General features: G+C 41.7%; 3 long non-coding RNA genes across 3 annotated transcripts; 2 read left to right on the top strand and 1 right to left on the bottom strand.

Moving 5' to 3' along the window:
* Positions 1–12,342: 12,342 nt before the first annotated feature.
* Positions 12,343–41,472, bottom strand: LOC130603521 (uncharacterized). The gene is made up of 2 exons (XR_008973205.1): positions 40,840–41,472; positions 12,343–14,174 (listed from the first exon to the last, which is right to left on the bottom strand). It is a non-coding gene; the product is annotated as an uncharacterized LOC130603521 (long non-coding RNA).
* Positions 41,472–43,058, top strand: LOC130603527 (uncharacterized). Its single transcript, XR_008973206.1, has 2 exons — positions 41,472–41,581; positions 42,602–43,058. It is a non-coding gene; the product is annotated as an uncharacterized LOC130603527 (long non-coding RNA).
* A 36,775-nt stretch (positions 43,059–79,833) lies between these two features.
* On the top strand, positions 79,834–82,578 carry LOC130603532 (uncharacterized). The gene is made up of 2 exons (XR_008973208.1): positions 79,834–80,533; positions 81,704–82,578. It is a non-coding gene; the product is annotated as an uncharacterized LOC130603532 (long non-coding RNA).
* The last annotated feature ends 61,601 nt before the right edge of the window (positions 82,579–144,179 follow it).

Here is a 144,179-nt window from a genome sequence, read left to right on the forward strand (position 1 = left end):
TGAATTATTAAAAGTTATGGTAGTTTCTATACCTGGATTAGATGCATGTTTTTCCTATCCATGTCAGAGAAGGGAACTGTTGAGACAGCTTCAGTATTTAATTTCTTTAACTGTTTGGATATGAGCTCTGAGCTATTCCTTAGGCTGTCAAAATTGTAAAACTGTTTTCAGCTTTCACCAGAAACTGTTATGTAGAGTGCAGCTATGTGTCCTTGACCCATCCTACAACCTACACTTTTGTAGCAGTGCAGGAAACATGCATTGTATTCCAGTTTACTTCCTTTGTGAAGGAAGACGTGGAGATAGGCACAGGGACAGAAAACAATATTAGGATCTGGCTGCATCAAGTTACCATGTTGCATTGCAACTTGGGAAATACTAAATCTGTAGCTACATGACTATGGGCACCAGGATTGTCCTGAAGGGTATGGTCTGCCTATTCTTTTCATCCAGTGAGAAGTGGGCAGATTACACTTGCCAGAGGCACTGGTTTGTTCACTTTACAGGCTTAGGTGGGCAGCACTAACTTGGCAGAAGTCTGATACTTTTACATTTTTTGTGTAATGTTAGACAGGGGCCAAGGTATAATGCTTTTTAAATGGAATGTAGCACTGTTCTTTAGAAACAGTTGAATTTCTCAGAATAACAGAAGCCTAAGAGTCATGCATATGAAACATAAAATTTAAAAGCAGTAACATGAAAAGAAACACTTCCAATTCAATATTGTAAGACAACTGCCTTGAAATTTGTCATAAAGCCTGAAATGTCTATTTTAGATTTTTCTGTTTATCCTCCTGCCCAGTTGAAAATCATCAACCTGGCAGCAAGGAATGAAAAACTGGGATGCTCTTCTCTGTTTTCTGCTTATTTACTTGTCTGTGTTTTCATGAAATCAAAGCCAGTAAAAGAACAACTGTTCATTAAAGAAAAAAGAAAAAAAAAAAAAGACAGCGTTCCATTTATATGGAACTTTTGGTTCTTCTGTTACATTCTCAAATCCTTTCATTTAGTCCAGCATTTTTATGTTTCCCTAACGCTATCTGTATTAAAGGAATGAAGAAATGTTTTCTGCATGTTTCTAGGATCTAGTGGTTGTTCTTATAACCTTTATCACCAGTCCCCTTGCATAATGTCACCAGTTAAATATTATTTCACGGAACCTATGGCTAACCTGTTTTTAAATGGCTTATAATATGTAAAAACATTATAGCTTATAATATTTTCCTTTTAAAGATCAACACATACGTATTTTCAATAAGAACAGTAAGGTCAGATTATGATTCAGTTCTGCACGAACAGCAAAGTGGTGGTATATTCTTGTTAACATCATGTTGTGTGCTTCCTGTGATTTAAATGGTGCTTTCTAAGAGCTTAAACTCAGCAAATCATTAATTATGGTTGATTTACATAAGGATTTTCTGTTTAAAAAAAGCTAATCCTTTTTAGTCTAAAAATGATTAATACTAAACTACTTCTTGTCATGTATTTTTGAAGACCTTGGTCTTGGATGCTGCTATATGTGGTCAGATACTTTCACAATCATGAATATCTCAAATTCACAGGCCTATGCTGTGTTCCCAAAATGGGTGTTGTGGGACAGATTTTAAGAAAGCTTAAGCACTAAAAAGTGATATGCATCATGGACCAAAGAAAATAGGATAATAAATTTCTAGAAAATGATTAAAAATGTATGTTTCAGATACATATCAGTAGATGCTCCCATAATGTGCTGTCACTACATGTGAAACCATAAGCAATTTTAAGCAGACGTTCTTTAAAGAAGGAGTTAGAAATTCCTGTAATATGCAACTTAAAGGTGTATGGAGCTTCTTTATTATGTGCTAAACGCTGTAATAAAACAAGCTATCAGTAGGCTTTGCTGCATGTTACTAATTTCTTTTTTCTTTTTATCCTGATATTTTTGCAGGTGTGTGGAGGAGCAGGTCCTGTTCTCCCTGTTGTTGCTCCCACATAGGCGGACTCTGTAATTGATTATGTGTGGGTAGGGCTCTATTGAAATTCAGGAGATTCTGCAATAGTGCAGGGTTCTTTTTGTGAAAGTTCAGTTGCAAGATCAGGACTCTACTGTGACTCCTTACTGTGAATTCTGTCAGTGTATCATTGATAGTGCTGGAACCTGCCTTTTGGGATAATGTAAGTCCTGTTTTTCCCCCAAATGTACTTTAGATATAAAAAAATCATAAAATGTTTCTAGTCAGAAGATGAATGTAATTTACATGCATTCTTTTAATTATTTTTTTTTTTTGGCAGTAACAAATACTATATTCCTCAAAACTTCTTAATGGCACTGAGACTTTGTGGATAATTGGTCACATGATGAAAAAATTCAGCTGTAAGTACATTGAAATGATTGAATTTTTCAATAGTTAGTCTTTACTGATGTTGACAAACTAACAATGATAAAAAGATGAATCAAGGGGTTTGACTTATGTCAACTGACTTCAGTTCTTTTTAGAAAATATGCAATATATCCATTAAGGATTTCATTATTCTTGGGTAATTCGCCGTGTGAACCTGGAGTCCTGCTCTGTATTTTTACCCATAAACTTTCTGAAATTTATAGATCTATAAAAACTGTTTATACCACCAATATCTGTGTAGATATTGCAAATGGATTTACTAACATAAATGTCTTGCAGAGTTGAATATTGAAATGTTAATAAATATACATTCGTACTTGTGTCAATGTAACTTGGTAAAATTAAACTAAACTGAGCTCATATTAAAGAGTGAATTTGATCATGCATGCTGATTAGCTTTAGTTTTAGGCAGGAACAACATATTTTATTGTATCTAAGTACTTTGTGCTTAATCAATAATAGTTACCCATACCATATGTCAGTGGATTCACCCAAAATAACTATAAATATCTATGCTTGGATTAAGGAGGAAGTTCTTTTCCTGTAGCTATGGGTACAGTCATTGCTATGACTCCTATTTTTACATACAAATGAGCAAAAGCTACATGTAGGTGTTTTCCCTGTATAACAAAAGGAGTATTATAAACTCCATGCCCTTTTTTATGATGCTGTATTTCATTTCTGGTATTCAAATACAAGAATGATTTCAATGGGGTCTTAGTATCTGAAAATGGAAGAACTGGAAATGTTACTGAATTTGTGAATAATTATTAAGGGCTGTAAAGGTCTAGAGGATATATATGTAAGGACAATTAGATTCTTTCCCATGGAGCAAGGACACAGGTAGTAATTGGAGAGTAAAGACTGAGGACAGGATTTTCTTGTGGGTTTTTTTGGTTGCTTCGTTGGCTGGGGTTTGTCTTTTTTTTTTTTTATTTTTGTATTTTTATTTTCGCTTGACACAAGAGCAGCATGAAGTGAAAATAATGAAGAAAGAGCAAGACCAAAGGAGAAATTATAAACTCAGATCAAAAGCAGACTAGAAAAGTCCAATTTAAAAACTGAAGCAAACAAAAAACCCCAGAAAATGAATGGCAAAAATATGCCTGAAAGGAAAATTAAATGTGTAGCTAGTGGTATTTCTCATTGCACTGAATTGGTGATAGATTTAAGTTTAAAACTTCCAGTAAGTTGGGTTTTTTGTAATTTTTTTTTTCTGTTGAAGGGGAGTATACGGGCTTTGAAGAAAGTGAGTAGTTGTGAATCAGCTGTATAAACCAGGGATTCAAGATGACAGTTACAACTAAGAACTGAGGACAATGAGTTACGTATGCTAAACTACAATTTGTGCTAAGCAGAAGCCTTATTTCTTGTTCAAACAGAGAACTTAATGATACTGGAATGTATCATGTTCAATAGCTCAAAACACAATTTCATTATGTTTGTTAGGGGATGGGAATTTTCAAAGTTCTAGCTTATAACTGAACAGTGATTCTGTAGCGATTTTGCAATATAAAATGAAATAAAGATTTGAGAACATTGGATGTTTAATTTTGCATAAAAAAATCTTGACCAGCATTTTTTTGTTTTTAAAAAGGTTAGACCCAGTGGTTTACTGTTTTCACGTTTTAATTCCATTGGGCATATTTATTATTACTTGTACTAAAAGAAAAGGAGAGAAAGATTAGCTGATGGCAAAAAAAAAAAAAAAAAGTATGACCCTCTAGCTGTGCCTGCCCCACCCCAAACCAGATCAAAAGAAGTGCCTCAGAATAGATCTAGTTTTAGAGAAGAAGTGGGAAAAAGATGACACACTAGTGACTGGGGTATGAGGAATCCCCTGGATATTTCATGCGTATCTATTTTTTTCACTTGTCACCACTGAGAGGCAGATCACCTAGGTGTGACTGCTTCTCTTTCCTGTGATGGCAACTTCCCAGTACTTTGAGAGAGAGAATGTCAGTTCTGTTCTGCCTGCAGTAGTGCTGCTACGAATACTATTTGGAAGAAAAGGAACTCTGAATTGTCTTCTGCTGTAACCAGCTCTCCACTACTCGCTGCTGCTTACCCCCATTGTTGAGCACTTGATCTGATTGTGTCTTTGGTTTAACTCATGCCATAGATGACTGAAACTAGAACAGTGAGAAAGCAGATACCAAAAGGAGGAGTTGGTGTTTTGGAGGGAGTGAGCATTTGCTAAACTGGGCTTGGGAATACTTGAAGAGCTGGAATACCAAGCTACAACAATAGAGAGTAAAGTTTCTTTTAGTGGCAAACTAAGGTGATAGCCCTGGTTCTGTGCACTAAGAAGGAAGAGCAAAGGAACATGCCTGAGCATTATGCATGTTAGTTGTAAGTTTAAGTGATGAGGTTTTTTTCTCTGCTGCTGTTTGCACTTGGCTTGTATTGTGACTGTCCTGTCTTCAAGATGGATGTGGCATGTTTTGTTTATGTTGAATGAGGCACCCATCATATTATAACATCTCAAACACTGTTTTTCTTCAGCCCTTGAAAGTCAAAACGTGGTAGCTTAGATAGCTGTAATGTATTAGTAATAAATGTGACATGAAAGAATTTTCTCATTTCGCAGTATTTATAGGAAAAACAATGTTTTATGTGTTCCACGTACCTCCTCCCATCTTCTTTTCCACTCCTAAGCACATCTAATGCATGAGAATTTTCTTCAGTTGTGCCCTCAGCTCTTTATTTCCAGTTAGAACTATTGGTCTTTTGTTAGTAGGTTTTTTCATATTTAGGTTGAGGGCCTTATAAAACCTCTTTGCATCCTGTATGAATGACACCACCCCGCTGTCATCAAACCTAGGTTATATCTGAGTTTTGGGAATCTTACTCCAGCCCTTTAAGGATGTTCTTTCTTCTCTGTCAGACACCTACATTTTACATCTAGGTTGTCCACGTATTATGTCTTTATTAGAAAATCTTTTGCCTTGAAAAATGCATTCTTGCCTTGCTCATTACCTAGTCAAAGTGCTACTCTACTGTAAATATCAGTTTCCAAACTTCTTTGGTATTTTCAATTTCCTCCTTCAGTTTAAAGCAATAAAGATAAGCTATCTGTCTTTATTTTTAAGGCCCATCAAGACTACTTCTACCTGATACTTCTCCTTCAGTATCAAGAGGTTGACTCTAGTTTTGATCAACATATGATACCAGCTTTCATCATTCAGTCATTAAATTATTAAACCACACTGGATATTTTTTCCTCAGCTGCCTCTCATATTAGTCGGCTTCTTCATAAACAAAACTGTTCACTATCTAACTATTTTCTTGTAAGTTTTATGTATGATGAAGCTTGAAACAATCTACCTAGATAGCAGTTATATTGCAGGCATATTAATGCCAATGCTTATCACGGTAGTACTGTGTCACTGCATTTATATTCTGCCGTAAGTTGTATGAGAAGTGGGTCAGGGTGAGTCTTTGTCAGGGTGAGTCCTCCAAAGGTTTATGGTAATACAAATAAATGATAATAAATACACACTGGATACTGCAATGTAGCTGTTGGATTCTGCTGTGCCTAATGTCACATCATATTTAATGCAGAAAGAAGGTGCTCCAGCTAGAGGCCTCACAAATGGAAGAAGTGAGTTGCCTTCTGAACTGTCAAACCCAAGTCAATAGCTGCTGGCATTGTGTCCTGAAGCATCCCTCTCTTCTCCACAGCAGTCAGAGCAGACTCTTCCTTCTAAAAGAAGGAACTAAATGCAAATATTACAGAGTTCTGAAGTGTCTGCAAAAGGTTAAAGGTCTCCTTATACTTCCATAGCATCCTTCTGGTCCTTAATGCATTCCCTTCCTGACACAGCATCTCTTGGTACAGAAATCTTGAATAACCACAAGCAGTTGTTCCAGCTATACCATTGGTCAAATGCTGTCTGATCTCTGTTGAGAAGGAACCTACGCTAGTTCTAATTTGATATCTTGGTACATTGCTGTCTTGTAGTGCTCTGTTTCCATTGTGTCTTCCATGTGTTAATGATTCTTCAGAAGAGTGGTAAGCATGAATTCCATAAGGAATGCCCCAGGTATGTCACCCTGTTTTTGGCAGTTGATCTGCATGTATCCCTTTTTTCAAAGGGATGCTGAAATGTCAGTTTATAAATTGTACAGAGATGATAGAATGCTTAGTGCCTAGCTGATACAGAGATGGTAGATTGGACTATGCAGACAAATGGCAATATATATACCAAAGACAATACAGTCAAATAAGTTAATTTTATCAGAATAAACCACAAAACATAATTACAAATGATTCTTTATCTGCATAGGAAAAGCCTAGTAAGAGCTCTGCAATAGTTGATGGAATGGAGACAGTGACTATGAAATGCTGTTGGGGACTGGAGAGGCTATTCAACCTGAAAGCTTGATCATAACAGAGTTCTTGGTTATCTATATATAGACTGGATAAACTTAACATTAGGCCACATTAGGCCATCATGCACAGGCTGTATTTTTAGGTATCATCAAGAACTACATTTTGAGCAAAGCAGGTAGAAAATTCAGAAGAGCCCGGAGAGCCCTGGATTTAGCCTAGATTAGCACACAAGAAGTGACTATAGAAGAGCCATTCAGTAGTGATATGCATCATACTCAAGTTTCTCATACTTGCAGAATTAAATAAATAACAATTAAGTACAGTATTGTTTAAAAAGGAATTATGAACATAACAATCCAAATAAATATTAAAAGTGACACGGGGACTTTGCATTCTGATTCCAGCCCAAATGAATATGAATTGTCCAACACAACTGAACAGTAATGGAAGTGACTAGAAATAAGCAGAGGTTTTTCAAAAAGTGAAATCCAAGCAAGCAAAGCAGAAAAGAGCACAGTTCTGGCAAGTTAAATGTAGAGCTATTATAAGACAGAACAGAAAGGTTTTGAAATGCAACAGGTTAACATCCTAAAAGCCAAAACTGATTTATTTTTCAAGTGTAAATGTTGCTAGTGGTGGGGAGTAATATTTTATGACAAAGCCATTGCAGAAAGAAACAAATGAACTCTTTGCACTGACAAGGCTTATTACAGGGAGATTAGGAACATGGCCACATGAAAGCTGTTCTTTACAGGGAATATTTCAGATTTGAAATATCAATAAAAGATTTTTTTAACAAATTGATTAAATAAATATGAACAGTTTGCCAAATTACATGTTGTTCGTTCAGTAGTCCTAGAGAAATTAAGAAATGAAATTGGCAAGCCATGAACTGTGTTGTATAGTCAAACAAGTTAGCATTCATAACAGAGGAATGGAAAGTAACAAATGTGACACTAGTTTTAAAAAGGGGTCTAGGGATGATTGTGGACTAATGGACCAAGTCTGACTACCATGAAAGACAAAATGCCAGTGAATGTGATAAAGAATATAATTATTAGAGACATGAATAGGTGTAGTAGGCAGCCATGATCTTTGCTTTTGTACAAGGTAGTTTTGTCTTAGAGCTTTGCTATTTTTTTGAAGAAGACAACAGATACACAGGAAAGGGTGACACAAAAGTTTTAAGAAAGCTCCATAACCAAAGACTGTTACCAAAATGAAGTATTGAGTTACTTGAAATTATTTGTGGATTAGTAAATTGTTACAAAATGAGGAACAATATAGAAACTAATGGGCAGTTTTAACAATGCCTCCTCACAGAGATTTCCACTGGCACCTTTGCCGGTCTACCTGTTCCTAAATGGTCTGAAAAAGTGCAGCAATAAAGATTGCCAATGATAAAAGGAAAATATTCAGTTGGAGTCAGACCTAATGTTGACCCTGAAGAGCTGCAGAAGGATCTCACAGCAGGACCTGTGGTGATCTAGGAGCCAGGGTTGTCACAAAGGTCAGATATCATTGACCCTGCTGTTCAGTCGTATCTATCAGCAGAGAGAGGCAGTGGCTGTTGGATTACAGGAGCTATCACCCCGTAGCTGTGAGCTCAGCAGGCTGTGACCAGTACTGCCACTCAAGATGGCAGGGATTTGTAGCTGTTCTTTCTAACCACAGCAGGGGCTGCAAGCTAAAGATTCTTTCTCCCCATTTCTCAGGATTTCACAGCCCTGAAGAACAAGGGTGGAATATCACCATTAAACTGAAAGGTGGTACTTGGCTGCTGTGAGATGCCAGGTCTCAATCCATCTCACTGGTGTTTGCATGGATTTTTAGCAGCTCCTGCTAATTTCCTAAAATTACTCTGAATGTATTTGATGCTATCAAAAAGTGGCTAGCAAATGGTATTTGAGACAGAGAAGTGGCACAGGCATAACGGTCAGTTTTGAACTTTGATGAGAACTGTACGTGATATAGAAAAGGTTGACTAAGAGATATGGCATCGCTCTTCTGCAGGGACAGGAAATGGATCAGGATTCCTCAGTTTGGAGTAATGTTGACTGAGGAGTAAGTGACATGAGAAAGGTCTCTAAAACTATGGATACATGTGTTTAATAGAGAACTGTAACTCCCTGTTTCTCATAATAGAATAATAAGGGGCCTTTGGCCACTGTTTTATTTAATTCAGGGATCTTTAAGATGACAAAAGGCTGTTTAGCACCAGTTTTATCTGCCATAGTTTTGTGGATAGATCTTTTCAAGTGCACAAAACCCAACCTGGTCTTGAAAACTCCACTTGACCTGAACCAGCTCTGGCCAAAATCCAACCTGTGCAGAATTACTGCTTTTCTGTAAATAAAAGGTAGTATTCCTCAGTGATAAGTGATAACTTTTCAGTCATTAATCAAATGTAAAATGCTCTGCAGGTATTTTTCTATCCTCAGCTTCTGTTTGTTCTTTTTCTGGCAGTGGCAATATTATAGATGGGCAGATAGATCAATTTCACTTCTGTTGTTTGCAGAAATGTGGGCAATGAAGAATGCCAGTTTGCTACTACTTCAGAAGGCTAAACACAGTAGTAGGCCATAAAATTAATCCCAGGAAGAACCAGATAAAGAAGTAGAAATGTTTCACACAGCAACCAGAAGGTCTGGAGGGAGGGATGGAGTAGAAGACATCATTGTGCCTTTGAAACAGCTGGAATGGTTTCCAAGCTGTGGCCCACAAACCCCTGGTGGACTACAAGGCTGTGGTAAGTTGAACAGCTGCTTGCCTAAACCATAGCTAACAGTGTTTTAAATAGTGTTTCCAGTTAAAAGCTTGATCAGATGGGTGTGTGATACGTTTTGAAAAATGCTAAGGGCTGGTAACGATCTGTTGTTCCAGAAATATGGGAACCACTGTTCTGGAGTGTGTGAAAAGGTAAAGAGCACCCCCTGCTTTCTTAGCTTTAGATAGGTTGCATGGCTCTCCACCAGCAACAGCAAGAGGTTCCCAGAAAGGAGCCGGAAGAGCAGTCTGGTAGCATTAACACTTCTGTCCCCACCAGGCCCTCCCCAGAAACAGGATTGTGGGGTTATCAATCATTTTGTTGTTCTTAAGTATCACTAAAAGTATTTGCTACACCTACTTTTTATATTCATAAATACTCATGCATAGTGGTTTCAGTTTTGTGAGGAGTATAGTTTTTCAAGTCTTAGGTCCTCTGCAGGTAAAGATTAAACTTGTCAACTCCACTAGTTTAAAACATATATGTCTTTGAATTAATACCTGGTTTCTTATCACCAGAAAAAGAGATTTTTACATTTTCTGTTCTGTCATTATTAACATAAACTTTCCTTTCAAGTATTAGCATGTCTAATTACAATATCTGTTTATTATTTTTAAATGAAATCCCAATTCTGTTTGACCAACTTCTTTTATTTTATGTCAGCTCCCTGAATGGTAATTTTATGTTGTAGAAATCTTCTTTATCCTCATATCAGGCCTCTTACTACTTTTTTTTCTTAGTGAAACTTTTCCAAACTCATATAGTATTTCTATTATCAGTGCTTTTTCTTGCTCTTGACATAGGTTACTTCCCATTGTCTTGAGTACAATGCAAGCACATCCATAACTAAATTGTGAAGATTTTGTCTTTTCCAGCATTCTGCACTTCTTTATGTTAGGAATTATGATGATGTCAAATTAGAGAAATGCCAAATTATAAGCCTAATTCAAATGGTATAAATATGTTTATCTTGAAACCAGTTTGTCTAATCTAATAGTACTGTAGTGTATTTTATGGAATTCAAACAAAATACTGGAAACAAATGTTACTGGCAATAGTGCTTTAAAAGGAACTAAAGAAAGTTGGCAGGCTCTGTGTAAACTTTTTGTTCTGTGTTTCTTACGTGTTTTGATACATATGGAAAATGTAATGGAAAACATTTGCGGATGTTTTTATGTTATCTTGCTGAATACCTGTTGCTAACTTGTATGATTCTGAAATTGTCTTTGCTCAGGCTTAAGCTGCTAGCAGAATATGAGATGGAGGGGAATCTTTGCCTTGTATCAGAAAAGACCATGTAACGGAGGAGAGAGTGCCTTCTGCTGTAGTAAGGAAAAAGGTTATTTCTTGTGTCATTTGCAAGTGACAGGAGGGAGAGATTCATGTGCCTATGCAAGGCACATGCATAGAGAAGCAGTGATGGGTGTATAGGTAGGAGAGAGATGAGTGTGTTGTGAATGAAGAATTCAGGAGTCAGAACAGAGTTTCTGTAAGAGCTGGAGAGGTCACAATTGGATAAACATATTAGGGTTAGTTGGAAGTCACTTAACAACATAACATGGCTAAAGCTCTCTAGCTGAATCTAGCTCATGCTATACTTGCCCTAGCTACACCCTTCCCTGTGTCTTCCGGAACCCCAGCTTCTTCTCCAGTTCCTGCACATGACCCTTTTAATTGGAAAACCTACTTTCCTGTTTACTGTGTGAACAGTTACACACAAAAGTACAAATGGTCCCAGAAATCCCCCCCATCTAAAGCCTCTCTTCTGTTCCACTACATTTTTTTCTGTCTCTAGCCTATGGGTTCTCCACGGCACGTGCAGGCAGACAAATGAATCACAGAATAGAATCACAGAACCATTTAGGTTGGAAAGGCCTCTTAAGATCATCAAGGCCAACCACAAACCTAACACTACCAAGTGCACCACTAAACCATGTTCCAAAATGCCACATTTACACGTCTTTTCAACACTCTGGGCAGCCTGGTTCGATGCTTGACAACCCTTTTGATGAAGACATTCTTCCTTATATCCAATCTAAACCTCCCCTGGCAAAACTTGAGGCCGTTTTCTGTTGTCCTGCCATTTACTACTTGGGAGAAGAGACTGACACCTACTTCACTACAATGTCCTTTCAAATAGTTGTAGAGAGCAGTAAGGTGTCCCCTGAACCTCCTTTTCTCCATGCTAAACAACGCCAGTCCTCTCAGCCACTTCACCAACTCTGTTGCCTGTCTTTGGACCTGCTCCAGCACCTCAATATATCTCTCGTAGTGAAGGGCCCAAAACTGAACAAAGTATTTGAGGTGCCGCCTCATGAGTGCTGAGGTAAAAGGGATTCGAGTGCGATGCTGTGAAAGTGCTGGGTGCAAAATGTCTCTCCTTTCCAATATACACTTTGCATATTCTCCAAGGGGAACACGTCCTGTCATTTGAAATCTGCTGATCATAGGTGAACTGGTATTTTCTTTTCTTTTTTTTTTTTTTTCTTTTTTTACCCTTTCTGTGTAGTACTCATTAGAATGTGTTTTTTTCCAGATGATGATGAATTATTTTGGATAATGCTTGTCTTGCTAAACAGCAGAAAGAAAGCTCAGATTTCTAAAGCATGGTCCCTTTGATTTGCCTTTTTCTGTGATCTGTGACCTTCCTAAAAATAAATTAACTAATCAGTGGGTGATTGCACCTACTGGTGATAAGTTGAATCACCAGTTGAATCACTGGACGATTGCTTTGCTTTATTATTATTTTGCACTCCCTTAGAAGTTGTTCACAAAGACTAAAGAGTCTGCAGAAAGACTGAAAGCCAGTGTCTTAGGGCAACCCTAAATGCAAGGGTGTTTTTTTTTAATGCAGCATTTTTATTTTTTATTTTTTGCCACAGAGCTTTTCATAAGCCTTAAGCTTTTATTTAAGCTTTCCTTCTTAATACATGATTGCATACTTATGTCCTTGACTAAACTCAGCTAGGCAGAAGCATCATTTCTGTAAAAGTTTCAGATCCAGTTATTAATTAGTAAGTCTCTCAGCATCTAACAATACAGACAGGTTAGGCAGCAAAATCACCATAAGAGTAATAAAATAAAGCATACTTCATTTGTTAGAGGGTGCATTTTAATGGTAAACTATTTTGGTGCTTCCTTCTTAGGCAGATTTTTACAGTGGATATAGAGATCCCTCTTTCAGTTAGTCAATGTTGATCCCTAAAAACTGACTCTACTCTTTTTTTCTTGTCATATATCATTTTATCTTTCAAGATCGCAGGAGTTCTTGATTCCTGAGAGGTAATGCCTTGAAGTTTTGCCACTATCCTCTACAAAGTAACTTATACTAGGCTGACTTTCTGTTATCATGTCAGTAAAACATCAAATGTTGATACTATGTGTGAAACAACATCTGATATAATGGCTATTAAGTTACTTGGAAAAAAATCTTGTGAAGATGGATTCTGTGTTTAGAAGAGCTGGCATCTAAAAATGTATGTCATGGATACAAGTAATAAATGTTGTTTATGAACTGCTACAGGAGAAAAAAATATTTACATTTATATACAATATGCTAGGCTTAACTTTAACTATTTTTATCTCCTAAATATCTTATCACGAGCTGGTTGTAAAGTATTTAAAGACATGAATCATTTCATTTGTTGAAGCATTCAGTGCATCACTTAAAATGGCTACTAAAGGAGAAAAGTGTACGTGGGCTTCTCATAACAGCTAAGCATAAAGTATCAGAGATAATAATATACTTCCAAATTGGTAAAAATCATGTTTTGCTGTATGAGCAGAGCTCTTCACAGAATGGTGATCTCATTCTAAGATTACAGTTATCTAAATATGTTTTCATTGCTAAACTTTATTCTGGTGATTTTATATCATTGTTGAAAATGAGAGAACACAAAAATTTAAAATTCAAGTCACTGATCTTCAGCCATTCTAAAAACTTCAGGACTTGGTATTTCACCCCAGGATTGGATCCATAGCCCTTTTAAATTTGGGAATTTCAGAAATTGTGCAGGTGGGTAGGAAAAAGCAGATGTGAAAGGAAGAAACTTAAACAGAGAAGAGGAAATTCTTTTCCTTTGCAGAAGGAAGGGAAAGATGAAAAACAATGTAACGAGCATAGGAGAAATAACAGGGTGAGAAGGGAAGAGTCAGGTAAGTATTTACATTAGTAGTTTGTGTTTAGTACTCAGACATGTATCATCCTTTATGCTTGCATGGAAAACAGTCTGAGACTTCACCTTTCTGACATAACTGCTCTGCTGAGCTGTATTTTACTCTCTGTGCATTTTTGCTTCTAAAGAAGGCTTTAAATTGACACTCAGAGCTAATCTGAGTCACAAAATGCATTGAAAAAGAGGACTACCCAATGTTAGCTCTTAAAAACCCTACTGTTGGACATCAAAAAATCAAAGCCAGTTTTTTACATATATTTCTGTTAATTCTATTCAGTACGATTTGGGGCAGGGCACTGGCAGGTATGCTGGCAGTAACCCTTAAGAGTGGCAAAATTTGCATGCAAAACTTAATTGTAATAATGCTGAAATTGAAAATCAAAACTGTTAACCATTATTCTACAGAACTAGGTAAAGTCAATTAATTTATCAGCAAATACAGCTGTAAAACAATGGATTACTTACATCAGCTTTCATTACAGGTTAGACATCAGTGTGTGGATTTTATCCATAAGCTGTAATAAGAGAAAATAAATTAGGAAATGGGAAAGAAATGTTTAAATTAAATAATTTGTTCATGTATGATACCCAGGAGTATATATGGTATTATAATGCAGTAACTGTTTAGGGAAATTATGTACTCTTAAAACTAAGCAAGTAATATTTACATAGTAACTATAACTGGTCTTCATGAATTACCATGCTAAAAACTTGTTTTTAAATACAGAGATAGGGACCTCCTGTTTTCTTATATTCACTTGGTGAATATAAGATGCCTTAACTTTCCACCTGAGCAACACTTCAAGGTAACTGAACCCTGAGCCAATGTAGAGCAGAGTAGTATCCCCTCTAAAGCTGCCCCATTTCTATCCTCATTCTGGGGACTGAAAGAGTGAAAATGGGTAGAGCAAGGAGAGGCCTTATGGTGCCAATTCACAAATGAGGTAGTGTGTACTTTTTGGAAGGGGGTGTATGAATTTCTGCTAATAGAGAGATCTGCATAAGAATTAAGCTATAAATTGCTGTCTGATAGGGTTCCCTTTCCTGTCCAGTGTGCATCACTCACTGGGCAACAGTTTTTAAGAGCACCCAGTGAATATATGAATACTCAGAAACTGACATAGCTGTCCTCTTTATGGTCCCTCTAAAATGAAAATGAAATTAAATACAGATACAACTTTTTGAACTTCTAAACAGCGGCTTCGTGCCATACTTTATAATTAGACCTTGCTGTTTTGCGTTAGTGTTACACTATTTTGTTACATGACTCTGGAATTGTTTAGATTATGTAAATTCTTCAGTACAAAATCACATTTCAAGTGTGATATTTAGATTTTAGATTTTAAAGATGTCTTTAATTGCATTGTAACTGGCAACTCTGTGTTGTCCTCATGTAATAGGCAGTATCAGGATGACTGTATTCTGAAATAGTCATTAGTGGAAGACTATTGTACGCATAGGTCTCCAGTGAGGTATGAATTGCAGAGTCCCAGGATTATTTCTGTCAGACTTTTCATACTAACAAGGGAGTGCAGATTGTGAACTGTCCCTTTGGTGTATATTCCAGCCCCACATCAGTGCCCAGGATGAAAGCGTCCCTTTTCCATCCTCTTCTCTGGTTATTTAAGCTTTCGTATTGCAGTTCTGTAAGAGCAGAGTCTTGGTTTTGTGTCTGGGCTGGCAAGCTGGTGAAGGTGGTATGAACAGGTTGTCCCCATAGGCCTTCTCCATACTGAAGCTTCCTGAACAGAGACTGGGCTATTTATGGACTTTGAAACCAGCCCTTCACCCATGACTCTTGTATTTAATTATAGTTCTTTTAAAACAACCGTTATAAGTGTCAATGACCATGACAGAGGATTTCAGTGGATTTTTTTCACAACAGTATTTACTGTATTTAGTAACAAATTATTGCAATATCAGCAGTGCTATTGTAAGTATGAGTTAAATGTGATATTGCGTGTATCAGGTCTTAATGCTGGTAATAGAGAATCCTAGTGACGTTGAGCTTTAATTTTTACTTACAGCAGATAAAGTCCCAGGATTACCTAATTAGTCCTAATAGAAAAGCAAGCTTTCTTTTTTATGGGTCAGACTTAATTTTTGTGCTCAGTATAGTGAACATGAGTAATGTTCAGTAATAAAAAATATCTGCATATTATTCTATGCAGATGAAAGTCATTAGTAAATTTGCTTTGTTCAGAGTAAAGGAATTTGAAAATATATTGTTTCTCATATTATTTTAATACACATGTTGTTATCCATAGAATTAAGCTTAAATATATACTGCTAGGTTCACAAATACCTAGTGAACATCACAAAATTAATTACATTTCAAATACATGATTCAGAGTCTAAGATTCAGACCTTAGGATGGGATGAATCGCCCTCTGGAGGTGCCTGTTTCAGTCTACTGACTTCACAGGAATCCTATTTTGAATTGACTAGCTCAAACTAAAAGTTAAGAGTGGCATGTCACCTTAAGAGAGGAATAACAGAGCATTTCATACCATACTAGGTCTTCTCTGAAGAACTCTTTAAGAATGGCTGCCTTATTCCTCACCTTTTCTGTCAGTGTTCTTCTGTACTGTTTCTAAAATGAATAAGCACAATTGTTGCTATTTCCTGTGTATTTTGTTGTTTCCTGATCTTTTCAATTTGTTATCTTATATTTCCTTTTCTTTTTCTTTTTTTCTTTTTCCTGACTCTTTTTAGCTACCATTCCTTCTGAAGCTTTTCGCTTGCTACCTCTCTGACCATCCTGCCTTCCATGTTGAGAGTATTGTCCTAACTTCTGATATGGAAGATTGCTGAACCTTTCCTTTGATGCTGATACCCGTATTTTCTGTGAGAGATAGTACTGTAGTGAAGACATAGAAAAAGAAGAACATGGCACTCATGGAATTTTTAATGGTTTTGAATAGTAAAGAAGTATTGTTCTTCCATCTTCATATAAAATGTGCTGGTTTCCTAACGTACTTATAATTTAAAGGTGTTTGTAGAAATGTAAAATCAAATGTGAAGAATATAAAATCCGTATTAAAGACATTTAACAAAATATAGCATTAGTCTTTATTTTAAAAATTGAGTGCTACATGGCTCACAAAAAGTGAGATAGACTTACAAAGTTGTGTACTGGTAAAGTCTAACTTATTAAAATATGAAATTATTCTCTTCCTCCCTATGATAATATTTTCTTGATTTATACCTGTTAAAGTCCTCTCCTTCTCTTGAGTTCTGTGTCTTCTCCCTTTTTTTTTTTTTTTTGCTCCTTTTGTTAACCTAAATTTCCAGTTCCTTTCTGCACTGAACTCTCCTAACTTATGATTCAATACTGATCCATTTTTCTCTCATTTGTGCATCTGTTTGCCTAAAGTACTGCCTTAAGCATGACTGTATATATTCAAGAATATATTTACTTCTAGACACTGGATGGATCTGCTATTTTAGCACTTTCAGTAAACCAGATGAGAAACTTAACAATACAGTGACAGCATTCTAAGTTTTTTATGACACACATGCCTTCATAGAATCAGAGTACCTTGCCTCCTACATCAATGGAATAATAATAATTATGGATAGAGATAAACATTCCTGTAAAAATGTGGACTTAACGGTACTTGTTCAATATAGGAATGCTAACTTAAAAAGACCATCTGAATGAAAGCAAACATGTTGCAGTCATGAATAGTATGGCAGAAGGTTTTCGATTTTTTTGCAGATAAAGAGAAATGCTAATGGAAAGAATGCTTTGTATTGAAAGTAATATAAGCAGTTAAAGTAAAACAAAACAAAACAAAAACAAAAAATCTGAACCAACAAACCAAACCAAACCGAAACCCAAACAACTAAAATATTGACATCCATAAAGTCAGGAGAAATTCTGCACATCATGCTTTGTTATAGCAGAAATATTAAATAAAAGATAATGCTTACTGAAGAGTAGTTACCTACATATTAGCTATAGTAAATGTTCTATAGATAATCTGAATTCTTTGGATTGCAATAAAAGGAATTCCAAGTACATGATAAAACTTAAATAGTGAAGTTCAGAACTTTTCAATTTAGATGTGAAAAATACGATTCTGAGGACTCTTCTGATACCTACAGTAATTTGCAATAACAGTAATAATAGCAAGTTACTAGAAAATTATTTGAGGTGTGGCTGAGAATGTAATTTATAGTGCCTAAAAGTTTTTAACTAGTGTCGTTATGAGCAGGACTTTGCATAATTTTGAGCCTATTAAAAACCACCTTATTTGTCAGATTAATTTACTGAGTATGAGGATGACGTTACAGACAAGGATTAGAAAGCAGAGGAAATTTGGAATCTCTAAACCAGTTACACTGACGATGAGTGTGTTGCACGGTAGTAGCAGTAAGTTTTATGTTAGAATGAATCAACTGCAACTAATTTTATAAAAATTATCTACATGAAAATGATCCATAACAAAAGAAGGAATATTAAAAACTATGTAAAACAAAAGTTAACTCACCACTGCTTTCTGAAGATGTGTCCTGTTGACTGTATAATAGAGTGCAGATCCTGAAATAGTCCCTTACTTAATACTTGTATTCATTTTATAGTAAAGTAGTTATGGAATAAGGTATTACTCAGAATGAGAAATAATAAAATTCTAACAATGCCATATTATTGTATGAAGGAAGTACATCAAACTGATTTGAATAAGCATAGTTCTAGAAAATTTGGTTTTGCGAGTACTGTATTGATATTGCTTGTTAGGTTAGAAAACTGTTGCTTGTTTAATAGGACTACTAATCTAAAAGTTGTTGTTTGAAGAGAACATTATTTTTACACTCAAGTTTGTATATGTTTGATTTGCAATTTTGGGGTGATAATGTCTTAGTTAAAACAATCAGTTTAAAGGTCTGTTTTTTTAAATATATGAAGAGCAGTGAGGAAAGCATAGCTGGAAATACTAACAAAACAGGAAAGATTTTTCAGCAAATGAGTAAGTGTAACCACAGGGAAACACTTGCAAGAGGAAAAGAAAGTTGAGTGAGTATTGCTACACTGAGATGTGAAAACATACTTCATCTATGAAGTCCTACTGGAAATAATAGTGACAAATTAGATCTTTCTTTTCAAAAACACAGCTTAGGTACATGTGGTCTTGAGAGGAAAAGCACCACTACAAATTCCATGAAATGTTCTTTGATCGCATTACAAACAAGTCTGGCTAAGACATAAATAGAATATAACTATCTGTTGCTTTATTACGAAGATAAGGTGAGGGAAGCATAATTTATAAAACAACCACCATGCTTGCAGGTTCTGCGATTCATGTGGCTGGCAAACACAGAAGTAATTTCACGAATGAAAAGAAGATGCAGAATCAATGAAGATTGTATTAAAGGTTTGTTTCATTCAACTTTGTTTAGGATTATGAGTATCTCCATGATTATGATATATATACACACATTATATGTATATTATACACCCACATATTGCTTTGTATATGAAAATAAACGTGAAAAGCTGTGAAAGAGGAATGTGAATTAAATGCGAGAAATCTGTCAAAATAAGCAGGATATTTTTGTAAGATAACTTCAAACCAGGAAAAATAATAAGAGTTAATTCACTCCTGGATCTGATAGCGATAAGGAAAAAAAAAAAGGTACTAGATCTAAAATAAAGAATGAACTTTTTGAACTAAAATAGTGACTTTCTGAATGTACAATACTTCCAGTTTAATAAAGTGACCAGAAAAAGGGTAAACATACTGTGAAAGTCACTGACAGAAATGTAGAGTTTGAAGAGTAGCAGCAGAAATCTGGTTCAGCAATAACACTGCAATAGAATGGGAACAAGATTCCACTGTGAATAAATGTTTAGTGAAGTATGAAATAGGAGAAAAAAAAACAGAACTGGAAATGGGAACTTTAAGCTTGCCATTATGCAAGATAAAATTAAAAGGAAAGAAAGTTTAGAACATGTCATGCTATATGAGAGAGAGCCTAGTTATCTGCTTAGTATACTTTTGCTAAAATAGCCTGAAATAAGTGAAACTTTTAAGGAAACACTAGATATTTTTTTTTTCAAATGTGTTCAACTTCCAATTTTTCTCTTTCAATAGAGTAATACTGAATAAAAGGAAATCTGAGACCACTGTTTACAAATCAGAGCAGTTACTTAAAAAGGTGGTTGAAGAGACAGCAAAGAAAAATGGTAATTGAAAGTATAGAAAAAATATCTGAAAATATTACAGGGTTCAGATTCTGTACCCCTATTCTGCCCAGTGGAGGTAACATGCGGTAGGCAAGATTCATTCCCCCTCAGAGGCTGAGAAATTGGGTAAACAGATTTAGTTCATTATTAAAATGCAGTTTGGGTCCCACCTATGTGGGCCTTCTTGTAGGATAAAAGCCTAAAATATAATGCATTTGTGTATGGTGTTTTACTCTGAGACTTCTGAGAAGGACCGGATGCTGAAGTGGGCACACTTCAATATAGTGACCTCATTGTGCATATGATGGGATAAGTGCTTACAGAGTATTTATACAGATTTCAAAAAGGGATATGCAATAGTATCTTGGGATTAACATAATGTCTGTATTACTTGGATAGGTTTCCAATATGTGATGTAATTACTACTAGGTTCCAGGTCAGATTTTGACCTAGTGAGGTCACCTGTTATTTTCACAATAATTTCTAATTTTACAGGTTGTAGAAAACTATGTGCAGGATGCACAAAAAGGGGAAATAAATTTACATTCATAGACTACTTTGTGATCTGGGATTAACTGCTTAAATCTCAAGACAGAAAATAAAAAGAAGAAAAGGGAAGAGAAAATCTGACAAGGCAGACAATGTTGGAACAGGATGCGTTAGCATTCAGTTGTATGTTGTCGCTTAAGTAACTCAGAAGTAAAAAGAGGAATAAAAACTCAAAAAACTCTGTGCAGATTCTGAAAGGGGATAGGCTCCTCTGGTGAGTGCTGAGGACATAAAGCACAGAAATAAATAAATTGGGCAAAATTTTAGGGTGCTATAGATCAAAGGAAAATGGCCAGAAGTTGAGAAAGAAGGTTGAAAGTAGGTGTTTGGAAACAGTTCTTAATAGGAAATTATTCTTAATGGAACATTGGGAAGCAAATAGACCATCATAACTATTCAACAATAAATTTGCCTGTAGATTAAGTATTTGGAGAAGCAGTCCTGCAGAAACACAGGCAGCTTTTCTGCAGAAACTGACTGGCTCTTCTGGCTTTACTGTATTGCCATCAACCGTATGTGCAACATAGTGGGGAATTAGGCTGGGAAATATCAATTCTGCAGTATGAATGTGCGATTCTGCACCTTTGGCTTGCTTTGGCTTCAGCAGAGTTATGTTCTTGTGAATAATAGAAATTGATTCTTAAAATAATTGAAGTTTCATTAATAAATCAAGAGAATATAATTTAAAAGCATAGGTAGAATTATATACACATAGATGGAGAAAAATATAAAGCACATCTGTCACATGTATTACATACAAAGCTGAAAAGTGTTCTTTCTTATAATGACCTTGTAATTTTGAAATGCAAATGCATTATATGAAATTATAATACTCTGATCCCCTCAAGCATAGTTTTAGAAGATGACATAAAACAACCAAACAACATGTTTGAAGTTATCCACTTTTCTCTGAATATATTACATATTTTAAACCTAATGTCTGAAGTGACAGAACTGGTAGTTCCTGTTTTGAGGAAAATAGTTTTAAGACTTCTGTGAAAAGAGATTCTGAAAAATGTTTTAGCAGATAGTGCAGGTACAACTGTCTGCTAGAGAAGTGTTCATATACTGCTTCTGTCCATTCTGAATATGTTCTGTTCCCGTCACTCCTGCTTAGATAATCACTTGTTGGGGTTTTGCCTGTCTGTATTTCTCAAGGAAATAGGGGACATAGGTTTTAGGAGCTGCTGGAAGCTAAGCTGGACTATATCAAGGAGGAGATGACTACATCAGAATTTTGTCTGAAGAGTAGAAGAATTGTAAAAAAGCTTTTCCAAAGATGGGGAATGGGTGGCTCTGAGCAGGAGTGTAATGCTGCTGTGAGCCCTTAAGCCTGTTTACTCATTTAGTATATTGAGAGCATACCTGGGTGTCATGGGATTTGGATGTTTTGCAGATGAATAAACTAGATTACAAAGAACAACTAGTAAATTTCAGGAATTCATTATGAAAGTACCCTATGAATAAACTATATGCATATTAAAAAGCAAAACCAAACCATAGAAACCACTTCTTAGAACTTTCATGTGTGACTATGGTATAGTTGCATAGCCTGTGCAAGCAAAGTAGAGCAAAGAAGCAGAAAAACTGGGCTAGATGTCATAAACTGCTGCCCAGGTTTTCACTTTTGGTTGTTTGGTTGTTTGGTTGGTTGGTTGTTCTTCTTTCCAAGGAAATAATTTGGAGATTCCTGCTATAAACTGTATCAGGTTAAAAAATGTCAGGAGACTCAATTCTCTAAAAGCAGGCATCTGGAACTAAATTTGAAGACAGATGGCCACTGCAGCCTTTAGAGCACTAATTCACCTGTTATTATCTTACATCCTTTGTTTTACTTTTCATGGTTCAGAATGTTTCTGCTTTATTCAGATAAAACTCATTGAAAACAATGCCGAACATGACATACTTCTACTATGAATGACAAATTGTGTAAACATCAAAAAGATTCTCCATAGTAGACTTCAACTAGCAATATCCTCCTACCTCAATTTGACCAGACATTATCTATTTTGAGACAATAGAGAGACTTTGAGTCAAATCTTCTTTCTGTTATGCTTGATTCTCAAAGAAAACTAGTTTTGCGCTTGCCTGATCATCCATCTATCTGTCTGCTTATGTGAGAGTATTATAATTCTTGTTCTAGCAGCTAAAATAAAAGTTATAGTATTACTAAGTAGGAAGTATACAAAATCCCTCTTCTATCCAGTCTGTTGCAGAATGGCTCCAAGAGCAAGGCCATGGAGCCTTAGAGGCCTTGTGCAAGCAAAGCAAGGTGTAGGCCTCACAGGTAACCGGATACGGGATGTGGGAGGAGAATGTGAAGGAAGCTGTGTAGAACTGACCAATACTGTTGTGACTGGTAGGCGTGGCTAAACACCACGCGGATATAAGCGAAGTGTGCCACAAATAAAGTAGAAGTTTGCTTATCACCCATATTGGGTTGGCGTGTCTTGCTTCTCCTCACCGCTTACACCAGTTCTTTGAAGAAAGAGAAAAATAATAATAAGTGATTTATTCTGCATTCAAGGAAAAGTAAATGTCATTACTGATTGCCAAAAAAAAGTTCTTGAAGAGATGGACAAATGTATTGTGTCTGAAGGGTCTGTGGGGCCTACTGCTCTTCAGTACCCCAAAATTCTAAATAACATTGAACCTACCTAGTTTAATAGATGAAGCAAAATCAAAGAATGCTCATGCAAAATAGCCAGAGTAAAAGTCAGTGAATAAAATTGTTGTATCTTTGTGTTAAAGTCTGGAAAAGGAAGGTTGTTTTCTGATAAAGGTGAATCCATAGGAGAGCACATGAATGAAAAGGGTTTTGGAAAGCAAGGTTTATAAGGCATGTTTCAAAAGAGTTGTATTGACTTAGTCCAGAGAAGAGAAGACTGAGAAAAATAATGTAACATTTGAAGTTTATTGTGAAGAAGACAGTCATCAATTGTCTTTTGTACCTACTTGTGGAAAGACAAGAAAAAATTATCTTTATTTACAGTGAAAAAGAACAGGTTACATATTTGGAAAAGGCTTCTAACTACAAGGACAGACTGGAACCAGACTATCAGGTGATGCTGGAGCATACTCCTCACTGGCAGTTTCAAACAGATTAGACAAAAAGTTTCTGTCATCCAGATGCTCTTACATCTATCCTCTTTCATAATGGTTGGCTCCACTCAATAAATAATCTGGAATATTAAGAAGTAATTTGAAGAATAAATTTGGAATGTGGAGGTGAAATTGGATAGTCTGAACAGATGATAAATCATCCAAAATGCAGGTATCATTCTTTTGTCAACATATGTTTTCTTGTATTTTGTATGCCTTTCTGTGTTTTAATTTTCACTTTTTTAAGTTCATATACGTATAATTTCCATTTGCAGATAGTCGATAAGGATTTTTTGCCTGTTCATGCAAGCAGTACTATTACTCTGCTTACACTATTTGATCCTCTGGGCAGGAAGCTGGTCTCAGCATTGTCAATACCCTTTCTCTTTGGCTTCTAATTCTATATAGCACATGTTCTTCAGGTATGTATAGCTTTGTAGATATACCGGAAATACTTTGCATTCAAAACACATGCAGTTTCTTTTAAGTCACACACAGATAACCAGAGTTTATTATTTGACAGAATAACTGAAAAGGTCTGATTCCTAAACAAAACCAGAACTTTCATGATGAATTTTACTTTCTGTGGTTAACAGCCTGTTTTTACTGTGATAAATAAAGACTGTTAGTAATAAAAATGAAACCTATGCTGTGATAATGGAACCCTCAAGTGAAATTGGTTAGTGATATTAGAAAGTATCACTTGTATTTCTGCTCCAAACCTCAAGGTATTTTATTTTTCTGTACTCAAAAACAATATTAAATAGCATTTGTGGTTCGTGTATGGTTACCAGCATTCATGGGCCTGATTAAAATGTGAATCATTTGTGTATATGCTTTTGTTAGAACATAGAATGAGTGACATAGGAGAGCAAGGAATGAAGATCATTTGGCTATTCTGAATACTGACAGAATACAGTCTATTCAGAATACTGGCTAGCATGTCTATTCTTTCTGAGAAATTCAGTTTGGAGGATATTGAGAAAACCGTTTATTACTGTGATAATCTGTTAGCTGCTTAAGGACTTACGTTTTCATATCAAACAATTATTAAAGTCTTCAAATTAAAGTGCTTATCTTCCAGTGTTTTTTCTTGTATTGGGTCTGTGCCAGGAAAGGCTGTGAACATTTGCAAATGGACATTTTATTGTATCTTCTTCCCTCAAATTGTATTAGAGGCATTTTGATTATTAGAAGCAGCTGTGTTAAAAATATGAATAGTGTATAGAGAGTCAAACAGCTTTCACTTGGTTAACCTCCCAGAGAGGAAGATCTGAGTGAAATAAGTAGCACCCCTTTGCTTTTGTAGCTGCTCTGTCTTGTTATCTTGATATAGAACCAAGGGGTTCCAGTATAACTTTTCTGTTTCATCATCTAGACTTATCTAGCTTTATGGGTTTTTTAAAGTAGGAGACACCTACTTACGCTATTTGAGAATTAACTTAGAAAGAGATCACTAAAGTCTTAAAACTTTTATAATACAAGCCAATCTGGAGAAAGATTGTTGTCAACTTGAATAGAATTATTCAAGACTATGAATCACATACCACTTTACCTTTATATTAATGCAGTGTATATAGAAGAAAAACAATATAGTCAGAGAAGCTTTTGAAGGAAAATGCCTAGCAAACAACTTCAGAATATTTAACTCACACTTTTTTACAAGGATAGGAAAATATAATTCCTGGATAGACGTGAAATACTTTTTTAGAAAGGCTTCTAAGGACTTCCCATGAAAGTCAAAGAAGTAGTTTATAATCCAAGATGTTCCGTGAAGAGAGAATAATGGTTCTAAACTGTGAGATGCCATAGAGAATTGAACAAATTGAGAAAGATAAAAAAAACTACTACGGCTTCTTTTACTTACAGTTGACATCTAAAGTTGTCTGGTCTTACCTGTCAGAACTTGCTTTTCAACATGTATATTAATGTAATTATTTTAATAACTGAACATTCACATTTCAATTTATATTTTCAAGTTACAAAATACAAACTATTTTTTCAGCTTTCCCATTTAATATCTTATGGAACAGTTTAAGTATAATTTTTGCTGACTAATGAAATATTTACTTTACCAGAGGGAAGTTGTGATGAGAAATTTAGTTTTCCTGAATATCTTCAGAGGCCCAATGCAGTTACTGCGAAATCAATCCCCAGCAAGGTGCCTGTGCCTATTTTGAATAGTATGATATTCAGAAAAAAATAGAGCTAATATACAAGGATCTAACTTCCCTTTTCAAAGATGCCAATGAATTTGTCATTTAATAATTCTGAAAATATTACTTACAAGTTAAATAAGGACACTCTGAAACAGTAAGAATAATTAAAGGTGGTTAGGAAGAAAAAAGAATATATGCAGTTTGATTAAATGAGGTAAACAACCATATACAAGGAAACTGGAATGATACAATATTTATTTAAGTTGGCAGGAGAATGTATAATTGGAGGTGTAACTGGGAAAACATGGTGTGAAGTTATTCTGAGTTATTCTATTTTAGCAGATTTAATAATGTTTTAAAGTGGTGGCAGTCCCCTTCTTTAACATAACTGCAATTGGACTGGACAAAGTAGTACAAATTGTGCTTCAGAAAGTCAACCCTATGGTTGGATATAGGTTGGAAAGTGTAAGTCTTACCATCTAAGAGTATGTAAGTTTTTTGGCAAATTTTCAGAAATAAATATGAAAATGTCAGGATTAAGAAAATATTTTCTCTAGAGTACTAGAAAGTGTATTAGTTTTGGGCTCTCCAGATTAATATTGTGATGTACTGTAACAGTATAAAGAGATGGTTGCTTGCTTAATGCAGTTTATGTGTGTGTTAATTTGTATAGCTGAGTTTTCCATCAAAGTTGGCCAAAGCACAGAGAGTTATTTTAATTGCCCAATTTTTATAAAGAGCATGAATAACTCATCTGGGATGCTTTTGGCTGCTTCTTCGAGTGGTTGTGGAGATGGATTTCATTTCTGGTGTGTATGTGCCCAGTGAGTGCACATACATAAGGAGAAGTGCACATACATATGGAGAAGTGCACATACATAAGGATAAATTATTTGGACAAGCAGAGTCCATTAGATGGTATCAGCAGACTACTACTTGAAGCACCCTCATGTCCACTATCCTCAGTGCACTAAATAGTGACACGAGTACACACACTCATGATTTCATTATTTCCATCATACCAAAAGGTGGAAATAATTCAGTGTATGTACTGTGTGAGTCATTTAACTTCATATGTAATAGTATAATTAATTTCATGCTGTAAATTAAGTCTTCTTATGAAATTAGCAAAATACAGTTTGAGTTAACATACTAAATATATCTTTTTAGATATGGATAAAGGAATCGTAAGTTACTGGGGCTTAAGATTTTTCCTAGTGTGATTTTTCAGCAGGCAGTAAGTCCCATTGTAACATTTCCTTTTTCCAAGAGGGAACATAGAGCAAAGGAGGAAGAAGACTTCCCTTGAACAGAAATTAATTTATTTCTAAATTCCACAAGTAAAGCTACAGTTATGATTTAAGATAGTGTCACCTATGCAGTATCCAGAAAGCTATGATTCTGAGCTTCTTGGACATACCCATTGCCAGGGTTCACTTGTACTGGCAGGGAGGTCTGATGGAGGCAACAGGAGTGTGATACCCAGCACGCGTTGCTGCCCATGCATGTAGCAAGGGATAAAATGTTCATCAGCAATATGGCGTGTCTTTGATTAATGTATTTTAAAATCCAGGGCCTGGAAAGACCGGTTTTATTCCTTGCTTGCTGCCTGCAGGGACCTTGATAGTGACACACTTTGTGTTGAGTACCTTATGTATTTTCAACCCTGATAGTAGTGATTGTATTTTCAGTACGGTGTTGTACATAGTGCTGAGTGATTTGTTGGTCTCGTGAGTTTTCTCTCTCTTATTCTCTACAAGCTCTCCAGTTTATCAGAAGCAATAAACACCAGAAATAGATTCCCTTCTATGACTGATTGCAGAAGCAAATGTACCGTTACAGATCAGTGACAGAGCCTTCAATGTATCTGCAACTTTACAAATCAGTGACAGAGCCTTCAATGTATCTGCAACTTTACAAATCAGTGACAGAGCCTTCAATGTATCTGCAACTTTACAGGAAGGGTGAGGGGGCTATCAGTTCAGTGTCAACAATCAGTGCCTCAGCACTTTCATTTGCTATTTCAAATTCAGACTGGAGTATCCATAATCTCCTAACCAATCACTAATCCTCAGGGATTTTGAACTGCCAGCCTGCAAGATGTCTATTTTTACATAGGGGTCTGTGCAGCAAAGACATTAGATTCTTCACAGGAACACTGGACTGTGTTACAGAGTGGTACCCTTAAATCTTTATTGTAAATCAAGCAGGAATTTTCTGTTAGTTTTCTGTTCCCTCTGCCTTCCCCCCCCCTCCAAAAAAGAGCCATCATCACAGCCTGTGTCAGAAGATAAAGGAGTGAAGTGCAGTACATCAACAGATGATTGATTTGGTTCACGCAGGTCTAAAACTATATGATCAATACTTCTCAGACTTACAAAACTAGCAATACTGATTTGAAACACTTGGTATGGTTTTGGTGTTATACGTCATCAGAGCATTTTGCTTCCCAGAGCAGAGATCCTAGACAGTAACAGGACAATTAAATCAGTTTCTAGGTTATCTTTTACGATCAGTGAAAACATCTCAGCATTTATAGTCTCTCACAAAACATTCTGTACTTTACATTGTGCACAAAGTTTACTGGAACCATGTCTTTGCAACTACCTGGTACATGCTGCATCAGATGTCTATGGTATGCAGAGAAGTACTCATTAAACTTGGAACAAACAGTGTTGCCTTCGTATCTTAATATACCAAGGGTTTGTCTGACAGACAGGTCTGTTCAGAGATAGGGATCTGCTCACATTCAAAATCTCTGTGATGCTTAGGGAATGCTTTGTCTCTATATAAACATCTCAGAGTCAGGACCCTCTGCCTTGAACAAAAAGTACATTTGGGCTTGGTTTTCAGGGACTTACCAAACAAGTGCTGATAATCAAAGGGATAATCAATTATATGTTTTATCAACAAGCCAGTAAGGGGCAAGATCATCTTCAGGAACTTTTAGATGACATATTGCTTTGAATTAAGCCTGTCAAAACCAGTCAACATTTGGGCTTATAGCTGGTAATGCTGGAGGTTCTGAGCCTTTCTAACCTTCAGCGTATCTAACCATCATAGCAAGGAGCCAACAGCAATGACCTGTCTTCTGAGCTGCCCTTTTCAAACTTCTAAATGTGTGCTTGTTCATAATAGACACAAATAATGTCCCACTCTAACTAGAGGGATGATGACAGCTCCTGAAAAAAAAAATTATCTGTTTAATAACATGGAGTTTGTATGCCTTTCTATGTGTCTTGTGAAACTTTCAGTAGTCTCTTTACCTGCTTAGCCAAACATACTCTTCAGAAATAATAATCAGATCCTGCAGCCAAACCCAGTATGATTATAGCTGATAGACTGGGTGTTGCCTAGATGAAATCTGCTGACAGAAACTATTTTGCAACAGTACAGATCATTTTGTGTCAAATAGTCACTTTAACTAGTTACTCACAACCCTAAATGAAAAGACTTCCTGTTTGAGTGTCCTGGCATGATCAGTCTCCCTTAACCTCTTCTACTTCAACAGCACAGGACTGTTTAATAGCTTTGACGCTAACTGGAGTTTACATAATTTCTCTAAAAATGCATTTTTCTGCAAAGCTGCTTATCTTCTGTACATGGATACAATGTACCTTAGCCTGTAGAAAGATTTCTGAAAGGCTTTGTTTATGTTCTACCTAAGAACGGAAACCTGTTTTACCTATCTGTATAATTTTTTACTAGTAGAAACTAGGCTTTCCTGTCTGCTTCGGAAATATTCCCGTGCCTTGTAAAACACATAGCAGGGGAAAACAGGATTATACTGCACAGGTTTCCTACTGAAATAATAGGAAACTCTCACAAGCTTCTGCTGTTTTAATTATGATGTTAACCTTGAGTACTTAAGGTCTACTGCCGAACTCTAGAAACAATGCCATCCTCCTTTAGAGGAAGCTTGAACTACTTTATATTCAATTTTCTACTTTGGTTTTTAGATAAAGTTTACATTGATTCCTTGAGCTTTAGTTATTAGCAAGTAATTTTCTTAGAATGGGCCTGATTTCTGTGGACTGGCAAATTTTCTTCTCTTTATTTCCATTCCCTACTATTCTTTTAGATTCTGCTTGTAGAAAGACCAGCAGGGTTTTAAGAGCACAATATGCATGACTGCATCTTTTCCTCTAATGCATCTTCTCTAACAGTAGAAAAGAATGGCTCTCTCAGAATGTGCTCATCTAAGCTTCCAGTTCCCCAGGATCTTGGAAGGACTTCTGTGCAATAGCAGCTTCAGCATCTGCCACAGATAGCAGACAAACTGGTGGATTGGCAGAGCTAAGAAAAAGGGGGCAGTGGACTCTTCTTCGGTGACTTTAATTACAGCACCCCTCTAACACTTCTTCAAAACAGCAATAAATGTTTTAAAATCACGTGTGAAAAGGGTGGACATGGATCAAATTTTCACCTTCTCTATCAATAGAAAAATGAGGGTGCATCAGATGAAGCTGGCACTAGGCAGGTTCAAAGCAAATAATACAATAAATTATATCATTTAATATGTTCATGGGTAATACGCTTATGACATTATTTACCTAAAGACAATCTGGATGACAGAGTTCAGGTGGATTTAGGGAGAGACTGCACAAGACCTTGGAGAAGAGATCTAGTAAAGGTCACTGACTAGACAAACCACATCAGGATCAGGAAACCTCCTGATCCAAGTTGGATGCTGGAACCCATAAGCATCATCAAATGTGCTTGTCCTGGTTCTGCAGTTCTCTGAGAGAGTACTTGCATAAGAATTGGCTTATGTCTGCTGTTGGAGATAGGTAAATGGGCCAAGTGTATCCCTGGCCTGAACCAGTCTGACCTCTCTTGTATTCTTAAAATAAGGTTTATTTATGAATCTTGGCCTACTCACAGTCAAAGTCCCTCTTTAAATTCAATCAGCTAGAGCCAACCTTAGTAATTCTCGCTCCTCTTACTGCACTGTCAGCTTTGCTAGCTACACCATCTGTGGTATTTTAAAGATTTATGACACATGATAATGAAATACCTCTTCCTCACCAATTTTTCCTCACTTGGTCATGCCCTTACCTAAGTCAAGCTTTATTCATCTTTATCTCTTTAGAAACTTGTTGCAAGCACTGTAACTTTGAGTAAAGACTTTTCTTGTTCTTTATGCTGGCTGTCATATTCGTTCTACTACAGAGAGGAAATATTTGAGCCTGCCAAAGAAAAGAGCAAGAAAATTAATAGAAAATCCATGGGATAGTGTTGTTTCCATCACAGCAATTTGAGAGGAGGAATTTCATTCTGATCCTTGTTAAGTGAATAAATCAAATCCACGGATCTGTAATGCCAAATCTATAAGTCATGTTCCAGAATTCAGCAAGCCATGATCACAACCTTTGGACATCCTCAGAAATAACTTCTTTTCCTTTCAACTTGGGGAGTTGTCCTGATAGTAAGTTTATCCTCCTAAGTCACTTAGCAAGGACAAGGAAATTCAATGGGAAGTCTCTATATTTAGCAGAGATTAACATGGTCGATGCTAATGTTCAGTTCCCTGGTTAGCTTAAAGTCCTTCCAGTTTTCAGTAGATAGGCATAGGTGAACACAGCTAGAGCTGGAGGAAGAGGGGAACAGGAAGGGCTGGAGAAACAGGGTCAGATCTAGAGCCTTTCATAACATCCTTTCACCCTCTGCCTCCTGCTGCTGGTAAATCTGCACCTGAACAGCCACTGCTTTAAAAGAAAAAATAGCTTCTTCTGTTTGGTTTTTTACGAGTAACACCTCAGGTGTGGAGCAAATGAAGGCAAACCTCTGTGCCAGGGCTCTGTCTCTCTAATTCTGTATGTACACCAGCTAGCACAGTAGGAACCTGTTCTGTTTTGAACATACTATAGCATAAATGGTTGATAAATCGGAAAGGAAGGAATCAACATTTTTCTATTACTTGTGTGGCCTCCTGAAATGATTAATATATGTTTAATGACTTCTACATGTACGCTGTGTTTCAATTAAATGTTTCTTTTTTAACAAGACCACTTAAAATTAAGTATGGAAGTGTGGCAGCCAGTATTAAGGTTGAATTTAATATAGTATTTTAAAATAACACAATAAAAATACTATGCAACACATTTTTGATGCCAAAGTTTTCGAGAAAGTCAAACCACTGAAGGGGTGGAAGTCCCTGGCAGAGCAGCTGGAACTGTAACCTACAGAATGCTGAACCTGCTTCTGATAGTTTTTTTTTTCTTTTTCTCTTTGAATGTGCTCATCTACTTTGTATTAATGATTAGTATGTTCAAAACTGAAAAATCCACTGGGAGATGAGAAAGCAGGCAATTTAATTTTTTCTCATCAGGTCTCTGAGTGAAAGCTGTGACAGGGTGTAGATGTAATAGTTCTGAAGTCTTGAAGGTCATGCTGACCAGAAACAATCACATGAGTTCACCAACCAGCAGCGATTATTCCTTGTTGAATAAATCAGTTTTCAGTGCAGTATGTTCTGATCATTTGTTTTCTTACATGCTGTGTACGTCTATGGCTATTTAACAGATAAAAAAGTGCTCTTCTGCTACATTTTAACTGAATTCCATTTTCCATCTACACACAGTTTACAAATTATAATTGGAAGAGTGAATCATGTGGTAAAGAAAAGCCATTAAATTTTCTATTGTAAAATGTAAAAGTTAAGAATCAGAGGCCAGTTATATAGATGATTAAATAAAAATTGTACAAGCATGAAATAACATCTGGATAGCAAAAAGAATCATATTTTATAAAGAGGGTATATTTAATTGAATAAGGGCCTTTAAAATAAAGGAAGAAGAAAAAAAAAGGGAGTGTAAAACTGGACTAACATGGCCTAAAAGAAGGCCTTACTCTTTTCTGAGAAAGGTAGCTAGAATTGGTAATGTAACGCAGAGACACAAACCAATCCACCCAGTCTGCTGATAACATACACTTGTAGTTGTGGGTCCTAAACAAACACAGTCTGGGCCTTGCAAGTGCTTTAGAAAGCCCTGGTTAATAATCAGTTGTCCATGAGTCCCCTTTGACCTGCACGGGCCCTCCTTCTTGGAACAAAACCACAGCAGCTGTTCCTTACATGAGCCATCATGATGCAGTAACTGCACCCCTTGCTGCTGCCTCCCTCCGCTTTCTCACTGCGTGTAGCGAGAGAAACCTGCGTCTGCAACTTATGATCAGAGCAAATTAAAGAAAGCTGGGCAGCTGAGTTACTGAGACCTGCCTTGAATAAGGTAGAGAGAGATGACCTAGGGTTAGATGACCCTAACTATCATGTGTGTTGCCTTGACAAATAGTAATTGCTTGACAATTGCTCTAGGCTTGGAAAACATATGTTATCATGTTCATGCTGTATCCACTGATAAAGATTGTTTTCATTACACATACTGGATATTTCTAACTCCACTGAACCTACTGATGTGTGAAAACAGAGATAAGTTCAAACTACAGGTCTCAGACTTGAAAGTCTGAAACTTGAAAGTCTCTCCTTTGTTCGACTTATTCCTTTTGGCTAGCGGATGTCTGTCTTTAGCTCAAGAATCAGTCTATGGCCAGCAACTACAGTGGTCTTTGAAATGCCTTTTCTGTTGTTGTTGTTTTTTTGAATGGTGCCTTTGTTAGAGCTGGAGAAGTTTCAATGAAAGAATATCTCAGTTTCATGCTTGGCAAATGCTATTGTATTAATGATCTCCTTGTATAGGTTTCAGCATTAAGGCTGTTGGATACATTAAAGAGCAGTCCACACTCACAGCTTGATATTTAAGGCATAAGTTCAGCATTGTGCACTATAAGAACTTAAATTGTTTGGCCTGTCCTGTAGCAGAACTTCCTTTTTGAACTATGGTCTGCAGTTACTGATTCCTCCCCTTTTTAAAAGTTTTTTATGATAATACAAACATGAGCCTCTTTCAGTTAAAAAGTTTTTTTTTTCTTTGAAATAAAGTACTCCTTTTTCTGAAAAGCTGCTGGGTCTCTCCCTGAAATAATCTTATATTTTTATGTTTTTCCTTATACCTTAACACATCAGCTCAGGCTGTAGAGAGATGTAACAGATAATATGAAATGGTTTTTGAGGCATATATTGCTAAAATAATTTTTTTTTTAAAGGTATGGAAGGCAGTGTACAATGTGTAGTACTTACGGGCTCAAGTGGTTAGAGAGGTGTATGCTTGCTGTGTTAAAAAAAAGGTGGCAGGAGTCTGTCAGGGGTCAGTACATAGTCACTCATGACCTCAGGGGCATAGAGAGGTGGAATTCTTGTGACATGATTTGCAAGAGAATGTGTGGGCTTTGATTCATCCATTTACACAGCATCAGAAAGCAAATAGGATACTGGTTTTTTATTTGATGAAGACTTCAGTCATCCAACACAGCATCTTCCACTGAACTTATCTTTCCTTCCCTTCCTTTCATGTGCCTCTTGCATATTTCCAGCAGACTTTCCCTCTAGAATGATGGATCTTATGCATGAGAAAAAGACAGTTTTGCTACTACTCGTAAATATGTTGTCATATGATACAACCCATCATTATTTTAATTCTTGCTTTCAAAGAAATACCTGTATGTTGAAATCATGTACAACTACAATAGTAATACCTAGATCTAATATACAGCTTTATATCAGAAGATCTCAACTTTTTTTTAAGCCTCTATGAGATTTTATCCCTTTTAAAACTCACAGAGCTCGAATAGAAGTGGCTGAGGCAAGATTAAACAGCATTTATACCTTCTCACTGTTGGGCCATTTGTCAGATGGTACCATGATACAGCTCTTTTAGCCTCTGAGTGCCACTGACTCGCAGCCCAGCATCTCTGCAGTGCTCTATTCTGCAGACTCTCCTACTGCACCCAAAACTTCTCCTGTTCCATCAGGAGGAGGCTTATGGCTTCCTTCCACAGTTCCTACAGAAAGATCCTTCTCTGGATGAGATGTGAGGGCTTTTAGTACCTTTTCCTATTCAGGTACTATATCTTCATATCTAATGTGAAGAGCATGGAAGACTGGTGAGGATTTGAATCACCATAATTTTCAGTTATTTTATGTGGAGATATGATACAGCATAAGAACTCCTTTAAGGGGGATCTTCCTAGCTGGATTAGCCTTTTGACATTCAGTAGGCACTACTAACTAGGCACCTTGCCTCTGGAACTATGATTTTGATATTTTGAAAAGACAAAGACAAGTTAAACAAAATTTGCTAAACACTTATTTCAGATCTTAGGTTTAGACTTTTTGTAACCTTTGTATATGTAGCCTTGGGACACCCTGTAAGCATTATTTTGTCTCTTCTATTCAGCGAGAGGTAAGAAAGTTTTAATTGTCCCTATCTTAGGATAAAAAAGCCATTGGTGAAATTCTGAGCCAGGGACAGAATTACGTCCTGTGTTTGAACTTCCATTTCCAAACCTTGGCCAGAACACCATCCATCTTCCATCTTGATATAGATTTAACATCAGCTTTATGATTTAACTTTAAATGTCTGTGGGAGCAGTAAGTAGCAATCTGCACTCAGATGGTGGGATGAAAGAGAGAGCAATTATATACTTTAATGTGTTAATCCAGTTAATTTAAGTGTGTTCAGAAGTTATGCTAAGTCATTTAAATGTTTTTTGTTTTCTTTTTTTTTCATTTATTTTCAGGTCTACTTTACCTGTAGTGTTGAGCTATTGTGATAGTTTGGTTTTTATGACTTGCATCAAGCATGAAGCTTTCAAAACCATGTGTCAAAGGTAAGTTAGTTCAATAATATTTAAATACATCCCTAAACATACTGTGCATTTACAGGGGAAGTTTTCATATTTAACTGTAGGCTCAGCTCTGTTGAGAAGCCACAGTCCTGCATAAAGGATGTTATGAAGCAGTATATGCTCCTGCAGAGAGCTCCGGGAGAGGTTTTCTCCCAGTGCTCCCCAATATACCGTGTGAGGAAGTGTGCATACTGCACCAGCTTTTAAAACAGTGCAACCTGATCTTTTCTTTACAGCTCAAAGAGTGGGGGTGGGGAGCAAAGGTGAAAGAATGGGTGCCCAGATCCTCCGTCCCATTTTGGGTCTTGTTTTCTCTGTTGAGTGAAGAGAGCATTAAATGTGCACGACTGTTACAAGGAAGGACCCTCTGCTCTCACGCTTCACAGTTCTTGTGAGGTTGAATCTAGTTTGTGTTAGGAGAAACTAAGTACACTTAGAGGGTTATAATGAGCTTCCCCCTCATTTTCATTTTCTCTCACTGGTATGTAAATCGTTGTGTGTAAGGGATAAAAATCTGTAGGAGTTATGAAACCAAAGCGATTTGGTGGAGCTCCTTCTCCTTAGTCTGCAGTGTTTATCACAACGTTTAGTGTTGTAAAAACTAAAATGGAGTAAACTACAAATCAAAAGAGACCATCTGACATTTCTCCAACCACCTACAAAAGGTAAAAATGATAAACTGAAGTAAATTACAAAACAAATCTTTATAAACAAAGGTAGGCAATTTGCAAGTCAGGAAATCTGCTTGTTGGAGTTTCACTTGTGGGTAGGGATTTAGAAGTTATCCAGATACAGTAGTTCATGGATTTAACTTGGAAAGACTACCAAAATTAATATTTAGTCAGTAGTTGTGACAGCCAATCAGTACACTGTCATACAGTGGAATCTTTATGAAATGTATTATTTTGTAAGAAAGGATGTTAATGCACATACCACATTCAGCCAGAAACAAGGATACTAAGAGTCCTGAGAAAGTACAGTCGTTTCAATATTCTGTTTTGCCAGCTAGTGTTGCCTAGTTTTTGGCATGTTTATTTTTTGCTTCTTTGGGCAGTCTAAAGGACATATTTCTCATCTGATTTCCTAACTTCCATTCATCTTTTACAAAATATTTATTTGTAGCTGTAATCCAAGCTGAGAGCACTTCTTTAGTCTGTGTGAGGTGTATCTTGTGTACACATTTTAAACTAATGCCCTGATTAACTAATGTCATCTATACATAAGCAGTACTCAAACTGTTAAACTGTGCATGTAGGTAATATTCATGAAAACTACTACAGTACTTCAAAATATTCTGAAAAAGTTTATTTCTTTTTATTAAGCATTAATGCCAAATTTGAAAACTGTTCTGTTAGACATCTATCAGTATAGCTAGAGACCCAGAATCCAGAAGTAAGGTTCAAGAGAAGGAACTGGGGAAAATAGTACTTCTCCTTCTCAGATACTAGAAATGAAACCTGCATAAAGATTTCTCCAAGAATGCTATCAGTCTTCAGTTAGAAGGGTCATGCTATCACTGGCTAGCTGCTGGAAGGAAGAGAGAGTTTTCTTTTCTTTCCCACTTTCCATAAAACACCAGTTACTATAAAAGGATAGCTGGAGCTGTGCTGCTTTCTTCCTGTGCCTTGGGCTCCATTTTTAAAACTTCCCCCCCCCGCCCCATATCTTATCCATTGTGAATAACTACTGCACTTTCCTGCTGTTAATAGTTTTGACATATGGCTGCAACAATATAAAATGGACATTTCAGATAACTTAAGAGCTGGGTACAAGCTTCTAAAAAGCAGTAACTGGACTTGCAGTCTTGTTAGTTATGCATGGCTGCTGCTTGTTAAAGTGCTACTGTGCAAAAGCTGAAACACTGGAACTGCCTGCTTGCAGAACCAGGAAGACTATGCTGTCTGTACCAGTCAGATTTCCAAATATAAATTAGTAACACCCTTCACAACTGAAAAGGTAGGAATGTATTTAGAGTTTTAAACAACAGCTGTAGAAATCCGTAACACAGGCCTTTATGGTGACCAGAGAAAACTGCTTGTTATCATTAGAAATTATGAGGCTGTGGTTTTTAAAAGAAGTGGTGGGTTACAGAGTTACATAAAAAAAATTTAAAGTATCAGACAACCAAATGGTACAGTCAGAACGGTCACAGATACAATACTGCAGCAGTAGTTGACTGGTAATATTTTTCAAGTGTGAAAAGGGAAAGGGATGGTCAGTCAGATAATCATACTCCTAATTACTCATTTGTGTAATTCAGTTAATCAAAAGAAAAGCAGATTTAGATAAATTAATAATAAACAAGCCTTATTTTTATAAAACAAACAAACCAAAATTATCTTGATCTTGCAGACCTGAAAAACCTTTGTATTGTAACATAAAAAATGAAAACTACACAAAGCATATATTAAAATACAGGTTTCAACTTCCCAGTGAGTTAATACAGTTTCACTTTTCTTTGTACTCAACCCAATTCTAGTTGCCAGTGCTTTTTGACAGTTAAACCAGAAGGGGCTATCAGTGTGAGGAGATACCTGTGTGTGCATATATGTATCTATGTACCTCCTTCCTTAATGGATTAATTTAAGGCATACATATATTACAGAGAAAGTATGCTGCTAATTTATTTGCTGAACACTAGTATCTTTACATGTGGGATAATGAACTGACGTTTTTTTATGATCTGTGGGAGTGTGACAGGTCTGTTGAACAACTAATGCTGATGCCAAGGCCATAGTTTGAGAGTGAACTGGGTTTGCGGTACACAGAAACTTAGCTCATAGCGATGGGAGTTGATTCCAGTTTCTGTGCCTCAGTCTGTGAGCCTACCCGTCCCTACCCAAGCTGCTTTTCTAATCCACCTACTACACCCACCCACCTTTTGTTTTCAGAAAACGGACAGAGTTGGGGTTTGCTTTATACTCTTGCCACTTTGATTTCTTTCTGTAACAAGCTCCCAAGCTGCAGAAGCAGCCTGGCAGCAGCACTTGAACTCCAAGCACAACAGAACTAGGGAGCCCTCCAGGAGCCGGTTAGAGCTCTTGGTCACTGACCAACCCATTGCTTATAGAAGTTAGCATGCTTCAGTTGACACTGATCCCTCAAGGGACTAGCTACCAGCTAAACAAAACTGGAGCACAGGGCTAGCTAGCCAAGCATAGATTCTCAGCTGACCCTGTGTCAGGACCTGTGATCCTGTTGTAAAAGCCATTGATGTTACCCCCTTGCCCTCTGAGACTCCCAGGGAATCCCCAAGTAAATGAGGGGAGAGTTATTTACATCTCCTTGCATCTCCATCCCAATCTCTTTTGTTTGTTTTGGGGTTGTTTGTTTTTTTTTGCTTGTTTGTTTTGTTTTTTTTTTAAACTGATGGAATACTTTAAAAAGCCTACTTGTTCCTTTGTGAAGGCTTACTACAACAAAGCAATAATAATTTGCCCCATTAATTATAGATAATGGAAAATGTGTAAGTATCTATGTGGTTAAAGTGAGCAGTGTACTGTCTGTCACTGGCAGTATCATGGCTGTTGCATACAGTCTGGAAAGGCAGACGCACTGGAGTTTTACTGGTGGGTTACAATATTTGGAAGCTAGGAGATCTATAGTCAAACTATTAAATGTAGGGAGGGTAGAAATGCCCCTTTGCTTGTGCAGAGGAAATAGAGCAAAGATACACCACAGCAGCGAGAGCTAGCAGGACAAAGGAGATACTATTGACTCATTCCAGACTGCCGACTTAGCAGCTCAACTTTGTTTCCTTTTAACTTTTGTAACAGTAGGAGCTCAAAGCTTCTCAGTCTATTTTCTGCACAAATAGAAACACCCAGACTTCAAAAAGTAACACACTTTGAAGAAACCCAAACTATTAACACACGAAAAACTGTTGTGTGCTGCTAAACAGGGCTTCACGGTTCCTTGGATTTTGCAGTGAGTAAATGCTGATCTTTTAGTAATAATATTACTCTGCTGCATTCTGGCAAACAATTCTTGACACGTTTCTAAAACACTTTTTTGTTGGTTTTAGTGTGATATGGATTTATTGACTTTGCAGTAGGTAAGTACTACTTCAATATTTTCACAGGCTAAGTAAACCCCCCCAAGTAGCATATTGCAACAAGTTTTTGACCCTATAACATTGCACTGGTAACATTGGGGGAAGCAGACAGTGTATGAAACTGAGATTTTGTTCTCGGTGCTTAAGTGTATTTTTCATTGAATATGTATATATGTATATAAAAAATAGCTTTTTATTGTCCACTCTGGACAATGACGTGTTCAAGGCCACCAATGTGACATTTTCTCTGTGCCAACCCCACCAGGAGCATGCTTCAGGCAGAGAACCGGCCCCTTGTGTCCCCATTTGCTCCCAGAGGGAATGCGCCAGGCTTAGGCGGGGGTTTAACTTCACAGATCTGACCCGTTTACAAACACACTTGCTTCTCTCGCAAGAAATCGCTTCTCGAGCGTGTAGCATGCGTTTGAAACGTCATAAACCGTCACAAAACGTCATAAACGCCAATCAATCGGCAGCACCTAAACCACCCTCATGCTGGAGGGTCTAAATTCGGTTTAACTTCTTAAGTATTTAATCTTAGGCTCGGCTCTCCAACTCCCCCAGTAGGGGAAACCAGGCGGGGCGCCCGTGTTCTGGCCTAGGCGTCGGGGGCAGCGCCCCCTCCCCGTTAGTGAGGCGGGCTGTCAATCATGCGACGTCACAATACGCCTGTGTGAGCGCTGTAAACAGTCGGGCGGGCGTGTGTGTGTGTGAATGACGCGGGGGTGAGCCTCACCCCCCGCCTCGGATCGAGCGCACGCCCGATCCGGCGGGGAGGCTAGAGGCGCGCCCCCCTTGTTTCCCTGCGCTCATGGTAGCGGCACTAAAGGTAGCATCACTGGAGCAGGGGATGATGTAATTCTCCCTCTCACACTCCCACCCCCCCTTCCTTGTGGGGGGAAGGGGTTTGAAGGGGGGGAGCTCCAAGGCGTGTGTGCAGGGTAAACACGCCGGTGAGCGCGGCGCCGAGTGGTAAACAAGTCTAAGGTGCCCTCCGCCGCACGACAACTTGCTGCGGGCGGGGTGTTGTTCCCCCCTCACCCCCCCGCGCACACACACACACACACTTCCCCCTAACAAAAGCCCGTTTAATATCAGCGTCAGCTTTTGTTCGGCGGGCAGAGGCAAGCGTCCCCACTCCCGATCACCTTATTTCACCGGGTCGTGCTTCCACCCCCACCCCGTCCAAATCCGCGAGTTACCCCCGCGCCGTCCCCCGTGCGCGCAACCCCTACACTTAACCGCCTCTAACAGCTCCCCCTCCCCCGTCCCCGAAGCGCCTGGTCCCTCCTCTGGGGCTGCAGGCAGGTAGGGGAGCAGGTAGCCCCCCCGTCCCAGTCCCCCCTACCCCAGTAGAAAAGGCAGTAAAGGGCACTTACTGTCAGAAGAAGCGGGGAGGAAGCCGTACTCTCGGCGCAAAAGCAAAACAGCCACTCGCAGGACGTTGCCAGCATAGGAGACAGCGAGGAAAAAAAAAATATAAATAATCTTCCAGTAGCGTGTGTGTCGAGGGGGGGAAGGATTCGCCTTTTAACCGGAGAAAAAATAAAATCAAAAAATAACCGTGTGTGTCCCGTCCCCCCCTCGCCCCCCGGTTGCCTTTTTTGTGCAGTTTCAGCAAAGCTGCGAGGAAGTTGGTTCTTTTGTTCCACTATTTATAGATTGCGTCAACATTGCGAAAAGGAGAAGGCGGAGCGGTGGCACTTTACTCCTCGCCGAGGGGGGGGGGGGGGGTTGATGGTGGTGGAAGATATCGGGGTGGAGAGGCGGGCCGGGTGGGGAAAGGAGGGGAGGACAGACAGCGAGACGGACAGACAGCATACAAGCGACCTCAGCGCTCTCCCCAACCGCCGCCCCGAGCAACGCGGGGGGAACCGGGAGGAGCGGCGGCGGGGAGAGCAGCGCTGCTTCCCCGCCCGGTTGCCGCTGCCACACAGCACCGCCCCGCGGGCAGCGAAGAGAGACACGCTGAACCGAGCGGCGGAGCCGCTCCGCTCTCTTCAGCGTGTCTCTCGTCGGTAACCTCCACTTCCATCCCCCGGTAGAACCTGTTGCGAGCCCCTCGGTGGGGAGCTACGAGGGCAGGTGCACTCACCCGTCCAACCATGTTTTCTTTCCGAGGTGGGCGAAGGGTTAATCTGGGAATAACATTTTAACAACCGGGGGGTCGTGAAAGTTTGAACCGGGGAAGGAATGGGGGGTTAAGGGGGAGTGGTGTGTGTGTGTAACCGGCGCTTTTTTTGGCCGAAGGCCAATGTTTCTAAACTGAATGTAAACAAAGAAAACTGCGAACACCAGAGGAGGGCCTTCCACCGCCGCCGAGGCTGGGGAACGGGTTCCTAAACGGGTCCTAAGCTTTGACCGCCTTACCCCACCGTCCCCGCCCGGTTCCCTCTCCCCGTCCTGAGCGCCTTCGGGCACCCCGCCCGCCGCCCTTGGATGCCGCGGGGCTGGGGGTGCTTTCCGCCTGCGGGGCCGGGCAGGGCAGTGAGCCTCAAAAAACCAACACACAGACACACCGTCTTCTCTCTTTCTTTGCTTTCAACACCCGTCTTGGGGGGGGGGGGGGGGGGGATAGGGTTTTGTTTTGAGAGCGAGGGCTGGCCCCTTCCGCCCCGGGAGGAAGAGCCGCCGTGCCCCGGGCGGGCGGAGGCCGGGGCAGGGCTTGTCCGAGCCTGCCCGAGCGCTCCCAGCTCCGGCCTCGGTGCTCGGCGGGGCCGCTGGTGCTGTTGCTCGGGGAAACATTCGCGGGGATCCTGCTCCGACGGCGAAACCGTCTATGTTTAGACAGGGAAGTCCTCGCCCGCTGGCACCACGGCCGGGGCTGAAGAGCAACGGCAGGGAAGGGGAAGACTGGGAGCCTGCGCGACTGCGACACTGGGTGTGCGATTGCCCCAAAACACCCGCGAGGGACACACGGGGCGTGCGTATGCCCGGTAAAAATAGAGCTCTCGGTCGGGACGAGTTTTGGGTTATCTTTTTCCCCCCCACTGCTCGCTTTTGTGAAATGTATGGGCGGATGATTTCCCCTCTTAGTTGTGCTTCGTGACAGTGGCTGCCTTCCTGGTGATAATTTTCTGGGGGAGAGTGGGAGTCCCTCGGAAATGTCCTCAGTCCGCTCACGGCCCCTGCCTGCTGTAGCGCTGGGGAGCGGTGTTGACGGCTGGGAACAGCTCCGAGGGGTTAAAATCCAGTCTCTGAGTGTGGTTCCTGTCCTGGAGAGTCCCCTCATCCCGGGCTTGCCTCTCCTCCGCAGCTCCGCGCTTCGCAGCGAGGTCTCAGTCCCGCTTCGCTGCTCTTGCGACAGGACACGGCGCTTGCTCATCCTCCGTGTGGACTGCGGCTCCTCTCCTCCCGCTCTGCTATGGGGAAAAAAATAAAAATAATAAAATAAAGGAGGAACAAAAAATAAAATAACGAAAATCGCCCATTTGGAAGACGGACATTTCTCCGTGTCGCTCAAAAGACTGACGTCTTTTGCGCACAAAACCCGTGGCCAGAGGGAACTCTGTTAATAGCTCTTTAAGTGATGGTGTAAAAACTGACTGGTGGTGGAAAGTAGTAACTAGTGGTAACAAAGAATAGATCCAAACTACGAGCCTTGAATAAGCCTTCCTGGAAGAAGCCGTGCAGAATGGGGAGTAGGCAGACGATTCGCTTGCTGCTTCTCTAAATCTAGTAAAAAATGGGGAGTGTGACGCGCTGGCACAAGTTTTTTTTTTTTAAAAACACCACCAAAATCAACAAACCCACGTCTGTGAGATAAAAGATTAACAAAATAATGAACGTAGGGTGTGCTGGCAGTGGCGAGAGAGGGCAGGGGCGGGAGGTGAGACGCTCAGAGCCGGGGGCTGAACCGCGGCAGGAGCCCCGGAGTTCAGGGGCGTTGCAACAGCACGTTGGGAGCCTCGAAAGAAAAGCTGAATTGTTCGAACTCGGGTAACTTGAGGGAACTCGTTCTGACCTACATCGCTCCTCCGAGTCAGCAGCGGCAGCCCCGGCCCCGGCTGCTCCGGCCGCGCTCCCGCGGGCGCCCCCTCTCCTCTCCCCTCCCCTTCCCCCGCCGCTTCCCGGGTTTACAAATAAACCCGCCTGTATCGAGACGGTTTCACTTCTGCCGGCAGGAATGCCTCCGCCTTCGGGGGTGGTTGGGTTTGGTTGGGTTTTTCTTTTTCTTGTTTAGTTTTTGGGTGCTTTTTCCCCCAGGTTTGCGGGCAGAGCAGTGTGCCTGCCTCGGGGCTGGTTTACCAGCTGGTCTGTGAAGGGAAAAGATACTTTAAACGGAGTACAAAGTTGGTTCTTTTCCCAAGTTTTTAAGAGCTATACTTTATTTTCCGCAGGGTTACCGATTGTTTCCTGCACAGGGCAATAGATGCCTTATAGGGAAAAGTTACTACGTGTTGCACATTGCGCTTAAGATAGCGAAGGAAATTGTATTTCCTATCACAACCTTACCAAACAGCTTTCCATATTCCTCCTGTAATCTAATATGAAAGTAGCAACGATTAAGCTCGCAATGTCCACATTCTCAATACTTTTAGTTTAATCCAGCTCGGACGGTTAGCCCGACATTTTATTTAACGCTCGGCACCAGGGGAAGAACCAAGGGCGTTTTACCAACTTGATTCAAGTAAACCGTACGCGGAGTTACCGCTTTGCCCCAGCCAGGCGACGGGCTGTGGAAACCACCCAGCCAGCTTGGTTTTATATTTGAAATGACGAAAGAATCGAGGTGAAATGACCTCAAAAAAGCCCAACATTGCTTTTCGGAGAGAAGCCCTGGATACCTTTCCCTTGCCCTCTCCTCCCCCAGTTCTCACTTCGTATTTACCGACACTCCGTTGACAGCAAAGTAAAACGACAAAACGGCTCCAAGCGCCTGTATTTTCTCGTCAGGCGTTTGCCGGGGTTACACACCAGTCCAAGCGCCGCTTCTGGTGTTATCATCATTAGTCCTCGTACCTTTTTGCAAACTTTTAGGGGTTTATTGGCCAAGTACGGCAACTCCCCGCATTTCAAAATGGGTCAGAGAAATTAAATCTTATTTACTATGTATTTCCTATGTACCAACAGCGGTGGGGAGTTGATTTGAAGCTCTTTACTAAACTTTTAGCAGCAGTGCGTTTTTCCCCAGTAGTGATATTTCAGTCTCCTTTCTTAAGCAACCAGCGAAATTTGGAACCAGCGATCGAAAGCGGATCCCTGTGCCCCTGGGCGGGGAGCGGGGCGGAAAAACGCCGGCTCTGGGTTTGGGGCTCGGGGAAGGGCTGGTTTCGGCGGGGAGGTGGCTCCTCGCCAAGCCCCGTTGCCTCCCAGCTGCGTTTGCAGCTGGACTCGGGGGGACGTGAGGACGAGCCACGGTGGCGCAGCCACCTCTGGGCGGGTGCTGCCAACCCTCTCCAGAGGGAGTCAGCGCCTTCCCCGTATCATTTGTTTTATTTTATTCTATTTTATTTTATTTCAAAGAACCTGCAAAATTCCCCCGTGGTGTCACGGAAAGAGCGCGGTGGTAACCGCCGCTTCAGAGCTCTCCTTGCTCACAAGCCCCAGATGTCGCAGGCGGGGGAGAAGGCGTTTGTGCTGAGGGTGGGTGAAATAAATAAATAAAAAGATAAAAATCCGATACAGCCCGGGAGGAGAAGAGGGGGAGGAAGCGCCGGGGGGGGGGGGGGGGGGTGAGAAGGGATTTGGCAGTGCCGGGGCTGACACGGTGCGGCTCCCTTTCCAGCGAAGAGGGAGCGACTCCGTCATCCCGCTGGGAAGGGATTTGCTCGGGAGTTCCCCGGGAGCCCCGCGGCTTCCCCCAGGCTGCAGCCCCCAGGTTCTGCGAGGCGGCCCCGGGACCCGCCGCCCCCTCCCCGGGCAGGCCCGGTGGGGCGAGCCCCCTCCCTGTAGCCTCTGTATCCACAGAATGGGCTCGAAAAGCGGGGTTTTGGGAAACCTGTGGAGGGAACGGACGTGCTCTGCGCCTCAAAACGAAGATTCTGGGGCTTTTTTCGATCCCCCACTGAGGTATTTTGGACATTTTTTTTTTTTTTTCTTTTTCGCTCTGGAAACTTTTTTTTGGGTGTGTTTAAAGCCGCGTAATTTCTTCATTATTTCTTCAGACCCTGTTGTCTATACTCAGCGTATGCAACCAGGTTGCTAAATACCGGGATGTGGTTTTTTATTGCTCGTACCAACTGGATCTTTGCAAAGCTTAATGAACCCCGTGCGCTTCATCACGTTCTTTTCTGCGATCAAAGCTGCTGTGCAGGCAGGCTGCGGGCAGCTCCGTGCTGCCTGGCAGGGCAGGGCTGGGCTGGCGGGGCACCATGGCAATGGATGCGGAAGGATTGTAGCCTTACAGGATGTTACCGACCTTAAATCAAAGTCCCGGGATGGTAAGAGCGAAAACCTGGTAGCTGTCCAAGAACAAAATCGTTATTTTTAATTGAGTAGAGGTTTTGGATTTTTTTTTCCCCCATTTATTTTTTTCTTCTTCTTTCCAGCGTGGCTGGAAAGTGGTTTCGTTCTGTGTAAATTAGTGGAGGTTTTAAAACCTGCTCATTATGATTGACTAGTCGGAGGACATACAGCAAATAATGACAGATCTTAGCGAAAGAAATACAGTAACCTGAGTTTGGAGAGCGGTGTTCCAGCGACGACTTGTGTTTTCCCAATTTTTTTTTCCACACATATATATATATTTCTTTTAAACTTTAATTATGTCAGGGCTTTGGCCAGGAGCAGGGGGTGTCATCCCAGAAATGCTCTGCCCGGAGAGTGCCTGCAGGGCACCAGGGGCCCGGGAATCTCACTTCTCCTCCCCAGTCACGGATATTAAGTTTCTCTTCCCATTTCGTTCCCCAGTCCGAAGATTTGCCTTGCTAATAACTAAATCTCAGTATGACGGCTCGCTTTCGTGCCAGACTCAACACCCCCCTCATCCCTTCGATGTCAGGTTTCTCGGCGCCCCGTTTTCGGACACCCCTTTCCTCGGGGATATCCTCAAACCCATGTTTTTATGCGTCCCCCCAAGTCCCTCTCCCACCTCAGTGGCACCGGGGTTATCAGAATTGTCTCTTGTCAAACTTCTCGTAGATTTGGGTGTAAATTCAGGTAATTTGAGCTCTACAGACAACTGTTACCTTCTTATTTGGCAGAATTAAATCAAGCAACTTAAAATCTCGTCTTTAAAACCACCAAACACAAATCCTCTGCTCGCTGGATGTCTGCTGGTACTTTTATTTCTCCCGACACATCAGGAGTTATTTAAAATATAGAAAGAAGCGAAGAATCACCTCCTTTTAGCAGAAGGGCAAGCAGTGCGATTAAGGAAAAAAGTTCAGAGAGTCGGAAAGAGTTGGGATATGGCTGTTAAAAAAGCAGGAACAACTTTTTTGGTGGTTTTTATTTTTTCCTTCTTTTTATTTTTCTTTGTTATTTTCTTTTTTTTTTTTTTCCCCTCTCCTTTCTGTTTTCATTCTTTTCCCCCAAATGCAACCGCCCTTTGGGCTTGAGACGGCTGCTTCTATTGGGTTTCTCGCTCCTCCGAGGAAGCCCCCGATCCCCGTGCTGCTCTCGGACGGTGCCGGTGAGGCGGGGGGGTCCCGGCTCCGGGGCCATGCCTACACCCGCTCTGGGTCAGGCGGAGCGGGGCGGGGAGCCCCTGGCAGCCCGCTTCAGAGCTGCTTCCCAAGCTAGTTCTGGCTTCCGGGAAAATGAGTAGTTACTGGAAAATATTCAAGTTGTTCAGATGGAAACTTTCCGGTGTGTTGGAAATACGGGAGGACAGCGGCGGGAATGACACGAAAAGTAACTTCTGGCTGCCTGGAACGCAAGAAAGACTTTCAGGACCTGTTAGCGAATGACAGTAATTTCCACGCCGCTCCGCTGAAATCGAGCCGCCTGTGTCTGGGGGGATTTCGGCGTTGTCTTCCCCCCAGTCCCCGGCGAGCCCGCCGTGTCCCCCGCCCGGCCCGTGGGCCGCGGTGCCGCCGAGCCGCGCTCTCCGTGCCCTCACGCTTCCCCGCGGGGCAGCTGGTTTTCACCGTATGAGGACGGTGTGCGTTTCCCCCCGCTCCTCCCGTGTCCCCTTGGCCGCCTTGGATCGGGCAGAGGGACCGGGCGCTGCACCGGCACCGCCGCCGCTGACACCTGCGCTGCGCTTCCCAGCCGGGGCTGGCACTTCGGCGGGGCCGCGGCTGCTTCCAAGTCGTTAGTGCCTCTTCGTTATTATTATTTGTTTTAATTGTTCCTCTGCACCAGCCTCTTTTCCTCGCAGACACTGGAGCCAGTGAGGCCAGTGGCGTGCAGGCGGTTGCGACTCGCAAGATCTAGCGTTTCTCCTCCTCTCCTCTAAACGCTGCAGTTAAAACGCTGGTGGTGTGAGGGTGATTCTCCTCCAAGCTGCTGCTGCTGGTCAGTATTTACCACCAGATATAGTCATTTATCTCCTGGGCCCAGAATATTTATTTGTCTATTTGTTTGTTTATTTAGTTATTTTCCGGGAGAAAAATGCGAAAGAGATTTGTGTCCGGCCATTTTCTACAAACTTGACACCCGAGTTGAGGATTTGTCAGTGCTCGGAGTTCCATGGTGGAGCTGGAGAGTTGCTGGCGTTTCCCCGCGCCCGCAAACCTATGAACACGACAGCTGGGCTGCGAAGCTACCCGAGGGTTCCATCCGCAGAGCCCTCAGCTCCTTCTCCCATCAGTGTCGTGGTGGCAGCGGCTGTGGGCTGTCCCGGGGCACGGTCAACCCTGCCCGTGGCTCTGGGACTGTCATTTAGGGGTTTGCTGGACGAGCTCCCCTTGTCGTGCTGCCTGGCCAGTGGTACGCGGGGTCCAGCCTCGCGCGAGGCCACCCGGGTGATCTGTGGGAGGAAGATGGATCCTCACGGGATCTGAGACAGTGCTGGGACTCTGGGACTGTGCTTGAGCAATGGCGGGACAGTTGGGATGGTGCTGGGGCTGTCCTGGCACAGCCTGGGACAGGGCTGGGATCACGCTGGATCAGTTAGAGTAGTGCTGGGACAGGCTGGAACTGTCCTGGAAGTTAGGATAGTGCTGGGACATCCTGGGATGGTACTGGGACTGTCCTGGAACAGTGCTGGAATAACGCGGGAGAGTTAGGACAGTGCTAGGGCAGTCTGGGGCTGTCCGGAACAGTTGGGATGGTGCTGGGACAGCTGGGGCAGTGGTGGGCAGGCGGTGAGAGGGCAGCGCCAGGAGGGGTAAGCAGCCGGGCCGGGCCGGGGGGAGGCAGGACAGGGAAGGCAGGACAGGCACGGGGGCAGCTGACTGTGGCACCGCCGCCGCACCAGGGCACGGGCCGCGGAGGGGTGGATTGGGGGGGACACCCGCTGCCCCGGCCACAGCCCCTCCGAGGGGTCGCGTAGGAAGGTCCGAGCGGGAAGGGCGGGCGTGCGGGAGCTGGCACCGGGCTCTCCCTGCAGCTCTCTCCGGGCTCCTCACAGCCACCCGCCGCCTCTCCGCGCTCTCCGGTAACACGGAGCTGCCCTACTGTCTGTTTGGCCCATCCCGCATCTCTTCCACGTAAAAATCAGTGTCTAGCCTAGAGCTCGGAAAGGCGGCAGATAGATAACCTCGTTCCCGCCTGGCTTCTCTGCGGCTGCACCCGATACACCATGTGGTCTCCTCCCTTGTTTTGGGGGGATTTTTCCCCTCCCCTTCCGCTACCCCCGGCGGCTCCCCCAGCTCGGTGGTGACCCGGCGTGCTCCCTCTAGCAGCCCTTGTTCTGCCCATTCCCTTCCTTGTGGTGGCAGAATCGGGCCCGTCGGCTGGAAATTAAAGGGGAAAAAAAAAACACCACAAAACAACCCAAAACTCTCATGAACTTCTTTTTTTTTTTTTCTTTTAATTATTTTTTAAAAGCAGAGTTATATTTGCATCTCAGCTGTGGCCTTTTAGGGTTCCCAAGCAAGCTGAAACCTATTGGAGCACCTCATGTACCCGTAAGTGTGGGACAACAGTTCCAGGGGAATAGACTTACTATATAGAGTTATACATAGTTATATCAACAGTATTGATAATCATCTGTTGAAATTGACAATTACTTTCACTCTGAAATGCCGGTGTCTCTGAAAAAATACTTTATTCATTACTTTTGCTTAGAGATACTCTTTCTTAGCCATTTAGCAGACCAAATTCATTAAAGGTGTGTGTTTTGTGCAACTTTAATCACCAGTGAAATTCTATTTGACTTGACAATGTAACAGTGGGGATTTGACTCATAAAGATGTAAATTAAGAGTAAATAGAGAAAAAATGTTTCTTTGCATACATCTGAATGTCTATTTCCTCATTTTAATAGACTAATTAATATTACTTCTTTATCATAAATTAATAAGTGCTTTAGGGGGAATTCAGGGAAGAGTAACCAAAATGATTAGCGTACTAAAGGGCTAATATATGGAGAAACGTCTGCATAGATACAAATGAAAAGAGTTTGGGTAATGACATGTGTTTGGGGCCAGGGAGATCTGCAACATGCAAGAGTAATAGTAGTGTTCCTGCTGAGGTGCTCACTCATACTAGCAATGATCAGTGCTTAAGGACAATCATAGGTTCCAGCCTAGGCTTCAGACTGGTTTTGAGTGGTTGCTTCAAGGTGTGTAAACTCTAGAGAGAAATCAGATTTCAGAAGCTTCACGCACCTGGCCTATTGTATCACCTTACTCTGCATGACTTAATGTGCAACTGAGTATTTGTCACTCTTCTGAGAGTCCAGATTTTCTCATGTATTTCACAGCAAATTGAAGGACTTGATTTGGGACTTTGTATCCTACTTTAGAGGCTAGGTCCCTGAAGTCTGCATGTGGTAGCGTCTAGCTTACAGGTACCGTACACTTATTTTTCTTTTTCCTCATATTACAGTCATTCTTCCGCACAAAGAAACATAAAATTGTGGGGAAAAACATCTAAAAGAGAAGAATGTCCCCTCAGGATCAGCATTTCTTCACTTCAACAGGTATTTTTAAAATTCTTTTTATCAGCTGTAACACCCTGTTCTTGTTTGTATGTTGCCTACTTGGCTTATAAACTTATGTGGATAAGATAATCTTTGGGGAGTCTAGAAACCATCTATTCTGTATACTGACTTACAGTGATTATGGAGAATTCTAGCATACTTATAAAATGTCATACTCACGTCATAGCCAGGATGGCCTAAGGATGTAAGCAAGACAGATAAAACTACAAAATGTTATAAGAAATCTTGTTGTTAAAAGAATTTCAGTGTAAAATGATATACAGAAAGTATTTGCTCATCACAAAATAGTTACCTTATTTAAGACAGCTTGGCTTTTACTACAGTTCAAGTGACTCAACTATGTGTGATACTACAAAAACTGTAAGTTAACACAATCAATGCATCTTTGTATAGAGCCTTGCTTTCTACCTGTAACACACAACCATTTCTAGAACACACTGGCTATTTCTGATACAGCTTTTGGGAAAAGGAGCAGCAACACCTAATTGACTGTCCAGAAGTACATTTGGATCCGAAACTTTGGCAAAGTTTTCCATATGAAAATCTCACCCATCTGAGAACATCCTGAGTTACTTGGTGCTTGGGGAGCTCGGATGGGACTGTAGGCCCATATCCCCAAATGTCATCTGGGATCCTTGGGTGTCTGACTCCTATTTAGATATTTCTCATTGGGTAATAGGAGGTAAGTATCTGAGTAGCTTTAGATTTTGAGCCTCATTCTTTTTTTTTTAGGCATTATATCAAAGATCTGTCATTGCACCTGTAAATGTACATTTACTAGGAAGTAACCTGGACAAGGATATCCAGCTTCCAATGAAGGGATTTCAGCTGTTCTGGTCTAGTGTCCTGCACTGCACTGTTAGAGAACTCCACTCCATTTTGTAATTGGCAGGAGGTGAGATTAATGTATAAGTAAATCTCTTAGTTCCTGAGAATAGGAGAGAAGTATCAGTCTGCTGAAAAGAACCTCCAAGGTTAATCCCATGTAACTTCATTTGGAAGGAAAGACAAGAAATCTCAGAAACATTGGAGGAAAGTATAGGAAGGGGAAAGTGAAAAAAAAGTGGGGTGGGAGGGCATAGCAAGAATGAGAAGAGGGAAGCATAGGTCTGAGATATCCAGGGTCATATATAAGTTGATGTATAACCAGGCAATGTACATAATGCTCTCAAAACTCATATTGTAAGTAATATGATGATAGAAAGAATTGTAGGTGAGGGATATTCTCATGAGTATGGGTAGGTGGAAGTTTTGTGCTTGTCTTCAGTAAAAACTAGTTTCAGCTGCGCTAGAACCATTCACTTACACAGTGCTACTTAAAGGACTTATCTGAGAGCAGTTATCTTCAAAATAATTTGGAGGAAGAAATGGCTTTTCATTGTTGTCATAATTAAAACGGTTATTTTCATTACATTTATTCATTTATTTCTAAATGTGGACAGCTACTGCAGGAGCAGGTACAGTATACGTACTGTAATATGTGTCTCACTGACTGGCCTGTCTCAACCGCCCAGGAAAATCAGCTGCATGCTCACCTCATGCCAAGTTTGAGTGAAGAAATCAGCATTGTGTAGTCTCCCAAAGCTCAACAGGTTGTGGGTCAATCCAGGGCTTCCTATCAGGCAGGAAGGGGTCTGCACAGGGGGCTTCCCATAACAATGAATGACTTCCCAGAAGCTCTCACTGAGGATCTGCAATTTACAGTACTCTGCCTGAACGTGCTATCACACAGGAGGCAACTATATGGAAATCATTTAAAATATATGGATTACTGATATCACATGCATACTTATGCTAATTATATTGGCTGATTGAAGAAACAAGACAAGGCTAATTAGCAGAATAATTTTTTTTAACAGAACATTTTTGAATGTTCTACTGCCAGAATTGCTGCCCTCAAGGAGCTTTCTAGAATACATATGTGCACTTGCCACCTTGCAGCAAAAGTTGGCTACTGGAGAAGTTTGTGATCATCTCTACTCCTTCCTTTCGGAGCCCTTGTCTCTGAGGAAGGAAAATAAGCATGTCATATGAAAAAAACCCAACATTTGGGCTTGATATTTTAACTTCCCTTTGCAAGGCAGCTGCTGCATTTGCACGTGTGGGAATCTAGTGAGCCATACAATCTTAGGCTGAGGATTTCTATTCACTAGGGATTAGCTGAACTGTTTTCCTAAATCAGTCACCAGATCTGGATTCCAAATTAACAAAGTGGTGCTGAGCAATAGTGTAGACTCTAGGTAGCAGCTGTGCAAATTTATGCAATGAAAGCATTATAAAAGCAGGCTGTCTAACTGCCTTAGCTTTAGTGCAGTGAACTCTGAGAACTAGCAGGCTTACTGAATTTATAACAAGTAAAAAACTCAGGTTCATTCAGCTCCAAGGATGCTGAATGAGAAATGCTGGTCGTTCCACAATTACTCTAAACACAACTACTCACAACAAAATGTTTAGAAGATGCAGAATGACTGCATTCTAGAAAACAGTGTTAGAAAGGACCTCAATGAACCTCTCCCTATGCACTGATGACCCGCTGTCTTTTCCATTTGTCAAGCCTGTTCCTAAAGACATCCAGGGTGTCTTTCTTTCAGCTTTAACAGTTATTTTTTCTCCTTCCTAGTAGCTGTTGCAGTGCTGTGTTTTGGGTTTATTCCGAGAATAATGCTGATAACACACCAATGTTTTAGTTGATGCTAAAAAGTACTTATCCTGATGAAGGACTTTTCAGTTTCTCATGCTCTGCCAGTGCAGAGGTGCACAAGAAGCTGGGAGGAAGCAGAGACAGGACACCTGACTCAAACTAGCCAAAGGGGTATTCCATACCACAGCACGTCATGCCCAGTATAGCAACTGGGGGGAGTTACTCTGCAGGGCAGATTTCTGCTTGGGTCAGGCTGGGTATCAGTCAGCGGGTGTTGTCCAACAATTGTTGGACTGTTCTCTCAACACATGTGGTTTACATTCTTTCGATTCTCCTCCCCACCCCCCTTGGAGGGGAGGTTGGGAGGGGGTGAGCAAGTGGGTGTGTGGTTCTGAGTTACCGCCTGGACTTAAACCATGATACAGGGATGGAGATTTCACACCCACTGCTTCCCCAACACCCCCCCCCCCCCCCCCCCCCCCCCCCCAGCCCCATGCAATCTATGCCAGTGTTTAACTATCCTTCATGTTGGAAGTCTTGGTGTGTTTTCTGTAGTCATCTATAGACTAAACCATGCCAATCCTTTTGCTTTTTCTCCATAGGTGTCATGTTTTTTTGACCTCTGACAATTCTTAACCTCTCTTTTCTGAACTCCATCCAATTCCTTTTTTTGACATATCTCAAACTAGACCCAGTATTCCAGCTGAGAGTTGACTGCTGTGAGGGAGCAGACAACTCAAGTCTCCTGAAGGCTGTCTGACTCTTTATATATCCCACTCTGGGGTTAGCTTTCTTTTTTCACTTAAATGCAGCAGTGTAGTTGATTATATCCTGTCTGTGCTCCTCTCCTGTGGAAACAGGGCTGTTGTCTTACCAATTCTTGCCTAGCTTGTATTTGTGCAATGTGAAAGTGCTGGACTTTGTATACTCTGTTTTGATTTGGCACCTGCTTTTAAGACTATTTCTCCAATTTGTCAAGGTAATCTGAATTTCAAACCTATCTTCCAGTGAGCTGGCAAACTCTATTAGCATGGGATTATCTGCAGTAATGAATAAGCATAATTTATCTTCTCTTGTTCAGGTTGTTAATGGAAATACTGAGAAGCCCTAAATTTAGCACAGATTCCTGGGGAATCCTAGCTTATACATCCTTTCATTTCAATAACTAACCATTGATAAATGCTTTTAGTGAATGACTTCGCAGACAGTTTGTACTCATCCCATGCTAGTTTCCTCTAAACTGTGTTTCTCTGTCTTAGGTAGAAGAATACATGTCAGTATAAAAACCAGTCAAGATATGACACCTCCTGCTTCTCCCATCTGTTATCCTGTTGCAGAAGGAAACTAGATTAGTATGTCACTATCTAGTCTAGTAATCTGGAAAAGACTGTATACGCTCAATTCAAACCTTTATGAGGCCTGGAGCAGCAGTTCTCAAATTATCACCTCAACCAAAGGCACTGCCTGTAAAGGGAGGCATCAACCTGACTGAAATCAAACCAGGGGCTCACAAGCTGAAGTACATCTGTCAGGGTTGATGTGGTGTCACAGTCTGTGCAGTGGGGCTGCTAGAGCAATCTGATGTCAGACACTGCCCTAGAGCCTTTTTCCATCCATCTTTTCTACAAGTGGCTATGGTGTCTTGAGACACTAGCGTTTGAGCCAGGTGACATTCAGACGCCCTTTGTAGCAAAAGAAAAAGAAAACAGTTGGATTTCTGGAACACACTAAGAGAAAAATAAACCATTAAAATATGGCTTTCATTTGGATATGTAATGACAATGCACAGAAGCTGTCCTGCAGAGGGACAGGGGAAATACAATATGCAGCCAGAGATCTGAAACCTACAGTCGTTAACTTGATCATCCTTACAGGGCATGCCAAGATCAAACCAGGATTTGGAAAATCTTGACGATCATTATTTATCCTTACAGGTGTACAGCATAAAACATGTCACATCACACCTCTTTATAGAAGAGAGAAGCAGGTACTTCGAGTCCATAATTCATCTAGTCTGTTTTAGAGAGGAGTTGTGCCCCATTTGTGTAGAGCATGATCTGACAGGTCAGGTGTAGACATCTGTATTTAGACTAATGTTCAGTTATGCATTTTCTCCTTTTTGAGTCAAACACATAATGAATCACTTCTGGTCTCTTACTTCTTGTGGAGGGAGGGACAATATCTCTTCACTGGGGATGTACCGTTAATCTAAATTTTAGGAAAGCTTGATATCAGCAGGGCACTAATAAAATGTACAATATCTAAATGCCTCTAGTTATAACCCCAAATATAAGCATAAGCTTTTCATCTGGATAGATTGCTGCTCTCATAACTGCCATGATTCCTCTTGATGCCTGGTTAAGAGCTGCAGGTTTAGGTGGAGCTCCTCCTAGCTCTGAGAAAGTCTTGAGAAAAAGGAAGGCTTTAAGGCTGGCATTACGGAGCTCATACTAAGAAACTGCCATTGTCACAGAGCACAAAAGACTCCTATCTGTGAGACATGAAAGTTAATCTTAATAGGTTTCTAATGCAAATTTACTAAATAGTATTAAACACCCTATTCACTTATTCAGAGTGTAAATCCAGTATCATACAGTTCATTTCACTTGGTGGATCCAGATTAATTTTCTCGAAGTTCCTTGTCTGGACAAATCCTGAGCATGTTTTTGGCCTGATAACAGGGCTGAACTGCTTGTGCTGCAGTTGGATCTGGATGGTGAGTGTCACTGTTAGAGTTCCAAAAGGCAGTGCCTCTCCTAGAGCCAGTGGCTTCTACATTGCTGCTTGAGAGGTTGTGAAAGCTGAAAACAGCATGGGAGTTTTGTTGTAATCTGATAGATCTGATGACCTTGATATCTTATAAGGTCACAGATTTGAAAGTCTGGTAGCATGTGTGACTAGTCTTTTAAGCTTAGGATATAAAACCCCAGTTTGCTGAACGTTGATTTTGAAGGGGGTTTTCACAAGGCACAGAGAAGAGACGTTGTATGTATCAGACTCTGTCAGACATGCCATTTTTGCTAGACTTTTCCCCCAGAGTTCTATGATGCAGGTAGATATCTGTCCCGAAACTGAACTGGGAAATTCAATTAAATTATAAAACTTGGTAAGAATTCCTGAGAAATAGTTAACCATGATAATTCATTGCAGAAGGGAGCATAGGCAGGTGAAGCCCACACGGATGTAAAAGAACACTTGGCTTTAAAATGTTAATTGCCTGGTTTGTAAATCTCCTCCTCCTGAAGGCTCCTTACTTTGCTGGGAGGCTCTGTAGTATTGCTGTAGGACCCCACAGAAGTAGTGGGTATATGCTTGGGCCATCTAGAACAAATTACTAAGTATTTTTCCAAGGTCATTGAAATATAATGCCAGAAAATTGCCTTAATTCGGTACAAATGATTGGCACAGTTTCTGAGAAGGTACATGGATTTAACAGTCATGTTAGAAGATTGCAAAGTTGCAGTTTTCATGGTGATCCCCCAACCCATCTGTTCTGAAAAAATCAAAGAATGAGATCATACTTCTGGGTCTGTGTTAGGATTATTCTGCAGGGAAGACACTGAAGAAAATGAAAGTGATCTTTACATACGACAGAGATAATACTGCTGCAGTCTTTTGAGTTTTCTTTGTTTCAGGGATTTTACAGGCAACTTAAAAAGATACAAAAATACTGCATGAAATTGCATGCACAGTTTTGTATCACTATTTGCTACATAATATATGTATTATGCTAAGTAACTGATGTGTGCTAAATTATGCTAAGTAACTGTGAGTGTGATTTGTGTACATTAAAATAGTGAAATTACACAGTATTTACAGATTCAACAATAATGTACTTATGCACTTACTTTAATTTGCAAGTTGCACTCCTCCCTCCCCTCCAAGTAAGACAGGAAGATGAGTGACAAATAACGTGGAGAAGGCCGAGGTGCTTATCTATCTTTTTGGCTCAATTTTCAGTGGTAATCTCCCTTCCCACATCTTTCAAGCTCCTGAACTTCAAGGCAGGGACTGGGAGAGCAAAGTCCCTCCTACTGTAAGAGAAGATCAGGTTTGAGGCCCCCTAAGGAACCTAAACATATCTAAGTCTATGGAACCTGATGAGGTTCATCACAGAGATCCCGAGGGAACTTGCTGATGTAGTTGACAAGCCACTCTCTGTGTTACTTGAAAAGTCATCATAGACTAGTTAGGGTTGGAAAGGACCTTAAGATCGTCTAGTTCCAACCCCCTGCCATGGGCAGGGCCACCTCCCACTAAACCATGCCAAACCATGTCATGATAATCAGCTGAAGTCCCTGGTGACTGGAAAAAGGGAAATAATGTACCCATATTTAAAAAAGGAGGATGCTGGGAAATACCAACCCGTCAGCCTCACCTCCAGCCATCTAAGATCACGAAGTGGGTGCTTCTGGAAGATTATATCAAAATATGTGGAAGACAGGGAAGGTGATTGCAGATAGCCAGCATGCCTTCACCAAGGGCAAATCGTGCCTGATTGATTAGAAGTCTTATTCAATTGAGTGACTGCATCTGTGGACAAGGGAAGAGCTATGGATGTCATCTATCTGGACTTTTGTAAGTCCTTTGGTACAATCCCCTACAATATTCTTATCTCTAAATTGGAGACACATGTTTGATGAATGGATTATTAGGTGGATAAGGAGCTGGCTGGGTAGCTGTGTCGAAAAAGTTACAGTCAATGCTCCTATGTCCAAGTGGAAACCAATAATGTGTGGTGTCCTTCAAGGGTCCATAGTAGGGCTAATAACTATTTAATACCTTCATCAGTGACATGGACAGTGGGATTGAGTGCACCCTCAGAAAGTTTGCAGATGACCCCAAGCTTATTGGTGAAGTTCATTCACTAAAGGAAAGGGATGCATAAACAGGGTCCTTGACAGGCTTGAGGAGTAGGCCTATGTGAACCTCATGAAGTTCAACAAAGCCAACTGCAAAGTCCTGCACCTGGGATTAAGGCAATTCCCAGTTTCAGTACAAGCTAGGGGACGAATGGAGCAAGAGCAGCCCTGCGGAGAAGGACCTCAGGATACTTGTCAATGAATAGTTGGACATGAGCTGGCAGTGTGTGGCTGCAGCCCAGAAATCCAATCATGTCCTTGGCTGTATATAAAGAAGCATGGCCAGCATGCTGAGAGACATGATTCTGTCCCTCTGCTGTGCTCAGATGAGACTCCACCTGCAGTACTGCATCCAGTTCTGGGGTCCCCAGTACAAGACAGAAATGCTGGAGCAGGTTCAGAGGAGATGAAAGATGTCTAGAGGGCATAAAAGTTATCAGAGGGTTGGAGCACCTCTTCTATAAGGAAAAGCTGAGAATTGGGGTTATTGAGCCTGGAGAAAAGAAGGCTCTTGGGAGACCTTATTGTGGACTTTCAATATACAAAGGGGGCTTGTAAGAAAGATGGAGAGAAACTGTAGTGACAAGGAGAAAAGGCAATGGTTTTAAACTGGAAGTGGGTAGGCTTAGATTGGACATAAGGAAGAAACTTTTTATGCTGAGGGTGGTGAGACACTGGCAAGGGCTGCCCGGAGAAGCTGTGGTTGCCCCATCCCTGGAAGTGTTCAAGGCTAGGTTGGACGGGGCTTTGAGCAACCTGGTCTAGTGAAAGGTGTCTCTGCCCATGGCAGGGGGATTGGACTAGATGATTTTTACCTTAAGGTCACTTCCAACCCCAATTATTCTATGGTCCTATGATCTATTTTAAAAATGGGGCTATTTAAAAGATTTTTTTTTTTTTTAAGAATATGCTGATACTAGTGGCTGGTGTTATTTAAAAGAATGATATAAGCCACAGTGTCCTAATTCTGGATGTGCCACACTTGCAGTCATACATGTAGGCAAGTCATATTTTTGCTTCTTTATCTCTAAAATGGGTTGTTATCAAAAAATTATAGAAGGCAGGGATAGAGCAGATTGAGGTCATTACTCCTTCCCTCTGACCAAAGCAAAATTAAATTGAATAAACCTATGTTCTCCGTAATACATATTTGACTAACCTGCTTTCCTGCTTTAACTTGTCCCCAAAAAAGGACATTTCAGAATCTTACAAAGCTGCTCACTCTAGTGTCATTTTAGAAAACTGTCCTTTTTTACTTGTGTGTGTCACATGTGTAAGCCTGATCTGTAGCTTGAATCTCTTTTGCTCCAAGTTAAGCCCATTGTTACCTCTTCTGGATCTTGACTTGAAATGGCTTGAGAATAACTTATTTTCTTGATCTCCAGGCATTCTTGATGCTTTACATTTATTTTCCATCTTTCCTGATGTGCAGTGCCCAAAACTGAATGTAATGTAACCTGTGCCAAACAGAATGTAAGGATTCCTTCATATGCCTCGTCAGGTGTACATCCCATCATATTATGACTGCTTTTTTCATAAACAAATGATACTGTTAATTGATCTTCAGTTTATTAATTTTTTTCTCAGAACTGCTTCTATCATCTCCCATCCTTCAGGTGCTGCCTAAGAGTAGAGCTTTATTCTGTCTCAGTAGAATTGCCTCCTATTGTTTTCAGAGCATTTTTCCCTTTTGTTAAGATCATTTAGTTCATTACTAACCTAGTCTGGAATATTTACCTATCTGCCAGTGAGTTGTGAGAACTGGGAGAAATTTTAGATACTTACCTTTGGAGTAAATGTAGGTGTCCATATGTGAGTTAGGTGTCTAAATGGTCTTTGTAGTCAGACTAATCAATACAATCAATGGAGCTTAGAGACAATTCATTTCTGTCTTATGTAGGCATCTACATTTGGTCACCTGAACGGATCGTTCATTGTACCCTTCATCATTAATTGATGTTAATTCGGTGTGAACATATCAAAGGAGGTCTGTAGGCCTACTTTAGCTTGGAAGACAATATGAAATAACATACTAAAGCTCTCCGAGAAAGACATTGCAGTGATTTTATAGCTTGTGCAGTAGGAACTGGAAGTAGGAGCCCCAATTATGCCTTTCTTTCTCATCTCTTTGTTCGCATGGAACAGCTCTGCCTCTCACCTGCCTACTCCTAGTTTTTAATTATGAAAATATTATGGAGGAATCTTATTGCAAAGCAACAGGAAAAGCTTATTTTTCCCTGAGTTTGTTAAGTCACAGAACATGTATTTTCTTTGCACAGGACTCCATCCAGGGGTGAAAAGCAGTCTCAAACCTTGCATATCTCTACATTTTAGTTCCTTGGCAAAGAAGCAGATTAGCCCTAGTGTTTCTTTGGGCATATTAATCAGGGATGGTTTGTTACTCCTGTACTTCATTTCTGTATTTATTGTTACAGCAGGTGTTTGTGGCAAATAAATAAAACTGTAGTTAACATATGTGCAATTTCATTTAACGGTGAGCTTTATAAAATTCCCAGATTTTAAGCCTTGTGTGAAAGAAGGATAACATGGTGGCCATGATCTACGTTTTGCTCTTGAGGAGTAGGCCACATTCCTTCCAAATGTGCAGTTTGACATTTATTGTGAATGCTCAGAGAAGACTTGGGAGTCAAAATTGTTAGTCTTTGTAATGTGGAAGACTGTAATACTATGGTAATACCACCTCCTATATGCATCTGTGCCATAAGGCGCCAATTTTTACTCTTCTGAAATGCAGATGTCTAGGGTGGGATTCTTCTAATCTAAATGTAGATGTCTGCAGTATGGATGTTTGTATCTAAGCATGTCATCTTGCTAAAGTTTATGGTTAATGGAGAGGAGGAGGTAATTCTGGGGAATTATTCATCCAACCTGTTTTTGGCATTTACTTTATGATAAGAAGAAACACGTGTTAGAAGTGTCTGTTTCTCTCCTCTAATGTCCTGTTAATGAGAGGGCTGAAGTCACCCACTGACCAGGGTTTCCAGAAGACCAGAACTGTAGCAGCAGTCAGTGGCTGCTGAGGCCCACAGAGACAGGGAGGACAGCTCTTAGTCAGCCTTTCAGTACCCTCGCTGATACCAGACAGCAAAAGACAGAACACTGAGGCCAGCTGAGCCTGTGCATTGCAACTGGTACTGCAGCAGGCAGTGGAGGTTGAAGTCTCAGAAGCAAAAGCATAGCAAACTTTAGTAGTTAGATCTTCAGTATCTTCCCAGTCACTGATAAAGCTGGCATCTTCAAGGAACATGATGTTCCAATATTTTTGTCTGATGCTGTATGTACATCTCCTGTTTCTGCCCCTGACGATATTGATATTCTTAGATGGTATCTCTAGACTAGATTCACTCTGTATCCGCAAAAAACATATTTCTAGGGAGAAAGTTCTCTCCTTAGCTTTCCATTTGGCTGCAGGAAGTATTTTTCATCACAGATTTCAGTGAGGAGCTACAATCCAGGCAATCTTTCTGGTGCCTTTGTTGTCAGTTAAAAATGATCTATCAAAGTCCATTTAGTGGGAACTTCAGCCAGACGCTTATGAGTGCTGATTCTTTGTTTTTTTCTCACTGTGTGCTTCCTAGGTTTCTAAAGGTCTTGACATGCATTCTCTACCAATAAGAAAAAATCCCTCCTCCTGAGATTTAAGCATGTTGGTTTTATCTTTAATGGAGCCATGTTTGAGTGTCTGTCATCATGTTCACTAAATCATCTGTCAATGAAATCCACATTTTTAGTAGCCATTACCTCAGCTCAGGGGTAAATAAAGTTCTAGCTTTTATGTCTAATCCTCCGTATTATTTTCAGGTGGATAGGGTAACACTGAGGCCACATCTTAAATTTATTCTAAAGGTGGTTTCAGATTTCTTATTAATCATTATATCCACTTACCAATATTTTTTTCCATGACCCAGTTCCCCAGCAGAAGGATCAAAATGTTGATCCTTCATGAACGTATTGCCTTAGCCAGACAAAGCTCTTCTGCAAATCTGTGACGCTCTTTGGTCTCAAACAGCCTTTGTTATTCACAATCAAATCTAAAAAGATGTAGCATCAACTTCAAACTCACTAGAAATGGGTTAGCAGACTTTATCAGAGCCACATTTGATGCTATCAGGTTAGATCCACTAACCCATCTCAAGGCATATACAACTAGAACATAAGGTACTGCCACAGCATGTGTTGGCAGAGTTCCAGCAGCTGAAGACTGTAGAACCACCACACGATCACTGATAGTCATGAAGCAGTACTTGGGCTGGTGGCACAAAGGCTTGAAGGACACTGATTCTTCAGTCTTTGTTCCAATGAACAGCTTGCATTTACTGGGGTGATTGCACTCCTGACAAAACACCCAGAAACAGTTTCACAGGTGCCAGAACTTGAAGAAAGAAGAAAGTGGTTGCCTTCATACTGTAATTCTTTGGTATGTTCTTTGTATGTAGCTCCCACAACCATCCCTTCTCTTCCCTGGGTGGAAGGCTCATCATGTGGACTGAGTGCTGCTGAGGAACTGAATGGTGATCTGTTTACATGCTTGTGGATGAAAAGCAGAGGTGAGTGGGTTATGCACACACCTTGTTGTGGACATGTAGTAACATTAGAAACATTTGAATTCTGATGCAGAAGAGACATCCGTTTAGAGTGGGTTTTACCTGCATATAGAATCCTGAAGTATATCTGTTACGAGGTTACTGACTCTGTATTGTTCCTTGTAAAACACTTGATGTAAACCACAAACAGTGCTATATCTCTGCTGGGTTTTACCATTGGTATTATTAGCAGCAAAGAACCTATGGTTGCTAACACTATTACTAGGAGTCATGAGTTTTTCATAGGAATTAGACCTCACTAGAAATCAGAAGCAGGGTTTGGTTTGTGTGCTGCTAAATTTTCTTCATGAAACCTGGTGATATATAGCAAGATTACATGCCAACCCACAGAAGTCCTTCAGAATTGTTATTTTAAACCTCTATCAATGAAGAGTTTATTCTGAAGACTTTCAAAATGTGTATGCATATGCATTATATACATATGTACTATATATACCTGTAGCGACAAAGTAGTTTAATACATTTTATGGGTCCAGCCTGGAGTTCTGCATACATGAACTTGTGTGTGGTCAAGGAGACTTGCATATTTTTGAGCTCTAAGTTGGCCTAATAAAAGATACTGTACTACAGTGCTTGCTTTGTCAGCCCTGTTTTGCTGGTTCAAAATTACTTGCAAGATTAATTTTCAAATTTTAACATAAACCCCAAGAAAAATAGGTGTTTACTTACTGCAAGGAGTTGATTCCATGTTAATGACCCTGAAGGAGGCTTGTACACAAGGTGCAGATTGTTGCCAATTTGATGTATATTCATGTTACAGAATATGAAAATGTGAAGTTATACCATCTTGAGGATTTTGTTTTTATAAGTAGGATTGGTTAAAAAAAAGGCTTTAAGTAGTCATACTGTGCGTTTGATGGTGAAATTAGTATGAATGTTCCTGGCAGTGGAACGATGTGATGTGGTTATGCGTTTCTGTTTTCACTGCCTGCTCAATATTGGCCTTCTACAAATACAGATTACCATGTCGATGGAAGGAATTTACAGCTTTGCCCCCCTTGTCTCACCCTGTGTTACAGCACCTTTTTTGTACTTTATGTTACATATCCTCCCAACTGTATTTTTCTGACAGAAAAAGGAAATGTCTGTGGACTGAGATCCTGAAAACGTGTGAACTTTACTATTTAATAAGACGAAACAAGTATTATTTCCCACTTACCTTGATTTCCTGTGGGGTGAAGATTTTGCTCCTCTGAAATCAGTAGCAAATTTCTGCTGAGTACAAGAGGATAGAGATCTCACCGGTGATCCCTTACCAGCTCCAGTCCCTTACCAGTGATGATGCATACTGGAAGCTCAGAAAAAACCAGCCCATAATAATGATGATGGTAGGAAGAACACTTTTAAAAAATCAGGATTTAGAACTGTTAAATAAAATCCACAAATAAAATCCAAGCTGAATACAAAAGCTATACGTACAATATGTTTTGTACTGTTAGTTTTGGGGCCTCACAGCCCAGATAGCTTCAAGATCCATTTGGGTTATGTGGGCTGTTACACTTACATCTCTTAGTTACCTCATCTTGTGGGCAAGGAGCTGTTTGCTCTGACTTCATGGAATTGCAGCTGTATTTGTGGAGTGCTCTTGTCCTTTGGCACTCCCTCCGCTGTACATTAATAGGGTTTGAATGCACCAGCATTTTGTCTGGAAGCAAACTTCAAAATGTGCCTTTAATCCTGATGCAGTGCATAGTCAGAATTTTTTCTTTTCCTGCAGTTTAGTTCCAGAGGAAAACATACTTGCCTGGTGCTTCCACCAGCCAGCTGCGGGTTAGGACAATAATTAACAGTAAGATACGGCAGCAGAAATGGGTAGCAGAGAAATGCAGTCCAGCAGCTTCAGTTATGTGGTTCTGTTCACTTTTAAGGATTCCAGAGCACTTACCAAGCAATATTACAGGCAGGGTGGGCAGCTCTGCCCATGATGAAGGTTTCCTAACACTTCCTGTTATCAGATTCTGTTTTCATTTTTTCAGAGCTTTGCCAAATTTAATGTATTTGGGCTAAATTTATTGTTATTCAGTGTCAGTCTCTAGGTTTTTTATTCTTTTTAATTGAAAGTGATTGACCTATTTATAAAGAAAAGGCTAGTAAAAATTATGTTTTTCTGTTATGTAAAAAAAAAGAAAAAGAAAAATCTTACCCCTGTATTTTTAAAGGTTGTGGAGCAAAGAGAGACCTTTCTCTGCCTTTGAGTCTGGTATGTGCCTTTTGCCATACTCACAAAGCCTTTCAAATTTGGTCAGCTGTTTCAAGACATGGAAAAAACCACGGTTACCAAATATTCCACAGAGATTTACTAAAGCCTAACAGCAAATATTTCCAGATTTTGTCTTCTCTGCCTTGCACAGCTCCTTCCCATGATCAGATTTTCCATACAGCATCTTCACAGAATGACTGAGCTGGTTGCACCAGAGGCCAAACCAGAGACAACCCCTGTAGTATTGTCCCTGGGTGTTAGTTTGAGCTGCAGCGATGCTTCTCAGAGTCTGACCCCTGTTTGGGGCTCCCAAATGTTTTCATCCATGTGCTGTTGGCAAGCCTTCAGTGTAGTTCCTCTTTGCCACTAGCTTGAATGCACTTAGGGGTTGGACAACCTCAACAAGGTCCTGAGCAACCACTTCGAATGTCGAAATTAGCCTTACAAAGAGTGGCGTGTGTGATCAGATGAGCTCCTGAGATCCTTCCTGACTTAATGTTCCATGTTCTGTGATCTAATGCCCATGGTTCTGTGATTCTTCACTGTATGCTTCTCTATTAGTCTGTGTGGGCCTGAAGGCACCATCCTAGTTAATGGATTGGTGTGGGCATGATGCACATAGTGGAAGCAATCTTGATTAGTTTGTTTTTAAAATCAAGCATATGCAAAACACCTCATTGAGATAATGTTCAAGCTACATGGACAAGTATCCTAAAATTAAGAATAACAGAATGATCTCTCTTGCTTTGAAACACTCTTGCATTGAAACACTGACCCTAGTTTTGTGATTGCACTGTTTTTTTCTCATATGGCTTCATCCCTGTCTAGTACAAGCCTGTTCTGGAGATGAAGCAGCACTGAAGAGAATTGGTGGATGATAACTGTAGAACTCCACTTGTTGAGAAGGTACAAAGTATTTTCTGAATAAAGCAGGGCATGACAGTAAAAGAAAACAAGGTCTCCAGGTTAAGATAGTTGAATTTCTCTCTGTAGAGCTGGACAGTATCCTTTCTTCTACCATGCTCCTGTTTGCTAATGGGCAAACACTTCCCAAGTGGTTATTAATTGTCAAAAGCACCTTTCTGCTTGTGCCGGTAGTATCTGGAACAAGATGATTGTGCAAATGTCATCCATCAATCACAACTCTTTCTTTGGTAATGTCATGTATGATGTTTGATTTAATACTACCTTCATTAAGTCAGGTAATTGTTGGTTCCTTATATCTAATGTTTAACCTTCTATTTATATTTACACCTTATAATTATTTATAAATTATTATTTGGCAATGAATGAAGCAAACTATCTTGAAAATCTCTGAAATTCACAGAAATGTTCAGGCAGTAAATGAGATTGTTTTTCAGACCTCAACAGGCTTAATTATATCCTGCAGTTCATTCGTTTGCACTGAAGTCAATTGGAGTTTTACATGTGGAAAGTCTGCGAGATCAGAAATTATGCCCAACGGGCACATAGCTCTAAAGAAGAAAATGTCAGCTCCGGATGGTAGTATTTCTGACTTCCCATTGGTTAGAATCTCTCTTCCCCCTCACTTTTTCTGTCTTTCTCAATTAGCTTTTCTTGCATTTTTATTTGAATGGTTTTGAAAGGGTTCCTGAAAAAAACCCTGGGTGCATATACTGTATGTGTTTGCATTTACAGATTGCTGAAATGGATAGGCAGATAAATAAATAGGTAGGGTTTTCTGAGCTTATGTAATATGTCGCATAATATAAAACCCTCTTCCAAGTCCATTTTGTCAAATATGTCAAATGATTTTTGGAATTATATTTCTGGAATGTATTTTCAATGTTTCTTATTGCTGTTCTTGATCTATGCACCTTTGTTTGACAGTCCCTTAATCTGTCTGATGATATAAACTGAATGAATAGCAGCATTTAGAAATATGGCTTTGGGGAGTCCTTAGGAGGTTTCTTTGTAAGCATACATTTACTAGTTCATCTGTAAATTTATTTTATGAGGTGTTTAAACCTCAAGAAAACTGAAAAGCATAATGTTAATGCCTGGTTTACATCGACTAAAGTCAATGGGAACTTTGCATTTGATTTTAATGGTAGCCTATGTCCTCTAATTATGAAAGTGGCAACGATGATACACACAAAACCGCAAGGAGACTTTTCTGTTTCATCATACCGTATTCTGTTTACAGATGCATAAGCAAAATACAATGTGGTTTGTTCTTGAATTAAACAATTCAGTGTTTGGACCTAATCCTGAAACCTGTCACTACTTTAGGTGTTTTGTGTGTCAAAAGATCATGGACTGCTCATTGTCTGTGTGGCTCATGAAGGTAACAAGGTAGAAAACCCAGCTAGATTTTCAAAAGGCTTTTGAAAATTACACTTTTGGTTTTGGTCTTGTTATCTGCCCTATGGTATGAGTAACGGAAGAAGTTGATGAAGCAGTTTTCTTCCTAATTGACTTGTTTGTTTTTTTTTTCATGTGACCTATTTTAACAAGGTTCCCGGAAATGCATACAATATCTGTAGTGCATACGTACATGTTTTCCCTTAAGGATCGCTGACGTGTAGTGGAAAGTTTCCATGATGCTATTGTAGTTCCAGGCATCATTTTTGTATGGTGTTAGTGAGAGTGAGTGAGAGTACACCACAACAAAAAAAGACTCCCAGAATTCAGCTTTTTTTCTGCTAGTGTAACAAGCACAGCAGCCTGAACAGGCTAGATCTGGTAAGTAATTTGTAGTAGTAAATAATGCTAGACAAAAATTCCCACAAGCTTCTTGCTGAGTCTGCTTCAGAGGTATTACTCATTAGTGGCTGAAATGCTGGTCTTGCTTCACATTTTCAATGCTTGTGAAAGATTTAAATATTGTGTGGGTAACTGGAGCCGGTAGCATGCTGCGGGCAAGAGCTCATCAGAAGTTTTTGGGCGCAGCCATGCTCAGTTGGCAAATGCCACTTTTGTGGAATAAAAATGCTGTCCATGTGGTGCATCAGCTCCACTGAAGCGCCGGAGGGAGCTGAGATGGGGGGCTGCTGCACTGTCCTGTGGCTCCCACCAGCCACCCCTCACTTCTTTGATGGGCTGATAGACCACCAGTGTGGTAGAAAATAACAAAGTGAGTAAAGTCGCCCCTTAAGGAGTAAATTCTGGTTCCCCCACTCCAGGTCTCCCTTGGCTCCAGCATAACCAGCTCACCTTGTCCACATAGTGGGCTAACAGTTCTCTGTTTTCCTCCCCGTGCCTCCTACCAGGCTGATGGAGGATCAGGCCTTTTAGACACCCTTCCCAAGCCTCCTGAGTCCTCAGGCTGCTGCCCCTTTAGGCTACCCAGCCCCAAGGCTTCCTAATTTACAGGTGGCTGCTTTTTTTGAGGTATCCTAGTGTTAAGGCAGCCAGGAGTCCAGCAGCCCTGGGGTTTGTGCTGTCCAATGATGCAATTGCTTTGGGATTAAGCTGGAAATATTGTATGTTGGCTTTCTCAAAAAAACCCAGTGTGTCATAAATTCTCCCTCAGAAAAAAAAAGGAAGGAAAAAAAAAAGAAAAAAGCAATTATTAGGATTTATTGCTGACCTAACACAAAATTTGTCTGTGCTGAAATGACTTTGGGAAAAGTTAGTTAGAAGAGAACCTGTAGAGAACATTCCAGATGGCTGCTGTAGTCCTTAGTTAATCTTTATCATCTAGACGTGAACAGAGATCTCTGCTGTATAGAGAAATAAATTACATCTGGGAATTATATCTTTATGGGAGACTGATCCTTCCTAGATGTAGGTTGTCTGGACAGCATTCAGGGACATCTAGTCTAGGTCATGTTTGTCTAGAAAGGTTGAACCAGATGATCCCTGAGGTCCCTTCTGACCTGGGATTCTGTGATTCTATGAAGTAGGGACCTATTTCTCAGGGCATCCATAAACATGGTAGATGAAATACCTCTTCACCAAATAATTTCTCAACCAGTCCTATTTTAGACATAGATGAGCACCATGGCTTCTGTGGAAGAATAGTAACAAAAGAAACACTGAAACAAGTACTCACAAGTCTACTGTGTTCACATTACGTAGAAGAATAAACAGAAGCAGGACTGCAGGACTGATTTTGAAAAGGAATATTTTGATAAACTACATGAATTAATTACTGAAGTAATCCAGACTAAGGACACAAGGGGTCGAAATATTGAGGAGGTGTAGAGTTTTTAAAGTTTTCATGTGAAAACTGCCTAGAACTTATATCCTAAGCAGAAGAATGGGAAAGGCACCATATCTAATTCAGTGGGTAATCATCACAGGAAAGATGCTAACAGGTAGTGCAGGGACAGAGTTAAAAGAGGGATCAGCAAAGAACATTGTATCTCAGAAGGCAGGGTATGTAGGAATAAAGGAAATAAATGAAATCAGCTTGATAGAAATACCAAATATTTCTTCCTCTGGAAAAAATGTGGGAAAGAGAAAGGCTCCTGTGCTGTGAAGATGATAAACTGATGGTGATCTAGCACCAGGGCAGTCTGGAGGCTTACTGTGGGTATGGGAATGGCAGATAACCAGCGGATGAGGGAGCAAAGCTCAGGACAATTAATGGGCTTCACTCAGGGGAGTGGGATGTTGACCCAGAATTCAGGCAGAACATGTGTATGAAACTATATGTGTGAATGTCTCATAAGGAGGAAAGGGACCATATGACAAGAGCAGTTTCGCTGTGTAAGAAGGGAGGAGAGACTTGCATGGACAGAAGCAGGCCTATTCGTTTGACCTCTGGGGTGCAAAGCTTTGAAACAGTTCTTGAAGGAAAGAAATTTCTATACAGTAAATAGGAAAAAAAAAATTGAAAAAAAAAAGCAAGAAAAAAAAAAGCCCTTGAACATGGTGTGCAGATCTGAAATCTGGTTCATTGATTTGCTGGAAGAGTGACATGTTTTCAAATCTAACCTTTCTGGATCTCAGTGAAGAATTTACTATGGTACAGCAGCATATTTAATATGTCCTCAGAAAATATTTTTCTCTGAGAAGGAGAAGACAAACAAGGAAGTTGGGGGTATATAAAGAGGCTTAGAATAGTGAAATAGCAATTCTCTGATCAAGTTCACCGGCTAGTTTGGGTGAGGTAGCTATGCTTTTTTTTCTCCATGGACTGACAATACACCCTGTGCAGTCTGCAGTCATGTGCAGACGTGGAAGACATGCACAGCATAGATTCTCTCTTATCAGAGTTTAAAATATATGACATTTTGGCTGAAAGTATATGTTTTTAGTTGGAAAACCATAAATATAATTCTGGTGTTTGGGATAGGATTGTAAAGTGACAACTCAGAGAAAGGGAAACCATGTAAAAGGGAAAAAAAGACAATGCAAAAATAGAAATGCAAAAATATGCAACACTCAGGAACCTTCTTACTTCCTCTGTGCAGAGGCGCTCTTGTGGTTCTGGATCTGTATCAAGTTTGGGGGTCAAACTCCTGTATAGCACTAACCTTTCCTAAAGGGAAGGAGGGGCTGATGTACACCTCCTCTGCTGCTCCATGGTCTGGGCAGGGAGACTGCCCAGCCAAGAGCATAGTGAGCTTTCCTCAAGTATGGTGGGGGCAGCATGTACTTGTGGCTGTGTTCAGATCTGTCCCACAGGCAGTACAGACAGATGGGTTGGTCCAGGTTTCCAGGAGCTTTGGTTCTCTACACAGCAGTACACTTCTTAGTGTTTCCCCTGTGTGTGCTCCCCTTGCACACGGGGGACTTCCAGCACTCACCAGCCTTTAGTGCTCTGAAGAAACGGGCATACTTTCCCAGTTGCAAACCTGAGCCTTTCAGGTCTCTTCAGGTCAATATAGGGTAAGTTGCATTCAGAAAATGTAGGCTACCTGGTATACATCCTTGTGGGACAAGTGCTTGTGCACCGAGAAGTGTCTGCACAGTATCTGTGCAGCCCAAAGCAGTTACTGAACCCTAGAAATAACCCTCTGACTTGGTTGCAAAGGACTGCAGTTGGAAGGAGAGGAATTTCTCTTAGAGCAGTGTTCCCCAAGGGCCAGTGCTGGGTACAGTATTGTTTAACTTACTCATCAGTGACTTGGATGAAGGGATAGAGTGCCTCCTCAGCAAGTTTGCTGATGATACAAAACTGGGAGGAGTGGCTGATCCCCTGCCGCACTTTGCTGTTAGTCAGAGGGATCTAGATGAGCTGAAGAGATGGGCAGAGAGGAATCTTCTGAAATTCAACAAAGGCAAATTCAGGGTCCTGGGCCTGTTCAGCCTAAAGAAGAGATAATAGTAGAGAGGAGAGAAAAAGAGAAGATGAGAGGAGAGGGGGCAAGGCTCAGGGTGAATCTGATCAATGTATAGAATTATCTGAAGGGAGAGTGTCCAGAAGATGGGGCCAGACTCTTCTCGGTGGTACCAGGTGGTAGGGCAAGAGGCAATGGGCATAAACTAAAACACAAGAAGTTCCTTCCACCTGAACATGAGGAAGAACTTTGCTGTGAGGGTGACTGAGCATTGGAGTAGATTGTCCAGAGAGCTTGTGGAAGCTTCTTCCCTGGAGATATTCAGGAGCTGTCTGGACACGATCCTGAGTAAATGTGCTCTAGGTGACTCTGCTTGAGCCAGGAGGTTGAACTAAATGACCCCTGGTTGTCCCTTCCAACTTCAACCATTCTGTGATTCTGTGGTCCTTTGAGAGAGGCCACAGAAAAGTACATGCTGATAAAGTCCCTTACAAATACTGAATTTATGTGGGTAAGACAAAAAAAGAAAGCTTGATACAAATGAGAGAAGAAAAGGACATCATAGTCTTTTTTGGGGAAGAAAGTACTCTTTGAAGTACAGAATCAACCAAAGCTGGAGGCAGCCGGTTACAGGAGGAAGAAAAGTTTTGTCCATCATGCAGAGGAAAAGCTACACATGCAAAACTAGTGAGAAAATTAAACCATGGCGTGATATATTGCTATTTCTTGTTCCGTGCGGATCAGTTTAAAGTAATGCTTAACTCTGATGCTGGAGATCATTTCTGCAGAGCCCAGTGCTATCCTCAGGGAGGTCAGCTTAAGCCAGAGGCATTTGAGGAGGAGCTTTTTGGTGATAGCATGGTTTAGCAGCTAAGGGAGTCTGGGTCAGCTGGGACTGGTCATAGGGCATATGTTGTTTGATGGGGGAAGGGATAGGAGCATTTCTGTGGGAAATGATGCTGGTAACACATTACCAGAAATGATGAGAGCGCTTAAAAACACTGTAGCTGCAGTGCTTCGGTCCAAACCAGTTTCCTAGTAGCTGCCTACTAAGAAGTGGGATAGATCTGTGGTGATGATGCATATTTAATGATTTGGCAAGCAAGGCTTAAAAGCTTTAAGTTAAGAATGTCCTAGGTGAAATAAAAAGAATGGGACATGAAAGTAATCCCAACACCGGGTTATTCCATGCCATGTGAGCTCAATAGGTGGAGTTGAGAGAGCAGAAAAACTCTGCCAAATTCAGCCAGATTCAGAGCTCTCATCTTTGTGCAGAGGCTTGTTTGAATCCCAGGCTGTGTCTGTCCCATGCATGTATTTTATTCACCATGTGTGGCATTAAAAGCTGGAAAGACTACTTAAGGGTAAGCAGTAACCTGATCTCAAAGCTCAAGCTGACCTTTACTCTGACAAGACAAGCAGTGCTATCACTTTGGGATGAGAAGGGTCTTTTTGCTGCATTATAACACAGTTGTCAGTCAATTGTTGATAATGACATACTCAAGGAGACACTCTTTGAGCTAAGTGGAGCAGCTAGAAAACCTTTTTCAGTAAATCTCCTCAGGCTCTGGCAGTAAAAGGTAGGAACATATCTGCACAAGCATCTTTTCTGCATTTTTCTATGCTTTTCAGCTAGCTCAAACCTTGTGGAGAAGGCCAAGCTATCATAGGTTGGGGGATTATATCAGTCTTTCTGCTTCCAGCCTGCTTCTGTTCTCAGCAAAGTACTTAACCCTGGGCTGAAGCCCCACTCTGAAGATGTTGGGATGTAGCTGGGCTCCTTATGAAGTCATTGCTTTGTTACGGAGGATAAATCAAAATTATGGTAAGGTTCCAGCTTTTGATAGTTGTAATCGTATGTGATAAGCAAGGACTTTATAAACAGAAGTATGTACAACCAGAGGTGGGACTGAAGTTTTGATGAACTTCACAAGAAATACGTTTAAAGAAACTCTCCAGATCTAAACTATCCATTGAAAGTCTATTAAAGTGCCTTAGTTTACACCAATGTACTCCCTTTTCATGTGTTTGCATTTACCAAAATAAATAAAAACATCTTTGTAAATCAGTCACTTAACTATCATACTAAAGCAATGTTATCTTCTTTTCACAGATGGGAGAACTGAAGGAACAGAGTTGTGAAGCCATGTATCTGCTCAAAGCCATAAGGAAGACCAGTGACAAATCTAGAACAGAAACCAAGTCTCCTGAGTTGCAGCTTAATGCCACTAAATATTGTGATCAACAAGACAGTTTGCCTTCTGATGTTAGTGAGGTATGCCATAGCAATACCTATATATTAATAATTGACCCAAGGGGAGCACATTTGAATCTGTATGTTTGCCTATGCTCTTCTAAATAATTCAAAGGAACTGTTTAAATTCTAATTCTGAATTGTATTTGTAATACTGTTTTCTGTATAAGCGAGCATTTTTTTCCACAAATATTTCTTCGCAAGTCATGTTTAAAACAAAGGTCTCAAAATCTGATTTCTTAAAATTACCACAACTTCTTGTCCAAAAATATCCTAGAGTAGCTTCAATAATTCACATTTCTAGATGTTTAGAGTCCAACTGTAGACTTTTCTTCAGGGTCCTGAGCACCTACTGTTCTGCTTGCCATTATAGAAGATGGCGGATAGTTGGCATCTCAGAAAGAGGAAATAAATTTGTGTCTTCCTAATGAGGGTATTCTTAGCATTGGAAATCACTTTTGGAAATATTGCTGCAAATGTGTTGAAAGCATCAAAATCTCAAGCCTGGCTTCAATTTAGCTGGAGGGCAGGCTATGCCAATAGACCCAGGAAACAGAGGTGCTATAAATATGGAAGCCCATTACAGAGCCTAACGCTGCTTGGTGTATTGAAGAGTATTTGTCACAGCTTTGGCAAAGGTACAACTTGCTTTCTGTCTCTCCTAGCAGTGTCCTCCTATACCGAGTCAGGAACATGTGCACAATACTTGTCTTTGAGATGCTAATCTTTTGGGGTGTTAAACACCAATAATTGCATTAGCAGCTGGTTTTACTTGCACTTGATGGTTTGAAGCAGCACAGCAGCTTTTTTGGGTAAGATAGGGAGGGTTTTAAATCAGATTGGAAAACTATTACTTTTGCAAGATACTCCTTATAGCACCTTTACAGTTTCCAAGTCTTTATTTGCAATAGTTTACCTGGACACAGATGCTGAGCATGCTCTGAGAATATGTCAGGTTAGCTGCAATCAAACCTATAAAGTATCTGCAATTCATCCATGCTTCTCCCACCAGCAGGTGTCATTCTGGAAAAAGGAAAATATTGTAAATTCCTGAACTGGAGAATTTGGCTGTGACAAGAAAAAAAAAATGTTTGCTTAAAATATAGCTTTTGAAGGATACTCTACTCCAAATCAAAACCAAAAGCAAGTTGGCTGGTCTGCATTTTTCATTAATTTTTTGTGCAGCATGTAATCCTGCCATATAGCCAACAAAGGGCAGATGGTTAGTAAGGCAAACCAATGTCTAGTTAAAGCTGTTTTCTGTTTTCTGCTGTTCTCTGTGACATGTTCACCACTGCTTACTCACTGCCCATGACTATAAAATCAGTGATATTCATCGATCTGTATGGTGGCCTTTTGGCTTTAGTTCCCCCAAAGGAAACACAGAATTAAGATGTTGAATTCAGCTCTCATTTACTTCAAGGTGAACTTGAAGTAATCCTATTGAAGCAACTGAAACCGGTAGAATTGCTTAGGATTTAGGCTAAAGTAACCAAAAGTAGTATTTCATTTTCTACTCCATAAATAAGCCTCAAGCAGAAAATAATCACGTAATCATTTTAATGTCTGTTGTAACATTTATGTTTTCCTTTAAGTGTCCATCTGGGTATTAGCTGCAGTCTCTTTTAATATGAAGAGACTCTTTTTGGTGTTTCATAATCAGAGTGAGAAAACTATGGCTGAGTTATAAAGACCCAAGATCCTGCTGGTTCATTGCTGAGGGCTCCTGGTCTACCAAGTTTAGTCTTTTGGCAGTGAAAAGCAAAATTACTGTGAAATCCATGCAGAGGGTGTCTTGCCCACCCTATATCCTATTGGATGTTTTCTTTCAGAAGCTTAGTTTTCTATCCCCCAGCATTACCTTAAGCTCAATTGATTGCTTTTAAACAAAGGCAAGCAGAAGTGTGTACCCTTAGTTATTGCCTTGCATACAACATTAATGCAACAGCTTTCGCACTCTGTTAGAAATACTTCACCTGATCCATCTTAGCACTGTATCTACTTTTCTTGTACCTTCAATGCAGTCATCTTCCAGTTGGCTAGCCCAGCCAGGCTAATTTTTTCCTCAGCCATTTCTAGAAATGCTACTACAAAGGATTATTTGCTACTCTGATGTGATGCTCCACCAAAAACTCTTCTTGGAATCAAAGGGAAATTTGCTTGAGGAAAACTATGAGAACAAGCTCCAAGGCTTCGCTGCAAGAACCACCTTGAAGTGGGAATTAATTATACATTTTTAGAATTTGTAATCACAACAAAGTGATGTAAAATGATTGTACTGTAGTCAACCATAACTTTATCAGGGCATCATTTAACTACCGATGTCACAACGCTTGTCTTGTGACCCGTATCAAGCAATTGGTTGCTGAATGAGACAAAATAGTATATACATTTAGAATTAATAGCTTCACTCTAGAATAGCTAAAAGCTGTAGTCTTGGGTTTGCATGAAGCCTTTTCTGATTTTTTTGGGTATTTAACTTTGGAAACATAGTGGTATTCTAAAATTTGAAATTACAAAGTATAAAAGTATTGTGAATGTGACCAGTTCATGATGTGCTTTATTTCTATAGGACCTATGTAGCAAGTGGTGATGATCTCTGAGACATTTTTATGCAGTAAGGTATGAGATTTAGACAAAATTATTATTTCTTTGGAGTTTTTAAATTTTTTTCATGCTTTTAGTTAAGTGAAATCATATAAAAATTTCTTTAGTCTCTTTTGTTTTTCAGTGTTAGTGTATTATTAATTTTAGAAGAAACGCATGTGTCTAAACACAGACCTGTGTCATTTCAGAGCCCCTGGGTATCCCACCTGGCCTCTCACTGCTAGTTTAAAGGTGTGAGTCTCCTGTAAGTTCCACATCATCTCTTCCAGCCCTGCATGCTCCAGGGTATTTCAGCAGACATTAAGTACCTTCTTTTAGGCATTTGAATTTGTCCTTTAGATAAGTGATGTAGAAGATAATATGCCTCTACAAATGCTTAACAAAATTAAAGATAGCACAGCTGTGAAGGTAATTCCGTCCGAGGTGTTTTGTTTAAGTTTAACAAGACATAGAGGCAGGAAAATAATTTTGTATCTAACAAGTACAGAGTTAGTGTGTTCAGTGGGGTGCTATCAAGAATCTGTTTTGAATTGCGGTGTCTGAGCTGAACCTGTGCGTGAGCTGGGAGCTGCTCTTGCTGAGGGTACACACTATGAAAGGTCCTGGCCAGAAATCTGGGGCTTTTCATCAGGAACACAGCAGTCTGATGTTCAAAACTGTTGAGAGTTTGGCAAAAGTAAGCTTAATTCCTCAGTTTCAGGCATGATGCAGGAGACTAATTTCACTGAAGAAAGCAGTAATTTCAGGTACCAGGGAACTCAGATAGAGGTAATTAGAGAAATGCTTGCATTAATTACATAGGCAATTAGAAACCTATGTTAATCAGACCCTGTTTTGATGGTCTACTGAATCAGAGGGAAGTTAAAAACCTTGAATATATTAGTTAGTGTAATTATATATGAATTGTAAATGTGACGTTGAGAAGTACTGAACTGTTCTATAAAAAGAAGAATTTGCTGTATATAATTTATACCAATTATAAATTGTATGCATATAAAATACATAACTCATCTTCAAAATGAAATTAAACCTATTGAAAGATAGAACATTCTGGATAAATGGGCATTAATTAGGGTTGTATGGATAGAGAACACTTTCCCAGGAGCTTTTTTTAATCAGTCACTAGCATTACGAGCGATAGGAATTTGGACTACTTTTGTAGAAGTTTAGAAAATGAAGTTGTTACAGAAAAAGGCACGAAGTTGGGTCACTTAAAAAGCAATCATGAAATCTGATTTAGTGGGGCACTGCAGTAATTTTATCATTTCTAAATGAAGCAGAACTGTTTTCATGTACTCTTTTTTTTTTTTTTTTAAAGTCTTTATCAGGCTTCTTCAGGACCAACCCCCAAGGCATGGCTGCAGTGGTTTGAAAGAAACAGATACCCTCTTGGTATCATTCATTTCACTGAACACTGGGAATCTGAGCTTGAATGAAGGTGGAGGAAGGCTCCTACAGAGAGCTGGGAATGGTTTGTCCCTTAAGAAGGGTATAACGGCATTTTTAATATTTTTACTAAATACCAGAGCACATGATAAAAGTTTATGGACTGGGAATTAATTGAAAGATTGTGAAATTGTAAAGAATGTGCATTATGGCAAGCCTCAGAGAGTTACAACCTAAGCACCCTGACATTTGCGGCCAAGCCCAGAGAATATCTCTTGAGTTATTGGAACCATCTCAGATGACTGTTATTTTTGATATGATTTACCAGGCCCCAGTAAGCTCTCCCAGCCAGAGTGGGAAAAGTTCCTTTTATTAATATTAGTCCAGGAGATTGAAGCGCACTCTGGTCAGTGAAAGATGTAGTTTATGGAATTAGCTGCAGAATTCAGATTGAAAAAAAAAGGCAGCATGAATTTGTCCCTGGGAGGTGGCACATGGTTCAAAAAATGCTATTCAAAAGATAATGTGCTTGTATCTAAACTCTGCTATTTGCAACATAAAGGTTTACGGTTAATGTGCATTAAATATCTGTACGATGAAACGTGAAATGTATAATTAAAATAATGACCATAAGTATAGAACTATGCAAATATTATCTAAATCATATGTGTGAATGTTAAATAAACTGTTTAATTTCCAGAGATTACAGAAAATACTCAAAAATTTTATGGTCTTTCTACCCTTACTAGTTTTTAGTGTAATTGCAGTTTTAGAGCTAATCTGTCTATTCATTTTTTAATATTTGCAGTTGTGTTACATTTTACTGAGGAACAATTCAGTTTGGGGAAACTGTTGCACTTAATCCTAACTGTGTTTTGTGTCATTTGAACAAGAAGTCCCTGAGCATTTGTCCCAAATACCAACATTTTTACTCCATTGGCAGCTATGTATTTGCGGTCACCCTACAGCAATGTAAGCAAAGAATGTATAGAGTGGCAGTGACTCTTCCAGACAGGACCAAGGAGGAAAACTGGATGCGGTCAACCCACACATAATTTGCTCTTCTTGGTGGAGGTCTCATGCAGACAGCACTTTAATGACACCTCTTGTTTCTGAATAAGATGAAGGTAAGAGATAGAAACCATTTGGAAGCCATTGTTTATGTTCCCTGAAATGGGCTGAAAAGAACAGCTCTTCTGAGACACAGCTTTACACTGAACATACACAGAGCTGTGTCATTATTAATTCTGAAAATGAATTTACAATGGCTAGGTAAAATATTTAGTTAATATTTAAATATTTTGATCTATTATAGCTTGTAGGGAAATTTTAGATTTCTACTGCACCTAACACTTCCAATTTAAATAACCAGTTTCGTTAGGAGCTTTAGTGATACAAATTAATAACAAAAGGCAGTTAATACAGAGTGCAGTTATGAGACCAAAATACATGTGGTTTAAATTTAAAGAATTAAATGTTAGCATTTCCCTATAGAGAAAGCTTATTTGGGCAGTGGTGTACTGACATTATCACCACCCACAGAGAAAGGGACCTGTTGATCCTCATGGTTAAGCTGGAATTCAAAAAAAAAGAATATATGTCTAGAGGGTTTTCTTGGTGTAAGTGAATCACACAGGAAAAATGCTGATACCCAGAGTCATCGTCGTGACCTTTGATGGTTAGAAAGAGAAATAAGCGTGCAATATTTTTGTCAGGTTACTCACTAGGTAAAATTCGTCTTGGTTATTAATATAGTGGAAAGTTAAATGATGACCATGGAAATATGATAATCAGTGCTGTTGTAAATTAGACAGAAATGGTTTTCTGTGACCATTAGGAATGATAATCCAATGTGTTAACCATTGGGCTGAAGGGCTGCTAAGAAAATAAATGTGGAAGTGGATAAAATAAGGATAAAAGTATGTTTAGGTAGGTGTTTCTTCAAAGCTTCCTTCAGGAAGGTGTTTCTGGACACTACCCTACTGCTTCTGACAAATTGTGTCTGTTAAGGTGAAGGTAAGCAAACAGCAGTCATTTACCAGTAAATAGTGCTATCTGTATCTCTGGATTTCTGTTTAAGCAAATGTTTATAATAATTTTATTGGACCTAGCTGGAAACAAATCTATTAAAAATAACAATTGCTAATTGCCACTATTTAATGTTAGTTTAATCTGACAACTCTGGAATGGCTTTGCCTATTATTCCTGGAAGAAACTACATAAAATCGGGTAGTTTTGTGTAGTTTCATAGCAAACATGAGACTGCACGGAAAAGCCAGGTCTCAGCATCACTGCGCGGAAGCGAATCTTGTCTATGACCCTCAGTCTGACAGCTTGAACACAGGCTGAGTTAAACCCCAGGCTACCAGTACTCTGCACTTTGTCTTTTGAAACTTTCTGGGAGAGATGCAGTTTCAAAATGAAAAGTCAAAATACAGTGGTTTACAATCAGTTTTGCTTTTTTTGAAGCTAAAACTCAAAGCAAAACTCCTGGAGTATACGACTGTACCAAACAAAACATAAGAAAGTTAACACAAAAACTCTGCGAACTGAACAAGCTAGTTTCACTCAGCTCTTGCAGTAACAAGCTCATTTTTCAATTGTATGCGTGTGAGATGTCAAAAATGAGTTGGTTTCACTGCACCAACAGAGAAACACTGCAGCTCTAAAGCGTCACCCTCTGCCCAAGCAAGGTCTCACTCTCCATCTCAGCTGACACTTAAGACATCTGCCAAGAGATGAAATTTTCTCAGTCCCAGGCTGGTTACATACAGCTTTCATCTGTCTGAAAAACAAGGGACTTGAGAGGCCAGTCCTGGCCCTTATGTGGTTTATAGTTGTATCCAGCTCTGAACTAATTATTTAAATCTCTACATGGCAAGAGTCACCCCACCTCTGCAAGGTTATCCAAGCATTCATGTGTTTTAAGTTCAAAGCCTGGTATTTCAGAGATGCTGAACACCTGCTGCTCTTCTGAGCTGGTATGGGAGCTGCAGGTGCTCATGCCCTTTGAAGATCAGACCTCTCCTCCCGAGGTACTCTTACTTACAGTGAAGCGATGAGCAACCGTCTGCTGTGCTTTTGCAAAGCTTAGTATAACTGGCTTGAAGCAAACCTGTGAACTGCAGTGAGACAGAGCTACTTTTGGTAGTCACTGCTGAGCGTGTATGAGTTCAGACTGGTCAGGGCTCCTCTGTCTGCTGGGCAGCTGATCCATTTTCATTCCCCCAAAACACTGAGGGACTGAACTCCTGAGCTTCCAGAATTACCACTGATGGAGAAGCAAGACCTGAGCAGCAGTGAGGCCAAGTGAGTCAGCTTCTAGATGTAGATCTCAGGCTTTGGCAACTTTGCTGAGAAGAGCTAGAGTGATGTTCAGGAAAAAAACCCCATCATCAGATAATCAGTGATCTTGTGTGGTGTGTATAAATTTTGCTTATTCATATGTCAAATTTTCATGTTGAACTGGTACCTAGGAAAGTGCAGAGTGCAAGGGGAATGGCTGAATTTGAAGGTTTAAGGGTATCTTGAAATACAGCTCAAAGACTGAGTTACACAAGAGTGAATTTTATATGGTGTGAACATATGTAACTGAAAAAATATTGGGCTGTTGGTGGAACACAAATATTGTGTGACTCTGAATTGCACTTGGTATTTTAAACCACGAGAGTTTCAGATTTGAGTCATAGTAACTTGTAAGTAGGAGATATATATATATATAGGCATATATAGCACGCAAGCTGTAAGCAAGGCTTCTGCCTGGGGTTATTTTCCTCTCAAATTGCAGATTTGGTTCTCTGTTATTGTAAATCGTTATAGCCTCAATGAACACTCAGATTAGATGCTTCCAAAATTTGAGAAGAAACCTGAACTAGAAGCCTTTGCAATCTTCTATTTTCTTCTCTGTTTGGCCACTTTGCTTTTCAGAACCCATGGCTCCATCAAACCATATTACACCTTTCTTGCATCTCTGCTTCTCTGTGGTGCTTCCTGCACAGAGCTGGCATCGGAATTTATCCAACCTCTAATTGACCTCATCAGAGCCCTCAGCAGCATCTAATCTTTCAGTAGAGACAGAAACTTTGTTAGCACTGCTCAAAGAGCACCTTTAACCCAAGATCTTTATTGGAAAACTCCTCCTGTCAGAGCAAAAGCTGGAGAATATGACACACGAGTGCCTGCTAGCAGCCCCAGAGGCACGTGTGAGAAAATGTTTGTTTTCTTTTTTTCCCTTTTAATTCAGCACTTTGACTTAAAACATGCATCTTGCCAAGCAAAGAGTGACTTGTTGAACAGAAGATTGTAAGGTGGAATTAGAGGCTCTGCTTAAGAGAAAATCTGCTTCAGTCTAGAGAACAATCCCACCACAAAATAAAAAGAACTTTAAAAGTAATGAGGTTTTCCACTATTAACTTAATAGCAGCAAACCACATGTTCTAAACAATGGTTGCGTTTTTTTTCTCTTTTTTTTTTTATAAGGACTCATTTTTAGTAACAAGCCCCAGACTATTAGCTCTGCTGTTTTGCCACTGCTGGAGGAAAACATGGACTCTTGCTGAGTTGTACGGTGAATATCTCAGAGATACTTGAATCTGCCACCAATAAAAAGGCCTCTAAATTGCTAGCATGGAGGAACCAGTTCAAGGTAGAGGAAATGGAAAAAATGGGAAAAAGAAGAAACATTGCTTTGGATCTTTAGCACTTTCTCTTATTTTTTAGATTCTATTTCTTCTGGGCTCCCAAAATCTTTGGTAACAAACAAGTTTTCTTTTAAAAAGTATTAAGTTATCAAAACATTTGCCAGGACCTAATATTAAATCCTAGCAGTCAGCAATGTTTAAGTTCAGCCATATCATTTTGCTGAGTAAGTAATGCTAAAACTTAAAGTTTTCCCCTCAGAATGATCTTTCCAAATGAGATTGATATTGTGGGTAAAAAAGAAAAACAGAATGATGCCTTCATCATGAGGAATTATGGAATTAATTTTCTTTATACACTCTGTTTGCATAAGACATTTTTGTTAACTCTTAATAAAAATACCATTCAGCTGCTACTTTCATTGTTTTTATCCTGGGACCAATACAACATTGTCATTATTGGATATAAAGTGCTGTAAAAACAAATCTAATTTGTTAAGTTTATTTTGATAAGAAATAAATATAAAGGTAGTGCATAGTTTGTACAGTGCTGCTATCATAGGACTCCTGGGTATAATTTATATAAAGAAAATAAGAAAGCATACATAACTTTGTAGTTGATTTCCTTTAACAGGGCTAATTGAAAACAGTTTCTGTTATTTAAAAGTAATTTATTTTAAATATACTTTTTCAAACAAAGTTCTTATTGATATCCATTTTAAGTATAATATTATCTCAGTGTGGGATACAAGTAAAAGGTCAGCTCTTGTAGGAGTATTTTCTGTATGACTCAGTTCTGATCATAGATAAACTTATCAGTGAAACAAAATTAGTTAACCTTTTCAGTACCAAAAACTTGTTTTAACAGCCCATGATGGTTTCTTTCACAAATGCATAACTTCAAAGCTCATAGTTTTGTTCTGAAACATGACAAAGAGAGTGCTAATTTCCCTTTTCTCTATCTGATAAAAGGCAAAGGCTAGTGATTCTAAAATCAGTGAAATTAGACTCATTGAGATGTGGTATGTAGGCCCAGTAAGCAATATATTACTAATTTTTAGTCAAGAGCTGTTGTGCACAGTGGTACAGCAACAAAAGCTATTTTTTACTTCAATTACGCTTTAATCTATGGACATTGTTAAAGGATATTTCTTTTCTTGTTCAGTAGTGTAACACTTATGTATGGGTCTCATACACAGTACTGAAATGCGCTGTATGAACAAAATGGCTGTACATGGCGTATCCCTAGGAACCAGTCTCTTTCCGTATTGTTTGATAGATTGTTCCAATTCCTGTCCGGTTAACTGGTTTGCAACATTTCTCAGAAGTCCCTTCAGCTCTGTTTCCTTCTTTGTTTCCATTGCAGCAGCACTGAGAATTCAATGACTTGGGTTGCTTCAATACATGCAGTCACACTCAACACCAGTAACTGTCCTTCTTTCTCAAAGCCAGATCCGGAATGATTCAAGGTTTTAATGGATTTCAGATCTGGGACCACACTCATATCTGAGAAAAGCTCTCTCAGATGTTAATGAACAGAAGCTGTCTTCATGGCATTTGCGCAATCTCACCTCTATCGGCATGATTTAATGTGGTAGCTGGGGGACAGTTTGACTCATGGTGGGTTTTGCCTGCAAACTCACTCCTGCCATCTTTACTCATTTTGCACAGTATTTACTCTCACTGTCTTGTGTGAAGCGGTTGTGCTGCAAAGGATTAAAAGTGGTGAAGTCTTTCTCCTAATAGCTCCCAGAGAGCTACATTTCAGATATTACCTGCTGGAGAACTCTCAAGACACAGATATTAATGACGTTTCTCCCATTCAGTGAAGTAAGTACATTAAAATATCCAAGGGTGAAGATAACCTAGAAATATGGTTTTGAAGGTCAAAGCACACACAGCGCTAGCTGAGCTGGAGGAACACACTGGTTCTGCAGAGCAGAAAGTTCAAAGAGAAGTCTGTAAGGCATGTCCCAGGCTGAACTCAAAAGGGCTTGGGGTGGAAATTTTGTCAGCCCTAGTCATATGCAGTGAAATATTTGTGTCATGCTGGCAGAGGCAATGAGCTTTTTTTTTTCTTCTATAATTTACAAAATATGAGCAAGTAGGTAGTTAAGGCATTGCAATTCTTCCATGAATGGAATAATTTTGCATGGATTTTCTAAGCAGAAATATAACTGGTGCATGGGGAATTACTTTGTCACTCTCACAAAATGTAATTTCATCCAAACAGGCAAAATGATGCAATTATCTGGGCAGATAATGCAGCACACTATGCATACATGGTGAATGAAGATAGCCTTTTATTCCATGAACTAGAGATGATTGCTGTAGAAAATTTGCTGGGTCACTTTTAATTATTAAAAGAGCAAATTCATGGTTTCTCTGTGGTCGAGCCACACTGTATAGTATTTTCTTTTTTGTTCTATTTAAATTTAGATGGGTTATTAATACTTCCTGGCAGTGGTTATGAGAGAAGGATGACTGAGAATTTGGTAGACAAGTTAATCTCATTTTTACTGTGTTTCTAGAGCCACCCACTTTCCCTTCTTACAAATTGACACCAAAAAGTCATTACCAGTTTTGCAGAGACCAAAGTACTGACCTCCTGCATCCTTCCGTCTTACCTTCTGCCCTGTTTTTGCTGCTCTCTGCTTTTCTTCTGCACATTTCTCATTTTTCAGCTTCTCTCACCAGACCGTCATTCAGGGCACCTCCACACATGACTCCTGCCTGCAGGCACCTTTGTGGGATTGATGTTATTTGAGGCCAGGGAGTCAGTAAACAGTGGCCACTGACTCAATGAGATGAAACCATGAGGTACCTAGCAAAACCCTATTTCCAGCCCCATACCCTGCAAATGAACACGCTCTTAATGTCAGTAAATAATCAGTTGAACATCAAGACCACTGAAGCCTGATGGATTTGTATAATGGGTGAGTACAAATCAGTGCTGAAGCCATTTCCCTACTGAAGTGTTACAGATTCTTTCCCCTACAGTAGGTGTTGGAGGACATAATGTCAGGTTCATACCACAGCTCCACTTTTAGTGCGACTGCTTGTAGAGGTTGTGTATGGGTGTCCTCTCTTCTACTAGACAAAATATTTTCACTTGGCTTTTAGAAATGCTGGTGACTTTGATATCTTTGTCACATTTGGCTCCTTTGGACAAGGAGTTCAGCCACTTTTTGAAGGGAAAAGGCACAGATGTGCCCACACAGACACCGAGACTGCCTTACAAAGTGGGACTAAGTTATAGACAGCAGAGAAATCTTTTGGGTGTTCTTTTACTACTGGTTGCACTAGCCTTTGGTGAGTATTTTCAGCAGGAATTTTACCCAGCTGTGATGTCTTTGAGTGTTTCTGACTGTCATGGTTTAAGCACTGCCAAAACGTAGCATCTCTAAAGTCACCATTTAGCAAGTGTCTGGGGAAGCCCTGTTCTGCCTGAGGAAACAGTTTCCGAGTTTTAGCAGTCACACTTGGAGAACTTTAAAGCCCAGCAGTGATAGCTTTCATCTAGAGGAAGGTTATCTTATTTTTCCCCCAGATATGTCTGTTGGTCTTGGGGAAGATATTACCTCTTCCCATAAACCTCACCACATTTATAGCCCTGGACTATCCTGGCTGCAACAACTGTGAAAGTACCTTCAGCTTTCTATTTTCTCTTTCATTTCAAGCCTTGTAAATTCTATGTTAACATTCTCACTGCTAGCTGAAGAGCAGTGTATCTCATAATATTCCTGTCTTCTTGTGGAACATGTGGCATGACGTTGAGGAATATGCCCAGAGCAGTGTCATGTGCACTTCACTTGCACAGGTATGAGGAGTAGAAGTTGCAATGGCTGCCAAAGGATGGGTTCATAAAGTAGTTGAACACTTTGGATCAAAAATGGGGAGCTATGAGGGTTTTGAAAGATCAGGACTTGGAGATTTCCTTTGGCTTCAGCTTCTTGCAGAGCTGGAGCATCTCTCACTGACAAGCAGCCTTTTTGACTGAAGTGATAAATGTAACTAAAGTGATAAAAATTGATGGAGGTTTTCTGCTTCCCTGCTTCCCAGTGCCTCACGTTCCTGAGCATGGATGTCCATCATTAGTGATTATGGACCTGAAACCTTTCCACAGCTAGTGTGGTTGCAATTGTGGAAATAGGAAGCAATAGTCAGCTAGAATCACTGAGCATGGTCCTGTCATGTCTGTGGGTTGTGTGTTTTTTAAATGTTGTCTAAAAGGTGTCTCTCCACAGCTGTTTTTTTTCCTGCCGTATATTATCTCTAATAAAGCTGAAGCCGTACGATTCACCCATTGCCCTCCCACCGCATTTTTATGTTCTGAGAACAAAATATAATCAGCTTTTATTTTTTAGTTTGGGCAGATAATATATATTCTTTTAATGTGCTCTTCAACTTATTACCCAGCTGCAGAAAACACTCCAGTATGCAAGTGCAGGAGATATGTTTATGTCTGGTCATCTCTGGAATGTGTAGGCTGGGAAACTTGCGGGATGGCTGTGCCGACGATGACCCGCCAGCACCAACAGCCCCATCTGTGATGGTGGAGAGGGAACGTGGGTGCCTCTGCAGTACTCAGGGTCTTGGAAGGATGCTTCCTACATCTCCTGGGATTTGTAGTCCCTTAGTGCCTTGCAGTGGCACTCAGCAATTCGTAGGATTGGGCTTCTGCATGGCGGAAGAGAAAAAAACCCTCAGGAATTTTGTGTGTGCAAAAGGCTCCTAGAAAACTGTTGGAATTAAAATGATCACACATGTCCTTCAGCTTAGGAAAAGAGAGCTCTAAGTGAGAGCATGTGTGCTCCGGATCTCGGGCTGAGAAAATGTCAGGCTGATGTGCTTGGGAAGTTCATATTGATACAAACAGGGAGGCTCCCTGCTGCCCACAGATTTCCCACATAAAAGGCCTACTGGTAGCCGTGGGAACTTAGCAGCAGCCACGCTGTGGCTAAAGTCACCACTCTAAAAATGTAGTGAAATTAGTGTTCATAAAAGTGAAAAACATGCCACAAGAATGAAGATGTTCTGATTCACAGCCATGAAAATTACTTGAGTTCTGGCATAAAAAAGAGAAAAAAGCGCTGAATTTTGCAGTTACTCTGGCTTTGGAAACGGATTGCTGGTGAATTTCTGAAAAGTTCCTCTGAACAAAAGTCTTGGCTTTTCAAAAATCAATTTATTGCCCCAAAACACATCCTCCTCCCCCTCCCTCCTTGTGCCCGTGATGTGACGCTGGTCCTTCCTGCCAGCCCCGTGGAAAGGGCAAATGCTGTGCTGCACAGTGGCCCCTAGTGAAACTGAGCAGCTTGTTCCAGAGCCTGCAAAATAATTTCCAGCAGCTGGGTTGTTGCTAATTTCAGTCCTGCCTTCCCATCTGACCTGCACCTCGCTCAAACTGCCGCTCGCTCTGTGTATTTTTAAGACAAATAAAAAAATCCAATAGGAGGCTATAGTGGACCAACAGACTTGTCCCAGTGTAAATGAAACATGAACGTGGAACCCAGAGGCAAAGGTAACACCAGCAATAATGCAGCTGTTGTAGCTTAACAACATGATTTAGCACCATTTTTGGTTTGAAGTTCCCTTTTTTTACTTTTTCTGCTATGCCTACCATAAGGAGAGGGGATGGCTATGCTGGCTATAGCTCTTGATGCTAGAATTTGGATTTGTGTGTTGTATCTCTGTTCTAGTTACTGAGACTCATCCTCAAACAGGTACTCTTGTCCCACACAGCTTTTGCTTTTCTTCAACTAGAAGGGCCTGAAACATCAGCTCTGTAGTCAAAGCATTGATGAGGCTCTCTCCCTGTGTCCTATCAAGCCTGTTTTCCTTGATTTTCCAGGAGACATGCTATGGAGCAGTGAGCATTACCCTCCCCTTGCTCCTCATGGTGCTGCTCCACCACAGTGCCATACCACGGATCAGCAGCCAAGCTGACCCTCATCCAGTAGGCTGTTGTGCTCTCTGGTCAGACACCACCTTCCCATCCCCACCCCCACCCCAGCAACAGCTTATGACAACAGCAATCTTACAAATAAAACAGGAAATTATTTCGATAGGGGATGTGGTGGCTGGCAGAGAAAAGTGCAGTACGTCTGATGCGCTCTTGCTCTTTCATGTGAGTGCCGGGCCCCTGCAGAATGTTGCAAGGGAATGAATGTGCAGCCTTTCATGTGGTGGAGGGACCCGTGCTTGTTTTTGTTGTTGTTGCTACCGAGACCTATTGTGATATCTGTCCTGGTGACCTGGGTCCGAATGCTGCAGTTCATGATGCGGCAGCATTTTGCCCTGGGCTACCATCAGCATATGCATGCTAGTGCATGGGCATTGCCTGATGATCTGGTCTGCACTTGGGCCACCATGGTAACCCTTTGACATCAACGTCACAGCTACTTCCTTACATTAACTGCATCCAGGATAGCTGTGCTTGGCCAGTAAATGATTCACTTGCCCACCACTTCCCAGTATAAGATACCGTTTTGGTCTGATGCCTGACTATCCAACCTGAGATTTCTCCTGAGAAGAGCCTTTAGTATCTAGTTGAATTATTTAATGGGAAGGCTTTGAATGGCTTGGTCCTACTTCATTCTCCCCATTTTCTTCTGGGCGATCAGCTTGAAGGAAGAAGGGATCTGGGTGAGCACTGCCCTGGGAATGCTGAGCATCTGGAGCCTCTCAGGCTAAAGATGCTTCTTGGCCTCAGAAGGCTGAGTGTTTTCTTAGAGGTAATGTTTTGGGCTTGGAAATGCACTTTTGGTCTGTTTCCACCAGCTTTGTATTTACAGTGAGCATTTTATTTCTCTCACCAGCTGGGTTAAGTGTTTTTTTCCTGTAGCATTCAAATGCTTGGAATAGAGGTTCAAATCCTTCTCTGCCCTCGAACACGAACATACCATATCTGGGTCAGGAAGTCCCTGACCTCCAAATCACTGGAGGTTGAGAGAGTATGTCATGGTAGCTTTATTATAGGCTTGCCCTAATCTTGTATTCTTTCCTAGGCATCTGCTATTGCCAGCATTAGATGTTAGACTAGAGGGACCTTTGGTCTGAGCTCCAATGGACATTTTTATGGTCTTTTGTCTTTGTCTGAGGTCTCCAGAGGCTAATAAAGATTTTGTAAATATAAAGAATTCATTGTGATCTAAGGAGTTGTGAGCATAGGAGGGCTCTCCCAACCCGCCCTCCCTGGGAGCAGAGGTCTGATAAGAGAAGTGGGTGTCTGGCAAGTGCTGATGAAACGACTTCCAAAATCTATCAGTTGCTAAATAGATGGTCCTCAGTGAGTAATGAAAATAACTGTTTCTGGACACTTCTTAACATACGCTTCTTTATACGGTGTAGGATTTAATAATTTCATGCAGTGTGTAGTTTATCATTTAGGTTTGCTTCTAGCATTGGGCCACAGCCTCACTGGAAACAACAGATCTACGTATGTCCTTTGGCTTCTTAATTGGTTTCTTCCAAGGATAAAGAGGTCCCGAAGATGCCCTGTGTCCCCTTGCCAAGCCCTGAAGGCCTGCTGAGAAGAGTGGGTACCCGTGCTTGTTGTTCGCTGTTATCTAAATGGAGCAACTTTAATATCACAAAACTGTGCAAGGGCGTCAGGTGTGCTGAGACACATGATGTTTGTGCTGTCACTGGATATGAGCTCTGAGATTATCTTTAGTGCACAGGAAATGCCAAGGGGGTTTTCAGACGGCAGAAAAGCAGAAAAGACTCCTCTGAGCTTGTTTTCTCTTCTGCTTGCCTCTCTATTCTGCTTGGTCAGATGGAGCAAGAGGGACAGAAATTCTTTGCGTAACTCAGTTTTCCTTTCCTCTTTCAGTTGGCTTTTAAACAGCATTTCTGCATAAGGTAGAGCAGCCTTATAGCTGAGAAACGACCTTAGCCTGGCAATGTGGAAGGCTTGTCCAACTGGCCCTGATACTTAACCTGTGGTTGCCCCTGTTTGGAGGCAGCAGAGCTGCTTTGACAGATGAAGAGAGAGGAAAGAAGAAGGGTGAATTTTTTTTATGTGAAAAAACAACAACAAAACACCATCAGAGAAGGAGTTTTACAAATCCTGTTCATTTTCCCATCCTCTTTTGTTCTTCCAAGCCTAGAAGAATTCTGTCCAGCATGACATTAAGTCTGCCTGTGGCAGGGGGTTGGACCTAGATGGTCTTAAGGTCCTTTTCAACCCTAAGCACTCTATGATTCTATGTTGCGGAAGGGTTTAGAGCTATGGTTTCCAAGTCCTGCATTGAAGCTGTTTAATCTTTACTTGCTTCATTGCAATCCCTGTGTCCTGAGCTGGAGTGTCGGTTGTAAAGAAGAGGCTATTTTTAAACTCAGGCCCTACATTCATGGTTTGTGTACTCCCAGAATAGTCCTAAAAGTTCAGGTCTCTGTGTGCCCAGCCCAGCCACCTCCTATGCCCAAAACAGTCATAGCCCTGCCTCTGCAGCCGGAGCGCATCACAATGGAAAATTCAGTAGAGCTCATGCAGTAACCCTGGGAAGGAAAAAGAAGGTTTTGTTTGCTCAGTTGGTGCTCTCATGCATATTGTATGGTTTTAAAAAAATCCAGTATTTTAGTCAGAATGAGCAAAGTGTATAGTTCTGCTTAAAAGTTTGCTAAGTGACACATTATAAATTGAGAAGATTAAACAGTTTGCTTAATGTTAAGTGTCAGTGCAATATACAGCCTGACCCCCCCCCCCGTTACATTGAAAAATACTCCTTTCTCAATGCAGTGATTGAAATAGCTGGTGGGGATTTTTGCTATGAAACTGGAAAACACCCCAGAAGCAAACCCATGACGACTCATGGAGAGTGTCAGTCTCTTCAGGAAAGTTTAAAGTATCTAAACATAAGTAAGCACATTTAAAACTGTGTGGCTATCTGTGCATGCATGTTACCTAATCTGTGGGGATCCTTGTTACTCATTTGGGGAGGGAGGCAAAGATCACTGAAGTCAATTGAAAGACACATACTGATTTCAGGTGGTTTTAGGTGAGATCACGCACTTGGCTCCCTCCAGCTGCCAGTGATCTCGGTGCTCACTGCCATCCAAGCCCTTGGTGGTCTTACAGCTGCTACAACAGTCTCTGAACTGCAGTGAGAAGATGCAGTTCTGAAGGTTCATGTTTCTGAGGTGCTGGCCTGCCCCAGGACCCTCACACTGTGAGGTGGTGGCTTCTGCAAACATGGCCAAGAGCATCCCTCTGCTGATGGCAGACTGAATAGACCTGGAAATTTAGGCTTTTGGGCTTTTTTCATAACAAATACTAAACTCCATTTTTCTTACCAAACGGCATAAAGTAAGAAGGTTTGTGGACGGATTAATGCCATCCTTTACAAATGTCATAAACATGCACATGTCTTTCGCACAACCAGGATCAACACACAGGATTTGCTGAAAGGCAACAGACGTACAGGCTCACCAAAGTGAATGGATTCAACTAAACTTCAGGGCTGGGGAATAAAAAGGGCAAAATTCCAAATCTGCAGTTTACTGCCTGGTATTTTTTAACACAAATCTGTCCAGTAAATAGTTGGTGTCTGTAGTCATTTATGACAAAGACGGCTGTGGCAGCTGATCGAGTTACCCAGAGGCAAACACTGCACTGGGCTCTTCCCGAGCCTGAGGCTGGCAGAGGTGGCTGCTTCCCCCAAGACCCCACTGAGGAGGATGGGTGCGAGCAGTGTCACTGCTCCCACAGGGTGCTTCTGAATCGGCGCTGGCTGAGCCAAACGGGGTGCTCTCTGGGGAGGCCGGGTGCTGGCTTGGCGTGGCAGTGGGGACAGCTGTTGAGCACACAGACAGACAGCCACCCACCGCCCGCAATGTCTGCAATGCACACAGCTGCTGCCTGGCTGCGTTACAGAGGTGCCTCCGCAGCAGCACATGGGCTGCCTGCGATACCGGTGGCGGCTGCGAGCTGCGCTCTGGCTATATTTTACAAGTTGGTTTTCTACGGCGCTGCAAGCACAGGCACGCTTTTATGGCATCCAGAGCATTTCACTGAATTATTTGGTAGTATGCTACTGACCAGACAGCACATTTCCAGATTTAGATTATAAGAGGAACACAGCAAGTGGTAGGTTCAAGTGCAGGTCAGTGGATATGTTATACCAGAGCTCCTCCACTGAGCACTGGAGTACTCGTGCTCCCTCGGGACCAATACCATAAGCTGTGCTCAGTAGAGATGGCCTAAGGTGTTGGCTTTTATGATTAACAGTACCATTTGCACTGGGAAAATGCTGTTATCGCATTGTAAACATCATTTTTAATATCTCAAAATCTTCTCGGTTGGTATTTGGGCTTCAATCACAAATGTACGATGTTAATTTTCTGCTGTTCTCTAGATGTATTAAACAGCATTTCAGAAGGAGCTTTTCAGGAAGGAAAAGAAGGAAACAGAGGTGAAAGAATATTCTGAATCTGCTGATGGGCTTGTTTTTAAACACCCACTAGTACCAGCAGGCACAGTTCGGGTGAGGCAAGCAAAATTGGTGCCGATGGCCATACTACAGATGGATACACATGGAACAACAGATACCGCAGCACAACATCATTGGCATTCTTGTTAACAAGCAGCACTTAAATATATCACCTGTAACAAAACTTGAGTTTACAGACAGCGTAAACTTACTGACCCAGCTCCTATGCACCTTGTGGAAGTCAGTAGGAGAGTATCTCCTGATGGTCTGAAAAGCAAAATGGATCGATAATGATGCTTAATAATTGCAAATTGGCTTGAAACACTGCAAGCTGTTTTTTAGATTAAATTCTGTTTAGTTAAACCTTAGATCACCTTTTGCAAGTCAATATTCCCTTTAATGAGGGACCCAGGCTGCACGAGTCCCCTCTCCCTGGCTAAATGGCGAATACCCAAAGCATGGTAGGTACAATATCACCAGAGAAAGCTCTTTACTGTTTTGTTGCCACAAGGAATGAAACACCCTTTCTCACTCTCAGTGGGCTGAACTGCTTGTGAAAGCGCAACCTAGGCCCCAGCCCAGTGTTTGCTGAGTAAGATCTGGCCTGTGTAGGAGTTAGTCATGAGTAACCTGCCCAGAGTTAAGGTTCAGGTTGCTCACAGCTCTCCCACATCTTTTAGCACAATGGTATTTTTAATGTTGGGGTGCATCATGTCCCTGGAGGCTTTGGGGAAGGTGGTCCCTGTCCCTGGGCAGAAAGGGGATGTGAGAGCTGCTGCTGCCCCAGGAAGGAATGGGGTGAGGGATGGGGACTGAGCCTGCACTGGCAGGGGACAACCACCTGCTCCCAGCACAATGTGCTAACTTGGGCTTTTTTTTTGTTGTGACAGGGAGAGTAGGAGTGTTTGGAAAGGTGGGGTATTGGCAGCTTTGTGGCTTGAGGCTCCAATGCATCCTTTGGGAAGTCTGGCTTTGGTGTGTCAGCTAAAAACAGTACAAACCACAGAGAGTAGCACTTTTAGGCTGATAAAACATCTTTTCCAGGTGTCTTTTCCCTTCACAGCAGCTGAAATCTCAAATTCCTGCTTTAGTTCTTACTCAGGCAAACCTCCTGTAGACCTTCTTCTACCTGGACCAGAACTGACCAAAACCCTCAGGTATTGATCCAGAAGGTGCAAAACAATGCTGAAGTGAAGGTTCACAGAGCTACACCCCTTTAATTTAACCTAGTTTCCATATGACACAGGCACATCTGACTGTGTGATGGTGCAGTGCAAGTAGGACAGATGCTGTTCATTGGGAAGATATTTGTGTCATGCCCATGCTTCTTGCAGCATGTCCCACTGCACGGGACCACTTCTCTCACCCTTGGTCTGAGGATGGGGCTATGCAGAGGTGGGAGAAGGGGAAAAGACAATGTTTAGACCTGCCTTTCTGAAATAAATGGCCATTTTTGGTTTTGCTTTTCCCTGAATTTGACCTGTTTGCACAGGCAAAGTGTGCCAGATGATGAAACATGTTTGGGTGCCAGGAGGACAGTGGGCACTTCATGTGCCTGCCTGCTCCCTAGCCAGCCCCTGCCCACTGCCCTCCTGGAGAGTCCTGCACTTTTGCCCAGCCCTAGGGCAGGGTCCAGCCTCATGGAAGGACCACAGCCCCACACCGTGTGCAGGAGAACAGTGCTTTGTATGGGATCTTGGATGCTGCTGGCAGACGTGGAGAAAACCTCAGTGTGTGTAACCAGACAACTCCCTGTCCACTGCACAGCTTGCATTCCAAAGCAGTGCTAATTATTTGAAGCAAAGCTGACAAAAATTCAAACTCCCAAACCCTTCCCATGAGATACCCTTTCCCTTTGCCTTTCCACATCATGCTCTGTCAGATCCAGTCAGCCCCTGTGCCTGAACCTGCTCTTGGTGGGGTGCTCCAGGCTGGAGTGCACCATGGGACGTGGAGTTGTTGGCACACATGGACTGCATCTATAGGACATGCAGATGGTTCTTGTCTGTGTCTGTTAATGAAGAATTCAATGAATCCTAAAAAGGTGAGAAGAGAGGGTGAGAACAAGGGCAATGTCACATTGCTCAACTGTTTTGCTCAGGTTTTAGAGCAAATAGAAAGCTGTCCTTAGTGAATTGCACTACTTTAATGTGTCCTACAGTTATCAAAGAGTGACAATAGAAACCAGGGGATATAAATGGGATGTATGGCTCTGCAGAAGGCCACCCGAAGGACAGAAAGCAAAGGGTTTGCACAACTGGGAGGAGGCATCGTCGTGACTGCAGCTGCAGCTGCAATTGCAAGCAGCCTTATTTTGAATATGAAAAATTCAAGCTGGGAGGCACAAGGGATGTCTAAAAGGGGAAAGGAAGAGGAGGAAGGTCTGTGCTAGGTGTGCTCAGAGCAGTGGAGCTGAGTTAGTGTCTTGCTGGCTGAGCATGGCTTGGCTACGCTGAGCAGCCAAACAGCTTCCCTGTGACCTCCCCTGCTGCAGAGCTTCAGATGTTACTGAAAAATCTGACATCACTGCAAGAGATTAGAAGTATCACACTTCCAGGAAAGCCCAGGGAAGAGGAAAAGTCTTCCATTACAAATGAATCCATTTGAACAAATGCCTCCTGTCCAAAATCAGCAGGTGTAGATCAAGCTGGTTGTCCGTATTTCTGCGTGTTCCGGTCTTTCTATGCCCCCTGTTTGCTGCTCATGAATCATTGACAATTTTATCCCATTGTTTGATGACAGCATGAAATTCCATAAGGTCATATACCCCATCTTATCATGAGGCAACCCTTATTCTGTAAAAGCACTTGTTAAATAGAGTATTTTGGTCTGCTTGATTGTTTGAAGTTAATTGTTGGATTATTAACTAAGTATCGAAGCCAAGACTGACAGAATTCCCAATTCTGTCCAGATCTCAGTGATAATGGCCTAGTGGACAATAGAAAATTGGCTCTAAATACTTAGGCTTCTTTCAATCAGGACTTTGTCTTCTTATGTCTTTGTAAATTATTCTTCACCTCTGTGTTACTGGAGAATTTGCAGCCTTCCTTGCAACATGCAGGACTTACTCATAGAAATAGATCTGTTGTCTTTAAGAGGGTGAAGTATTTGCAAGTGGCAAAACCCATCCAAAAATATTTATCATGATTATTGTCATTACTGTTACATATGTGCAAGTAAATTATGTTTTTAGCTTCATTAAAAAGATACAATTATTTCCATTTTACTCAAATACTCTAATGTTACTACATAATAAATGTATGCGATAAATAGTAAATCTGTTGTTTAAGATTACAATAATAAATAGTAAATAATAGTAAATCTGCTGCTCCTTGTTACTATGAGTTTTATGTCTGGTTCTGTTATTAGTACGCGGTCTATTTTCAATGAAAATTCATCAAATGTCAAAACATGACTAAAATACAGTAAACTGCAAATAAAACAACCACACTTGAAAGAATGCAAAAAAGCACTTTGGCAAATTGTTATCTTTGCAGTGGTATCTTTGTTCTATATATTTACACAAATACACGGAAAGATATCATAAATTAATTGCACAGGAAAATCTTACTCATCTCTGTAGAAAAACAGGATAGAGATTTCTATCATGTGGCTCAGCTCTAGGACGATGTGATACTAGTGGCTGTGCTGTTTTCAAGATGCAATTCATCTAACTGGAAAAGGGTATGATTTGGCTGACTAAACTCTGGAGTGATATTGAATGATAAAAGTGCTAAGGGGAATTTTTGAGGCATCTGAAAGATAACGTATAGACTATGTAGGTGTAAAAAAAAAAAACCAAACCAAACCCCAAAAGACTTTTTCTGGTTGTATAAAAATGTTACCGACATTTTATGACACACACTAACCTCCCCCTGTACCTTCAACCCCCCCTTGCAAAACATAGCCACCTTAAAACTGAATGCAGGCTTGCTAGCATACTGATGTTATTTTGGCACTTTGGCTCATCTTGCACCTCTTTGAGAGTTCTATTGGGCATCTAATGTCCCAGTCTGGAGTAGGCTGTGGTGCACACAGGCATGACCAGTGAGGGGCTGTTGAAGTTATTCTTTACAAGGACCTCTTTGTTTTGGCTCAAGGGGGAGCCTGATGTAAGAGGCGCTTGCTGATCTTACTTCCGCAAAGTCAGCCCGGTGCAAATGCCCATTTTGACCTAAGTTGTCACATGCTATGGATGTGCAGACAAATAGTGGCCATAGGTCTTGGTGCAGTTAAGCATATCCCTAGGTCTTCTCCTATTGTAGTGTGGTCTCAGATCTTTGGTCACCAGCCCTTTCTCATGTCTACCCACCACAGTTTCAGGAACTTGCTTCATGGAGAATGGGGGAATTCAGGTCCCCATCAGATGAAAGAGCACAAAGGGACTTGTGCTTGACAACTTGAAAACAAAAGGATCTTGTTTTTTGTGGTATAAGGTCTGGTCTTCCTGCTTTCTTATGCTGGACCTTTATTTCAGGCCACCAGAGCAAAGACATGCTGATCTTCATGGAGTCCCAGGCCTGTGCTGATGACTTTCACATAAAAGCTTCTTTCTTTTCTAGTGTTAGCCCCGGACTACACAGCAATCCCAGCTGTGAATACTTTTGGAAAAATAGCTTGTCTCCAGCACAATAAATAAAAGCTTAAAAAGTCAGTGGTCCTCTTTCCATCCCCTCCTAGTTCACAGAAAGCACCTTGGGAAACAAAAAAGAGCACAATTATGGCTGAATCCTGGGATTTAGCAAAAGGACTTCAGGAGTCCAGCAAACACCAATCTGGATGCAGTGGGCTTAGTGGTTTTTCTCCTTTACATCAAAATCTTACTGAACCAGGAAGGTTGCCTGCCAGGTGTGGGTGACAAAGCTTTCACATATTGAATTTCATTCTGTTGGTCTTGAAAGCAAAAACACATCTTTCATGTTGCCAGGCACTGTATCAGAGCCCACAGTGGCTTGCAGGGTGTTTCTGTGCATTGTGGCAGTGAAGACAATAGAACATCCTGTGAAGTAACAGCCTTAGCAAAACACCACGAGAAAATTGTGAAAAACACACTTCTCTGTTCCTTTTTTTTTACACAGACTTTTTGTTAGAAACACAGACCTACTGGATCTGAAATGGTTTTCTCTTGTGATCTGGCTTCTTTTTAAGCCCCAAACCATGTAAAGCTCCACTCCTCTCCCTCAAACCCTGTTGAAGCTTGATGTGGGAGAATGTAGGCTTTTTTCCTACTGCTTTCAGTCACTGTCTGACAAATTCTGAATACGCCTTGATGTGTCCGCTGCTTTTAATATTGCTGGCTAACACAAAGCACTTGATTTGTTCTCCCCTACTGACACACATAATTTGTATTACCATAGAGAAATATTGCTGTATTTTGCAGGGAGATTGCATGGGAAAGCAATGTTAACAGCCACCATAAAGTCGCTGCATGGTGCTGACTTGGGCAATCAGTTTTCCTATGGCATGACACACTTATAGACTGGGCATCTTGCATGCTATGTATTAGTAGAACTTGATGCTTGCAAGCAGTTGCTACTTTGAAGTTTATGGAAACTTTTCTTATTCTTTTAAATTTATGAGTGCCTGTCTCCAGTGGTCTTTGAGACACTGCACTGTTGGAAGTGTAACCTCAGGAATGGAACATGGTATTGAGGTGCTGCAGCTTGCAGGAACAAAATGGCATTTTTTTTCCATTTTTTTGTGAAAGGCATTGTTCCTATACAAGGCTGGAAAAAGACTGCGTACCAACATACACCTCCCCTGTGTTTTCAGGCACATGCATCATCCTTTGTTACTCCCTGGCCTAGGTCTGTGTCCAGGCTTCCATTTCACTCAAAGCTGAGTGAACGTTGTTGGTGGATGAAATTATTCCTTTAATATCTACTAAGTTTATGGCTGCAGCAACATCATTTTAATATCTTTTGGAATGGCTGATGGTCTATGAAGAGAATGATCTGCCAGCACTCAGGGTAGCTGAATACTGACCAGCTACATTGCTCAGTTATGCAGACCTTTGCTGGGATATTAGTATGAAAGCAGGGTAGCAGCACTCAGGGTAGCTGAATACCGACCAGCTACATTGCTCACTTATGCAGACCTTTGCTGGGGTATTAGTATGAAAACAGGAAACGATGTGGGAAATGTTAATAAAACTTGACAACAACAGCTCAAAAGGTGTTTGATCCACCATTTAAGTGTACATAACTATTACAGGATGAGGAAACAGGAAATACGCTGAGGGGAAGAACAGAGAACTATAAAAAGACTAAAAAGACTTGAAAAGCTCCAAGTCACCTTTTCTAAGTCGGCAGGCATGCCCAAAGGTGTTCACAGCACACAGCTCTTCACTTAGGTGTTACACATGTAAAACACAAGGAGCCGGAATTCAGATCCTTCAACAATAAATTCCATCCAAGTTAGTGCCAAAAAGAAACACTTCTAAAGAAATTTAGAAAAAGTTATTTACAAGCAAGGGTTTTAAGATTTTCAAGAACAAATCAGCTTTCTGTAGCTCCTGTTTCTTCAGAACCTGCATTTGCCCACAGCCTAGGATAAATGAAATGTCACAGTTCTACTCCTATTCAGGAGTATTGCCATTTCATGATCACTTTTTTCTCTCAGATCCCCCCCACACCACCCCACATTCTTTCATCAGTAACTGAGTCATAAAAGAAAAAACCCAAACCAAGCACACCCTCTTTTTCCTTCCTGCAGTGGGTTCTCTGCCTTCTTCTCTTTGAGATTTGCATGATGAGTTCCCTAGTAACCCACTCTAAAGTGTCACTGAATGAAGTCTAGCAAATGCGTTAACATGAAAGAAGTGTTCTGGGACAAAAAATCTCCATGTTGATTTGGTGTAAGAGCAGCAAATTCTTCCCTTCTGTCACCTTTCATTAAGCAGCATTCAAGTATTTTAAACACCTGAAGTCACAATTCACAATTTATAGACTAAGAAAATGGGTTTCAGAGTTGAAAATATTTGATAATTAGTGAACTAACTGTGGAGTTCGGGTCTGCTGATTTTTAGTCTCTGACCCGTCTCTATTGGATGGTATAATTTCCTGTAATAAACACACTTAAAGGAACCATTTTCTAATGTGCAGGACACCCATTATCTTCCTTAAAATGTCCTTTGGACTTTTGAAATCAGAAGGCAGCAGTTACAGGTTGCACAATTCCTTTTAGCCATGGGCCTGCACAAACTGATGGGGCTTTGGATCTTCAAGAGAGTGGACAGAAAGTGCAAAGCAAGGAAAGTTGCACTCTGCAAGAACAAGAGCTTCCAAGCTGTGGAAGAAAAAGAGATTGCTAAGTGTCTTCTGGTGCTTGGAGCCTTGAATAGGATTCATCTGTCCAAGCTTTGATGTTCATCTCACTGCCAAAGCCATATCTAAGACAAGTCAGATGTATCACCCTGTATTGATACATCAGTTTCTGGGCACCCACTGCAAAGGATAACAACCTCAGGCATCAGTGTTAAGCTTCCGAATGTAGAAGGGCAGATTCTTGCCCTTTGTCTCTCCCCTGGAAAAGAAGCCTGCTTAGAGAGAAAGGGCATGGAGACGTGAGAAGTCTTCCCTGCAGGCAGAGCTGCCCTGTTTCACAACATCTTGTTCCTCACTGTTCTTGGTTTAAAATAATGCTTTGCCTTCTGCTGGTTTGGCAGACAGGGGAGCTCTGGTAGGAGCTGGCTGCCTTTGAGCTCTAACAGGGGCTACGCTTTCTTCAGGAAAGTAAGTAGATGGATGCGGTGTCACACTTGGCAACTCAGACAAAATGTGTGACCACCACAGCCTGGACACTCTGTTTATTTGTTTTCTTCCCTGTGCTTTTCATCCTTTGTCTTTATGGGCAGTGAGTCTGGCCTGGCTCTGCTTAAGCATCTGACCTACACATCATGAGAGCTCTGCTGTGTTGCTTCATGGAAACAGCCTCTTTTGGTGACAGCTTGTTGCTTGTTGATACAGCTATGGTAGCCCAACATGTAGAGATTTAATGAAGCTACATATTAAACTGCTCCTGCAAAACTTGTTAAGTATCGTGATGTGCTTGTTTTTTTGTTTTTTTTGAAACAGTTTTAGTGAAGGTTGGGAGAAATGCAGTGCCACAACTATTGATAGCTACGTTAAGCTAAGCACATGCTTGTTCCACTGAGTCTGTGTGTGTATGCATGTATGTACATATGCACACATACACAATTGGACCCGTCTTTCATCCGGTGTTGGAGGTTTGCCCCAACAAAGTCTATTGTTTTAGTCTTTAAAATGCCCCTCCCTTGGGGCCGTGATATCATTGCCTGGCATCACATCCCATGAGCTTCCTCCAAAGTGCTTTCAAGTCCTCCTATGTTAGACAGAATTACGAATTCCCAATTTTACTCATGAAGTGGAGTGAAATATCACTTGCACATTGGCCTGTCATGCTGGAGACAGTGTGGCTGGTGATAAGTCCCCTTTTCATCATCTCTTGCAGGCAGGAAAGGTAATAGAGTTACCTATTATGAAACAGTTTTTTTATAGAAGATGATTTCTCTGTGATGTAGTCTTATTATGTGTGTTTAACTCTTCTTTGAGTAGTGATATTGAAAGCAAAGTAATCTTGTGGCTGATGTAATACCACAGCGCCCTTCTTTAAGATTGGCTGTAAGCATGAGAACACTTCCACTAGTCTTTTCTTTGAAGGGCAAAGAAAGTAATATCCAGTTTGACTAGCTAGTCATATTTTACCTCGCTGGTTCAGTTCATTGCTTTCCAACTTGCTCCACCATTTTTAGGCTCTTCTGACCATTTTGCTCACTGTGAACCTGGGCAGCTGATGTTGGTGCTTGCCTTGGGAAGGCACTGGGAGATGAGAAACGTGCCTTATACTGTGTGTCCTTTTGGGCTCTCAGGGGTAAGATTTGTTTGTTGTTGTAGGGTAAAAATAAAGGTCAAGTGCAAGTGGGAATGGTTGAGGGAGTCACTGGTGCCAGCAGCAGGAGGAAAATGTTGGTGTGAAGGCTCACAAGGAGTGAGGGGTGGAGAGGGATGACACATGCAGGATGCTGGGTGAGGTAATTCTTTCCAGCTGTCCCTGGTCCTCACTTTATGTCTTAGTGCTCTCCTAGCAGCAATCCCTTCTTTGAAACTTTTCCCCTCCTGTTTTCAGATAGAAAGCCATGGTGGAGGGCGCAGTCTCTGGAACACTGTGCGCTGCTTTACCTGTGGACAGAGGGACTGACTACCTTGGATTAATGATGTAAAAACAGAACCAACACAAACCCACCAAAGCAACTGTGAAAAACTCCTAATGCATATGGGATTTTTCTAAATATGAACAATAATGAAAAAGGGACCTTCTATGAACACTTTCTTCTTTCTGTTCATCTGTTCCTTAGAAAATGAAAGTAGATGTAAACGACACCAGTGAGTGATAGTTGAGGTAAAGGCAGGGCTTAGATGAGCAATTGGCAGTCACAACATGAAAGTCTTGAGGGAGCTGAACAACCAGCAAGGCTTAGCTTTGAGATATACAAGAAAAGTTTGTGGAGGTGCAAAAAGTGCCTATTTGAGGGTCAGCTCAAGAGCTGGCTGTGGAATATAATTTTCAGCAGTGTGCACAGCCTTACACGCAGAAAAACCCAACCCCATGGCACAACCCAAAGTACAAACTACTGAGTGATAGACAGCTAGACCTAACAGTCTCCTTTCATGTCAAACACTTCATAACAATGAAGCCTTGGCTGTGCCGGACCTGGTGCAAACTGGCAGAGGTAATACATGGCTCTAGTGAGGTGACATAGGGCAGAAACCCCAGTATTAAGGCAATCCTTCCCTGCACTATTTGCCAGTGTTCAAACACAGAATGAAAAAAGGAACAAGGTGTAGGATAAGCCAAAGAAAAATCCATTTAAGTGTGACAAGACCTAAAGAGGGTCTACAGGAAAGCAGGAGAGAGACTTTTTATAAGAGCAAGTAGTGATTGCACAAGGGGGAATGGCTTTAAGTTGAAAAAGATTAGATAGATTAGATATTAGAAAGAAGTTCTTTACTGTGAGGGTGATGAGACACTGGAACAAGTTGCCCAGAGAAGCTGCTGATGCCCCATCCCTGGAAGTGTTCAGGGCCAGGCTGGACAGGGCTTTGAGCAACCTGGTCTAGTGGCAGAGGTTGGAACTAGATGTCTTTAACCTGCCTTCCAACCCAAACCATTCTGTGATACTATGAGTCCTCATGTCAGAGAATAGTGACTGATGCAGTCTTCTCAGGGGCCTTACTCTTGCAGCTATGCAGGAGCAAGCTGGTGGCACCGGGTACCTCCCCATACTTCAAGGGCAATTTATCTCCTTCCTTTCAGAGCCACCACTGCCTGGGCTGTGCTGTCTGGGACAGCATTGTGTCACCTTGTCATGGTTGCTGGTGGCCTGGTGTGAGACGTCAACTCGTTGTTTTGTGCAGAAGCAGGTCACCATGGTTAACCACGCTGACTACTTTAGGTGCAAATGGTTCTTCCTGTGCTTGTATGTATTGATCACCCTGTGACATCAACAGGACAGTACGTAGGAGGCAAGACATGATGACTTCAGTCATTTAAACGTCTGACAAAATGCCACGCAAGGAAGCTATATGGGTGTGGGCGTGAGAAGTTGCCAGGGATAACATTAACATGCAGAAATAAATGGCCACTTGGCAGCCCAGCAAATCATAGAATCATAGAATAGTTAGGGTTGAAAAGGACCTTAAGATAATCTAGTTCCAACCCCCCTGCCATGGGCCGGGGGACCTCACACTAAACCATCTCACCCAAGGCTTTGTCCAACCTGATCTTAAACACTGCCAGGAATGGAGCATTTGTAACTTCCTTGGGCAACCCATTCCAGTGCCTCACCACCCTAACAGGAAATATTTCTTCCTTATATCCAATCTAAACTTCCCCTGTTTAAGTTTTAACCCGTTACCCCTTGTCCTATCACTACAGTCCCTAATGAAGAGTCCCTCCCCAGCATCCCTATAGGTCCCCTTCAGATACTGGAAGGCTGCTATGAGGTCTCCACACAGCCTTCTCTTCTCCAGGCTGAACAGCCCCAACTTTCTCAGCCTATCTTCATGCAGGAGGTGCTCCAGTCCCCTGATCATCCTCGTGTCCCTCCTCTGGACCTGTTCCAACAGTTCCATGTCCTTTTTATGTTGAGGACACCAGAACTGCACACAATACTGCAAGTGAGGTCTCAGAAGAGCAGAGTAGAGGGGCAGGATCACCTCCTTTGACCTGCTGGTCACGCTCCTTTTGATGCAGCCCAGGATAGGGTTGGCTTTCTGGGCTGTGAGCACACACTGTCGGCTCATGTTCATTTTCTCATTAACCAGCACCCCCAAGTCCTTCTCCACAGGGCTGCTCTGAATCTCTTCTCTGCCCAACCTGTAGCTGTGCCTGGGATTGCTCTGACCCAGGTGTAGGACCTTGCACTTGGCATGGTTAAACCTCATGAGGTTGGCATCAGCCCACCTCACAAGCGTGTCAAGGTCCCTCTGGATGGCATTCCTTCCCTCCAGCGTATCAACCAAACCACACAGCTTGGTGTCATCAGCAAACTTGCTGAGGGCGCACTCAATCCCACTGTCCATGTCAGCAACAAAGATGTTGAACAAGACCGGTGCCAACACCGATCCCTGAGGGACACCACTTGTTACTGTTTTCCCAGCCGGACATTGACCCATTGAACCCAACTTTTTGCTTACAACCATCCAGCCAGTTCTTTATCCACTGAGTGGTCCATCCATCAAACTCATGTCTTTCCAATTTAGAGACAAGGATGTCATGTGGGACAGTGTCAAACACTTTGCACAAGTCCAGGTAGAAACCTTGATAGGGTTCAAGAAGTGCTTTGTGCTGTGTAGGGCAATGGCCTGGTGTGAGGGCAAAAAAAACTGTGGGAAAAAGAAGAAAATATTTTTGAGATAGTGTTTAACAAAGAAACATTTTCAAGAGCTCCAGGGTATTCCTGTGCTGCTCCATGTCCCCCTGAACCATGTGTTTTAACCAGAAGAGCCATAAGCGAACTGTGCAAGCTCTGCAGACAAACCCAAGTGGTACTGGCATTTCTGGTAAGAGTTCCAGCAACCTGCGTGCTCCATGGCCATTGAAAATACTTGACAATCAGAAGGAGAAGAGGAGGCCCAGGGAAGTGCAACTGTCCTCGTGAAGCTCTAGACAGCCTTGGGACAAGAGGAAAGGTGGCAAAAAGAGGAGAGTCTATGGTCACTGTAGTTGAGGTACTCTGAGAGTGTAGCTAATGCTGCCGGTGACTCCATGGAGATAGGAAAGAAAGCCTGGCAGCAGCACTTTGAAGGCAGAAATACCACCAAGGTGAGTACTGGACCTTGTCACACTCAGCAAAAAAGTACAAACTGATGAAGTAGAATTGTTTTATGTTGTTCTTTCTCAGCGGTTATATTAATCTTACAAAAAACCCATAGAGGTAAGTACTCCCACTATCTACTACTAGAATAGAAACACTTTAAATTTTAATTTTCATACTAATGAACTGCAAATTTTATGCCAATAATTGTGAAATACTCTAAAGATTTAGGAAATTCTAACAGGAATGAGCAAGCACTTTACGTGATGTCCATTTTTAAATAAAATGTTTTTTCCTGATTTACCTAGAAAAAAGTGCTATTTTCAACTGTCCCAGTCTTTTGGTTGTTTCTGTATGATGAGTAAGTTGCATCTCTGGACCAGGAGTGCAGGTCTCTGGGTCAAGTTGCTGAAATGTAATCGATACCTGTGTGGAAAACACAGGGACTGGTAAAGCTGACAATAGATTGCTAAAATTTGTTGAACTAGTGCTGTACCTGGGGACTCTGCCAATATGTAGAATGTATTCTGCTGAAGACTAAAGTATCCTGCAAGATATCTTCCTTCTTTAATGCTTTCTGGAGACTGTCTGCTCAGCTTGCATGACCGGGTGTGTGTCATGCCCTTCCCAGAAGTTGCATCTCTCCCAAATTAGGGACAAGAAGTTTAGTAATTTTCTGATTAGTTGAGACATAAGAGTTCAGGTGTGCTCCTCACCAGTATCTTCTAAACCTGTGTTTTTCTCATGCTATTTAATAAATATGATCCTTTACATCCTTGTGCCAGTGCATCTTGCAAATCAGCACTCACACACAACTTAGCAGTGAATAGAAGAGGTCATAAACTCACCTACTCAGTGTTTCACTCATTCAACTCTACAGAGAAACTCTAGGGAGATTAGCTCTCTGATTCTGATATGCAAGTTAAGTTTATAAGGTGGGAACAAGCCCTCTGCTTCATTGTGATGGGTTGAGGACAGGAGAGCTCAGTGCATCTGGACCCACCACAGCCTTGATTAGCCAGCCAGCAGTCAGCTCTAGGGCTTGCAGGTGTCTGCTGCAGGATATCTGTACAATGTTAGCTTCACAGTTTACTAGCTTGGGAATATGCAGTTCATCCTGACATACTCTGTATTATCTGTAGTTTTATTGTTTAGGTTCCTGTATAACACACTCCATAGCGATTCTGGAAAAAAAGCAGTGGTGAAATAGTAAATGAAAACGTGGGAATCACACCTTTTTGATGTGTATGGGAAAAGGGTGAAGTCAGCATTACACAAATGATGAGTGGATGAATTATGTTTACCTCCATCTATGCTGTGCCACTGAGCAGGGTGTCATCACGTGCACGGAAATGATGAAGGGACTGGATCTCAGGAAAGAGAAGCTACAGAAAACTGGGGGCTAGACCCCTGCCTTCTGCTGCTCTAGCACCAGAGCATCTTTCTGTAGTTCACACAGCAGTGTGAATAACATCTGTCTGAGTTTAATCTGACACCCTCTCCCCAGGGTGGGATATCCGTGCACTGGAGTGTGCTGTCTGGCTGGGGACGAGGGTAACTGTTGATGGTAGATGCTGTAAGCATGTTCAGCTTAGAGAGGGGAAGAGTCAAGATACAGGCCTTGCCAGTCCAGGTGGAGGTGATGTGAGCAGTGCCCAGACCCTGGGAAGGCCCTGCCACTGCTGCAGGAAAGTTCAGGATCTGTCATAGATGCACTTCATCCTCCCACCTACTGCTCTCTCTGAAGATGCTGAGGCCAATGTCTGCCTGCAAGGCAGGTCTCTGGCCACAGTTTGGTCCCTGTGGAGAAACACAACTCCGTTAGGCCAAGGTATGTCCTCCTGGTGTTCTTAACTGGTCCAAATCGTGGTGGGTTGTGGACATTCCAGATGTGTATGATGACAAATCTCACCAGAGCTTCCCTAGCTTATCTGTGTGTAGCCTCTCTCCTCCCAGGTCCCCAACGCTTTTCCTTTTCTCCTCACAAAACGGTAAAAAAAAAAGTCATTTTGGGGGCTCATACAACTTAAAACGCGGTTATTTTTCAAGTTTTCTGCTTGTAATCAGCAGAGAATTTTGCTGTGTAACTATCTCCTATGAAACAGTGGTTGGGCATTTGGTTGTCATATGGCTGTGCTGTATAATTATAGAACATGTTATAGTTTGATGGATGAAGTCATTAAGACCATAGTAATTAGTAGCAGCCTGCTACTTTGAACTGCTGTGTGGTGTCACATACTCCTTACAGTGAATTACATCTGTGCACACTGAATACAGCTTTCTAACCATCTGATGCCTCAGGCTTACATATTGTTGTTACTCAGTATCCATCCAGAACATTTTTCATTCATTTTTAAAAATACACACACATCAAACCGGACAGCAGCCTGCAGCTTCCTCCTGGAAGCACCACTTTACTTCTTTTTGGAATGGAAAACTCCAAAAAGAGGATTTTGACACCTGCCGTGATGTCTGACATGGGCTTGGCGCAGGAAATGAAACCTTGCAGTGGAAAGGTGAAACTTTTCTGCTGTCATGTGTATGACCTCGAGCCAGAAGTCATCCTGGTTTCCTCTGCTTTTTTTTGACTCAGCAGAGTGCACTTGCAGTCTCTGAAGAGCAGTGAGTGGTGTGCAGCTTTTTGCCCTAGAGCTGAGCTACATGTTGGGATTTCAGTGGTGGTCTATATGGAAATCCCAGCTGAGGTTTTCACTGGAAAAGCTGGGTGCATGCAGGAGTACGGGGGTGGGGGGGGGGAAGGCAGCCCTGCAACAGGGAGAAGGCTGATGGCTCATCCTGGGGTTTGCTTCACTGTGTGAAGCATCACATTGCAGCCATCCCCAAACAAGCACCCACTTCCTACCTGTCTCATTCTCCAAGCCCCTGAAGGTGGTCTAGGATGATCTCCCCAGTCAGCAGGTATGTTTCTCTCCCATTTTCTCCTCTGCCCCACCACAAATGACCTTAGATAAGCTTGAGGTACTAGGCACTCCAGTGGGATGAACTCAAATACCATACTGCATTACACAGGGCGGACACGTCCTTGCATGTGGCTGATAGAGGGGTGATTATTTTCCCTGCCACTACCTGCATCATATTCCCCTTTAAATTATCTCATTAGGTGTGAAAAATGTGACTATATTCAGCTGTAAATGACAACTCTGTTTTGCAGCATAACATGTTGGTGCCTCCTGGGAATTACAGTGCTGTTAAAGATAGGCTATGATGTCTCACTTTTCCATTAGAGGTTGGACATCCCTGCTATGCCACAGCTCCAGGGTATCTTGGTGTCTCCCTGTGTAGACAGTCACCTTACACTGAAGAAGAGGTAGTTTAAAATAGAGTAGTTCAACTCAGAGAAGATAACATTCAAACTGAACTGAATTTCAGCTGGATTTGGATCAAAAACCAAGCTTTGGGTTTAAGGAATTAATTTTTTTTTTCCTAGCACAAAGTTGAAATCTAGTCTGGGAAACAATCACTTTTAATGGAAAAATAGAATTGAACAATCACAACTGAAAATTCCATTTTCTGAACGAATATCCAGCAAGAATTGCACTTAATCCTGTAAATAAGAAGTCTTTGTGGGAAAAAAAAGAGGGCATATGAACAAAAAAACCCCACTTCTTGCACAAAATACACTGCGGAGTACTGGTTTGATGACCATATATAACAGTTGTATCAATATCAGATTTCCATTCTCTGATCCATCTTCATAAGCGGCAGAACTGCCCTCTTTAGAAATTGCTTCTATTGCTTGCATCAGTTTTAGAGCCCATTTGTGGGAGTGGCAGGAGAAGAAATGGCCTTTGTAAAGCAGCAATCATTTTGTCTGTCACCCCTTTTCTCAGTTTGATGAGCTATTTCTTCAGCTTTTTCATTCCTTTCGAATGTGGTATTGCTCCGCAGATGGCACTGAACTGTGCTATACATATAACAGTGAGTCCAATCTGCCCTCTACTCATTTCATTATCATCTGCCAAACTATCTGGTTTCTAGTTGCCACAGGAAGCTTGAGGAGGATAAATGACTTGCTTATACACACTGTTCCCACAGGCGTGAACAGGCACAAACAAAATGTTTCCCGTTCCATCCTTTTCACACTTTTTTTCCAAATGTGGTGGGGTACAAGATGAAATCTGCCCACTTTGTTCTCACCTCCAGCACCACTGCTGAGCTGAAGGAAACCCTCTGCAGTGGTGCTTGTCCAAGCTGAGTGGTAGGTCAATGTTGATTTTTGGAGCGACCTTTTCAATTCTGGTTCAGTGCTGTGTGCTGATGGATAAGGCAACATTAGGAGTCTATTTTGTAATGTGGTGTGAGATGACAAAGAGATGTCTTATTTGAGGGACAGGCCTGTACCACTGGGACTTCATGCCACAGTATGAGAGCTTCGGAGCAGTGTTCTGCTGTGATGATGCAAGTTCACCTTGACCAGATGTAGCATCCAAATCTGAGGTCCCTTTGCAGGAAGAAGGGAAACTGGCACATCTGGGTCAGCACCTCTCATCCTGCAGTCTATCCTTGCTATTTAAGGTCAGATTTTAATAGTATCTCAGTACCTTGTCTTGAATAAAGAGTGCTTTCTCCTTTAAAGCCGGTAACACCCCACTGGTGAGTGACTGCTGTCATCCCTGGAGTCTCTCTCACCAACAGGCTGGAGGACTAGCATGCAGGAACTAATCAATTAATTAAGGTGCCTGATTTCATCTGGATGCAGGTTAAGAAGTGACAACAGACTCCCTTTTTCCAAAGCGACTTAATACACCACCCAATACAGACGTTCCTGCTACAGTCTGCCTTAATTCCTGCTTCAGTTTCTGTGAGTGTTTTCCACCTTCTAAAAGGCAGGACCAGGTAGCTAGCAGGGCTGTGCAGACAGCAAGCTGGAGCACTTCCCACAGCCATCTCGCAGCAGTGTGCGTCAGGACGGCAAGCTGCTTTGAAGCCCTTGTACTCAAGATTCATTGGAAGAGCTAAGATCCTAATTTGTTTATTGAAATACAGTTGTTGCCCATTAATTGTGTTTCAGCCTGTGTATTACATGATACTGAATGACAGAAGAGTTATGCAATAGGTTTTCTCTTTATCTCTTTTGATGGTTGCTTTGGACATCACTGGAGAGGCCTTAAGAGGCCCATGAACAAGGAGAGTGTACATGGTTTTCCTGATCCAGAGTCAACAACTTGGTCTACTCAATTATCAGTCCTTAAAGCAGAGCAGTGTATAGGATTGAGCGGTGGTTGTTTTCTTTTTCCATGCTGTGGCCAGTTAACAGATGCTCTGGCAGGTGTTGGCTCCAGGATGTTGTTTGTGGATGGGCAAAGCAGGTCTGTGGCCGTTTGGGAGAAAGCAGAGCCATCTTTGGGCTCGCTCTGGCTTGTTTTGGGCTTGGTGGAGTTCTCTGAGCCCCCATCCAATCCCCACACCTGACCCCCACTGGGACCCTTTCTGTGGAGCTTCTGGCCGTACGCACGTACTCTGCTGGATCTCTTATCAGACACAGCTTTATAGCTGTGACTTACATAGCTCGTGGCTTAAACCATATGGTCATTCTTTTATGTAGTATTTCTGCTTACTTATTTTTCGTTTTCCCACACCCACTCCATTTATTGTTGGCTGCTTTCCCAGCACCTTTCCTCCAGAGAGGGAGTTACATAAATAGAACTCTGTAGGCTTTAGAAGGCGGATGCTGAAGGATAGATCTCCCCAGACTGCAGAGCAGTGTGAAACACACATCACCTACATACCTGCAGACATGGGAGTCATAAACCACAGTCATTTGTGGCTGAGGAGCTTGACTGAGAAGACAGTGCCACCGTGTTGACAATGCCAACACGGGGCCAGTGACAAACTCTGTGTTTCAGCTGCTGCATCTTATTAAATGGTGTCCTGCTTTGAGTGATTAGTCTGTCTGCAGTCACTGGGAATGAATGTAGGGCTCAGGGGGAATTAGCAATAATTGAGGAAATTAAAATCTGCATAATGTTTGCATTTTCCTCTTCATATGCCTTTTATAATGATTTAATATTTATGTACCCAGTATCTGGAAACATGTGGTTGATTTATTTTCTTCACTTAATTTGCTACTGAAACATTTAATTACGTTTAAGACTAAACACATGAATATATTTGCTTTGTATGGTTTAGTAAAACTTAGTTGCACTGCAGTGGTTCTGTCTTGATTCCTCACACACACAGGGCTCTCCTCGGTTCTAAGACAGCCTGTGGTAGGAATGGTCACCGTGCCACTATCTCTGCGGGGTTAGCATCTTGATTTTAGTGAGGCTTCTTTATACTCAAATGTGTTTTAATCACAGCTAATAAAACTAAAATCAAGGTAAGGGTCCCTCTAGAGGAAAACTGGGAAAAGATTATCTCTGCAGCTGCACTCTTGGGGAAACAGGCATTTTATCAAGAAAAGGGGAGGATGCTGGTTATTTGAGGTTTGGGGGTTATTTGTGGGTCTTGCTGGTGCATGTAGCAGAAGGAAGAACACCAAAATTAGGTCATTGCTCTTGCAGTTGGAGGGCTGAGCCATGGGTGCATGTCTGTGACCAGGGAGGGCCAGCTGACCCAGGGAGTGGGGTGAGGGGACTTGCAGCCACCAGGTAGCTCTTCATCAAGAAGGGAGGACAGCTGATCTTGTGCTTTGCACTACGAGAGGAGGGTGCAGCAGGAAAAGCAGTTATTGGGCTTGGGGATTGTGTAAATAGGCAAGATAAACTAATACAGCTGGCAGCTGATGTCAACAGATATACCATCCAGTCCTTGGTGGGACAAGGTAATCCCGCACCAGCAGCCCCTGGCTCCACACAGAAACCCCTGCTGAGCTGCTCTGCTGCCCTGTGAGCTGTGCCCACAGCTCTGGAGTCTGACGGGGGAGCCAGCTCAACTCCAAACATGCATAAGTACAACCTTGGGCAGCTAATAGTAAGAAATGACCCTTAATCAGATCTCAGATGTGGATGTTGCTGAGGAAAATTCAGATGGAAAAAGAGGCTTATAAAAAGTGGAAGCAAGGACAGACGGCCTGGGAAGAATACAGGGCTGTTGTCCGGGAAGCTATGGACCAGGTTAGGAAAGCCAAGGCCCAGTTAGAATTAAACTTGGCTAGGGATGTTAAGGATAATAGGAAGGGATGCTACAGGTACATAGCAAATAAAAAACAGACTAGGGAGAACGTAGGCCCCCTCTGGAAGCTCTCAGGAGAACTGGCTACACAGGATTTGGAGAAGGCTGAGGTTCTGAATGACTTCTTTGCCTCGGTCTTCACTGGCAAAGGCTCTGACCAAACCACCCAAGGCTTGGAAGGCAGACGCAGGGACTGTGAGAATGAAGACCTTGCGCCCACTGTAGAAGAGGATCTGGTTCGAGACCATCTTAAAAATCTGAATGTGAACAAGTCCGTGGGACCTGATGAAATCCATCCGTGGGTCCTGAAGGAGCTGGTGAATGAAGTTGCTAAGCCCCTGGCCATCATATTCGAAAAATCATGGCAGTCAGGTGAAGTTCTGGATGACTGGAAAAAGGGAAATATAACCCCCATTTTCAAGAAGGGGAAAATGGATGACCCAGGGAATTACAGACCACTCAGTCTCACCTCTGTGCCTGGCAAAATCTTGGAGCAGATTCTCCTGGAAGGCGTGCTAAGGCGCATGAAAAACAACAAGGTGCTTGGTGACAGCCAGCATGGCTTCACTAAGGGGAAATCCTCCCTGACCAATTTGGTGGCCTTCTATGATGGGGCTGCAGAACTGATGGACAGAGGTAGAGCAGTTGATGTCATCTACCTGGACTTGGGAAAGCGTTCGACACTGTCCCATACGACATCCTTGTCTCTAAATTGGGGAGACATCAATTTGATAGGTGGACTCCTTGGTGGATAAAGAACTGGCTGGATGACTGCACGAAAAGATTTGTGTTCAATGGCAAAATGTCCAGCTGGAGACCAGTAACGAGTGGTGTCCCTCAGGGATCGGTGTTGGGACCGGTCTTGTTCAACATCTTTGTTGCTGACATGGACAGTGGGATTGAGTGCGCCCTCAGCAAGTTTGCCAAGGACACCAGGCTGTGTGGATCAGTTGATACGCTGGAGGGAAGGAATGCCATCCAGAGGGACCTTGACAGGCTTGTGAGGTGGGCTGATGCCAACCTCATGAGGTTTAACCATGCCAAGTGCAAGGTCCTACACCTGGGTCAGAGCAATCCCAGGCACAGCTACAGGTTGGGCAGAGCAGAGATTCAGAGCAGCCCTGTGGAGAAAGACTTGGGGGTGCTGGTTGATGAGAAAATGAACATGAGCCAGCTTCAGTGTGTGCTCGCAGCCCAGAAAGCCAACCATATCCTGGGCTGCATCAAAAGGAGCATGACCAGCAGGTCAAAGGAGGTGATCCTGCCCCTCTACTCTGCTCTTCTGAGACCTCACTTGGAGTATTGTGTGCAGTTCTGGTGTCCTCAACATAAAAAGGACATGGAACTGTTGGAACAAGTCCAGAGGAGGGCCACGAGGATGATCAGGGGACTGGAGCACCTCCTGTATTAAGATAGGCTGAGGAAGTTGGGGCTGTTCAGCCTGGAGAAGAGAAGGCTGCATGGAGACCTCATAGCAGCCTTCCAGTATCTGAAGGGGACCTATAGGGATGCTGGGGAGGGACTTTCCAACTCTCACTATTCTATGATTCTATGTGTTTTTTGAAAGCCTCAGGCTGGAGTCACCATCCCTGGAAGTGTTCACACACCGTGTAAACGAGGCCCTTAGTGCCGTGGGTTAGTGGTGTCCTCGGCAATGCTGGGTAAGGGTTGGACTGTATGATCTTAAAGGTCTTTTCCAACTGGGTTGATTCTCTGATTCTGTGTCTCCAAATTGGAAGAGTTTGTTTCTTGCCTGAATTTTCCAACTCATGCTGCTTCTTACAAAACAGAGCTCTATCTTTCCCAGCACTACTGCATGTACCATCCTTCCAACAACATAGGGGAAAGAGCCGTGAGCAACTGGTGTCCAAGCTACACCCTGGAGCCCCCAAATTGCACGGGGAACTTACGCAAAAGGGCCAATATCTCTGACGAGTAGAGCATGACACCCCGAGCTAGGCCAACATGCCCTACCTGCTCCATGTTTCCCCAGAGACCAGGAAACTCACCTCTGATGCTTCTGGTACTGCAGTCAATGGGTCATTAACACTGCCCACAGCAGGATCAGCACTAAGGGTCTGGTGATTGCGGGATGATACTGATAGGGGGGAAACACAGAGCCTTGGACTTGAGGTATGAAATGCCTCAATCCACCTTGCAAACACTGAATATAGGTTAAAAAAAAAGCAAAACTGTCTTTGTAAGTTCCTTGCTGAGAGACTAGGATACTTCACCCGTTTGGTAAGGGAGCTGCACCAACAGTAAAGCCTCTTTCCATGTTTCAGAGTAGATGTCTGAGTGTGTGAGAACCCTGCCCAAGTGTGCATCCTTCCTGCCTGTCTCTACGGTGCAGTCTGGAGATGTGCCACATTCATTAGCTTTTGGCCAAGGGAATGACTCCATGTGCGAAGAGGAAAATTCCTTAGGGAACCTACTGCATAAACCACTGTCTGGGAGATAAGACTGGGCCTCAAAGAAGAAACTGAACTTCTCAGACCATATTATGTCTACATGTCTGAGAGCAGATAAGTCGCAAGACCAGGAAAAGCTGGATGCAGGAGGTTTTCATCAGGAGGAGAATTCCGTGGGCAGATGTAGCAAGTTGGTTAACAAGATAAAGGCGCAAGAGCATGAGGAACTGAAGAAACACAGTGAGGGAGGATGGGAAGCATGAAGCTGGATCAGGATGCTAAGGCAGAGGGAATTTCTGGTACAGGCTGGCTCTGCAGTGCTAGACATCCCATGAGAATGCTCCCAGACAACACCCACTTCATGGAAAAAAATGTGGGTTGGGTGCTGGCATGCCACACACAAAAACATATTGCACTCCAGAAAAATGTGGTCTCCAAGGGACAGATCAGAGCTTTCATGGGACCACTCCCATGCATACATTTTCTTAAAAAGTTGCTAAATCTACTGTTGTGGACATCTCCTACTGTGAAGTCTGTTCCTCTTAACTGCGGAAGTGGTACACTTTCAATGTAGCAAAGGGAAAGCTTGTGTACCACTAGCCATGAAGTAGTTAATATTGGAGAGAATTTTATTGTAACTTACTAAATTCTCTCTCTTTATGGTTCACCTTTCTAACACTTTGTGTATATAAAAATTGCTCTGCTCATTCCATTGTGGGTTCACATCTTCTGTTTCTCAAACCCCTCTCTGTTGTGCTCAGCTATAAAAACACTCATCCATCTACACCTCACTTCCCACAAACGCACACCCTTTTCTAAACCAGTGGTCCCTGAAATTGTAAAATAAGACTGCAAGGCTTTACTTATTATTTATTTTTATCTTCTTTTATGACAACAACAAGATGAATTTTCTTTTTATCGGCAGAACTATGCCACCAGGCCATGACCTCAGTGACACTCACGTAACACATGATTTTGCATATGCTAATACAGTGTTTCATGAACATATTTGACTCTGCTTCAGACTCTTATTTTCTTTGGCTGTATAAGACTAGAGTTTTAAAAGTCAAGTTAGCTTCCAGTAGTAACATGAAGAGGCTCCAAGAACAGTCATGAAGGAGGTCTGCTAGCTGAGAAGGTGTTGTGATGCTGAGAAGAATCTCATTTTATTACTGCTTGACCTGCTCTGTTTTTTAACTAGAGAAAAAGGTTGTTTCAAACCCCATTCAGTAACATAGCTTTTGTATGTACAGTTGAAACCTGGACCTAGTTTAGGGAAATGGAAAAGCATAGGCAGAAATTAAAATCTTTGGATTATATTCAGTCAGATATTCTGCTTTCTTAATGTTTGTCTTTCTCTTTTGAGGTCTTGTCACTGGAAGTCATCTAGAAGCTGCTTTCAGCTTTCGAATTTTGCCACTGGGTTTTGGGCAGTGAGATGAGGGGGAAAGGAAATGTCTTTTTTTCCCCTGCCATAACTCACCTGATGTTCAGAGAGGAACAAATCAAGGAACAAGCTCAGTTTTCATGGAGCTGGACATAACTCCACGTCAGTGGAAAGAACTGCGCTATCTTATATCAGGAGGAGAGCCCCTGGGAGCCCTCACCGTAACAGGGGCCTGGAAGGAAAGCTTGAGTCACTCAGTCCCGTCTGCTTCTGCTGTCGTCACCAAATCATACGGACTTTTCACACACTGATCACGTTCCATCGTAAAAGTAGATAGTGTTTTTGCCCCTGTTACTTGTATTATGTAACTGTTTGAAAGCCTTGGTTCTGACAGTGGGGAGAATACAAGTTCCACTGTGCTAACACTGGAAAGGGTTTTTAAAGGAAAATTCCCATACACCATAACGGGATGGCAGCAGCCATAGGATTTATGACCTATTGGACAGCACTGAGCACATTAGCAGGGTAGGTGATTTGTGCACACCACAACATCCAAGGCGATCAGGAAAACAGGCTTAAATTACACTTTATGGATGGCATGGATAAAATTGTGCCCTTCAAACTACTTTCAGGCTTGAAGATGTGGAATCTGAGTTAAGTTACTGAGGCATGACTAAGTTTTGGTCACGCTAGAAATGTTCCACTCTTTGTTAACCACATCAGAGAAAAATGGAGCTCTGAAGGCCCTGGCGGGTTGGATCCCAAATATGAATGCAACTACCTAACAGAGCTTGAATGCAGTCAGTTGGACTGTTCTTTTAATGCTATCCCAGGCATTACTGTGAATGAGACCCTAATTGCAGCACTCTGATTCCAGACGTATTTTGTTGTTCTTGAAGGCTCTATTTTTATACAAGTATGTAAATGAAGATTTGATAGTGAACAGTTCTACTTCACTCTACTGTGTTTGCAGTGTGACAGATATGACCTGTGACATGGTGCGTAGTTGTTTCTTTGTTCTGGGGCTAAAAAGTGCAATTTAATCTATTTAAATGATCACAATTAAGGCATGTTCATTTTATGGGAATTACTGTAGGAATTTTTTGCAAAGCAGAGAAGAGCATAGAGCTGAACATAAGAAATAGGGTGCTGCCTCAGAAAAAACCTGGGAAGGTGAGGTAACAAGGTGGTTACCCCCAGTACAAATGCCATGTTGACACTATTAAAGGGAGTGGGTGTAATATAATTCATACCAAGTAAGCGCTGTTTACTTAAGATTTAGATTGCATTGGCATTAATATTAAAAAAATGTGCTTGAGAGGGAGGAGGTAGATTGAGATAATGGTTATAATGTGATTTCCTATGCTGGCAGCAAGACAAGCACAAACTTCAAATTTGTTCTGAGTAACATTCATTATTAGCTTACCCCAGAAATAATGTGAGAATTCCTCCACAACCAAAGAATAGGCACAGTACATCATTAGCCAGGATGTCAGCCAAAAAAACAAGCACAGTTTTACTGCCTGATATTTAAAAATGGATAACAGACTGAAAACCCCAGTATGCCTGTTGAAAACAGCAAATTATTTACTCCTTAGGTAGTCTTAAAATGTAAGCAGATATGCCATAATGCAAGACAAATTTACAAAGAAAATAGAGTGCGCTGCATTTAGATCAGAGGCCAAACAAGCTGCTGGTAAACGCTGGTTTTGCACCCGCTTACCAGAGAGTACTCCTCAGAACTGTAACTTGGACACAAATATTCTATTTAAAGCTGTCCTGGTTTTGGCTTTCTGGTAGCTGGTACAGTGCTTTGTTTTTTGGCTTTAGTCTGAGAACACTGATGTTTTAGTTGTTGCTGAGTAACACCTACCCTGGTCAAGGATTTTTCAGTCTCATGCTCTGCCAGTGAGGAGGAACACAAGAAGCTGGGATGAAGCACAGTTGACCTGAACTAGCCAAAGGGAGATTCCCTGCCACAGCATGTCACGCTTGGTATATATACTGGGATAATTGGCCAGGAGCTGTTGAAGACTGCTAGGGGGAGAGCCAGGCATTGGTCAGAGGGTGTTGAGCAATTGTATTGTGCATCACTTGGGTTTTATTTCTATTTCTCTTTTTTTTATCTCCCTTTCTGTTACAATTATGATGTTATTATTATATATGTACACCAATGCGCGCAGCATGGGAAATCAGCAGGAGGAGTTGGAAACCTATGTCAAGTCAGGAGACTATGATCTGGTGGCAATTACAGAGACATGGTGGGACAGCTCACATGTCTGGAATATAGTCATGGAGGGCTATGTCCTTTTCAGGAAAGACAGGCCAGCCAGGCGGGGTGGTGGGGTTGCTCTTTATGTGCGGGAGCAACTACAATGCACCGAGTTCTGTCCAGGGACAGATGACGAGCGAGTTGAGAGTCTGTGGGTGAGAATTAAGGGGCAGGCTGGCAGGGGGGATACTGTCGTAGGTGTCTGTTACAGACCACCAGATCAGGGTGAGGAAGTTGATGAGGCCTTCTACAGGCAGCTGAGAGCAGCCTCACAGTCACAGGCCGTGGTGTCGTGGGGGATTTTAACTTCCCTGATGTTTGCTGGGAGGACCACTGAGCAACCCAGCCACAGTCCAGGAGGTTCCTCCAGTGTATGGATGATAACTTCCTCCTGCAAATGGTGGATGAGCCAACCAGGAGAGGAGCACTGCTGGATCTCATCCTCACTAACAAGGAGGATCTGGTTGAAGCAGTAAGGGTTGAGGGCTGCCTTGGTTGCAGCGACCACGAGATGGTGGAATTCAGGATCTTGTGTGGTAGGACCAGTAGAATACCAAGTAGAATTGCAACCCTGGACTTTAGCAGGGCAAATTTTGGCCTTTTCAAGCAATTGCTAGGGGAAATCCCATGGACAAGGCTGTTTGAAGGTAAAGGGGCCCAAGATAGTTGGTTGACATTCAAGGATTGCTTTTTCCGAGCTCAAGATTGGAGCATCCCGACACGTAGGAAGTCAAGAAAGAGGGCCAGGAGACCTGCGTGGCTAAATAGGGAATTGCTGGGTATGCTCAAGTGGAAGAGGAGAGTTTACAGGTCATGGAAGGAGGGGCTGGCCACTTGGGAGGAATATAAGGCTGCTGCTAGAGGATGTAGGAAGGCAGCTAGGATGACTAAGGCCTCTTTAGAATTAAACCTGGCAAGAAGGGTCAAGGGCAGCAAAAAGAGCTTTTTCAAATACATGGCAGATAAAACTAACACCAGAGGCAATGTAGGCCCAGTGATGAACGGGATGGGTGCCCTGCTGACAGAAGATACAGAGATGGCAGAGTTACTGAATGCCTTCTTTGTCTCTGTCTACTCTGCTGCAGGCAGTCCTGAAGAGCCCTGTACCCCTGAGACCTCAGATGAAGTCAGGTCGACGGAGCGGTTTGCCTTAGTCGATGAGGAATGGGTTAGAGACCAGTTGAGCAATCTGGACATCCATAAATCCATGGGTCCAGATGGGATGCACCCGCGGGTGTTGAGGGAACTGGCGGAAGTCATTGCTAGACCACTCTCCATCATCTTTCCCGAGTCTTGGGAAATGGGAGAGGTGCCTGAGGACTGGAGGAAAGCAAATGTCACTCCAGTCTTCAAAAAGGGCAAGAAGGAGGACCCGGGTAACTATAGACCGGTCAGCCTCACCTCCATCCCTGGGAAAGTGATGGAACACCTTATCCTTGGTGCCATCTTAAGGCATATCAAGGATAAGAGGGTTAAGAGGGGCAGTCAACATGGCTTCACCAAGGGGAAATCATGTTTGACCAATCTCTTAGCCTTTTATGAGGAAATAACACGGTGGATGGATGATGGCAGAGCGGTGGATGTGGTCTACCTTGACTTCAGCAAAGCATTTGACACAGTCTCCCACAGCATCCTCACAGCTAAATTGAGGAAGTTTGGTCTGGATGATCAGGTAGTGAGGTGGACTGTGAACTGGCTGAAGGAGAGAAGCCAGAGAGTTGTAGTCTATGGGGCTGAGTCTAGTTGGAGGCCTGTAACTAGTGGAGTGCCTCAAGGGTCAGTACTGGGACCAGTATTAGTTAATATATTCATCAATGATTTAGATGAGGGAATTGAGTGTACTATCAGCAAGTTTGCTGATGACACTAAGCTGGGAGGAGTGGCTGACAAGCCAGAAGGCTGTGCTGCCATCCAGCGAGACCTGGACAGGCTGGAGAGTTGGGCAGGGAATAACTTGATGAACTATAACAAGGGAAAGTGTAGAGTCCTGCATCTGGGCAGGAAGAACCCCAGGTTCCAGTATAGGTTGGGGAACGACCTGTTAGCAGTGTAGGGGAGAGGGACCTGGGGGTCCTAGTGGACGACAGGATGACCATGAGCCAACACTGTGCCCTTGTGGCCAAGAAGGCCAATGGCATCCTGGGGTGTATTAGAAGGGGGTGGTTAGTAGGTCGAGAGAGGTCCTCCTTCCCCTCTACTCTGCCCTGGTGAGACCGCATCTGGAGTATTGTGTCCAGTTCTGGGCCCCTCAGTTCAAGAAGGACAGGGACCTGCTGGAGAGAGTCCAGCGCAGGGCAACGAAGATGATTAAGGGAGTGGGGCATCTCCCTTATGAGGAAAGACTGAGGGAGCTGGGTCTCTATAGTTTGGAGAAGAGGAGACTGAGGGGTGACCTTATTAGTGTATATAAATATCTAAAGGGGGAGTGTCACGAGGATGGAGCCAGGCTCTACTCAGTGGCAAACAATGATAGGACAAGGGGTAATGGGTACAAACTGGAACACAAGAGGTTCCACTTAAACTTGAGAAGAAACTTCTTCTCAGTGAGGGTGACGGAACACTGGAACAGGCTGCCCAGGGAGGTTGTGGAGTCTCCTTCCCTGGAGACATTCAAAACCCGCCTGGACACATTCCTGTGTAACATTATCTAGGTGTTTCTGCTCCGGCAGGGGGATTGGACTAGATGATCTTTTGAGGTCCCTTCCAATCTCTAGCATACTGTGATACTGTGATTATTGTATTTTATTTTCACAGAATCATAGAATCACAGAATCGTTAGGGTTGGAAAGGACCTTAAGATCATCAGTTCCAACCCCCCTGCCGTGAACAGGGACACCTTACGCTAACTCATATCACCCAAGGCCTCGTCCAACCTGGCCTTGAACACTGCCAGGGATGGAGCATTCACAGCCTCCCTGGGCAACCCATTCCAGTGCCTCACAACCCTAACAGGAAAGAATTTCCTTCTTATATCCAACCTAAGCTTCCCCTGTTTAAGTTTTAACTGGTTCAGTTTTATTTCAATTATTAAACTATTCTTTTCTCAACCCACAGGTTTTACCTTTTTTTCCTGATTCTCTTCCTCATCCCACCAGGAGTGAGCAAGTGGCTGCATGGTACTTAGTTGCTGGCTAGGGCTAAACCATGACAGAAGCTCACACTGTGCTCATTCTTTCTTGTCTTTTCTCCTACCTGATCACTTAGCTTTCATCATTCTTCTTGTTGTGGTTTCTCCCCCAGAGAGCCAAGGTGAATGCCATGCTTCTCCCAGTAACTGGTGTCCTGTGGGTAAACTGAGCTATCCTGTGGCTTTGTTTTCCAATGCAGGGTGATATTTGCATCTTCAGTGCTCTAGACAAGGGCTGCCTGGTGCTTAAGTGGTTTGGGAGAGAAAGGAAGGTCTTGGATTTATGGGCTTGCCCCCTCCCCAAGGCTTCAGCAGTTGCTTGCCAATGGATGGGGTGACTGTGGTGAATGTCATCTTTGGCTGTGGAGAGGTGCCAGTCACATTTTTTGATTTTGCCAAAAAAGGCAGTGTATGGTGTAGATACAGGATGATGTACCTTATTTTCCCAGTGCGTGAGCAACGACTGCCTGGCAGAGAGCAGGCTATTTCACAGGAGATTACTTCATGTCTATCATCTTCAAACTCCATAGCATAAAACCTCCCAGATCCGAAAAAAGGAATAACGATGATTTACTGTGGGGAGGTAGCAGGAGTGGGTGACCCCTTTCTGGAGTTGAAAAATATATAAGCAAAAGATTTTCAAATGGAATAGGTTGATGATTTAAGGACTTACCTACATCCAAGAGCCCATCATGATGCACTTACTGAATAAAAGGAACTTTTCAGTTATTCTGAGAGTCAGGCCTTTTAAAAGGCTTCACATTTGGGCATGCAAAATAAGTAACTCAGAAACAGTAGCTGCAACAGACTGTGTTGGTTATCATCTCCTTGCCCTCCAGTTCTGCAGAATTTCTATTTTGGAAGATTGTTGCCATATATATATATATATATATATATATATATTATATTTACTAATTGGTAACCAATTGTCACAGTGGTCACCCTAGCAAATTTATTGTTATATTTTCTGGAGAGGGTCTGACACCCCCTTGTGTTGCTGAACCAATCCCTGGTCCGACGGACTTGTCTCCTGCAGCTTCCCCCGCAAAGCTTTCCATTGTATCCATTAGTTTTTTGTAGTATCACCCAAAACAAGTCCACTGACATCATCACATCAAATTGCTTCAGAAACTCCTCTTCACTGCTGTTATTTTCCAGCATTTCTCATTCACTCCTCTCATCCATACTCTGAAAAGGACATAAAGTCCTACCTTGCCTATGTAGGCACCAAGTTAATGCTATGTCACATTCTCTACATCTTGGCATACTGGAGGAAGGTCTCAGAGCTTCATTGACACATTTCTGCTGTGAGATTTTTCCTGCTGCCCTACTTTCATACTGTCTCAAGCAGCACCCCATCTTGCACTGGAGTGCCCTGGGCTTAGGTCCTAGAATGCTGTCTTCTTTCATTCTATCTTCTTTTTTTCCCCATTCCCCCCCCCCCCCCCCCCCCAATGGAGTCAGGAGTCTCTATTAAAAGGACAGGGAGGGGAGTCACTCTAGGAAAAACACGTATGAGCTGGGTAACAATAACATTGACCTGTCATGCTGGCACAGAGTGACTGTCACTTGGCATCAACAGCTGTCATAGTGTCACCAGTGAGTTAATCAATTGGTGCTCTTGCTTGTAATCTTGAAATGGCTATTAAGGTGAATGCATTGTGAGAGTGTTTTCAAGAACAGAACTCTCTTTCCTCTTTCACGTCTCTTAACCATGAAGTGAATGCCCAATGCAGCAGTGTGTATAGTGTCTTGCTTTAAGAGAGCAGGTGCACATCTGGTTTTTGGCTCTGTTTGTCCACATCAAAAATCTCCTTGCCAATAGTGTTTGACCTACAATATCTCTGTATTTGAAAAAGAGATTTTGTTTTACTTTCAGAAGTTTTAATTGTTTAAAATTTTCAATCTCCTACAAGAGTTCAGATTTTTTTTTGTTGTCAACTAATCTGCTATAACTGTTGCTAAAAGTCATACATTAGCATTCTTCGTGTACCTAGGTAGCCTTGGCTACACATGAAGAGCCCAGTCACTTTGAAGTGGGTTTGGTGGGAGAGGATTTTCCCTTTATTGTGGTTTCCTGGAATGTAGTCCCATTGTGCACTAGAATGGTGCAGAATAATAAGCCTGACCTTTCCAGCAGTCACCACAGAACAGAGCAATGGGGAGACATTTTGGCCAGATGTCCACAGCACAGGCAGCAATGACTGATTTAATTTTTTTTGTGTAATGGACTTCTTGATCATATTTAACAGAAATATAGAGTGACAAGAGATAAAATAAGAACCTTGTGTTGTTTTCTTTGAAATAGCTTGATGTATGCAGGTGTTGGGCTCAAAGTAGAGCTGAGTCAAGGGAGTTGAGCCAGTGTAGGAAGGAGTGCTGACTCTGCTTTCCAAAGGTGGAGGAGTTGCTGTTTTTAGCAAGTGTGGAGGCCTCAGCCAGTTTTACACGTTGGCTTAATTAACTAGAGTTTCTCCATGTTCACTCCTCGTGTCTCAGCAAACACAGATACTACTGCAGAGGGCCATTTGGAGGGGATGGGCTTCCAAGCCTAGGTCAGGCTTCCCGCCTGCTTCTTCATCTACACTTGTGTATTTTGTATTTTTGGAGGGAGAAGGGATTTGCCTACAGAAGTGACCTGATGTTAGGGAGACCTTTTCTGCCACCATTTTAGCATCATCATCAGAAGGGTCCCCTGCTGAGGAGCCAGTGAAGGAATCCCTCTACCTCCTGCAGAGCATCCGGTGATTGTGCCCTGAGATATGCTTCAGTCAAACATCCCAGACACAAACCTTTGAAAACCAAGGGGAAAGGGAAGATGGGGACATGAATGCAACCTTCTCTGGTGACAAAAGTTTGTATATGGTGTGTGGGATCACCAGCAAAATGAATCTGGTATTTTTCTAGTACTTCTTAATGCATCTATGTCCACCACAGAGACTCACATCATTTGTCATGACTGTTCAGCAGAGGTCCAAGAGTTAAATGACACAGGTATTGCACATCAGGTCTGAGATGTACCAGCAGAAGCTTGCAAAGTGATTATCTGAAATTTGACTGGCTTTTTCCCATGCTCAAAAGTCTCTAAGTTTCAGGAGTAGTAAAGCTGATCAAATTAAAAAAGCAAAAATAAGAGAGTTTTTAATGGAAAGACTAGAAAAGCCAGGGCTAAACTGGCTCACCAGTTTAAACTCTCACCAAGAGACCATTTGAGCTTCTCAATCTTCTCTGCCAAAGTTTGTTAAGCTATTTTGCTTATTAACTCTTTTGCAATTGCTTCCTTAACTGTGCCTGAAATTTTAATGTTAAACCACTAAATCCATTTTACAACCAGAGATTATAATGTCAAAGAGAATGGATTTGTGAGTTCAAGCACTGACCCTTGAAAGGTGAGACATGAAACATACTTGCTTCTTTTCAGACTGTACTCTTATCCTACAAGAATCGGTGGGGGCAGGACTGAGCCTGTGTTGGGAAGTGCAAAGTCCGTCAGAGCAGAGGTACCACAAGCTGGCTATAGCTATTTGCCATGTTGGATCTGAAAGTCCAGGCTCTGCTGGTGACTCTGCATCAGCACTTGTGAACATTAAACCACTGCTCTCTTAAACTACCTTTTAGTAGTGAAAAAGGGTTTTTTAAGAAGGAGTAAAGGCAGGCGAACCATTAAGGCACTGCATATAATTTCCATGTATTTAAGGTGCTTATGTAAGGGTCTACAGTAAGATTGAGAGCACAGTCTGAAAGAAAACTATGTGCTTGCAAGCACCATTTCAAGCTGAAGGAGAGGGTTAGTAAATTGGATTCAGAAAAGACAGCTTCTTGGGGGAATTTATCAAGCAGTGACTGCAGATGGAGAATGAGCAAGTTAGACCAAGCACAGGCTACAAAGAAAATAATAAACCACTGTTAGTTATGTAGTGGTACAGGGGAGAATTGGAGGCATTTTGTAGGAAGCAGGCTACAACTGCTAGATGGTTTGATTCACCTAAAATCTACTAAAAATAAGTAATTTCTATTAAAAATGAGTGATTTCAGTAATTGACAAACATTATGTCATAGCGTTTGACTGGCTTCTGAATAGCAGTCAAGTTAATTTTAATCTTAACTGTTTACTTTTACTTTGCACATTACTAAATGTAGCAGCCTCTGGCACCACCTCTTCCTCACTCCCTAGAAAAGAGAAAGTGAGAAATTGAGGAAGATTTAAGCATTACAGGCAATGATTCATTCTCAGACTGTACAACCTGCCAAATGATCTCCAGAGTGGCACTGCTGCTTGGCCTGGAAACAGTTTTTCTCCCTCCCTACCCCCAAACCAGAAGGAAGGAAACTGATACTTATGGCAGGCAACCAGGGTGGCTAGAACTAATATTGGAGAAGTTCAGGAAACTAAATATGGGATCCAGGGTCTGGAAAACATGCCAGGACAAAAAAAAAAAAAAAAAAAGAAGAAGAAAAGAAGAAGGGAATAAAAATACAAAAATAACAAAGAGAAGGAAATAAAAAATAACCAAAAGAGATTCCATTACCAAAAATCGATCCCTGGGATGAAGTACTCATTAAAGGCCTAATCTTACCCTCCCTGTGCAGGGACTGGTTTTGAAAGGGATGGCTAGAGGCTGTACAGCCATTCTTCTGAGGGAACTCAAAAGAAGGGGTTTGAGGGGTTTGGAGTGGTTTTCTGCATAAAAGTTTCCAAATCTCAGGGAACTGCAGGAAAAGGATTAAATCCTGGATTAGGGCAAACTGGCAATGGAAATGAATGGTTAAAATTCCCTCTTGCTTCCAGGAGTCGGAGAAACGTGTCATCCTAACCCCACTTTGGACTCAGCAAGAATCCATTTCAGAATGTTCTTGGCTCATATTTGCAATTACACTCTACTAATTTATGTAGTTCATTAAAGTTCCAGGGCCAAATGGTGCAGCTGACAGTTCTCAGTGGGATGTCAAGTACTGGCTGTTTCACTAAGGTGCTGCTGAGGAGCTATGCCCTTTGGATGTTCTCCTGGAAGCATGAATAGATGTGAAAGTTACCATTTTTAGTGTCTTTCTAAATTCCAAGATAAGCTCCTGCTTTGACTCGAATACAAAAACTGTGCTGTGGAAGCCTCTGGAATTCTGCTTTTTCTGTATTTTGATTTTGTTGAGAAATGTAAGCTTTGGATCCTCTTTTTCTTCTGTTCTGACTGTCCTTGATGTATTTTACTGATGGTAAGGTGATGTTGCTTTGAGGGACTCAGTCTCTACAGACTTGGGAGCTTCAAACACTATTGATGTGGGACTTCAAGGAGCTGCTTTTTTTTGGGTGTCTAAGTTGTATTTTTCATATCTATGTTAATATTCTTTTAAATCTGAGCTTTTATGTACTGCTCCCTGCTTCTGGTTATGGCAGAAAAGTTTTGGCATTGTTGCATGCCCAAGTAAATTAGACTTGCCTCAGCATGTCATGGAGATGTTGTTTGGGTTTAATCCATCAGTGGCTTTGTTGGTTAAGATAAAATCCTTGATTAGGCACTGGCAAAGATCTGAGAGCTGTGGAGGCCCTGGAACTTCAGTGTAAACCGCTCTCAAAGCCTGAATCACTTGGGAATCTGACTACTTTTTTCCATGCTAATGTAAGCTAGTACAGATGGTAGACAATTGTTGCCATATTGATTAAATGCTGGGCCTTTATGAATAATAGTCCCTCTTACATGAGTAGGATGTGGATGCCCCTTCTCACAGCTCAAAGCTGATTTTTCTGTGGCTGGATAAATCAGGGGAAGAATGGAGGTAATGCAATAAAACGAAGCCAATTTCAATCTTTGGTAAGGGTATTTTCAGTTTCACATAGCTGATACTTGGTACAAATGCAAGGGTCATATAGGAGTCTGTATTTTCCTTACAATGCAAGGTACAACTACATCTGTCACCTTCTGCAGTCTCTGCAGCAGTCTTATTGCTGAGAAAAGAGAAACATTCAGCTGATGGGCTCAAATACACAGAGGTCACAGTGTACTAAAAGCAGATTAAAAGGTCTTTGCAGGACTTGCAAAATCAATCACTCCCATTAGGAAACATTGGTCCCTGTGTGTGCTGACCCTCAGTACAGATGGTGTACTCTTCTCTTCTGCTGCCTCCCTCAAGGAACAGCTTCTTCTGTGAGCTGTTTTATCCTCACTAGCTGAGGTGTGACCCCACATCTTCTGCAGTGTGTGCTCTGGTTTAAAGACAGTCTTTTTCTTGCGCTCTTCTTAGTAATCATAGAATCATAGAATAGATAGGATTGGAAAGGACCTTAAGATCATCTAGTTCCAACCCCCCTGCCGTGGGCAGGGACACCTCACACTAAACCATCTCACCCAAGGCTTCGTCCAACTGGTCTTGAACACTGCCAGGGATGGAGCATTCACAACCTCCCTGGGCAACCCAATGCCTCACCACCCTAACAGGAAAGAATTTCCTCTTATATCCAATCTAAACTTCCCCTGTTTAAGTTTTAACCCCTTACCCCTTGTCTTGTCACTACAGTCCCTAATGAAGAGTCCCTCCCCAGCATCCCTATAGGCCCCCTTTAGATACTGGAAGGCTGCTCTGAGGTCTCCACGCAGCCTTCTCTTCTCCAGGCTGAGCATCCCCAACTTTCTCAGCCTATCTTCATACGGGAGGTGCTCCAGTCCCCTGATCATCCTCGTGGCCATCCCCTGGAATTGTTCCAACAGTTCCATGTCCTTTTTATAAAAAAGTAATCTTCATAAAGTCTTCCGGATACCCTCTATTTTACATATAGGGAGCAGGCATACAAAAAAATTAACATCAGGACCAATTTACCATGACACTTTTGAACCTCCTAGGGAAAGTCTCAGCTCATCATCAGAGAGATACCCACCAGTGGGGTTGTCTCCACCTGAGTGCCCTGTCTTGAAAGCCTGCAGTGACCCTCCTGTCGGTGCCTCGTGTATGCTGAGGGATTGTGCATAGTGAGACAGACACAAGCCTGTCCTTTTTCCTTCATAGGCTATAGGTGGAGTGTAGATCAGGATTTTGGGTGAGACAAAGCTCACCCTTCCAGCATTACATAGTACAGCTGTATTCAGGCATGTTTCCACTGGCTTTATCTGCATTTGTGTGTGCTTAATGTTTTTGACCTCTGATTATCAAACTGAGCATGCAGGAAAAAAACTCACAAGTGATTAGTGAACTCGAGTGACAAGTTTGGTTTCATTAATCTGACATCATACAGAAAACCTGCTGCAGCAGCAGGGATAGATCCAGTTCTTTAAAGCAGCATTCAACAGCCTGAGCTGTAAGACCATCTTTTTTCTTCATGCCACCGGAAGTTGCAGAGAATTTAACCCAACCTTCATAGAAAGACTGGGCTAACTTCAAAGTTCTACTCTAGCCTGTTTCTGATTTTGTTGGCCACAGCACAACATTATTAATAAAATACAGAAATAAATGTAGAAAGACAGGGCTGCATCTTCAGGTGCTGACTGACAGCCTGTCCCTGCAGAGGTGGGAATGTACAGCTGTGTGTGTGATGTACACAGCTCACAGAACGAACTCTGTTTTAGTGCAACTAGAATTTGACCCAGTAAGAACTCAGTAGAAATTGAAAAACTACTTAGAGATCACGAAAGAGTTCTGTAGATATTCCATGCTTTTGGCCGTCTGAAGGTAATAGGATGGCTGACGTGATTCGTGTATTTCCCTTTGATCACTGGGTGCTTTTAGACAGCGCCTAATGCAGAAAGTGTCTGGGGAGCTTCAGGTGAACTGCTGCTCATACTGAGCAGGTTTATCCTGTTTAACTCTTGCCTTGCAAGCTCATTTTAGAATTGGACAGGCAAACTAAATGTACTTCTTCTTGCTTGTCAAAACAAGCAGGTCTCAATCAAAAGCCCCACACCATAATTAAAGTCTACATTGTTTTCACTTTACAGTATTACAATACATAAACCACAATTTTTACTTCCCAGCTAAGCAGTTTAGCTCCAAAATTCAGTGTAACAGCAAAGGCAGAGTACTATATGAGATTTTCACTTATTTGCATAATTGTAAGAAAAGACGGGATCCAATACAGTGTTAATTCTCAGGGAACATATTTATTGTACAAAGAGAAAACAGAAATGAAGGAAACAGAATCATTACCTATGTGACTTCAGGAGATAAATCATCAGTAAATATTATTTTAAGCAACACCACAGTTAACACAGAACAATTTCACATTTGTAGACCATTTACAACTCAGCAGCATTCTGTCAACATTTTCTCATATGCATGGTTTGATTCAACTTAGTGAAAGACACCTCCCATCAGAGCTGAAATGTCTCTGAGGTTTTAATGATTTCCCACATGGAAAGGGCACACTTAGTAGCAAATGTGTTCTGTTTTTTTTCCAGTATGCCCAAATTAGGTAACTCATGAATGTAGTGTCAATGAATACAATTGCTTTAAGGCAAGAATGCAGACCTGGAAAGAAAACAGAGCCCAGCGGTGCCTTGCTTCTTCAACAGATGGACTTTTTAGACACCCTTAGAGCACACAGCATATATGAGAACAAAATGTTAGATTCTTGTTTTTGTTGGCTGTAAATAAATTCATCATGGGATACATGGTTTAAATATGACCTGATGCAATTCCCATTCTCCTACTACTAGCTGCTATCTGCTGAGCCAATTTCAACTTCAGCTCAGTTTCTTTTGAATAAAGATTGCAGGCAGACTCTTGACTTCATTTGTTCTGTACAATTCAGGATGCAAAGCATTCCTGAACACAGAATATAGGGTGTTTTTTATTTTTGGGTGACTTTTTTATTTATACTGTGTGATTTTTTGTTTATATTGTGTGACTCAGTTTCAGCATGTGAAACTATTCTTTGCTAATACATTGTGTTAGAATTGACTCATCCATATCTAAGGTACAAAGTTCTCGAGTGTTTTAACAATTGCTTTAAGTTTTAGAAAATGTATATTATACCTTCTAGGTTTTTGCTTGAATGTGTATTTCAAGTTTTTGTTCTCATTAATAAATCATAGACACAGACAACTGAATCATGCAGTTTAGATGTAAGTAAGTAATTGGAAACAAATACAGCAGCTTTCAAAGTTCAGCAGCCAAGGAAATCTTTAGTTGTTGCTTGTTTGTTACTTATGATTTAAACTTGTGGGTAATTATAAACCATTCAAAAATTACACAGTATTAAGGGCCAGATTCTTTAAAAGGACATGGAGACCACAATCAGTTGCCCAGCTCCTGCCAAAGCACCAAAGTGAGTAGGCAAATCCAGCTGATTTCTGAGCTCCTCTTAGCACTTGGATACTCCTTTTCTTTACCCTTACTTGGGCAGTGAGCCCTTGAAAACCTGCCCATACTCTAGGCAGGTGAAGACAAAATGAATGCAAAATACAGGATAAGCATCATATTAATGACTTGTCTATGCATTATCCCACCAAGAAGCTCCCATTTCTGAGCCACTGCAACAGAGATACAAATCACTGGGATTTCCAATAGCTTTCCCCTTTTAGCACAATAACCTGTGTGAAGTGGTACACATAAATCAACATTTTTCTCTTTGTAGGGAATGTGAGGTTGGAGTTCAGCCCCCTTGCTAGATGCTCAACATTCTGGAGACCAGCCTTCTCCCTTTGTCACCTGCAAAGAGGCCACCTCAGTTGTCCCAGCAATCCTGGAGATTTACAGTGAATTTGTGTTTCAGAAACAAGTTGATAACCTTTGCACTGGCATGGAAGGCAGAACTTTTATTACAGGATTGTTAAGATAACAGTAGCTTTGAGTGTATACTGCTGCTGTGTTAGGAACTAAATAGAAATAAAGCATTGCGTCTTTGCTCAGCTACCTGGATCTCAGCGGTGGCCAAGGATGGGAAACACTTAGCCAGTTGGTTGTTTCCTGCAGCTCTTGTTTTGAGGCAGTAGAAATGCACTCGGCTTTGCTGCTGCTTTGTTATCTAAGGAATCTGTATACTAATTACCCTCAATAAAAAAAAAACAAACCAAAACCAAACCATGACTGTGCCATGTGAGCTCTGCAGGGAGCTTCAGCATTCCAGATCTGGGGCCATAAGGCCTGTGAGCGGATTATGGGGTGCACAGAAACTCTTTTTTTAACAAGAAGTACCATAAATGAAGGGAAAGGCTGTCTATCACCATCTGAAATTTTTCTTGGGTGATTTCAAGTTTCCGGACTTACCATGTTGTGTGAGAGGCCTTTAACTGGGGTGATGACAGCCCTAAAACAAAGAATACTAAATGTGGCTTCCATCTCCCATGTATTCCCAATAATCAGCCTTTTTCATCTGTCTCAAGGAGCAGTTACCTTCTTGGGCAATAAAGTCTTCTTTAGATAAAAACCTGAGCAGAAGAGTGGGCAGGCAATATATATATACATATATTTTTATGGGAGACAGATGTTATACAAATGCCCTCTGAAAGTGATATTCAGAAGCCTTTTTTTTTTTTTTTTCCCTAAATGACTAGAGCAAGGCAAAATGTGATAACAATACACACTGGAATGTTTATTTTAAAATAGATAACAGCTCTGAAAAACCCTTGCCTAGTTCAGTACACTGGAACATCCCTGTGGCTTAACCTCCTGTCAGTGTGAGCCAGAGCAGGGTGAGGAATGCTTCTTGCCTTTCCCAGACAAACTCCTCTGAGGAAATTCAGAGCATACAGTTTGTTCAAACTCCTTTTTTCCCCTTTAGACTTATTAATTATTTCAGGTTGATGCATGAGCTCAAGGCTGAGCTGGATTCTTTCCTGGATATCTGCCTTAAATGAGTGCTGTGCATCTTCCAGATCCCAACAGATCTTGTATCACAGGACATTCCCCTCATGTTGTGTATACCCCCAAATCACTTCCAACAGCTGGTATTTGCACCTTGTGGGAAACACAGGGATCTGGAATGACAAGGCTGAAAGCAGAACTGAGCAGGGGAAAGCTGATCACAAACGCCAGGCTTTGCCCTGCCTCCCTTAGGTTTTAATCAGCCAAAACCCCTACTGAGTCACAAGATTTTTCACTTCCAAAAGAGCTGTGTGAAAACCGAGGGAGGGCTTCAGGCCGATCCAGTACAATAGCTGAAAAACAACACGACAAAGTAAAAAGAAGGAAGATAAGCAGAGCACACAGATTAAGAAAAGCATTTTTGTTAGACAGAGTGTCCAATATCCAGCTGGGCCTCTGAAGAAGGAGGTAACAACTAATGTCAGTGTGATGGGACGTGAGGCATCTGACAAATATATCCTAGAGTTTTCGTTTTATGTTTTGGGCAAGAGAGGAGAGTTTGAATTACAGGTGAGGAATGGCAGGTGTTAATGTCACTCTTCCACTTCTTACTTCAGAATTAGTCCAGGCTATCTGCTTTCTTTTTCTTTCCAGGACAGTAGTCACTCTTTTACAAAGGCCTTTTGTTAGTACCCCATGTTTTGTTTGTGCACAGTATTGTCAGCAATATCAATATATGTTTAGATAAAAGATCTGCTAAATAGACTGGTTTGGGGTTTTGGGAGTTTATCTCAGCAGATAATACTCCAGTAGATTTTTCTAGTGGCTCTTATTAGTTGGCTCTGTCTTATCTAATCAGATTCTGAAGCCAATCAATACAGAAACTTGCCAATCAGTGCAGAAGCATTTCATGTGGCTATATTCCTGAGGCTCACAGGAAAAATAGGGAAAGGAGCTTAGAAGTACCTTTTGTTTTGTTCTAGTTAAATGCCATTCTGAACAAATGGTTACTGGATCAGCTGCTAGGAGCTGATCCCTGCTAGCTTTTCTGGCACTGTTTGATGCATTAGGCTGTAAAAGTCTTTATTTCTCCCGAGGTGAGATTCTTTTCTATTTTTCAGATGAGTGTCAGTATTTTGTGGCAATGTATTTACTCAGCCTATCTAACTGGACTTGCTACTCAGGGTTCTTCTTGCTAAGGGTCCTGGACTGGTGGTGTTTACAGACGATCATGTTGCTTGACACCAAGTGTTTGCTTTGGTTAACTCCTGCTTTTTCAGCAGTGTAGTTTGTAGTTTTTTTCAGCAGTGTAGTTTGTAAGCAGCTGAAATGAAGGGGTTTTAAAACAGCAGACTGTCAACATATCCATCAGACTGAAAGAACATTCTTTCCATGGTATTGGGGAAGCAGGCATAAACTCTTTGCATGCTTTTGTGGTACCACCTGAAAGACATCTCTTGGCTGTTTTCTGTTGCTAGCCTTTGGCCGCCAGTCCTCAGCATTGCTTCTAGGAGCTGCCCAAAAGTAATATAAAGAATATTCAGAGAAAAAAATGTGACCATTGGCTCTTAACACATCCAAGATGAGAACAAGGAGGTGGTGGTAATTCATCCAGAGCCATTCTCATTGTTCTTGCTTTCAACCTCCATAATATACCATAGCACTGTATGAATACAGAAAACACCTCAGTCTATCAGGCAGTTATAATACAGTGTTACAAGGGCTGACATTTGGTCACAGGTACTTATTTGTCATTATTTTTGTTCCATGAAAATGTCAGGCATGGAGACTTATCATCAGCCATGAATAGTAGCTCTAAGAGAGTTAAGACAAATACAGGCTCTGGTGAATCATCTAGAGGGTGTTTAACCATGGAAGAAGTGTCCTGGATATGATATTTTTCTCATATTCTTCCAGCCCATTGTAAATGAGGTTGGCTCTTCTGAGGATGCTGACTTACATCTGATCCTTCAATGTGCTGAATTTGGTCATCCCCCCAAACCAGCACTCACTGGTATATCACTGATAGGATGTGAGTCCATGAAGACACTGGTGTGAAGTGCTGAGATGAGCCCTGAAGCCCCTTGTTATATTTCAATGTCATGAATTTATCTTCTCTGTTTGTTTGGCATGCTTTTAGATTTTATAAAGTCCACATTCTGGAATGAGAAAACCAGATGAAACCCACTGCTCTCACTTCTTGGTGCACACCTGTCTCTTTATAAATGCAAGCAAAGGCCATCTGTGTCTTTTGATGCTGCAGGTGTCCACAGCTATGTTACAGTTTCAATCTGACCTTTTCCACTGTGAAAGCTAAATGAGAAGTGTAAAATATTCCTGATTTAGTTTCTGCGATCAAAACCAAGAGATATTTCAAGCCTCTTCAAGCACGATGAATGAGGAAAAAGGCAAAACATGTGAGGTATGTGAGATTGCTCAACTGTTTCAGCCCCTCAATCTGTAGGGTAGAACAGCAGCAGCAGACTCTGAAGGGAAGATGCAAGTTGACACCAAAATGATGTACATCTGGTCCTGTCTGAGGAGCATGACTGAGGCATACAACAAATCCCACATCCCTCCTATGAGTGTAGGACCCATGGTAGGTATGACTCTGACCTTACAGCTGAACTGGTGCATATATCCACAGGGAAAATGGGCGAGCAACGGACATCTCTAAGGCTAAGTCTGGGCTATCCTTGGCAGCAGTATCCGACTGTACCCTGGCATCATTTTGGTAAGGGAGCAGTATGCAGCATTGTACAGCACAATGCAGAGGTACATCAGTCTAGGCTGTGGGGGCAACTGCGGGATTAGGGTTTGAGCACAAACCAGAGCATGGCAGCAGTCAGAACATACTGCTGGAGCAGTGCTCAGAGAAGGCAGCCCTGCAGGAGGACACTTCTGCAGAAAGACTAGCTGCAAAATGTGCTATGGAAAGAAAACAGATACGAGGTGCAGCCAGGGGACAATTTCAGACCTCTGAGGCTCACTCCAACAGAAAAAAGCGGATAAGCTAAAAAAGTATAGACTAGCCCTTGGCAAACAAAAGAGATCAAAAATACATGGTTTCTCTGATTCAGTTTTCTCTTTTTCTCCCACAAATGACAACGATTGCTATTAAGATCAATTCTGGAATAAAACCTGTGCAACTAAGTTAAGAATGTGGCTTGTTTTCTATCTAAACTTTCAAGCCGCAGTCTTACTGGATGTGTGCAAGGACTAAGGTCCTAAATATAAATGGTTACTGTATTTGCTTTCCTGTTTTATTACAGCTGCAAAAGTGAGCCATAATGACTTTTATAGCACTTGATTGTATTTGTCAGCTAAAGGACAGAATGAACTCAAATGATAACGACTGGCTCAGCCTCAAAGTGATAAACATGTCAAGATAACCGCAATCATTATTTTCCTTAAATGTGAGAATACAATGCAATTTAAACCAGCTTTTTTTTTTTCTTTTTCTTCATTTTAATATTCCTATAATCAATCACAACCATAACTTTTATTATGACTATGGACACAAAGGATCAAATTTTTATGGCCTGGTCTTAGTTTTCCAATTGTAATCTGCCAGCACCAGTAATGGTGCAGTTAGGTCATTTGAGTAACTGATTATCCCCACAAATCAGGTAACTCGACATCTACGCTGCATGCTGACATGACCAGGAGAATAAACTAATTCACAAAACTTGGCACATGTAAGTTGAAAGTCATACTTCAGGCCAGAATGAAAATTTTGCTTTCCTTGTTTATTGTTATGATATCCCCGAGGACTATCTAAAGACAGAAAACTTAAAAACATTTGCATTAAATGTGCAGGTTCTTTCAAGACTCGGGCTATAGCCTAACTTTATGGTTAGAGATACTTGTCCACAAGTAGTCAGCAGGTTAATGTTGCCCAGCAAAACACTGGTTTGTATGTTTTTTTTTTTCAGTTCAAAAGTATCAAAGACAATCAGCGGTTATGGAATCGGTGTGGAGATACAGATTAGTGTTTGATTAAAAAATGGGAAATGAGGTCAAGGAAGAAGTAATTAATTTAGACTCATAGAATCATAAAATCGTTAGGGTTGGAAAGGACCTTAAGATCATCTAGTTCCAACCCCCCTGCTGTGGGCAGGGACACCTTACGCTAAATCATATCACCCAAGGCCTCGTCCAAGCTGGCCTTGAACACTGCCAGGGATGGAGCATTCACAACCTCCCTGGGCAACCCATTCCAGTGCCTCGCCACCCTAACAGGAAAGAATTTCCTCCTTGTATCCAATCTAAACTTCCCCTGTTTAAGTTTTAACCCATTACCCCTTGTCCTATCACTACAGTCCCTAATGAAGAGTCCCTCCCCAGCATCCCTATAGGTCCCCTTCAGATACTGGAAGGCTGCTATGAGGTCTCCACACAGCCTTCTCTTCTCCAGGCTGAACAGCCCAAACTTTCTGAGGCTGTCTTCATACGGGAGGTGCTCCGGTCCCCTGATCATCCTCGTGTCCCTTCTCTGGACCTGTTCCAACAGTTCCATGTCCTTTTTATGTTGAGGACACCAGAACTGCACACAATACTCCAAGTGAGGTCTCAGAAGAACAGAGTAGCGGGGCAGGATCACCTCCTTCGACCTGCTGGTCACACTCCTTTTGATGCAGCCCAGGATACGGTTGGCTTTCTGGGCTGCAAGCACACACTGCAGCTGGCTCATGTTCATTTTCTCATCAACCAACACCCCCAAGTCCTTCTCCGCAGGGCTACTCTGAATCTCTTCTCTGCCCAACCTGTAGCTGTGACTGTGACTGCTCCAACCCAGGTGTAGGACCTTGCACTTGTCATAGTTAAACTTCATGAGGTTGGCATCAGCCCACCTCACAAGTGTGTCAAGGTCCCTCTGGATGGCATTCCTTCCCTCCAGCGTATCAATCAAACCACACAGCTTGGTGTCATTGGCAATCTTGCTGAGGGCGCACTCAATCCCACTGTCCATGTCAGCAACAAAGATGTTGAACAAGACCGGTCCCAACACCGATCCCTGAGGGACACCACTTGTTACTGGTCTCCAGCTGGACATTGAGCCATTGACCACAACTCTTTGTGTGCAGCCATCCAGCCAGTTCTTTATCCACTGAGTGGTCCATCCATCAAATTGATGTCTCTCCAATTTAGAGACAAGGATGTCGTGTGGGACAGTGTTAAGCACTTTGCACAAGTCTAGGTAGCTGACATCAGCTGCTCTACCCCTGTCCATCAGTTCTGCAGCCCCATCATAGAAGGCCACCAAATTGGTCAGGCAGGATTTCCCCTTAGTGAAGCCATGCTGGCTGTCACCAAGCACCTTGTTGTTTTTTATGTGCTTTAGCATGCCTTCCAGGAGAATCTGCTCCAAGATTTTGCCAGGCACAGAGGTGAGACTGACTGGTCTGTAATTCCCCAGGTCATCCATTTTCCCCTTCTTGAAAATGGGGGTTATATTTCCCTTTTTCCAGTCATCGGGAACTCCACTTGACTGCCATGATTTCTCAAATATAATGGACTTAGCTTAGCTAGTGGCTTAGCAACTTCATTCACCAGCTCCTTCAGGACCCACGGATGGATCTCATCAGGACCCATGGACTTCTGCATGTTCAGATTTTTAAGATGGTCTCGAACCAGTTCCTCTCCTACAGTGGGCCCAAGGTCTTCATTCTCACAGTCCCTGCATCTGCCTTCCATGACTTGGGTGATGTGGTCAGAGCCTTTGCCAGTGAAGACCGAGGCAAAGAAGTCATTCAGAACCTCAGCCTTCTCCAAATCCTGTGTAGCCAGTTCTCCTGAGAGCTTCCAGAGGGGGCCTATGTTCTCCCTAGTCTGTTTTTTATTTGCTATGTACTTGTAGCATCCCTTCCTGTTATCTTTAGTACCTCTAGCTAAGTTTAATTTTAACTGGGCCTTAGCTTTCCTAACCTGGTCCCTAGCTTCTCGGACAACATCCCTGTACTCTTTCCAGGCCACCTGTCCTTGCTTCCACTTATTATAAGCCTCTTTTTTCATTTGAATTTTCTTCAGCAGCTCCTTATCCATCCAAGGAGGTCTCCTGGCCCTCCTGCTGCACTTCCTTCTAGTTGGGATGCAATACTCCTGAGTTTGCAGTAGGTGATCCTTGAATATCATCCAACAGTCTTGGGCCCCTCTGCCCTCTAGGGCTATATCCCATGGAACCTTCCAAAGCAGGTTCCTGAAGAGGCCAAAGTCTGCTCTTTTGAAGTCCAGGGCAGTGAGCTTGCTCCACGCTCTTCTCACTGTCCTGAGGATCTCAAATTCGAGCATCTCATGATCGCTGCATCCAAGGCTGCCCTGGAGCGTCACATTTCCAACCAGCCCTTCCCTGTTGGTGAGCACGAGGTCAAGCATGGCACCTCTCCTTGTCGGCTCCTCTATTATTTGCAGAAGGAAGTTGTCTTCCACACAATCGAGGAACCTCCTGGATTGCTTGTGCCGGTCTGTACCGTCCTTCCAACAGATGTCATGGTGGTTGAAGTCACCCATGAGAACAAGGGCCTGTGAGCGTGAGGCTTTTCCTATCTGTCTATGGAGTGCTTCATCCACAGATTCCTCTTGATCAGGTGGTCTGTAACAGATCCCCACAGTAATGTCCCCCATTGCTGTTGTCCCTTTAACCCTGACCCACAAACTCTCTGTTGACTGCTCACCTGTCCCCAGACAGAGTTCCATACTCTCCAGCCTATCCCTAACACAAAGAGCAACTCCCCCTCCCCGCCTGCCAGGCCTGTCTTTCCTAAAGAGCCTGTAACCTTCCACTCCAACACTCCAGTCATAGGAGCCATCCCACCATGTTTCTGTGATGCCTGTTATATCATACCCCTGTAGACGTGCACACATCTCTAATTCCTCTTGTTTGTTCCCCATGCTATGGGTGTTTGTATAGAGGCATCTGAGCCGAGCTCCAAATGAAGCCGGCTCATTGGCTGGAGCGGCTGGGATATCTCTACATTGCTCCGAGCATTTATTATAGGTTCTGGCAACTGACTGGGTGTGTTGGATTGAATGATGCCCCCCTCCCCTAACACATCTACGTGATTTACACAAACGAAAGTATTTGAGGGCATCCTTATAGGTCAGTATTTTCATAAATGGCCTAGTCAAAGGGATGGTACCAAGGTAGCAATGTTTATGGGTAGTTAAAAAAGCTAAAGGCAATTGAGAGAAGTTGCATGAAGATCTTACAATGCCGAGTGATTGAGTCATGAAGAAGAGACGATGCTTGCAGAAAAGTGGACAGCAGGGACTAGGAATTCACTGACAAAATATGCAAGGTGAGACATAAGAAGAAAAATAAGACGAACTATGTACATAACATGCAGCATAACATCTCTATCTATCTTCTGCCGCTCAAGAAAGAGTTAAAATTTTCTCCCTGCTTATTAGTGGTCAGAAAGACAAAGTGAGCATTAGAGGTTATTACAAAAGGAGCACAGAATAAAAGAGAAACTGTCATCATCCACCTGTATAAACACTCAGTACTCCCATATCTTGAGTCGTGTGCAAACCTAGTCCCCCCAGGGTGAAAGAGATAGGACAAAGAAAGCTGCAGACTCAGATATCCCTGACCCATGAGATTAAGAAGTTGGGAGCTTGGCAAGGGATGTCTCACCCTGTCCTTGCTGGGATCACAATGGGATCCTGCTCCAGATGGCCTGAGCTCTTACAGCTTTTCTTATGCCTTAGAGGTAAGCAGAACTTGTTACAAATGCAATGCACTTTATTAGCCATGCAGCATCCCTCACTTTTTGGGTGGGACCCATCATGGGGAGAGGTGTCATGGGGGACTCAGCATCCTGGCAGGTACCCTTGGCCTGGGTTGTCCTCACCTCATGGTGGCCCCTCATCCCCCACGCCTGTGCTGTCATGTTCTCCTGGAGGTTTTCCCACTGGGGCTGGAGGTAGTCTTCGTCCCTACTACTGGCACCCCAGCTGCCTAATGCTGTGGCCCTGTCCTCTCCCAGCCTGGAGACTTTGGAAGGAAGGCAGGCACTGCCTCCACTGTTGAGGTCATCTACCCTGCTCCAGGAAGACAGGAGCTGGGGAGGCAGGGGAGCAGGTGAAAGGAACCTTGTCCTTGCTCTGGGTGCAGGTATGGCTCTTGGCTTCTACTGCTGTCATGCTGTGTCTACCTCCTCGGTCCCAGCGAAGCAGACAATGGCAGTGCTGCCTCTCTTGCAATGGAAACCCCCATGGGAGGCAGCGAGGGGCTCAGGCGTGCTGGCAGGGAGGACAGCAGGCACACACTTGTGTAAAAATTGAGAAGGCTAGCTGATTGCTTATTTTCTGCTTGGTATGTTATCTTAAAGCGTTTCTGCAGAATTGTCATGGACGTGTGCCCGCCAAGGTACAGAACTCATTGCCTGTCATTCACTACGATAACAAAAACACTCATGATATTTTCAGTTTGGAAAATAATACCCCTGGGAGGCAAGATTTTGCCAGGCTGTTTTAAAACTTTCCTTCATGTCCAACAATATGTACGTGACTCAGCTACTAAAGAGGCATCTAAATAAAGAGGCTTCTCTTGTGCTTTATATTCACAGAACTCTCATTCCAGTGGGCAAAGAAACACTCCCCAGCTTTTCTACATGTTCTTTCTTTGATCTGCAGAGTGCTAACAATAAAACATATTTGTGTGAATCATAAATGAAGAATTATTTCAGAGACCTTTTTTTTTAGGAATCCTGGTCATGATTTTGTATGACACAACTATGTAATTAAAATATAAGAGTATGTAGTTCTCTACATTATTTTCTTTCATTTAGTCTTTAAAAAACGCTCTTCAGAAGTGTAACAGTCTTGAGATGTTTTCATTTTAACAGAAGTCAAAAGGCCTAATGCTATTGTGTAATATGGGAGAGAGTTTTAAATTTACTAATAATTTACTAATATGAATGCATGCTATCATGCAAAGCCTTCCCAAAGGTATTTCAGTGCATTATCTGAGTGGTAGATGCTTTGAAAAAAATGCTTACAAAGTCACTCCTAAAGCACAGCATATTCAGACTGTGATGACAGTGCAACTTGAACACTACTTTTAACATTTTTGTGCAGGTTCTTCATCTGTGTCCGTACAGTACCCACATAATGGGGTCCTAGTCTATTCCTGGGGACCACAGGAATCACCGAAGTACAAATAATTTTAATAAAGTTAATATAAACCAAAAGTCATCCGAAGAGATGCAAACCCATTGTGTAAAGTTATGTTAGACAATGCCTACTTCAAGTGATCTCTAAGTTTATATGAAATTTATTTCAAAATTTAAAGGATTTTTGCAGTATTGGCTGCATTTCATAGTAGAACAGCTAAATGGTTTGCCATGAGTAAATTATGTTAACATAGCTTCTTTGCTTGCAAATATATTGGAAGTTCACTCTAGTTTTCAATAGAGCAAACATCTGCCAAGTGTTTTGGGTATTGTTTTTGGTGCATGCCCTGTTCATTTTACTCTGTGTGGCATTTTAATGTTCTTTATTTGTACAGTGCAGATGACTACCATTATTTCTGTTCTCTGGACTGCCAAATCAAACTTTTAACAAATAAACTGGGCTCAAAACTAACATGCTGTAAAGAGCAAAGGTTACTGGCTAGGGGCAGGTAGGAGCACTAGCATAAGTAATAATACTGAGGTAAATGAATACATTTGTGTAAATGGTGATGATGAGCAAATAGGTACAGTAATGTGTGCAATGAGGATGGCTCCTCTAGAAATGAATGCACTGGGTTTTATATTCTACCAGTTCTAGAGCCTACTTTAGGAAAGCGTTTAAGCACATCCTCAGCATATGAGCTTACACATTAGTAACTGTCTCCTTCAAAATGAATTTGTTCTTAGGTCATAGCCTTAGTTTCTTGGAATAGGAGGCATGATGGCAATAGTATAGGGAATGATTTTGAAATGGTATTAGATTTGTGGATTTGAACAGAGAGAGTTGCCAGCTCCCACTAGTGTCACATCCTGTAAAATATCTTCCTGTAAATGGAGATGCAGCTGTTTTTTTTTTAATTTTCTTTGTAGTTTTTCATTTTATAATACAAATGGGATATGCCTCACTATATTTCAAAGAGATCAGTGTTATCCTTGAGTAACTCTGTTTATCCATCTGCCTCATGCCTTTCGAAGTATCCATATATCTAAGCAGACAGATCCTTTAACACCTGCAGTACTGTAGGTCAGGAATAGCTGTACTATAGTAAACTAGCATCACATCAGCATAAAGCCAGTGAAAAGGTAAGCAGGCCCAGCCCCAAAAGTCACGTCGTACATGACAACCCACCTATCTTAAAAATTAGTGTTTTGTTAGATGGTAACTTTGAGGAAGTTTCACACTGTTTGGTTTCCTTAAAGGGGAGTTTTCCTCATGGTAATTTCCACATAAGCTGTTAGAAGAGCATTAGCTTTTAAATCTTTAGCATACAAAATCACCTGTTCCCTAATCACCATAGTTTTAGACATCCTCAGGAGAGGCCACAAACTTTGCTCTCCCCCAGTGATGAACATCCTTCTGATGTTCTGCCCAGTCTTGATCTGTTTTAAGGGGAACGCAACCTTCCTCAGGCTTCAGATGATCAGTTTTGCAGTGTTTTTATGCCAGTCACTTAGGCTATGGATCAAGGACTGAATCTCATTCACTCTGTGAACAGCTTAGGCTTGAAGGTTTACCATGAGAACTGTGCCTGTTGTGATCTGGCCTGTTTCACTGAAATATTTATACTAGTAAAAGACCAAATGTAAACTCAGGTTTCAGCAGAAATAAGCTGTGCTTCTGGGAATGCTTGTATTGCAGGTTAACTGTCTTCACACAAAGATAAGGTTTATATAGCAACAGCTGGACAGCTTTTCCACTGCTTTAAGTAAGTTCTTTTTACACCAGTTTTAAAGATTTTAGGCTCACAGTTTATACTAGACTGTAGCATTTGCCGACTGTATCTGAATTAGCAGGCAGTGCAGATACAGAGGAGATTTGTGAAGCAAAACAGTTGTGGCTGAGATCCTGACATCCATACCACACGTTTCAGGGACATTTACTTTGCACTGGCCCTATCTGGGGCCTTGCACAACATTCCCATTAGCTGCTGGAGTAATTTGGCTCCATAGGCACACCTTCTGCAGTAGCTTTGTTTGAAAGGAACCCAGTTTTTGCACTCTGAGATCACACTCTGTGATGTGAACCAATGCACATTAAGTGGTGAGAACATGGAGCTTCACTTCAAAGTATGCTCTAGATCCAAACTGAAACCCTGAAGTAGATGGACCCACTCAGTCAGAAGAATTAAAGGAGAGCTACCCTCTTGGCCCTTTGACACATGGAGAGGGAATATTGAAATTGAAAGAATTCTGGGGAGCAGCCACTGAAAAGGGATCTTAAATGAAGGTTTCCAAGAGGCGGAGAAATGCTGAAAGATGTGACAGAGAATGGCACAAGAGACAGGAGTCTACAATGCAACATAGCAATACGAAGGAAAGATCAGCATTATTTGGCAGTGCCTAGGGAAAGGCACAATGCCCTGCACAGCCATTTTCTTTTGCCCCTAGACTCTGGTGAAAATGCACCTGGACATTGCATTTATTTCCTGATACTTAATGCTTCCTTCCTCAGAGAAGCCCCAGAGAGGCAAATTCAAAAGAGTTCGAAGTTAAAGCACACCCAGGAAGAGACTGATTTGTGAGCAACAGCTTCATCTTGATTTACGTGATTGGCATTTTTGTTAATTTGGGGAAAAGCCAATCAGATTAAATTGGTGCTTATGAAGCCATATACAACTTCTTGTGCCACCTGCTAGTTCTTAATTTCCTCTTTGAGTCATTCAGCACTTACATAGATGGTTCTCTTTAATGGATCAGTGGTGATTTTTCTGATTTGACCAAACAGTTCTCCGACTCTGAAACAGCTGAAGCTGCCAGAGCACTTCTTTAATTTCGCTAGCTTGAACTGGCTGTACAGTGTGGCAAACAATTGAAAATCCACAGAGCCTCCCCTCCAATTCCAAATTACAAGAGCAGGTTTAGGGATGGGAGAATGACTATGAATCCCTGACCAGAAAAGCAGTGCTTGCTAGCACATTTCAGATAATCGCAGTTCCTTCCTCCACAAATGTATACTTCTTGGATAAGCTGCAATAATAACAGTTATATGAAAAGGATATACATCTTTGATACTATCAGTCTTTTATACTATGAAATCAGAAGAGCAGCCGGCACAGTTAATGCAGCTAGAAAGTCGTCAGTTCTTCCTTCAAAGTCTCAGATTACATTTTTTATAGTAAAAAACTCTGAAGCGATTCCTCTCAAGAGACATACTGCTCCTCTATCCTTGTAGTCATTTAGCTCAAGCAGAAGGAAACAGAGACAGCTCCCCAGCAAACATGGTGGTTCCAAAAAATGGCTTTTTGGTTTAACATTTATTTTTCATGTGACAAGCACGCTGAGGAAATGTGGATGTAAAAACAGGAAATGG

Source organism: Pezoporus wallicus, unplaced genomic scaffold, assembly GCF_028554395.1.
Source record: "Pezoporus wallicus isolate ANWC-B61680 ecotype Strahan unplaced genomic scaffold, APGP_CSIRO_Pwel_v1 contig_5183, whole genome shotgun sequence".
Lineage (NCBI taxonomy): Eukaryota > Metazoa > Chordata > Aves > Psittaciformes > Psittacidae > Pezoporus > Pezoporus wallicus.